Source organism: Zosterops lateralis, assembly GCF_965231275.1.
Source record: "Zosterops lateralis genome assembly, chromosome: 6".
Classification (NCBI taxonomy): domain Eukaryota; kingdom Metazoa; phylum Chordata; class Aves; order Passeriformes; family Zosteropidae; genus Zosterops; species Zosterops lateralis.
In genome coordinates this window covers 34645410-34789588 of record NC_139761.1, presented here as the reverse complement: position 1 = coordinate 34789588, position 144179 = coordinate 34645410, and the positions used below count along the sequence as shown (strand labels likewise).

The 144179-nt window shown below is 41.0% G+C and overlaps 4 protein-coding genes across 4 annotated transcripts; all 4 read left to right on the top strand.

Moving 5' to 3' along the window:
• Positions 1–1515: 1515 nt before the first annotated feature.
• Positions 1516–3743, top strand: LOC310910149 (disintegrin and metalloproteinase domain-containing protein 20-like; the record flags this gene model as incomplete). The annotated part of the gene is made up of 1 exon (XM_083862606.1): positions 1516–3743. The coding sequence occupies exon 1, from the start codon at positions 1530–1532 to the stop codon at positions 3741–3743; it is 2214 nt and encodes a 737-aa protein (XP_083718732.1). The 5' UTR covers positions 1516–1529.
• A 5243-nt stretch (positions 3744–8986) lies between these two features.
• Positions 8987–17363, top strand: LOC310910639 (synaptojanin-2-binding protein-like). The gene is made up of 4 exons (XM_083863509.1): positions 8987–9096; positions 12563–12699; positions 14230–14325; positions 15788–17363. The coding sequence occupies exons 1-4, from the start codon at positions 9030–9032 to the stop codon at positions 15926–15928; spliced, it is 441 nt and encodes a 146-aa protein (XP_083719635.1). The 5' UTR covers positions 8987–9029; the 3' UTR covers positions 15929–17363.
• A 27357-nt stretch (positions 17364–44720) lies between these two features.
• On the top strand, positions 44721–96153 carry LOC310910099 (deubiquitinase DESI2-like; the record flags this gene model as incomplete). Its single annotated transcript, XM_083862549.1, has 5 exons — positions 44721–44802; positions 77642–77714; positions 79033–79126; positions 80113–80254; positions 95911–96153. Exons 1-5 carry the CDS (start codon positions 44764–44766, stop codon positions 96151–96153), a joined length of 591 nt encoding a protein of 196 aa, XP_083718675.1. The 5' UTR covers positions 44721–44763.
• Positions 96154–100995: 4842 nt separating this feature from the next.
• On the top strand, positions 100996–143796 carry COX16 (cytochrome c oxidase assembly factor COX16). Its single transcript, XM_083862584.1, has 4 exons — positions 100996–101119; positions 113518–113595; positions 131648–131710; positions 143425–143796. The coding sequence occupies exons 1-4, from the start codon at positions 101060–101062 to the stop codon at positions 143539–143541; spliced, it is 318 nt and encodes a 105-aa protein (XP_083718710.1). The 5' UTR covers positions 100996–101059; the 3' UTR covers positions 143542–143796.
• The last annotated feature ends 383 nt before the right edge of the window (positions 143797–144179 follow it).

The following is a 144179-nucleotide window of genomic DNA, read 5'->3' as shown; positions in this document are numbered from 1 at the left end:
ATAAAAGACTTCACAAGAAATAGTTTCTATAATTTTAAAACTAATAAGAAAATAAATCTAGGGCTAAAATAGATAGGTCATGAGTTTGGATAGTTATCTAGAAAGATCTTCCTAGATGGATCCCAATAGAAGCAGGCATCCTGCATTCATTCCTTTAATCTGAGGTAGTGTATTCCAGGGTGTATGCTACTAATGCTGGCCTGGCTTGCAAGGAATGAGCAGTGTACCAAACCACAGGATCTGAAGCACCTTTGGACAATAGTTGGTAACCTAAGGCTTTTAGGCTGCCATGTGCCCAGAGTAAGGTACCAGCCCACTCAGAACCCTGGGGTATGAGACAGCAGAAGGAGGCTCTGAGCATTCTGCCAGTTGCTTCTTTCTTACCCAGCCTCCTGAGGGGCAGGGCCTATCTCTCATAGTTTGAAATGTTAAGTGTTGCTGCCTGTGCTAGGGTGATGGTCAGTACACAGAAGTTCCTGACATCCCTATGGGATGGTGGAAGGGTGCACCTCCTGCAGCTGAGCAAGATAAGGGCCATAGCAGGTTGAACTTCATCCCAAATGTGCTTGTGGTAATAAAAAGAAAGTTGTGAAGAGTTCCCAGAAGGTAACAGCTGTGGCTATGTTGAATCCCAGCACCATGTGCCAAAAATCCAGTGTACATAGCTGTGTTGTGCAGGACATCCTGTCCTACCACAATCCAGATCACTGCCTTATGGTTATGTCTTGCTGGAGCTGTACCAAAACAGGGATGGTAGCCAAGGGATGGATGTACCTGTAAGTGTTCTCGTGCCAATGCTATGAAATCACAAGTCTTTAGAAAGGACATGATGTGGGAAAATGGCTGCTGTATAAGTGCTGTCTGTAATTAAGGTGCATTGTTGTAGGTGTGTAGCAGCTGTGGTGTAGATAGGCTTGAAGCTTTTATACTTGGTACTGTTAGTTTGCATCTATATTTTAGAAGGTAGTGGAAGTGAATTCCCCCATGGTTCTACCTTTTTTCTTGAGGGGGTTTATGCTGTAGTAGCTATAGTAAGGGACATGCTAAGGTCACCACAGGGAGTATTTCTGTACTTACTCATTTCAGACTCTAAGCTTTTCCAGATATTCTCAGGGGCTGAAATAGCCTGTTTCTGATGTCCACTCACAACTTGTCCTGTAATAAAAACAGCAAAAAAAAAAAACCTTTTGAGATTTAAAAACACATTTTCCCACTTGTGGTTGCTCAACGCAAACACCTGTGACAAGGATTGTGCAGCTGAACTGGTGGCTGTGCTCACTATGTCTGCTCAGAAGGAGAAGTACCCATTAATTTGAAACAAGACTATGAAAAGCTGGGAACGAGGCTGATGCACTCGTTCCTCCACGCGAGGCTGTGTCCCGGCTCAGAGAGCGGGGCGGGCTGTCCGGAGGCGATGGGCAGCGCTCGGTGCCGTTTCCCGGGGCGCGGGCGCCGTTGGAGCCTGGGGGCGGTTCGGCCCGGGCCGGGCCCTTGCAGGTTCCATCCCCGCTGGGGCCGGGGCGGCGGCGATGGGGGCGCTGCCGGGGCTCCTGCTGCTGCTGCTGCTGCTGCTGGCCGTGGCGGGGTCCCGGGGGGCCCGGCCCGCGGAGCCGCGCCTGGCCTGGGTGACGGTGCCGCGGCAGCTCAGCCCCCGCGCCGGCGAGGACGCCCCGGCCCTTTCCTACTGGCTCAACGTGGCGGGGCGGCCTCGGGTCCTGCGCCTGCAGCCCCGGAGGGGCCTGGTGTCCCGGCCCTTCACCCTGGTCACCTACGGGCGGGACGGGAGCCGCCGGGAGGAGCATCCCTTCGTGCGCGACAACTGCTTCTACCAGGGCCACGTGCTGGGCAGCCCCGGCTCCCTGGTGGCGCTGAGCACCTGCAGCAGGGGCCTGCAAGGCGTGCTCTGGGTGGAGGAGGACACCTACCAGATCGAGCCCGTCCCCAATGACCCGGCCTTTCGGCACCTTCTCTACCGCATGGAGGAGGCCAACAGCCCCGAGGGACCCAGCTGCGGGCTGACGCCGGAGGTGCTGCGGCAGCAGAAGGCTGTGCTGCCCTGGTTCAGGGCTGCCAAGGCAGGGGATGAGAACGAGGGGCTGAAGGACTGGTGGACGCACATCAGGTACGTGAAGATAGTCGTGGTCGTGGACCACGTACGGTTTGTAAAGTCAGGCAGGAGCAAATCCAAAGTCTTGAAGACCGTCATGGAAATCATCAATGTTGGGGACACTATGTACAAACAGCTTTCTGTCCAGCTGTTTCTTATAGGACTAGAGATCTGGACCGAAAATAACTTTATAAATATTACTCACTCTATTCCCAAAGTACTTAGTGACTTTAACGACTGGAGAAAGAAAAACCTGTACCCTCGTATGTACCACGATGTTGCTCACTTATTTGCATTTCAGAGGTTTGGAATCCACCTGGGACTGGCATTTTTAGGGACAGTGTGTGATAGCCACTGGTCATCGGCTGTTGTTTCCCTCACAGAGAGAAAGTTGTCTGGAGTTTTTGTCACATTTGCCCACGAGCTGGGCCATAATCTTGGGATGGAGCATGATAAACCAGAGTGTAAATGCAGACGCAAGACATGCATTATGTATGAAAGCAATTCCGAAACTGATGCGTTCAGTGAGTGCAGTTACAAGGAGTTCTTTGAGCTGCTTGTAAATGGCGGTCGGTGCCTTCGTCAACCACCAGCACCTGGCAGTTTCTACACGGACAAGAGTGAATACTGTGGGAATAAGATAGTAGAAAGCGGAGAGCAATGCGACTGTGGTTCAGCAGCAAGCTGCAGAAGAGATCCTTGTTGCCGTGCAAACTGTACATTTACTGCAGGTTCAGTCTGTGCGTCTGGAAAATGCTGCAGGAACTGTCAGGTCCTTCCAGCAGGAACAGTCTGCAGAGCAAGTACTGGCAGCTGTGACCTGCCAGAGTATTGTGATGGGATTTCCCCGCAGTGCCCACTGGATGTGTATGTACAAGATGGAGCCCCTTGTGAAGATGGGATCTATTGCTATCAAGGAAAATGCTCTTCCCACAGTAAACAGTGCCGGGATCTCTTTGGCAAATACGCCAAGGTTGCCCCTTTAGATTGCTTCAAAGCCGTGAATACTCAAGGTGACCGGTTTGGGAATTGTGGTATTCGTGACAATATCCAGTATACAAAATGCAGTACTGAGAATGTCTTATGTGGTAGGATTCAGTGTGAAGACATAGCCAAAATACCTTTCTTGCAGAACCATGTAACGCTAGTCCAAACTCCTGTTCGAGATAAAATTTGCTGGGGTCTCGACTATCACATAGGGATACAGAGAGCAGATGTGGGAGCTGTGGAAGATGGCACACCCTGTGGTAGTGATATGCTTTGTATCAACAGGACTTGTATGAGTGTATCAGTGCTGAACTACGACTGCAACATGACAAAGTGTCATGACAGAGGAGTGTGTAACAATCGTAAGAACTGTCACTGCGAATATGGCTGGGCTCCTCCATATTGTGAACTGAGAGGATTTGGAGGTAGCATTGACAGTGGACCCCCTCCACCCAGGAAGCTTTCTCAGAGAGCAATAGTAAGACTAGCACTATTTGCTTTTTTTACTGTGTGTATTGTTGGAGTAGTCCTTTCCATCCGTTATAGACGAGAAATAGCGGGACGGTTTGCGAAGATAAAGTTGTTTCAGAGACGGAAAAAACGAAGAGTTCCTAAAGAAAACCGTAGGTCAAAATTCACCAAAAAATAAAAAGCAGTAACTTTGGATGCTCTCAATGCTCTTTATCAGAGCCATCTGATAACTCATCAAAATAACAGGCTCTGAACAGCTCTAATCTCATGTGATATCATTAAATGCAGAGTAAATGTTACCCCTGTATATTTTCTTTTAAGTTACTAAATGCAGGCAGTAAGGCATGCTGTTCTTTGTACTCTGAGCTCTTAAACTGATGTAATTAAGTAAACTGCAGGTATTGTGTTAATGCTTCATATCTACAGTTTAAAAATGCAAACTACTTAAAACAGGTCTAGATATATGACTTGCTTCAATTTCCTCCTTCACCTAATGTTTTCTTCAATTCATTGAGAGAGATGTTCTTCTGTCATTCATTAACAACCAAAGAGAAAAAAACTGCACTTGCAGTCTCCACCGGGTACATTCCAGGCAAACCATTCTGTGTCTTTGTGATTTGATTTACATCTGTGACACACAAACAGGCAAGGAGCAGGTATTGCAGTGAGATACAGGTGTCTGTTTCACTGGTGCTTCCAGCTGTGTACAGGGAGCCCTTCAGGAGAGAGGTAGACCATAGGGAACAGGCTCTTCCTTTTGTGAAGGAGTAGAGGATTATCCAGACCACAACCAGTAAGCATTGCATTTCTGAACCATAATATATATGTCAACAGTGTAGTGACACCAAATCTGGCATTTCACAAGAACAAATTGTTTTTATTTCCTGGAAATTTTCCAGTGTCTTGACTGCTGGCTGCTTCTGAGAAGTGCTGTGTACTTTATTGTAGCTAAGAGGAGCTGTCTGTGAGTCTCCCCAAATTAACTGAATTTCTAAAGTATTTGGAACTATTCTCCAAGTCTCCCCTACCTAGAATTCCTGCAATATTTGATAGATGCTTTATCCAACTATCTCAGGGGGTTTCTCTTGGCTTACACTGTGATTTTTTTCTTGCAGCTCTACAGAGTGCCACACAGAAGCATTGTAATTTTAATTTTTTAAACAAAACATAAAATATGTCTACCTTCTGAAAAATATTAGAGACATGGAAACACCATTCAGTAAGTTGTATTATTATTTTTTATATTACAGCAGCAACTAGACTGTTCTATCAGATCAGCATAAAGAGGAGTCTGTAGTCCAGATAACAGTGAAAACTTTTTTAAAAGGTGTTTCAGGATAAAGGGCTATACTGCACTTGTCTGCTAACAAAAGAATTACTTCTATTTAGAAAGCAAAGAGCACACTTTTAGCAAACATTCTGTAAAGGCAGGATAAGTACCTCAACACTAGGAAAAATTTGAGAAGAAAGATGGTGGTGACTGCAAATTATGATGGTCAACTCTTGCTGCCTCCCAAATATATTATTTATATTTTTACAATATGCATTTTCCTGTAATTTTTTAATGTGTATTTTTTCGTGTCCTGTATCCAAAAAGGGCCGCTTGCATTAAGATCAGATGTGAAAAACAAAGCTTGTGATTCAGTTTTCCACAGCTTTTTGTCTAGAGCAAATGGGTCCTTAAATAGTTACCTATGCTGTCTGTAGAAGTGAGGTAACACACTGTTTAGGCTGTGCTTATTGTCATGATAGAACATGGATGGCTTTGATTAGATGCTGAAAACTTAATCCTGCATTTTTGTCAAAAGGCAAGATACCTGCCCTTGACTAACACCACAGATTCATTCCTCATAACCACAGACCTCCTTGGGGGGGGTGGGGGGAGTGGGAGGGGTGTCGTCTGACAAACAGCAATTATAATTCAGGTGTTGCAAACAAGGGTTAGGAGACAGACAAGGGAGATGTCGATTAATTGAAAGATGGAGATAAAATAACAAAAGCAGTACACCCAGGACTTTCCAGCTATCTATGCACAACTAGTACTTACTAAGACTTTTTTTTATTTTGCTTTTTAAATACAAAAAGAGCGGCAGAAGTTTCAGGTTGCCACCTTGATGACCTGCCATTGTTGATCAATAGTGTACTATAAATTGCATAGTACAGATCTATGCTGAGACAGAGAAACAGCAGAGTCAGGGAGTTCTTGTTTACAGACCTGCATACTTGAAGAGACAGAGGTGTAAATAAAAGCACAGTTTAGGCTAGAAAGCTTACTTGTAAATGCAGTTTTGGGAAAGATAATGTAATAAAATACTCTTGTTTCTGTTTTTCTCTGTGCTTAGAGATTGATCTGAAAAACCAGGACTTAATTGGGAGGAGGTTTTCAGTGAGGTTTGGATGGGAGTATTTCTGTATATTTTTCTTCTATTTCTTCTTGGGCCATATAAGTAAGACAAACATATCTCAGCAAACCTAGTCTATGTTTTATAAAATGTGCGAGCTCCCTTTCTGAGGTTTTCTCCTTGAAAATTATTGTTGTTTCTGATTTCAACACAGCAATGAAAAACTTGATGCTTCTGGTGGTTTGTTAGAAATGTCCCACTGCTGTGAAGATGCTATGAAGGTGCAAGTCCAAGTTCAGTCCTAATCTTTCTGGTTTCCCTTTTTTTCCCCTCCTAGTTCTAACTGCATTTTTAAATGCTTTAAATGGGTGAGAGAACTTGGTTAATATGTAAGTGACTTGTACATGAAGAGGCAATTTGCAAATGTTGCTGCACGGTCTCCCAAGAGATGTGGGTTACTGTGGTACATGAAATGGTGCTGGAAGAAATAAGAAAACACAACTTGGACCAGTGGAATGCCATTACAGGGGGGTTGGAACTAGATAATCTAAAAGGTCCCCTCCAAACCAAACCATTCTCTGATTCTGTGAAATGGTCTGTGCCAGTGCAGTAAGAGTATTAAGTCTTAGGTAGCTGTTAATGTGTGGCAGGCCAGTTGTATAGGTGAGTTGTGAGGCCTGGAGCTGCCTCGGACTGAGTTACAATATACCCATGTTTCTTGTTTGAAATCTCTTCCTGCCTAAAGAAAACTTTTAAAAACACTTAATATTGCAGTTATCTCAGATCAAGGTAAAATTGGTTTTGTTCTAAGCCAAGACTGTCATCTCTAAAATACATTAAATTGCTGCTAAGGAATACTGTGTATCTTGAAGGAGTTTGCCAAGTACCTCACAGCTGCTTGCTCACTCTCCTCCCACCCCTCCCAGTGGGAAGGAGATTCAGAAAGAAAAGGTAAACCTTGTGGGTTGAGATAAAAACAGTTTAATAATTGAAACAACTAAAATATAATAATAATAATAATAATAATAACAACAGCAACTGAGACTCGAGAGCAACAGAACCCAAGAGAAACAAGTGATGCACAGTACAATGCTCACCACATGCTGCTTGATACCCAGCCTGTCCCAGAATGTGTTTAGCCCCCTTACAGATAACTTCCCCAGCTTTTATATATATACTGGGCATGGCATTGTATGGTATGGAATATCCCATTTTCCAGTTTAGATCACCTCTTCTGGCCATGCTCCCTCCCAGCTTTTGTGCACCTACTCACTGGCAGAGTATGAGACACTGAAAAGTCCTCAATTTAGCAACAACAAAGTCTATCACACAACTGATGGTTTTGCTTACCATTGCAAGTGTAATTGGACCTTGAATGCCTGTCTCCTGCCTCTGAAGCAGGTATTCTAACATTCAGTTCAGGACTAAGCATTAATGTTGTAGCAGAGATCCAGTGCCCAGGTTATCTCTCCCTATTAAATTCAGGAATCCAAAAGTGCAGAAAATCTTGAAACAAATGCAGTCAAAAACATCTGTTACCTTCACTGCAATACCAGACAAACAAAGTGGTAGTGTAACACTGAGGTGTAACCAGATAAGCTGGTCCTCCTTTTCATCAGAGAAATTCTGCAGCATGTAAATGTGGCTGTCCTCATAGTGCCAAGTACTCAGGTGGTACAACTGAGTCAGGCCTCTTCATTCCCTGTTGTCCTTGTCTGTATTGACACACTTATAGCATGTGCTGAAGTAGATAAGGATAATTTTTTCCTTGCTATTTCCCGATAATCTGTTGGTTCAACAAACCCTCAGGTACAGAGTCCCAGGTTCAAGTGGCTCCTCTGTTACACAGCAAGTTGAGCTACTTTGCCCTTTATTGCTAGCTAATTATCTGTTCTGTAGAGTTCTGAGGAAATTTCCCAAATTCTCAGACCAACCACCTTGTACAGGGCCTGGCTGAGTATTTCTTGCCCCAGCAGCGGCACGGTGGCTCTGTGCACTGCCTGTGTTTCTGAATCTACATCACTTTATTGCACCGCAGGGTAACCTGGCATTGGCATGGATGCTCTCTGTGCTACTCGCCTCTGTGGGGCTTTTGCTCCTGCCCAGCACGGCCTGATCTGTGTTTCAGTTGGCTGTGAGGACAGCCAAAAGCGCTGGGGATAGGCCATACTGATTTATTAAAAAAACTATGGATATTAATTCTAATACCAATATCCAACTATGACGGACAAAGACTCTCTAACAGTTTAAAGTTAGAAAGTGTATGTTTATTATGACACCGGGCAGCGTGCGGGATGGCTCCCAAATACACACGCGCAATTTACAGATGGTCACAGGGTCTTTTATGTACAGGAGTATTGAATACCCAAAACACAAATGCATCTTCATAACTCTGGTACATCCCATTCCCCGCTTCGTATGGTAATTAGCCCAAAAAGCCATTAAGCATGGGGAGTTTGTTCTTTGAAATGGGTCGGTGGTCTTTTTTATGGGGTAGGGTCCTAAAATGATGAAGTAAGATGGGTCTTCCTCCCTTTGACTGTTTAACCTTTAGTGTTAGTGACAGCTGAATCCTGTTTTTTTCCTGGACTGTTTGATTTATGATTGTATTGTATTCATGGGGTCTATTGATTATTCAGGATGCAAAAGCCTAGTTTGACAGCTTCCATGATTTATCAGTTCCTTCCATGATTTATCAGTTCCTTCAGTCTGGCTTCTGTTAACAAAAAGGGAAGTCCTAGCTACATTATCTCAGCAGTATCTATTTTGACTAAAGTCTTTAATTCTTCTAAATCAATGCTTCAATACATCTCCCTTCTCCTCTCCTGCGCCTCCCCCAGACAACTATGGCCTACTCCTTAACTTTCCTGAGGAAACCAGGAGAGGAGGGCAGGGCCAGGCGCAGGGCCCGGGAGGAAGGCGCGGGGGGCAGGAGGAGGCTGTGCTGGGCTCCCCGGGCCCGCTGCCCTCCCGGCTCAGCGGTGAGCCCCAGTGGCGGCGCGGGGAGCAGCCCCGTCCCGGTGCGGGGACTACAACTCCCAGCGCTCCGCGGCGCGGCCCGGCGGCGGCCCAGGGGGCGAGCGCGGCTGTCCCGGGAGCCGAGTTCTCCTGCAGGCCGCACTATGAACGGCAGCGTGGCGGGCGGCGGCTACGCCGAGGAGACCATCAGCCTGACCCGCAGAGCCTCAGGTAGGGCGGGACGGCCTCTCCCCGCCGGGGCCGCGGAGCCTCCCGGGCCCAGGCCCGCGCAGCCCCGGGGAGGCCGGGGCGGAGGAGCGGCGGTAACCCGGGGCGGCCCGCGGGGTGACCGCGGCGGGCACCGGGGCGGCGGAGGAGGGTCCCGGCGGCCGGGATAGAAGGGCAGCCCCCTGAGGTGCCGGGCCCAGGGGCCTCCCCCTGGAAAAAGCCGTGGCGGATTCGCCGCTGCGGGAAAAGCTGGTGCCCTGCCTGAGGGAGAGCTGGCTGCACCAGGGTCCGTCCTTTGGTAGAGGCTGGTGCTCCTGCGGACAGATCGCCTCCGGTTTTGCCAGGAAGTTGCCATCTCCAGTGGAGCTGTCGCTTCCGAGTGAGGGGACAGCCGCTGAGCGCCTGAGTCGGAGCCATTTGAAAATCATGAGCCCGAGTGGCCGCGTCCTGCACTGTCAGCCTGGCGTTCATCGTGCCTGGAGAGGCTTGGCAGTGCTGAGAGAGGAGCATAGGCTGGAAGGGAGAGCGATAGAGCAGCTCGTGGGGTGTTTTTTGGCTTTGCTTTTCGTGTCTCAACAACAGGTGTGCTCATGGGAACCTTACATTTTTACAGGATTTATGGTGCCGTTCAAATCACACTTTCAGAAGTGAGGCAAGTTGGCATGAAATATACAGCTCTGGAGCAAAAGCCTGGCTAGAGAGAATGGCAGGCTTCAGAAGGGCTTTTGGAGGTGGAGTTGTAGTTTGGTGTGTGAGGCTTTCTCTTTAATTAAAACAGCAGGAACAAAACCGTGGCAGCCCTTGTGTTGTGCACACCTGCTGGGTGCAGCTGCTGACCAGCCTTGGCCCAGGGGCTCCCCAGAGAGCCCAGCACCCACATTGCTGGTGTGTGTGTTTCTCCAGGCTGGAGGTGAGGTCCCTTGCAGGGCTGGTGTTGGTCCTGGCCCTCATGCCGGGGATCAGAAGGCAGAGGCAGTGAGCCCAGGGAGCAGCCCTTGGCCTCTGGTCCGAAAGCTCTGTAGCCCTACCTGCACAACCATCAGCTTAAGCTAATGAAGCTGAGCTTCTCAGGGAAAACTGTACCAAATGAAGCTGTTTCTGTTGGGAAGGCTGCTTTCATACATCTGGGGAGCTAAATTTTTAAGGGAATGTTAAAGGGCAGAGTTGAGAACGGTCTTGAATGTGACCACTGTGATTTCAAATGAGCAGCATTTGTCCAGTCATTGTGATGGGCTGTGCATCTTTAGATTTAGGTTTCTGACTATATTACTCGATTTGAAGGTCCTACAGTCACTTATGGCCTCAATGCACTTGCCATGTGAATTATTATTCATTTCTATGGGAGGAACAAATCACTGTTATCTGTGAAGTACCGTTGGATACTGTAATCTCTTGAATTGGAGTTTTGACTGCAATTGATTTTGATTTTAAAATAGGTCTGATGCCAAACATCTCTGGGGAAAATTTGCATTGGTTGTGAATGTATTTCCAGTGGCAGGACAGTGTATATTTGTCTCTTTCTCAAATTTTCTTGTGTTCAGTTTCTCATTTTCTAATCTTGCCAGTCCTGATTTTCTTAAGGCGTTTTTGAGGGACCTTTTCAGTTCAGAGAGGGTAAGTGAGGCGTAGGGAGGTCTACAGCCTCAGGGAGGCTCAGAAGTTTAGCCCAGAACCTGCTTTTAAAGCTCTGCAAAATGTATACTTTTTCATATATATATATATATGTATTAGAGGTTTTATATATGAGAGAATGATTGTGTTCTGAGATTCTGATTCCTTCTTTCTGGCTTTTTAATAAGTGATGATTAAACCTTACACTTTCTGTACTATTGATTTCTGTATTTCCTAAGTTATTGGTTTTATGGCAAATAATTTCTAGGAGTGCGGATTTTTAATATTTTTTTTTCTTTTCATTTTCTATTGAAAGATGTATTACTGTGCACAACCAGCCCTTCTTGCAATAGATATTATTCTAGTTGAAATGTCAGTATTTTTTCAATTTTCATTTTCTCACGTTAATTTTTTTCCTCACTTGTCTGAAGCTGCCAGGAGCGGAAGGAAAAAATAAGGTGTGGCAAAATTGCTGCTAATATTTCTTTACTTCCCAGCTGTAGATGCACACTTAAAATACCATGACTCATTTTGTAAGTGCTTTGATCTCCTGTGACTAATTTAAAATGCTGCTTCCCAGCAGGCATAAGGTGGTTTTACTTTCATTTGAAACTCTCCTTTGCAAGGTTTCCAATCGCAACTTGGAGAGAAAATAAGAAAGAAAATGAAAACAAATAAATCAGTCTGGCTGAACGTGGGCAAAACTTGCCCTCAGCTGTTCTTGACAATAACTTTTGGATGACTGACTTATGACAGAAAAAAAAAAAAAAGTGTTTTTTTTTCCTATTTACTTTGATTGCATATTTGACTTTTTTTCTTTTTTCTTGCCTTTTCTTTCTTTTTTCATTGCAAGCCTCATAGGGAATCTTTCCTGTCCCTTGTCATGCGTTTAGAGAGAAACTTACCTGCATATACAGTGGGGAATGTGTTTTCATAATCTTTGGGTTTCCAGAGTTTAAATTCAATTTGTTCTTCTGGATTTCAATGAAACAAGAAGTCTTAACTTTAATCCAGAATCCGGATCCAGCTAGATATCTGTAACTGAGGCTTCTTTTAAAAAATAAAACAAAATGGCAAAAATCTGAAGTGGACATCAGTTCTAATAAATGTATGTGTCTTCCTTTCTGTTCTGCATTAAGTCTGCAAACTTTGTCTTGATTTCCTATCACGTTTGAATTCATGAAACAGAACAAAGTGATTATGTATAATTTGAAGTAGCTTCATGTAGCCTAATTGTATTTATGGAGGCAAAGCCCACCATTTCCATCTCCTGAGATGTGGCAGGGGAGCCTTCTGAGCTCTAGGTGCCTTCAAGCTGGTAGCACAGTTCTCCTTGCCTGTTTCCTCACCTGTAGACAGGGTCTAATGCTCCTCACCTTTCCTTACTCTGTTTCCCAGCTCACAAAACACTTGTCAGAGGTGATTTCTTGTAGCTCAAAGGTAGTGATTTACTATAACCTCATGTGAAATGCAGAATACTTTTCCTTTTCTTTCGTGTTGTGCTGAAGAATTGTATTCCTGCCAAGGGCTGAATCAGCATCTCAGAAATGATGGCATGGCCCTCAGTATTCCCCAGCACCCACCTGAAACACCTCACAGATGTTTTTGTGTAATGAAGCATCTGGGGTCCTCAGGCATTTTAATGTGTCTCTTCTGCTTTCAAGACCAGTTTCATGAGAATAACTTTTCTAGACCATGGAAAGGTTGTTGGAAAGGGTGATGCAGGTTTGTGTGCTGTGAGTTTTTGAATGGTGGAGGCCACTGAATGTGGGAGGACGCAGTCCTCAACAAGTAAGACAGCAAGAATGTTTGAAGCTTTGAGCTTTTTCTCATCAGCTTTCTCTTTGGCTTACCTTAGGGTTGGGCTTCAACATTGTTGGTGGGACAGATCAGCAGTACATTCCCAATGACAACAGCATCTATGTCAGCTGGATCAAAAAGGATGGGGCAGCTTACCTTGATGGCCGATTACAAGAAGGAGATAAAATTTTAGCGGTAAGCCCTTTCTTCTCTTGTCCCCTGTGTTCTTGACTAGTCATGTGATGGGAGAGGCAGGTTTTCCATCACAGTGCATAGAGAGGAAGGAAGTGGTGAATGAAGTAGATGATCCTAAGCAAACTCCATGGAGGAGTTGTCTTGGGGATCTAGGGAGAGCTCTGAACACTTGGGAGATGACTGCCTCTACACATGGGCTTATCTCTTCTGCCTTCTTGATTTGCCACAGAAGTGCTCTGTGATGCTGTGCTTGGGTTTCCTCTGTGACTTGCCTCTCTACGGTTTTAGAATCCATCAGACCTTCTCTTGCTCACCATGGGTTATCATTTACACGCATGTAAATTAAGGTTTTCCACCTCTTCAGTTTCAATTTTTTGACTAGTAATCCATGATTTCTGATCCTTTTCCACAGGGAGATTTTTAGACTATAAAACTTCTAGGCCATACTATTCTTCTGTTCATTTCAGCTCCTCAAGAACAGCATAGGCTGCTTCTCCTTTCAGAAAAAATGTTTTCAAGTGTCTGATGTTCACACCCGCTGGTTCTTTAGATAGCTGGCAATCATCCAAGAAACAAGCTTTACAAAGTGATGGGTGAAGCAGCAGCCTCTCCCAGTATGATACACAGCCTTTTTGTACTCCTTAATTTTATTTTACACTTGTTTATTATAAAGATATTATAAAAATATCCACAGATGATCTTTTTAGCCTCTATAGACTACCTTGCACTAATTGGAGCCTATTATTGGTCCAGAAAGTGATATTAAGTTAAACAGAGAATATCTTCTTTTTTCCTTGACAGTTAAATATTTATGTACTTGTGTTTGCAGTGTCTATATATGAAGACAGGCATTGGATGTGATCTTAGGGGATACAGTTAGGGGTAATGGGGGTGAAAATGAAAAATTAGGATGAATTCACTCAGTGAATGAAATCAAGTGTATTATAAAACCTTGTGCCATTATATATTATTTTAAATTAAGAAAAATCATAACACTTGAAAGTGGATGCCAATAAGTATGTAAGTAATTTTTTTGGTTGGTTTTGCTATGTCAGTATGCTTATAAAAGTGTGTTTACACCACTCTCTCAAACAGAGAGGTTTCAAAGGTACACCAGTAGAGAAAACAAGGGAAGAGGCTCAAAATAATAATTTTGCTGTAGCTGCTGTTTTATGTTCATTAGCTGTCAGAATCACACCTTTGATTTGTTTCCAGTAAAGCAAGAGCATCAGAAGCTGTTATTGACACAACTGTGGTCTTTTATTATTATTTTGCTTCTAGGTTTTTTTTTTCAGTACCTCTATGTTTTTGCTTGGAGTTCCTCATGTTCTGTCTCAACATATAAAAATACATCATAATATTAACAAATTAATTGGTTAAGATTTTTATGATTATAGTATCATGCCCCAAATGCAGAATTTTGTGAAACATGATGATTTTTATGTCTTATCCTTCCTATGTTAGCCTGCATCATTAAAAATTTGCTTTGTTTACCTTCAGCATCTGGTTTTCCTTTTCCTCTTTTGCTAGATCAATGGCAAGGAGTTGAAGGATTTGCGGCACAGGGACGCTGTGGAACTGTTCAGGAATGCAGGCTGTTACGTGTCTCTGAAAATTCAGCGCAGGGTATGTTTTACCTGGTTCTTAAGGTTATTTCTGGCACAGTTTAGACTGGTTTCTATGATTGGTGGCTATTTCATGATGAAGAAGAGTACTGTGTCCAGGTGCTCATTGTGATACCTGCATATAAAAATTCCATTTGACCTATGACCTTCTCTCATTGCCTCACCTCTAATTGTCTCTGTAATACTTTGTAACCAATGTAAACTTTGTATCAGTGAAAAGGTGGGTTTGGAGATGCCCCCAGGTCTTTGTTTTGCTGGAGTATGTTGTATTTGCTCACTGATCTCCTTTCTCAGAGGTAAAGGTTTGTGTGTGAAGACAGAACCTCAGGTTGCTCAGTTTTATTTCAATGGCCAAAATCTTACTGGAGACAGCACCACTTTCTTGTTTCAGAGGCCATCACTCATGCTATGTTGAAATGTAAGTGCAGCCCTATGCTACAAGACAGACATTGAGGTGCTGGAACACGTCCAGAGAAGGGTAATAAAGCAGGTGAAGGATCTGGAGCACAAGTCTGATGAGGAGCAGCTGAGGGAGCCAGGGGTGTTTAGCCTGGAGAACAGGAGATTCAGGGAAGATCTGATCACTCTTCACAGCTGCCTGAAAGGAGGCTCTAGCCAGGTGGAGGTTGGCTTCTTCTCCCAGGCAACAAGTGACAGGACAAATGGAGATATCCTCAAGTTTAGATTAGGTATTAGGAATTTTTTCACTGAAAAGGTTGTCAAGCAGTGGAACAGACTGCTGAGGGAAGTGGTTGAGTCGCCATCCCTGAAGGCATTTTAAAAATGTGCAGATGAGGTGTTTAGTTTACTATTCAGCTTGGCAGTGCTGGGTTAACAGTTGGACTTGGTAATCTTAGAGGTCTTTCCAACATAAATGATTTTACAACAATGGGAAATGTGGACTACTATAGTTTAAATATGTTAGCACCATTTTAGATGTAAAAAGAGATGAACCTTTAATCCTCAGCTAGCATGGAAGTTGACAAAAGAAATACTAATCTACCCAAAGCATGCTGGTGGGGAGAGGTGGCTTGAGATCCTTTTCCTACTCCCTTAACAAAGGAGTAAGTCTTCTGGACCAGTGTTTAAGGCAGGTAAGAAACCCAGAGAGAATTATTGATGTCTTTTTCCTGGTAAAGAGAGCAGGAAATGGTGTGGTGGCAAGTGTATTGAGGAGTGACTTGGGTATGTGTGTGTAATTTTTTCTGCTCTATGAGGTGTGTCCTGCTCCACTTGAGTCCTGGTTTAGAAAGTGGCAGAGAAACACGAAGATGCCTGGTAGTGACTGGGCCCCCTGCATTTAAGTTCAGTCTACCCTAAGCTGTTTTAACCCTCCCATATGTGGAGTCTCCAGGTACCTGGATAAACTATTTAGAGCATTCCTACAGAACCACCTGGTCCAGACACAGAACTTGGGGCTCTCTTGTTATAGGTTCTGACATAAATTTTTTTTTTCCTTGTAGTTGCAGCCACAGAATGGCCCTGTGGGTCATGGAGGAGATGGAGAATCAGGTGGGCTTCCTCTGGCAGCCATTCTTGTGCCAGGCCTGGCGCTTGCTGCGACAGCAGTCTGGATCCTGCTGAGGTATCGGCAGCGCCTGTGAAGAGTTCACGTCTGGGACGTCACTGCGTATTTTACACAGCTATGATGTAATTCAAAGATAGAGAATCAACGATCTTGTCACAGACTGGTGCCAAAAAGGATCATTGCCTATCACCAAAGTTGCTGCTGATGTTCGTATATATTGATTTTCTTGCAGGATGGATAGAAGCAGAGAGAAATAAGGGAAGGGAAAGGACTGTGTTTATGTAAAGAGTGGAATAGCTGTATTTTTTGACAAATCTGAGGAGGTTTTGCCATCCTCCTCTATTTTGCACCATGAGCTTTCAAACACACTCATCTGTTCCACATTTTAAGGTCAGACTTTTGGTTAACGGGTGTGGGAGTTGGGGTGGTTTTAAATGAAAAATATTTTCTAGAGGCTTTGCCTTGTTTCCACAGAATTTTTTCTTGAATCTAATGAATTCTGTCCAAACCATGAATAAAGAGAAGCAATGCAAAGGGTATATTATTTTTCCCTTTGAAGTTTTGTTGGTTGTTGCTAAATAAATGCCTTAAATGTGTAAAATCTGATCTGTGGTTTTGCAGGTAAAATCTTCAGTGTAGCTGCTGATTTAACAGCAATATGCCCTATTGATGAGGTATTTTGCCAGTTGTGGAAAGACAGAAGATAGCCTGCTGCTAAAAGAAGATTTTGATTGTCAAAATGATTGCTCATTTTTGGGTCAGGGTTGTAAGAGAAAGCTTTCCACAAAATGCTGGCATACTGGAGAGAGACAAGCAGACAACTGAATCACAAGGATAAGTGGTGGCAAGAGATTCGGGCATGCTGAAATTGCAGAAGAGTCTAAATTAATAGTGAAGCCATAGTTCCTCTATTCATCAGGTGGGTTGACACGTGCATCTCTCAGGTATGTTTTGGGGGTTATTTTTTGCACAGGGAATACTTCAGATAGAGTGTTTTGTAGCAGCTAACTTGCTCTCTGCAGTCAGGAGAATCTTATGATGAGTGAAAGGGAGAGGCTGAGAGCAGGCTGGGATTGTCCTGGCTTTTTTTTTTTTTTTTTTTGTGAAGAGTTATGTGATGTTCAGGAGATAGGGTGTCAGCTTTAAGCCAGCACAAAGCTTAGCAGGTAAAACCAGAGGGAAGAGACCCTCCTCTGGAAAGTATATGGCTGAATTTACCTGCAGGGTCTGTCTTCTCACTGTGATTTGAATAGTTTTAAATGCTCCAGCTGATAGGAGCTCTGTGGGGTAAGACCTGTTTCTCTTGTCTCCAAGAAATCTATGTCTTTTGTTGTTTTTGTAAAAGAAAAGCAAAATGCATGGTCTGGTCTGTATGATGCCAAAAAAGAGATCACATATGCAATATATGTTTTCAAAGAAAAATTGGTGTCTTGGTGCTTTACTTACCTCCATTCTCTAATATTCTCGTAGGACATTGCTGATGCATTTGAAGTTGTGTTTGCTCAGGGCTGTGTTCTGGCTGTCTGCTGGAGATAGAAGTGGTTATGCTGTTGAACATGGCCTTCCTAAATCACCTTGGAGTTTCAGAGCACTTGAATCACGTGAAATCTTGCTTTGGCCCATAGACTGCTCTAGTGTAAGGGGAAGAGGAAACAGGAGGGTTCTATGTTCGTAGGGGACTTTGGGAACAATATTGATGTTGACTGGCCTGGCCAAAGGCATACAGTGACTTGCCTTGACCTGAAAACCAGTTGTGCCTGGTAGCAGAAGGGCTGCTGTGTAGACAGATCTTTGCAGATACATCATGAACCAGCTTGTTTGTGACCTGCTCTGAGTATTTGGCTGTAGTGTCCATGTGCAGCACATGTGTGTCTTAAGATGGATGATTAAGAATTGATGCTGTTGTATCACAGCCTTCAGAATAAAGATACAGACATTAAGAAAAGGCCTGTCTTGTTAGCCTTTGCCTGAGCTGAGTTTCTGTGACGAGAAGGAGTATGTGGAACAGGCTAGGAGGATGAGAAATTGTGGAAGGTAATGGTTAGTTTAGTCATTTCCCATTGATGTAAGAGAAAGCAAAACCTTTGGGATTTTTTGTTTGTTTCTTTAGCCTTTCAGCTTTGGGACTTTGATACTGTTCAGACATGATTGCCATGTGTATTGCAGGCAGTTTATTAGGGAGGGGGAGGGTTATATCCAATGCTCAGATAATTGACGTGGCTTATTAAAAAAGAAAAGGCCCTTCTGGTGCATAGTGTTCACAATTATTGAACTGTCACTCAGTAGCTTTTTCAGAAGTAGGTTTTACTCAGGATTTAAACCATCCAGTCTAAAAGTGAGTAACACCTTTGTGTACCTGCCTGGTAGCAAACAATCCCTCTTCCAATCCCCAGCCACCTCCTGTCCCACTTATTGACAAAACCCAAGTGGAAAATACCTCAGCCCCAGACTCTCCTGTGAGCTGTGGCTCATACTACTTTCTTTCAGCACCGGACTGTCTCAGTAACTAACCTTTCCATCTTTTCCAAAGTATTTTCTACAGTGTGGTTTCTGAAGCCTTGAGTTTCATCTTTGCACTAGATGTTGTGTATACATTTTCTATCATTGTAGCAGAAGCAAATTAAAAAAAAATAATCTAGTGAGAACAGCTTGTAAATACAAGTGGTCAGAGAGAGTTTTACCTTTTTGTTACAACTTAAATCTCTGGGTTTTTTTAAAAAAGATAAGTTGAAATCCTGAAGACAGACAAAAACCATCCTCACTGTACTTTACTTTTGTTTTGTTTAAGAACTCATTTGCCATTAATACTGAGGGCAGCTGAAACTCTTAAATACCCATGTTTCTCTCCCATTCTCATCTATTCCCTCAAATGTATTGTGAATGTGCTAATCTGCTGAAAAATGGATTTTCAGGTCTATAATTTAAAGACAAATCTGTTTAATTTTCTGTATATTCTATGCATTTGTGTCTCAGTCTTCAGAACTGTGTGTGCTAAGAATACATATTTTACTAGGGCATAACAGTGAGAAAGAGCAGCTAAACTTGATCTGAAGATTGGTGGATGCACTACTTCTGGCACTTTTTAATTAACAGAAACTAGAAAGGAGTGTGTGGGAGGGGGAGGTGTCTTGCTTTCAGTTTGCCTTTAGGTTCCAGCAACTGGTTTGTTAGGTTATTCAGTGCTAGATTAAAGAGGCCTCTAATAACTGATAGGCCCTCCCTTTGAGGGAATTTATGTGTTGTAATTGCCTTACTTCTCACATTATTTTTAAGAAATGAAGCCAACTGAGCCCTTTCAGATTCTCTGTATAGGATACTTTCTCTCTTTTAGTAGTTTCTGTGGTTCTGTGTACCCTTTCCAGTTTCTGTATTGCCTTATAAAATCCAGACACCCCAGCCATGTGGGAGTCCCACTGTTGACCATGCCAATGCCCCACACTAGGTGTTCTTCATACTATCTTTGTCTGCAAACTTAATTTTTTTTTTTTTGTTAAGATATGGTAAGTCTACTGTCTTTAGCAGTACTGGTTTTGCTTTCTGGTAGATTATCAATAAAACTGATGAATGGAATTTGGTACAGGAGCAACTTCCCCCCATGATTATGAGCTTTCAGTAGCTGTTGGCATCTCCCGATTTTTGGATTCTTTGTCAGTTTAACAGATGTGTTTTGATAGCGTATAGCATTGATTTTTAAAAAATATGTGTAGTATTTTCTTTTTTCATCATGTTGCATTGTACTAAGTAGATTATGTCTGAGTGGTAAGTAAACTTCATCTGTTCTCTTGATGGCAGAAGCTGATACAAGGGTAAGGATTAGGTCAGGTGAGCTTTATGAGCCAGTCTTTTTCCCCATCCTCTTTCCTAATTTATAAATGCGGGCTTTACTTATGGAAGTTATTTTTCTCTACTCATGTTGAAGGAAAAAACAGATAACTTACTAAGGGACAGTATCTCCCAGGCTGGGGGCCTAAAGGAAGGCTTACACAAAGAATTCTGAAGGAGGGCCTTGACTACACCCTTGTCTTCAGGGTTTTCCTCATGGTGCTTGAGGCAGACTCATGCCACATCCATGCTGCCATGCGTGGTACATGTCGTCTCTGGAGCTCTGCTCTCTCTCTACCTGTGCAACTGAGGGGGCTCCAAGCCTTTCAAAGCTTCCTTCAAGACAGGGCCACATGCCATGAGAACATACACAGATGTTAATGAAGACCAGTGTTGAGCAGACTCAAAACAGCTTTCATTGTCAGATATAACAGCTTTTGTCCTTGCTGCTGCAGTTCTAGCTGATCATGGGCAAACTTCACTGCAGAATGACTGTATATTTCTTACCTGGCTGCCCAAACAAACTTTCCTGGGCTGAAGCTCTTAGTAAGGAAGAGTAACTGTGATGTTTATGCAGGGTAATTATTCAACCCAGTGTGTGAATGATAGGAGATTGTTCACCAAGCTGGTATGCTTATGTTTGTGTCCAAGTCTTCTAGCCATGTTTCCATTTAGTTAAGTTCTCTTTCATCTTTCTTTACCACTACTCAGCAGCCTAGCTTTTGTGTCTGGCTTGCATTTTTTGCCATGACAAAAAAGCAATTGTTACAGAAATATTGCTGCTTTTGCTCTATGTCAGCAAGTACTGATACTTATTAATTCAACTGAGTTCCCTTAGTTGCTTTGAGCTAGCTATTGGATTTGGTGTCACTTATTCATTTTCTCTTCCATTTGGAATATGAACATTGGCACTTAATTCTGACTGCCCTTGTTCTGTCTGGTTTGTCAAGTGTTGGAGGACAGATCACCAGAACAGGAAGCATAAGCATGTGTGTGAGGTAGGGGAGGCTGTACAAATAGAGCAGTAAGAGATTCTGGTCAACAGTGAACTGAGCCCAAAAGAAGCCCTTAGAGCTTTACTCCATGGATATGGATGCTAGAAGGAAGTAAGTATCTTGCTAAGTATCAATGTCTTAAGCAGAGTAGTTTGGTTTCTACAGCAGTAACAGCTGGATTCCAGTTTTGGGAATGCTTCTGAAGACCTGTGTTGATGTCATGACAACTCACAGCTTCAGGCCTGCCCTTTTTTGTCTTTACCAAATATCTGTCTTACCTTTCCAAATTCCTGATCATGGTGGTGCTGGGAAAATGATGTCTGTAGTTGTTAGAGCTTGGCAGTTGACCTCAGACCTATATCCCATTTCCTGCTGTGGATTGCAGGATAGACAGCAGGATTGGATGTGCAGGATAGACAGCTCTTAGAGCTAACCAGCCAGATGACTGTATCCAGCACCTGGGGAAGTGCAGAAGAAGTGCAGTTTATACTAAGCATGTCATTCTTCTGCTGGGACAGACTATTTCAGGGAAAGAAGGGAGAAAGAAAGTTCAACAAAGGCAAGCAGAGTTTTGGAAAGAAAGCTGTTCTTGTGCTGGAGAGCAGGGTTGTCTGTAGATCTGTGGCTAACATCTCTGGGAGAGCTTTTTGAGGAAATTTAAAGTGGATTTAAAAAGAAAAAAGCCTGAAGAAAATCTGTTTGTCCTTGTTCATAGAGAGTGTGTGAGGAAAGTGTGCTCCTAAAGAAAAGAAAATCAGATCTAAAAGAAATGATGGCTTAACCCAGTTCAGTAGGACTGCTAGGGCTTGGAGAGGGAAGTCAGGGAACACAGCTGGGGCTGGCTGATTTGAATTTAGTGTTTTCTGGGAATGCAGAAGTAGCAGTGTAAGGCATAAACTGCTGTTTTTCACCTTTGACACAGCTGCCTACTTCAGCTGCCCTAACTAGTAATAAGTGCTTGATGAACCACAGAACTACTCTGGATGTTAATAGCACAGACTCGAACCTGTTTCCCTGAATCACTGGAAATTTATGGTTCACAGTTTTCAAGGCAGATTGCTGATATTAATTGAAAGCTATCAAGTTGTTAAATGGGAAATTGTCTGAGTTAGATGATTCTGTGGTTATTAACATCCATTCATGCAGGAAAAGGCCTGGATCCTTAAGGATGTTTTTTAAATTTACAATATTTGAGATACTAGCAATCTGGTGTTAAGTTGTTAGTATAGAGATTCCCAAGGGAACTAGAGACTGTGTGAAAGAATTACTTGCTTAATTAGTGAGATATTTGCTGTCCCACTTAATTACATAGCCTGTATGGGAGTCCAAATGCAATACGTGAAATAGTGAGTTCACAGTTACCCCAGATGGTCTTTTGCACTCTTTGCTCCTCAGCATGTTTTAGTAAATGTATAAATCACTGAAATAATAAGAAAGGGGATAAAATAACTGTAATATTCTTTCATTTCCTTATTTTTAAATATGGCAAGTTAATACAACATTTCAGAATATGGTTCAGAGTAGTAATCCATGATTATATGGATGTTTTTCTTCTTTCATTATATAAATAATACTTTTCAAAAGAGGCTTTAGTGAATGTCAAGAAGATTTTATGCAGTTCTGCATATGGTCCTTCACAAACTTGTCAGCTGATGCACAAAAAGGTGTGTTGGTCACACATTCTCACAGCAAAGATAATGCCTTGGGCTGTAAAATGCTCCTAGACATGGGAAGTATGCACATATCCTTGGCTTTGCCATGTTGGGGTTGCGTGGGGAGGGAGCAGAAATTGGGTATGAAGTAAAACCAGAAAAGGCACAGAAGCAAGGAATGGGACACACCGCAGAAAGGAAACTCCTTGGCCCCTTCATCCCAAACCCTGCAGTTGTGTGGGCCTTCCAATTTCCAGCTGAGCTGTCACATGTCACATAGCTGAATTATGGCAGGAGTGCTACAAAAAGCCAACTTATCTGTCAGGCTGGCACTGGAAGATCACAATTCTGCAAGGAAATGTCAGTCTGGAGTCCTTTTTTTTTTAAATTGCTTGAATTATTTCCCTAGCAGTGGTCCCATTTTTGCCAATTTACTCTAAACCCTTGGGGAGCACTGTGTAGGTCAAGGATATGGTTGAGGAATCTGATCAAATTGTTAATTTTCTTCTAATATTATCTAGAAGAGAGTGTTTGAATCTGTACTGAGATTACACAACATAGTCTTAGGAGCTCTACTGCATTTTGCTCAGAGGTTGAAAAACAATGTTAGATGTTCTTGCATGGACATTTAGGCATGATGGGGTGGGGTGAGGTGGAGAAAGCCTTCTTCATTCTATATTCAAGTTCTCTTTGCTTTTCAAGCTTTAATTAATCTTTCCTTGGACTGCTGGTATGTCCCATTTTTGCTACTGAATTTTTTCATAGTGCATAAATACTTCTAAAAATCCTAAACAGGGGATTTAAGAGCATGATCAGCTGAATATGTGGTTCTGAAGCTGAAAAATAAACCAAACACAATCTCGCACATGGACTTCTGTGGCTGTGGTTACAAAACAAGAAAACTTAGTCAAAATGCTGCTTCAGAAAAAACACTTTGCTACTGCTCTCTCTAAATGCTGTTTCAGATGCTGGTGTCAGAACATGTTCAAGGTGAACAGTGCAGTATGGAGATGTGGGCTGGTGTGAAAGGCCCTAATTACAGAAGATGAGCTGGAGAGGGAGAAAGGTTTGGATAACTGAGGATTCAACAGTTGCTGCTAAAGGACAAGGTCTGTGCTTCTGTCAATGTCTTGGAAGCATCTGTGCTGATTCTTTGCAAAGCGGGTCCTACTTGCCCAAAATGCAGGCTTTTTTTTTTTTTTTTTTTTTTTTTTTTTTTTTTTTTTTTTTTTTTGCATAAGACCTTGATTTTGAAGCAGTGAAAATTAAAGGGATTTGTTCTCAAAGGCTTCAACTGACTGAAATAGATTCTAACAATCATGACATTTAACATTTTAGAGGTGAGATTGTTGGCTACCTTTTAACAGGGGCAACCATATCTGATGTGGAGCTAAACAGCAGAAGATACAGAGTTCAACATCTAGCATTGAGAAAAAATCCTCATTGTTGAGCTGGTGTTCCCACCATGACTCCCCTGGCAGTGGGGAGAGGTGGGAGGAGGAGGAGGATGGCAGATAGTTACTTGTCAAATGCTGATCTATTTTAAAAGCACCAAAATGGAAGCTGCGGGACAGGGATGAGTTAGCAGGAGGGCAATCCAAGTGTGCCACAAAGCTGTCTTCCTGAGATTTTGATTCAGAGAGCAACTCAAATTGCTTGGCATGCCTTTTAAGGGTATTCCATACATCTCCCATATGGATTAACTCTTAAGGTGCTGCAAGTATAATGTTTGCTTTGTGAAACCAGCAGTGATGGTGTATTTCTGCAATTTAACAATTGTCCAGGTAAATGCTTTGCAATGCATAGTTGCTTTAGCCCCCATACCCATGAGGGCATTTAATCTATCTGAACATAGCTAGAAGTGTGCAGCAAAGTATGGATGAAAAGAATGCAATAATACTGTGTAAATACAGAAATACCCATCTGTACAATCAGTGCCTGTTGAAGATACAATCGCTGAGCATTAGTGATTCATTAGCAATTCTCGATCCACTGACTTCCAACATGGCAATATCAAATTAGTGCCATGTTCTTGTTATCTAAATACAGAATTGGTGGTTGTTTTATAGGGAAGGGTCAGACAAATGTTCCTGCAAGTTGGGAAGCATGAATGGTAAGAAGAATGTGGAGCAAAGAAAATGAGAGATTAGTGCAAATGAGACATTGTGTAGATGGTGAAAGGGATGAGTCAGACTTGGATGTGTTAATAGCTGTTATTGATGAAGGAACTCTTTCTCAAACAGTTGTTAGTATGGTTTATCATTTGGGGGCCTGTGTGTTTATCCCTAGGCTTTAACAACACAGACTGTTCAAGAGAGCTGGCACTCATAGCCACTTGTTCACAGCTGCTTGCACACATGGCTGCATGGAGATCTTCTCCAGCAAGATTATGTATGCCAGAATCAGGAACTGGCTGTACTGTTTTCCCTTGGCTATAAGAGGATACATGTCAATTATTGACATAACCTTAAAAAGGCAGGAAGAGGGCAGAGAATAGAGAGCTTTAATATTTCACCCAGCACATCTTTAGCTTTATGAACCATAGTAAGTGGCACATTAGAAGTATCTAGTTATATACAGCAGGAGGAAAATCTGCCCGTCGATGGAGTTACCCGAGTCAAAGAGAGGGGATGTTCTTCTTGCCTTTCATTTCTGTCACTGCCTAAACAGTTCCCCACTTTTAGAAGAGGCTGCATTGATTGTGCTTCTTTTAGGATGATATTAATGATTTGCATGGTAGGGACAACTTCAAACAAGGGAATTGCATCCAAATGTCATACAAATTCAAATAGGTTTGTTTGGAGTGGAGACAATGCCATAGCTCCCTAAGCGATAGTTCACAGGCACCAACTGTTCTCTAGGAATCTGGTCTTTATCCAAATCCCTGCTGTTTTTTGATTTGCAGAGCTTCTGTCGAAGTCCTGTCCTCTCTCTGAATGGAAGAAACCTTCACACAGATAACTTTGCCTCTGGTCAGCTATTGGTGCCTCAGATGGTTATGGGAACACAGGGAAAGGCACAGCTGCCCAGTAACAATGAAGATGTATCTGCTCTCAAGTGGAAAAAGATTTGACTATGACCCATAGCAACTGTGTCTGGCTACAAATCCTGCTACAATAGCAGCCTTAGAATACTGAAGTCATGTAAGAGTCATCAATATGAAATATATATTTAGGTGCTCTTTCCCCCATTAGTAGTACAACCTATAAAAACACACCATGAAGATCTAGAGCTTTTGATGTCTTCTATGCAAGAATGTGGCTTCATAAGACAAGACAAACTCTATCTTAGTACCCCTTTCATGAAACTCTGCTCTTTTCTGACCGTGGAGGAGTAAATTTTTACCTGAAATGAAAATGAAATTTTGCTATTAGCTTTTCTACCAGGGAAGTGTTGCAGGAAGAAGTATACTTGACTTCCCAAATGGTTCTTGATTACAACCCTTGCTATTAACAGTATAAAACTGCTTTGCATTCTCTGGAAATTAATGAGAAAGCCTTATCAAACCTCTTGGATATTTGAAAAATTTTTCAGCAGGGAGAGCTAGTGGTTGAACTAGATAAGTGATACTCTTTACTAGACTAGAGACTTTGCAGAAGGGAAAATTAAGCCAGTAACTAGAAAACCTGCTAAGATATTTTTATATTTTAAGCTAGTCAGGTAAAAGGTATCACCTCCCTGTATAAAATCTACATAATGGTATCACTTAAAATACTGTCTCCTCCTCCAGTTCACAGATTTTAACAAAATACATCCAAGTGTTAAAAGTTGATGGATTCTGCTGTTGACCTTCTGTCATTGAGGGAAAATTGTTCATTTATTCCCCTCATTGCCCTCAGACATGAGTTAGAATAATATAATTTTACTTCTTGGAACTCAAGTAAAAATTGTTCATTACTGCACCATGAGGAACTTCACTAGATGCCTCAGAAGAATAGGAGATGTTCCCTTGTTCTTTCTTGCTAAATGTTTCATTGATAAAATCAAAGATTTACAATAGAGGATGCTTTTTCTTTGTACCATAATCCTGCAGGGTGTCTTCAGGATTCTGCTTTCTAGGAGCCATTGAGCTGATTTATTAAGAAAGTGAGCAAGGTCTAACTTGCCCAGATTGTTATCGAAACCTTTTGAAATTAGGTAAAGCAAGCTTGTTATCCGGTTCTCTGGAAGAGTTGCTACTCAAATGAGGCTGCATGTTTTTACTGTGTATCTAGTCACTTAAAAGTTCAAAATCTAGGCCTCATCCTTTGCTGCACACAGTCCAAATCCTTTTGGGTTGTTAATACTAAAGAATGTGATAATAGAATTTAGAATCTTTGATGTTACCTTCCAAGCAAAAAAAAAACTATTTAAGGTTCTTTTCTCATCTAGTACAGCAGGAAGTGTCTGTGCTTCCTCCTTGTCTCTTTCAAGGAGTTACCAGATCTCACCCCAATGCTCCCTCCCTGAATTGTTCTTCAAGCCATATCTGCTTGTTCTGTAAGTTTTTTTGCTTTCTTCTCCTACTCTCCTGGTTCTTGTGGTGTTTCTCCTGACTGATCTTTCACTCTCCTGCAGCTCTGTATGTGCAGCCCTCTGCCAAAAGCAATGTAAGCCTTAGCTCCCTTTCTAGATTGCCTGAGTCACCCCAAAAATGCGTGTTTTGGACAGTGATGTATGTTTATGTTTGGAATGCAGACTGCTAAAGTCTTTCAGAGAGCATATTAAATAATTCTTTATAATAATTCTAAATAATAAATAGCTTTTCTGCTAGTTTCAATATATACTATGTTGATTATGATAGATCTTTACCTTTGTTATCAAACTTCAAGTCAGCTAAACTTCTACACATGGGCTTCAGGGTGGTGATGTGTCATTGAATGCCAAGATTGTTCCAAAGAGAGAGCTCCAGTCTCTCCTTCTGCAGGTGAGCTCTGGGTAGAGATTCTTGTTGTTTCACTCCTCCATGAACTTCAGGTTTTCCTACTCCTTCACCACTCAAATTTACCAGAAATGAAAGTAAGATTCTTTCTGCTCACAGTTCTCCAGATTGCTTCCTGTGCCTTTTTGTAACAATACAGTATTTTCTATGTTCCTGTCGTCCAGAACAGAAGCTGATCTTGAGAGATGGTATCATTTTTCATTGAGATGCTAATGGAAAGCTGTACTAACTCTCTAGTCTTTTTGCTGACACTTTGCAGGTCAGAAGAGTGCCAACCCAAAAGACTGCCTCTGGAAGAAGTTTCTCTTTTAGGGACTCTTCTGGGAAGCTGGCAGTGCTCAGCTCACTGAGGAGTCACAGACTGGGTTGTGCCTCCCGCAAACTCTGAAGCTGTACAGCGGTCAGAGCCAGTCCTTTAGAGATGATAGCACTGAGAGACTCAGGAAGGAGTGACCTCTTAATATTGCAGTGAAACAAGTAGAAGATCTCCCAACAAGTAGTGAATTGTTTTCTGGGACAATTTAATAAAACTCTAGTGACCCTGTAGTGTTGAGGGAGTAATACAAGTATCTCTTAGAGGTAGTTATCTTATTTCTGTGGAGAATCGTGTAATTAGTGGTGTTTTAACAGCTGCTTTCCATTTCCAGGTTGTTCCACTCTTGTATTTTGTTCAGAACTGAAGATCACTTAAGGATATTGACAGATAAAGTTCTTTTATCCACAAAATGCCCTTGGCTTTCCTAGTGAAGCCTTCCTTTCCTTGGCTTTATCTTTCCCTCTTTCAAGCATCAACTGTTACGGCAGCAGGAAGGTCGAAGGCAAATAAGCAGCTGGCAGTCTTCCTAATGGGCAGAAACATAGACTGGAGTCCCTCCTGAATTTGACAGCACAGTGGTAGAACTGCAGTAGCATTGCTAACAGTGGCATAGAGTGCATTTTGAGCTTGCAGGGTGGCTGGATTTAATGAGATGAGATGAGATACTGCTCGTGCTAAACCTTCTACCAAAGCTGAACAATGTGATGCATGGAAATGCAGAAAACATGGTTTAAGGTTTTAAAATGGCTTTCCCTATTTATTTGTTTTTCAGAACAAAATGATAAAATATGATTTGGGCTGCAAAATGCAGTCTGACCTAGTTGGTTACTTGTTGATTCTGGACTACGTCAAGAAGGAAAATAGAGGGACATAGAGGTTACCTCTCTTAATCTGGCTTTAATGTAGTGGCCTTCTTTTAGCCTCGGAGGCTTTCCACAAATGAGAGGAAGTGTGTGTGGGGGGGAAGTAGGTTTGACAACTATGGAATTAAATACTGGTGTTCCAGGGTTTGTTTTCCAATATACTTGTATTTAATCCCTCTGCTGTTGGTGTCTTGTTGGACCCTTACTCTGCAGACTGTTTTTATGATGTATTTCTGTTACGTTTGAATCCATTCTTTTTTTTTGTCTGCTGAGAATTTCCTGAGCTCAGAGTATTCCCAGTTATAGGATAAAAAAGGTCACTGTACAATTGATTTGCCAATAAAGTGACAATGTTTGGTAACCTTTATTTGACCACACATTTAAATTATGCAGATTTACCAGGTCTAATGTGACAGATTCATTCTTGATGTGATTGAAAGGCTGAGTGTCCATAGTTGTCTGTGAATGGAGGTAAATACATATTTCTGATTCTGATTAGTCTTACTCTCTTGAACTTTGATTGAAGTGTCAATCCAAACTCCATTGCTTGGCATCATCTGCTTATTAACTTGAAATGAATCCAGAGTTTAAACACTCTTTGTGCTTCAGGGCAGTGCAAATTTGAATTTCAAGGAGGAAGAATATCTGGAAGTAGACAGGAGGAAAGCCAGTGGGGTTTCCTAATTACTAGGAACATTTTAATGTGGAGCAGAGCTACACAAATTTGATAATCTGAGTTCCTCTTTAGACTATTGCTGTCTATTTGGAGATACCTGCACTGGTAATGGTTCCTTCTCACAGCACCACAGTTGTGAGAGCCATTTTATCCTGTCATTTTAATGGAAGTTAAACCAGGAGTGATAGTACTTAAAGGCTGTCCATTTTCATGTCTCCATTTTCATGCACTCAGCTTTATGTTTCTAAGCATCTCCTGCAAAGGTATGTCTTAAATACCTGGACTTCTGCATGCCTATATTATATATGAACTACCTACAAAATCCATTTGTTTGAGAACTCTTCAAAAGTCAACATTTAGACATGTAAGGTATGAGAATGTGTGTCTGGGTCTGTGTTTGGTTGCAGACTTTGGATTTAATCCTAAAATACCTTCCAGGTTGCAGCTATAAACACAGCTGCTGTAAGCAGCAGTGGGTATGGCCAGCTCAGCATGTGTCAAGCTGTGTGGTGGCAAGTGTCAATAGAACAGCTCTTCTAGAATCAATACTATTTTTAGTGCTGGGGCATCCCAGAATACTGCAGCTGCTGCCTCTTGCACTAAAAGCCTTACTTTGGCCCCTGCTAGCTTCTACTCCTAGGATCTCTTATTCCTCCCCTATGATGGAATGGCCATGTCCAATACTGATGGCACCTGAGGTCCCTGGATCTTGGTACTCAGCCATCTAGAAGCAGAGCAGAAGGAATTAGAGCCATTACAGCACTCTGGGGTTGGAAGGGTGGAGGAAGCAGGGCCTGGGCTGCCTGGAACCATGTGGCAGTGAAAAACTACAGAATTAACTTTCTGCAGTGCTCAGTGCAAGCTGTCACTGTGCCCCAGCTTTTCAGGAATGAAAAGGAGTTACAGTCTTTACAAACTCCTCTAGAAAGTGTAGTAGTGCTGCTCACACAGAGCCAATGAATGGAAGCCTCCTGGGAAGCATGTTTGCAGTGTGGGGATCAGTAGAGGCAGTGACAGGGATCTCCTCTATGGAGCAGCGTGTGCAGGTGATGCAGTCCTGGTTATGTGACACGAGGGCTGCTGCCTACAGCCTATTCTGTCCTGCCCCCTGGAATCATGGCCACATCTGGACTCTGCTACTGTCTATGAACAGCATGGTGAGTTCCGGTAGGCTAGGTGGGCATCAGCCAGTAGGCATATACTGAAAACTGTTAGGAGGCCCAGCAGCAGGGAGAGTAGGAGTATTCTTCCTTTTTCTTGTGGGAGGAATCATTAGAAATTCCTTTTTAAAAGCATTTAGGCTTTAGTGACTAGAGGCTTGGCACCACGAGTTCTCTTCACTGTGAGAAGCCCTCTGCACTTTGCAGAATTGGGTTTCACCTCATTATTCAGGTTCAACTGGCACTTGAGCTCTTCCTTCTTTCCCTGTAATTTGCCTTGTTCACCAGGCATGGTAGGACACTTCCCCCCATTGCCACTATTCCCAAACCTGTGAAATTGCTCTTTAGCACTGAAATCTGTTCTACTCACAATGTCTTTTAGGTCTGATTTTGCTTCTGAGTTCAATGAGGCTTCTGTCCATAGTTTCAATATATTGGGAGAAGGATGTTGTTTTTAAAAAGCAAAGCAACAAACATGAATTCTGAGCAGGAAATCCCTTATAAAGCATAATTCATTTTAAGGCAAAGTGCTTTCAAAAACAAAGAAAACTCCTAAAAAAGGGAATCATTTAACTACACAAAGCAAAACTAATCTGACACATTGAATAACATGTTAATAAGCATCTTTAAAATAGATGATGGATTTGATCTGATTTATTTTTCAGTCCTGTGGAGACAGCTGATAAATTATATATGATCATGGCACTTATGAATTGTAAGTCTCCTCACGACTGAAGGCAAATGTCAAAGGCGCCATGTGTTAGAAAAAGATATTTTGTTTGGCAGGTGTTATTCAGGAAGGAGGCTTCTGTTTTATACCTACTCTGAATTGCTGAATTTGGTGTATCCATTATTTGAGCATCCATCCTGTAGCTCCTGTGCCTCCTCCTCATTTAGGTAAACAGCATTTTCTTTGATAGTGGAGGAGGAAGAAGGTATGATCAATGAATCCTTTCTCTTTGGCACTCTTCTAGTAAGCAGTAAGCAGAACATGTCTCTCACCTGTGTAATTTGAGGCACAATTGAGCTGGGTTAGAACTGAGTTGCCATAAGGAAAAATGTTCATGGCCAGGTCCTCTCCTGTTGCTGACTTTGTATTCCTGCCTGAGTGGGAGCAGGTTTCTCCTGCCAATGCACAGAGCATTGGCCTTTTTCCAGCAAACAGAATAGAATTCCGACATTCAGGCGCTGAGCAAAGGACATCTTATGCTAAGCTTATTTCTCCTCATCTTCTAGGGCTTCTCTGAGAGAGGCAAAAGCTTTCCTAGAAGACCTGGCTCTGAAATGGTTCCCTGCAGAGTTTTCATCTGGTCTCTTTTAACCTCTCTCTTCTTTCAGTGCAGAGAGCTTATTCTGGGCATAAATCTAACAACCTTGGTGCTGACTTTTGGATAAGTTTACCTCACTGGCAGGGACAGGAGATGCCACTATGCAGATTTTAAGAAATTTCATTCAAACCAGCAGTTTTAGAATCCAGCATCTGAATTTCACTTCTCACACCAGGTAGGTACAAGGGATATGATTAACATTTCAAAAGCAATGCACTTCAATATGATGAAAAACACTGACCTGTATTTGGTTCCATTTGGGATCTCAGTAACAACTGCAAATGAGGCCAAGCTGAATTCCTTCAGCATAGCAAGATTTGAAGAGCCCCTCTGGAGTATGCCCAGAATACAAAACACAGCCAAACACCCCTGCATTATTAGCATGAAGTCTCTCTGAGTGGGTGATGTGGGTGTGTGTGACTTGGTAGCTAAAGGGGGAGTTGCACTGCTTGAATTGCTAAGGATTATTTCATTGCGGCCTTAATGCTTGATGAAGTTGGGATGCTTTTAAGCTGGGGAATGAGAAAGGTTGATCTCCTGCTGGAATTCCATTTTGCAAGGAGTTCCTTTCTTTATATTGATGAGAGTTGTTCAACTGCAATGTGTTTTTAGTAAAAACTCTCTTTTTCATCCAGGCTACTTCTTTGGATCTTTTGCTTGTTTGTTTGTTCTCCTTTTTCAGGAAACTTTTTTTTTTCCATGCAGTCTCAGTGGGATTTACCAAAAGAAGCAAATTCCCTTCTTCCCCATTATCCAAGGAGAGACTCCAGGACAGTGAGCAAAGGAATTCTAGCAAAGTATTATATAGAGAATAACAGTGCACTGAACTCTAGTCAAAAGTTTGTTATATGTGTGTGATAAGTACATGTGGATATACACCTATTTGCATATATATTTCATGAAAGCCTAAGCACCTTTGTGGAAAAATGTCCTTGCCAGCCAATATTTTTAGTTTCATTAGACTTTCCTTTTCTGTTCTAATAATCCATGTTCCTCTGCGGATAAGCAAAATCTGCACCTGTAACTTTACCCTTCAGTTAGTTTCAGTAGAGACTGAATCATAGAGATGTTGTATTAAACCAATTCATTGTCTGACTACCCTCTCCCTCATTCTCTGGTGATGTGTTGGGCCTATAAACTCTGAATCCTTGTGTACTGAAATTGGTACAGTCTCTGCCATCCCAAAGGGGCCTCCAGAGCATTTCAGATGGTAATTTCAGGAAATGATGAGGGAGGCCTGATGAATCTTAAGCACATGTTTCTCCTTCATTACCCTCTACCCACCCATTTCAGCTTATCTTCACATTGTGTCTTTTAAAATTGTTGTCGTTTTCTTTTGTTTTCATTTAGTTGAGGCCATACCCTTGACTTAGTCACTCCATAGTTCTTTTTATGTCAGAAGCATACCCTTGTGTTACAGCAGAGCTTTGCATAGCTTAGTTCTGATGCTTTGGCACTGGGAGAACTCTCTCTTCTTTTTTACTCAGATAGTAAAGTTTCCCTGTGGTATAAATAGATTAATTGCAGTCTTTGTTGGTTCCCACTTAGAATTGTGTCTCAGACATGAGCAGGCTGGGTGCTGTGATGGTAGTGCTAATCTGGTGTAGTTCTCATTTGCTCCCTTGGCACAACTAAGCCAAAAAAGAGTTTGTGCTGGGCCACTCCTTCCTGCCAGCCATTTTTATCTTTCTTATTTAATGGTGAGCAGAAAATGTACAGAACACATAATTTGGGTCTGTTTCACAAAGAACACAGGTGATGTTGCTGCAGTGCTATAACCGAGCTTTGTAGCTGTTGAAGAGTACCAGAAGCAATTGCTATTTCCGTGGCTACTTTGACATATTTGGTTTTTAGATCAACAAGGGCTGCCCATTCAACTCAACTGATTAACAATGCAGTTGATTTATTTTCCCACCAATTTTTTTATCACATCTAAAAATAAAAAGCAATTCTGCTAGCAGCCCAGTTAGTTCCCTACCCTTCATCCAATAATAGATAGTAAGCACTAAACAGAGTTCATAGTGCAAATCAAAACAGAGATTGGGAACAGATAAGAAGCTGAGCCTGGCGTGGATGGGCTCAACAAAGGTCAGATTTCAGCTGCTGCCTCTGCCTTATTCCCCTCTCCCCTTTTCCCATCAGCTTCTCTGTACATCATCTCCCTCTTCTGGCTGTTTCAGGGTTACAGAAGCAGAGGGGCTGTCCTCTGGCCTTGCAGAGGAAATGCTGAAATTATCGTATCAGCATGAGCTCTTTGGCCAGTATTTTGTCTTGGACTCAAAGATGTCTTCTGTGGTAAAAGGAAACTGGGAGGAAATTAGATAAGACTAAAAAGCAGAAGTTATTTTTTTTCATGGTGTTGGTGAGAAAGGACAATGGTGCTAGTTTAGGGAGTAGAGGTGATATGTAGAGTCTATTTCTTCTTGCACATTTCTTACCCGTTCTGCCATTCCCCATATCTGGTGGGTGACATTAGGAGTTAGACAGGAAGAGAGGTGCTGGTCTGGGAATTCACAGCCTTCTGACAGGAGAAAGGGGGAGGGCTGAGAAGGAGGTTAGGACCCTTCTGCTGCAGTAAGACATATGAAGGACACGAGTGCAGTCTGAGTATAACTGATATCTTTGGAGCTTTAGCTTAAGGACAACTGTTTTGTCTCTTTAAGTGCAACAATACTAAGTTTTTAGTAAATATTTGGAAGTCACTGCAACAACAGTGCATATGAAATCAAGGTAGCAGGTGTGATGTGCTTTAAGGATCACAGCATTTTCCTATTGGAGCAGATGAAAGAGCAGATGGCATAATTTGAATTCCCAGGTTCCTTAGACAAGGGCTACTGGAGATTGAAAGGTACAATCCTCATGTCATTGTAAGGCATGTTATAACATTAGATTTAACATGTGACAATCAAAATATTAGTCATAAAGCAGGAAAGAAAAATTACACTATAGAAGTAGGTGTGTCAAATCTGAGAAGCTGGAATATTTTTTTCTGTCTCAAAGTATTATTGTCCTCCAGTGCTGTGATTTGTACTTACCTGTGTTAGAATTCCCTGAGACTGTTTTTTGCTTTTCAATAAGGAATCATTTTCTAAATAATAATTATGTATGGGCTTCTATTCTGGAAACACCTGTCCTTTAAACTAAGATCTTTACCCTAATTCAGAGTTGGAGATTCTTCCTTGCTGTTTTTTTATACATGAGAATTGTTGTTATAAAAGGTGAATGTAATTACTGCTGTGCCAAGATGCCAGTAAGGGCAAGGCAGACACTGTGTGCTTTTTCGAGATGCAGAAGGATAAATGAAATACCTTTGTGGAATAAAATAACCAGAGTCAGGGGATGGAATTAACAGGCAGTAGATTGTAGGAAGGGGCTTGAACAAGGCTAAACTATGTGGCCTGGGGAAGTATGAAAATGCAGAGAACTACAGATGCACATGTGTGTGTGTATGGAACAGGGGAGACAGAGAGAAGGTGGTGGAAGTGATGCTGAAAGAGCAAAGCACAGGGAGGAGCAAGCCTGCTATGGGGTTTTTTCTTTATTGGTGGAAATAGACTGTCGTGTATATTTTTTTAAGCCAGCAGGATGATATGTGCATAACACTTATAGGAACTTAATAGTATAAGATAGTCCTCTTATACTGGTATACTGCTTAGGCAAAGCAGGCAACATAGGAAGAAAAATGCTCTATTATTTTATTTTTAACTTTATTCAATTTTTTATTAATGTATGTTTTAACCAGAAAGAAGCAAATGTCACTCTCTCTGTTAGGTTAGGTTATGGCTGTAGCTGGGAGTGTGTGTTCTTTAGTGTTCATGATCTTTACGTGAGGAACTGGCAGAACAGACAAACTCTGATACGTGTCTGGAGCAATATTGACTGAAGCTGTATTTTTATATCCTTACTCTATTACATCAAGCAAAGTTATGAGGATGAGCATGAGGATGGGTTCTCTCCCACTGGCTGTTCATTCCAGCATTGACCTTACAAAATTATGTGCTGAGGCCCATTGCCTTCGATTTCTTGTGTGATTGAGGGTTGAAGAAATCTCTGTTAGCTATGGAGCTTGTTGAGAAGATCACCAAATTCACTTAATTAATTCCTATAATAACAAGCTAGCCATTAGTCTGCAGTGCCATCTAGCCTTCTCATCCTCTGGGGAGCAGGTAGTATGGCAGGAATATTTAGAAAGAGAAAAACTACTTGGAAAATATTAATGTAACAATCTTTCCCCCTGTCATTTAAAGATAATTTCTCATCAGAAGATTTTAATCAGCAGTCTGAAAATTGTTACCCCGACATTAGCCAGTGGCAGAAAAAACAGGAAGAATTAGAGATTATTTTTTTCAAAATGTTAGTTCCTTGTTCAATGCAAGTATTACTCATAATTTGTAAGGAAGCAGAAAGCTGGTGCATGACTATTAAATTTTTGAACAGTCTGATTCATCTCAAAATGATTCAGAGACTATTGATAGTAGTCCTGTCAGGACTTGCCATCTCTGTGGTGAAGTTGGAGTGGTTAGTGACATACCACTAGTGCTTTGTGGCATTTCATAGCATTCATGAGTTAAAAATATGCATGGTAATGAAGGCAGCAAATGTAGTTTTGCTGGAATGGTGGTATTATCATCTCTGCCACCTGAAGAAGTCATGTAGATTTGGCTGTCCTTGGGTGGGTTACAGGGCAGATTGCTGGGAAGAAAAATGGTCCTGCAAAAGGGGAACCAAGACTCTGGTGCTTACCCTGTGCATGCATGCCTTCAGGAGCCTGGACTGCTTCTTTCCCAGTCCTTCTTCATCCCCTGATTTTTTACTGGGTGAAAGGAAGTTGTTGTGCTTGGGTTTGGAGAGTGGCTACTGCAGCATGGCCATTTGTTTGTGTTTCATAGAAAGCCATGGTCCTGGAACTGCAGGAAGAGACTGAGACATTAGCAGGGATGCAGGGTAGGAACAGCACCCCAAAATCTGGCAGTATGAATTAGGTTAGTGAAGGGTAAGAAACATGTCCTTACATCCGTGAACTCCACCAACTTTGCAAGAGGCCTTTGTGCTTCTCCCAGCCTCTCCGCCCTACCTCCAGCTGAACCTTCTCCATTACTGTTGCAAGACAGAATTGTTTCTCCTTACCTTTTGGGTGGCTGGGTTCACATTTTTTTGCTGTTCAGATGATGATCTGACTTGTGTTGCAGGATTGCTGATAAATGTAAGATGGGGAAGATCTATTAAAATAATCAGTTTCTGACCAATACATTCCCATGACATCTGTGATAGCTTCTGTCTTCCTAAATAACAAATGTATTTAATCTGAAGCTTTGGGTTTCAGTAGCTCTGAAGAAACAAACACAGCTTTTTGCTTTGGCCCAGTTAAACAGAATCTCCCTTCTTAGACTTGTGAGAGATTAGCAGATAGGTCCTTAGTGAAAATCTGCAAATGGTGACTAAGCATGGGGAGAATTGGCATAAAATGGAAAACATGCACTGCCACAGGCTGTCTTTGTGCAGTGAGCTCATTTGACATTGCCAAGTAAGACCACGGACTAAGCTCAACAAGTGTAGGTGGGATTGGATGGGACACTATTACTGGTTTTCTTCGATATGGATTTCTGCTTACATTAGAACAGTGCTCAAAAACACTGGTATCTAGAATGTGTACCACAGAAGGCTTATATGATAATTTGAAGGTGGGAGTAATGAGAAGAAAAAAATCTACTGAGTTTCATCTCCAAATCCTACTAGATTTTCTTCTTTATCAGCAGACTTTCCTTCACTGTTTAATGATGCTTTTATATACGAGTTTTGTTTGAGAAGGCACTGCAGTGGGTTTTGGTTTGAATGAGGCATCTGAGAAGTGCACACATGTCTAATGGTCAGGCACAGCCTGTTTGCTCATGTGGATTTCACGAAGAGGCCTGATAGAGATCTCTGGGCACATCTTACAGAATTTATTGGGTTAAAACCCATCACTAAGCCTTGTAAAGCTGTAAAAAGCTAACCAGATTCAGAGATCAAATGAATCAACTCAAAAGTCTAACAATAAAGCCATACCTTCTTGCTTTTCTGATGGAATGAGCTACCCAGTCTCTCTGTCTAACCAAACAAGAGAGGAGGTACTCCTGGGGAGTTACAGAGCTACCATTTTTGCTTAGACATAGATTGATAGCTCACTCTTTAAAAATAACAGGGATTTTTAAGTGAGGGGTTAAAACTGGTTAAAAAAATCAACCAACTAAAGCTGGTCATAGTAGTATGGTGATAATAGTAGTATTGAAGCTATCAAAAGGCACTTGGGGAGGCATCTGCTGTCGGCTGTGGTGTTTGTTTTATTCTAAAGCTAAAAGGTTCCTTGTATTGTTGGAATGCTATAATAGCCCCAGAGAATGGCAGCATTCTATTGTATGTGTTGGTTAATCATCCAACATGAGCAGCAGGTAAAATAAGGAAAGGGAATTACATTCTAGTACTCTGAAAAAAACCCCCAGCAACCAACCAGTGATTTGTAAGAGAATTCATACAAAGAAGACAGTGGAGCACCTGTAATTACTAGCCACTATTAACAAACTGTTAAGACTAGCTCTTGCAAATTGCATTTTACCTACTTTGAACATACAATTTAGAAAAGTAATAAAATGTAAAAATTAGGACCAATTTTGAAACACTTTTTAATACTTTTTGTGATTTCTTTGTTTCCTTTATAATGGTTTAGGTTCTATGAAAGGTCTGAAAGGAGAGGTTTAAGTATTGAAAAAGGAATACCTAAATTCTGTGAATAAGCTGTGATGAGTATATGCATTTCTTTAATTAATATCCTGTACCACTAGCTTTGATCATTTTTCTTCAGGATATGATAGCTTGACTGAGAAAGAGACCCTGGACACTAATCAATAGATAGCTTGAGAGTGCTGGAACAGTGTATTTTAGTAGCTGGGGAGTATGTCAAGGAACAAATGCTGGAGCTTCTGTCTCCTTTTCTGTCAGTTGTCTTCATTCAGTATTAAATGCATAAAATACTTTGGGAATGGAGCCCAGGCCTCTTGAATCCTTTGTTGTGTGGTGAGCAAGAAGGATGTAAGGTGTTGCAAGAACATAAGACTAGGTTTCCAGTTCCCTCTAATCTAATTAACAGGTGATTATACAAAAGGCATTCAGTGGCCCCAACAGGGTGTTTTCAAAGGGACATGGCCTTTTTTTCAAGATTCTGTGTTCAACACAGTAGGATGCATCCGAGTACATCAGGCAGGTTAAGTGATCTGGGGATATTACATGCCACCATGCTGATTCCTGGGTGTCTGTCAGACTGCAGCAGGAGTAAAGAACCACAGTGCCTCAGCTGGGGCAGCTCTGGGCAGGCTCAGCAACAGAACAAATACTGTCCTGGTTCAAGAGAGAGGCAGCTTAGACACATTCGGGGTTAAGCAGACTCTGGGTTTTTGGGTTGCATCTTATGATATCAGTTCCTATCTTCTTTACAACTGTGGCATTGCACCTCACTTCAGTTCACTTTGGTCCTGACTATACAGCAGATTATGCTGTTTGGCTGAAGTCTGATCCCTTTGCTTTCCCATACCTCTGTGACGTGGGGTTAATGATGTAGCTTTTCTCTTGCCATTCACCTGTCACATCTTTTTAATTACCACTTTTCATTAAGTAGGTGCACTCTTCTCTTCTGTGTTCATGTGTATGGGTCCCTGTCCCCTGCCACTGCTTCTAAACATTATTGTAATGTCATGCAAATAAATAATATGAAGATGTTGCTGTGGAAAAACCCTCTGAAATGAAGCCTGCTTTACTTCCCAGAAATAGAGCACAAATTACTGTATACTGTCCCTTTTAACTGCATCCATTGGCTCCTTTTGACCCATGATAGTTTGTGCTGTGAATTTTTAATACCAATAATAACAACAACTACATCCCTAATCCTTAGCGTAAGAATGAACATGAATGTTAGGCATTTTCATCCCAGTTTCCAGGTTGAAAGTCTCTGCGTACATTGCTTGGCTCTCGGTTGACATTGTTGCTTTATGTAAACAGAGGAGATAGTCCTGTGCTCCTCTGGGGCCTCTCCATGGCCCAGTCTGGGGCCATAAGTCCCTGCCCCAGTGACATAGGGAGGATCCAGGTCTCCAGCTCTGCTCTGCTGGGCTGTACCCATGGGCTGATGTAACCTTAGACCTGTCTTATTCTCATAAACTTGCCCTGTCAGTCATGTTAGGAGCTGACAGCCTTCATTGCTTCCTGACAAAGAGCTTTATATTAAAAAGTTTTGAAGTGTAGCTGCAATGAGAAGGGAGATGAAATGTAAAATCAGGATTGGCTTAATGAGGAATTCAATGCAAATATGAACTTCGTTTCCCCCTTCTACTAACACACACCTAGCTTTGAGCTACAAATCCCTACAGTCTTGGATGAAATCCTTTAAATTATTGAAGTAATCCAATTTGAGTGTTGTTCTTTCCCTTTGTGGTGCAATAAGAAGTTAACTATTTCACATGCTGCCTTACACAATGAAAAAGCACATTGCTGGCATCCTGTGCTGATTTTCTCTCACCATTTTTTCCCATAGCCTGTACTCAGGTCTGACCAGAATCAGTCAGATCCGTGGTATATGCAAGTACCTCAATTAGATGTGAGATTAAACTCCTTCAAACTCCTTAATCAAAATACCTCCTCTCATACTCCCAGAATAAAGTTACAGCTGCTGCAGCACCTGTCCAGGTGATGATTTATTTCTGTAAATGGAAGGCAGGAATTGCAACTCCCTTTTCATTCTCACATACCTTTCACCATTCTCAAGGATCTGAAAAAATACTATCTGTAGTTTTTCAACAGCCATTTTGTATTTTCTTTAAAAAGGATACTCTTGACTAATGTACTCAGAATGGGATAATGACAACTTGACATGCCTAGAAGCACTTTGTACAATTCAAAATGATAACTTGTCAAAAAATATAATGGACAGCCAGAGGTGGTCTACCTGATGTGGAGAGAAGACCATTAAGTGTCTTGAAGTTGAAACTGGACAGCCCTGCTGTGAAACATGCCTAAAAGCCCCATTGTCTGCTGGGTTGCTTCTGAGCCTTTGAAAGTGCATGAGGGTAGATTAAGGGAAGGTGTTAATTTAAACTACAATTCCTGAACAGCAATACAAGTAGACAAACTAGTAGATAGAGCATAACTTCTAATGCAGACATTATTTCTCTGTTGCACTGCTGTTCTTTTGTTCTTGCCCCCAGTGGAATGTCTCAGCTCTGTTTACAATGCTCAGCAATGCCACTTTTGTGACTGAGACCTGGAGGAGGTGGTTGAAGTTCTCAGCTACTGACTGCCTTGCTTAATGTACCAGGTAATTCCTTGAGGTTGTACCTGATTCTTGTTTTTTAGTCCACATTGGGTAGCAGCACTAATTTCCTTTTAACCCTTTTCACCTCTTTCTTATTCAAAGAACATACATAAGACCACATTGTCTCCTCTAGACACTGATCCTTGAGGATGCACACATTACTTATAACAGCAAGTGGGGATCACCACAGGTAAACTCAAATACATGAACCCCTTTAAAGGGAGTGCTAGGAATGTGGAGAATCTGAGAAAGTTTGGGCTTGCAACAGGCTGCTTAAATGTGAATTGATGGTGCTGTCTAGCTTTAGGTGTATGTATGGAAAAAAATGTGTATGCTTTGTCCTAAAACCAGCATAAGTGCTTAAAAGAAGAATTCAAAACACAACCCAAAGCGCTCGTTTCAGCTGCTCTAACAAATAGTAAGAAGAATCTCCCTTTCCTCTGTATTTGCAATTCATTTGCATTGTAATGTTTTTACAATGCAAGATATGGGCTCTGGTGCCTGTAGGCAGCAAGGCTATCTGTGGTATTGTAGTAATGATCCTGAAATAGAGCAGTTCACTTTCTCAACTGGTATCAGCCTGAGCTGTTGATGGAACTCTTCAACACAGCCCAAAGCAAACCAAGCCTTGTGAAGAGTTTATGTGACTGTAAAACAACTCATATTAATGAGCTCTTTGAATTCAGACTGATCACTGCTATCTGGAGCTAGAATAAGTTGTCTAGAATAGAATGGGGTAAAGAAAAAGGAATTTTCAAAGGATCACTGAAACACTGATGAAGCTAAGTCACAATGTGGAACAACTTCTTTCTGTGAAGAGGCAGAAAAGGGAGCCTGAAGCAATGACATTTGTAATGTAGCTCTGACAGTTGTTTCAGGATAGAGGGAGAGAATCCAGGTCTTAATGTGCAAGTGACATTTACTGTCTCTCCTACAGCAAAAGTCCTTCAAATAACAAATGCACATTTAGACTGGCTTTGATCTCTTGAAGCAATATGATTAGTTTAAAGACATGTTTTGGTTTTAATTTCCCCCTTCTTCTATCTCTAAAGTTTAGAAGTGGAATTCTGGTCATCTTATTTTTTTTTTCCCTTGGTGATTAATTTTTAAATGTTTACAAGACAAAGCATTAAAGCTTGTGGCTGCCTGTCACCTTTCCCAAATCCTAAGTATTTATAGATGTCTGTCTATGGAATGTGTATCTGATTTAAGTCTCTAATTCATTTTAGTGAATTCTGAGCACAGCAATCATTGGAGCTAATTTAGCAAATAAGCATGCGGGTAAGTGTGGGAAGACCTTGTAGTGCTGCTTTTCTTTTCCAGCTACATTAGTCTAATATCAGCTATTCCCTCTCCTTTCAAGTCTCCTTAAAACATCACTATCTCTAGAGCAGGACACATATCCAAAAGTGACAGTCTCAGGGTATCTGTGACAGTTTAGCAGGAGCCTCTGGGTTTCAGTAGGCGGTTTGTCTCACAAGTTAGGGCATGAATGATGCAGCTTAGCCTTTTGCAGAGGAAGATTTCCATTGCTCCATAGCCTTTAATATGGCAATGGGGACTCAGTTTATCCTCTGAGGAGTATCTGGATTCTGAGATAGGAGGGGGAAGTACCTTTGCTCGTCTGCACAAACTGCTCCTTCCGACCCAGGCTGATGAGTTGGATGGTTAATGGCATACTTTGAGTTAGTGGGTTGGAGAGCTAGGGATGGGGGCGGGGTGGGGGGAGCCAGGGTGCTGTGAAGTCCCTGTACCATGTGTGTGAAATATTCCAGCCCATCCATGGAATGACTAGTCCAGATGAAATTACTGCACTGGGGTCCCTGCCATGTTGCATGGCATCATGCCCACGCCTGAGCTGTGGCTTTGCAATTTCAAAATGCATACTAGGGCAAAGCAGTTATGGATGTCCTTCAGCAATGTCTGGAGAAAAACTTTTTGTCTGACTTTGTTGGGCTGGCACTTAACTATGCAGGACATCGACTCACTTACTTTTCCTACTGCCTGCCTTCACTAGAAATTCTCCTGCACACTGTTTAACAAGTCTTTTACAAGGCTGCAGCTCTGTGGTCTTATCCTTGCACTCCTGACAAAGGGAGCTGAGCCCTTCTCCGGACAGGATGGTTCCCATGTGGCTGAAGACAGGGCTGAGGCATGCTGGGCTTTGCTGATGTAACGGTCTCCCTGCAATTTTCATTCAGATCTGGTTGGCTGTGAGCTGGCAGAAAGCCTCAGCCTCAGATACGCCTCCAACTCAGATGAGGTCATCCCTGCTTGCTTTTTTTTTTTTTTTTTTTTTTTTTTTTTTTTTTTTTTTTTGCCTCCTGCATCAGTGGTAATTTCCACACCACTGCAAATCTCTGGGAGCAGGAACTCCCTTGTCCCTCTCCCAGCTGCACTCTTTCCCAGCACCATCACAGACTGCTCTCCCTTTAAACAGAGAGGAGGAGCAAAAGAACGATGGATTTACCGCAGTGCATTTTATAATTGATTCTCGCATCCAGGTTAGAGGGAAGTGTTTGCTGGCAAGACATCGCAAGGCTTAACAGTCCTAACACGAGTGTAAAGTAGCTCCAGGAAGAAACTCCAGACCCTGCTGCTGCCAGAAGTGAAACTACTCGCCCTGCCCAGTCTCTTGGTCTCTTCCCCGCCCTCCCACCGCGTACCATGCAGCGATGCATCCAGCCAGCAGAGGACGGGGTAGGTTCCCTCGGCTGTCAGTCAGCAGGAGCTGCCCGGTTCGGGACGAGCTGATCGCGAAATAAGGACTGGCCCTGCGGAGAGTAGAGCACAGAGAGCTGGGGAGTCCAGCCCTGGCCCCCTACCCTGCCTGGAAGCATCTCCTGCTCGGCGTCTTCCTCCCTCCAGCCCCAGCCCGTTAATCCCACGTCATCTCCCGCGAAGAACTGCCTTCTAACTTGGGCGCCGACGCCAGGTCTGCCTGCACGTCGTGGGCAGGATGGGGGTTGCGGCATCCCCTCTGTGCCCTGGGGGCAGCCAGCCCCCTCCTCCTCTTCCTCCCACCGCCGAGCCCCGCGCTGGAATCCCTTTGGCACAGCCTCTTCACCATGTCCTGCCAGAGGCGGAGAACCCTCAACCGAGTGCCTAAGCGGGACCGACCCCAGCACCGCGGACTGCTCCCGGCTCCAGCACCGCGGACTGCTCCCGGCTCCAGCACCGCGGACAGCTCCCGGCTCAAGCACCGCGGACAGATCCCGGCTCCGGGCGGACCTGCCGTCCCAGCTCCGCGGACGGATTCCGGGGCGCCTCCGGGCTCCGCCGGCGGGAAGGAGGGAGGGAGCTCGGCGCCCTCTCCAGCCCCGCTCCGTGCCTTGGTGCCCCGGGTTCCTGCGTACTGCTGGCAGCCCGCTGCGGTAGCGGCACTCAGCTCTGCCGAGAAATCTCCCCGCACGCACTGCCACCCACCTTGCTCACGGTGCCAGAAGAGGGCTTGTATTTGGGCTCAGAATCTGTCTTCTGTGGATGGAGATTTAAGAGCTTGGACGGTGTTTACAGTGGTGTATGAGTCTACAGACCCTGAGGTGCACTACCGAGTTAGAAAGAAACCTTGGATCGGTCACGGCGTGGAGGGCTAAAATAAACCCTATACAACCAGAAAACCCAACCCAGGCCTTCCTGCCTCCCTGCAACCAACTTTACACACACAGACCCAACCGTGAGAATTCCCTCCTTTCCTCCTCCCTCCATGCTCCTTCCTTCAGCAACTGTAGGATGAGGCATTTTCTTCTATCTGGCTCAGGGTAAAAGCATACCCTGGGGGCATCAACATACATCTGGCAGGGAGTGAAAGGTTTTAATCCAGCCTCTCCTGCAATCAACAATGGCAAATGAACCAGTGATTCTGAATGTTTATGACATGGTGAGTATGAAACACTACTGACTGGGAGGTAGTGGGGCTGGGTGGGAGTTCATGCTTGGAGGGCAGGCACTGTACAAAGAGGAGCCAAGCACAGATCTCCAGAAAGGCTGATTCCCTCCCCCTCTCTCTCTTCCCTGGCCCAAACTCCTCATCCAAGTCTATCATCCTCTCATGTCAGAGATGATGCTGACCCTGCTTTTTTATTATTATTATTATTTTTTAATGTGTTTAGCATATTGGGCCAGATTACAGGTATTGTGCCAGAATTTCTGCAGGATTTTTCAGGAGCAGCAATGGATGAGGACTTTTTAATTTCTAGTGCCCCAATTAAGGAAGAAAGAAAATGTGATCACCTCTGTCTATGTTAGAGATAATTGTCCTTTAATTTTGACTGAACAAGCATTATCAGGCTGTGGGGTGGGGGTCAGGATTTCATCTAAGGAGGAAAAACAGCTGTAGAGTTGCAGTAACTACATAGTTTCTAATAACCTGGATCAATTCCTCATATGGGTAAGATTGTAGTTAATAATTTTCTCTGAAGGTTAATTGCAACAACAAGAGTAAGAAATTGTCTGGTGAAGTTTCAGCACAGAAAGGGGCATGGGCACATGCTGCTCAGCAATATTTCCTGAAAGTCCACAGGGTAGCAAGTGGTTTTCCTTGACCTCTTCTTGCAAGGGGGAATGTGAGTGGGTGTTTTCTGTGCTAGCAAATCAGAAGGTCCAAATCTTGGCACAAACCCCCAAAGAGAAGGGGGCTTGGCACAGCCTATTTGCTTGCTGGTCTAACAGAGGCTTAGGAAAAGCATGTTCATGTGAGGAGTGTTTTGATGAGTATGTATTTCACCTTTGTTTTTTGATTACCAACTAATGATTTTAAAAAAGTTATTTTCAGATATTCCACAAATTTAATGAACCTTTCTGGGAAAAATACAACCTTACAAGGCCCAGGTGCTGACTGAGCTCTAAATATCCAGCTCCAGAACTTTAAGATTACAGCATACATTTGCTTTTTATCATCAGGCAGTGACAACTTTTACCAGGAAGCCCACAGAATAGTGTGGGTTTCCCTGTTGGGCAAATCCAGAGAACAGACACCAAAGAGATTAGAAGTGGGTTGCTCTAAAAGTCAAATGTCTTTTTATCACAAGGATCAAGAGATCTTTTGTGAACTAAAACAGGTGGGTTGTTTTTTGAGGGAAGAGTGAGTGGTAAGGGTTATTTAGGTAGGACTATATCTGCATTGGTGAGCAGTTCAAAAAGCACTAGTACACTGGACTGAAGCTGCATCTCCCAGAGCTATTATTGGTAAAATTGAGCAAGTTGGTGTAAAATCTTTCCCAAGACTTTGGTCCTGAGTGTTTATTGGTCAGTTGCTTAGCAGCCTAAACTGTGAACTCCCCCAAGACGTTCTTCAACCAACAGATTTGGTAACCGAAATAGGTGGTAGCTAGTGCCTGATAACAAGGGGCTCACATTGCAAATGCACGTGCAAGAGTTTATCATTAATCCTTTGAGGAAAATAAAGGAGTTGTGTTTTCCTTTTAAAATATCCACTGACTTCCTTTCAATTTTTTTAGTTTGTTCTGCAGCAGACTATGGCCTAAGCTTTCCTCTCTCAGCCACTGCTGATCCATCCCAAATCAGTGAATGTTTCACCACTGAGCTGAAGAGATCCAAATACTGGATGGATGTGGTCTTTACCTTTTTATGTTTGATTGATTGACATGAAAGATGAAGCTTTAAATAATTAAGGAAGAAGGAGCTTGCTGTCCTTGGTCACTGTGTTCTCAGATGGATGCCTAGACATATTTGAGGTCATCAGTTTACTTCAGACTGAGTAGTTTTTGGTGCTTAGGAAACCATGGAAATCTTCCTGTGCAAGTACTAACTCCATGGGTTAATCAGTCTGTACATAGAAACCATTCTATTTTCATACAGCATCTGTTTGACTACCACTGAGTCACCTGTAGCTCAAGTCCTACATTATGACTATTGAGGCTACATGCTTTTGCATTGCTGCTATGATTTTAACACCACGAAGCCTGGAATGTAGCCATGCAAAATCTGCACTTTGTTAAACTGTGGTGGGGAATTGCGGGGGAACTGGGAAATGAGCACATTTGCTTGAATGACTGTTGGAAAACTAGCCTCAGTGGAAAAAAACCCAACAACAACAAAAAAAGACAGCTGGGAACAACAATTAACTGGATGTAAAGCTCTGCTTTCCTGACAAAGAACATGACCCCCATATGGTGACTGAAGCACTTACACTGCAGGAAAACTTATCCCTAGGGCAGAAGTTCAATTATGGGCTTTGTGCAGCTATGAAATACCCGCTCTGTGTAGTCTTGTGTATTCAAAGATTATAGCCATTTATCCTTTTACCCACTGGATATGTAGCAGGCTTCTTTAGGAAAAAAAGTGCTTCTATTTAATGAGGTGTTTTGCACAAATTACTTAAGCAGGTAGATCTATTAGTAGGGTTGTTTTCTTCAGCATAAAATAATGGAGCAAAAATTACTGTGTATTCCAAGTGTTCTGAATAGTGTCATCAAAAGCAACCTTTCTTCACCCCCAGCACACAGGGTGGTTATATCCTATCTCTTGCCAAAGAGCTTGTGCACGCCTGGGCACTTGCAAAACAGACAGGGCAGGTGGACTTTGCTGCTCAATTAGGACAGAGTAGATATTCAGGATACTGAACTTTGATTTAATGTGTAAGTGTGAACACAGAATAACAACATGGATCATGGTCACTGATGAATCTCTTTGCCAGTCTGAATTCAGGTCTTGCATGAACTTAATCTAAGCCAACTGCTGGTTGGAGACCTGCAGGAAATAACTAGGTCTATAAAATCCATGACAGAATTTGCCCAGATTAGTCAGTTACCACTTTGCCTTCAGAGGGACAAATCAAATTCCCTTTCATAACTTTCATTCCCTCCAGTCTACCTCAATAAGCTGTTTATCATGGAACAGATCTTACTTAGATCACAGGCACAAGGTTGACTTTTTTTAGTCAGGATATTATCGTATTCCCTCATCACTTTAAGTCTTTGTGGCTTACTTTGGAATAGTTTATTTAGTCACTGTACAATAATAAATGTTGCTTACTTCAATCCAGGCAGAAGAGTAACTGCAATTATTTCCTGGGTTTAAATCTTTAACAAGCTAAACATATTCCATTAAAAATAGTTTGCTTGGCTGATATTCAAGTTTGGGGGCTCTCATATTTTCAGCTTATTGCATAGCACATTCATGCTATCATATTAGACGCGAAAATATTCATATCACTGTTGTCCCTCTTTTATTACAGCTGAGTTTGTCCTGAATTTCCCCTATCTTTGCAGCTGATAGCATACAAAACTTTTGTTTTGGTCTACCAGCATTTTTGCTTACTCCTTCTGCTGGGTAAAATGAGCCCCTGAGATGTGCTGCAGAGGAGAATGAGAGGCCTGGTCAGCAGGGAACCAGGGAGCAGTGATGTAGGGTCTATTTGAATGAGAGGGGGGCTCTCTTACTCAGCCTTGTCCCACAGTTATTCCATTGATGCTACTGACATTGCTTGTCATTCTTCTGGAGAGGGAAATAATGTTCAGGTCACTGTAGATGGACTGAATGAAGAGAGATACTTTGTGCCTCTGTCTTCAGTACATAAGGAGCCTTTGAGTCTGTTATAGAAACAGCAACAGGATTGCAAGCAAAGCACTTCATTCTGTGAAGTGATTGTTTTAAAGCATTGACTAGATCATGAAGCATGTCATTATCTCTGGAGGAAAGAATAAGTCTAGTTACTCAGAAAAATGTGAACATGTTTGTGCCTACTGTAGGTGAAAGTCTCAGATGCTCTTAGCTCTCTGAGTCAGAAGAGTGAAAAATCTCGGTGCGGGTGGCAGCCCCATCTCTGTGCTGCTTGTTAGTTGTTTAAAGCTGCTGTATGTGGAGAAGCACAGCATCATCTGAGTCTATGTGGTATTCCAGGAAGCCACGTGGAGAGAAAGGGGAATTATTTGTCAAGTAAGTTGATAGCTGTGAAATGTCTTTCTGTGATGAGCTGAATGGTTGCTCTAAGTCAATAGTAGAACTTGTGGTCTGGAAAGATTAAGTAACGGACAGTCACTAGGATTTTTTCTTTTTTTTCCCTCCTTCATATTGACCACACTGAATGTATTTAACAAATAGAGAGCAGAAAGCAGAATGTTGCCTTTGGGAGACTTTAATTAAATTCTGGCAACTCCTTGGCATCTCCTGATATATATATATTTAATTAAATGCTTTGATTTTCCTTCAAATATTTGCAAGCTATCTCTGGCCAAAATTATAAGTCAAATCTGAATCATTTCAGTTCTCCAAAACACACTGTTCATTCAAAAGTTTGCCATGTTCTTGTAAGGGCACAGTAGATGTACCATATTCTTATTTGTTCTATTAGTCACAAAACTCATAAGAATTCCCTCTTCCATGAATAAAAACTGGCTATGGAAAATCTGGAGTGTTTTAATCTTCTTCACAGGCTTGTGGTGAAGGTAAGCTCAAAGATAAATCCTAAAATTCCTGAAGGAAAAGATGTGTTTAGCATTTTACTTTATCACTGACTCTTTATTAATCCAGATTCTTATTCATTCTTCTGTCTTCAAACCATATCAAGCACAGAGTACTGGATAACAAAGCAGAATGGTGAGCTAACAGGGGCCTGGTGTCTGCAAATGAGTTCCCCACAGTGTTATAGCTTGTCCCAGAGGAGTGCTAAATGCTTTTTTTCCTAGGAGTACTCAGACACAGTGCTGCTCAAAGGTGGTAATGTGAGGGATCAGGCAGCTCTCAGGTGCTTGTTTTATGCATCTTCCTGGAGCTTTAAGTTGGCCTTCTGTCCTGTTTTTTTATTTGGTTTGGTTGGGTTTGTTTGTTTGTTTGTTTGTTTGGTAGGACTGTGTTTAGATCATTCAACTATGCATATGCTGCATAATAGGTTCAAGGTTCATAATCACTCTTGTGTTGTACTATGATACTTTCTGTTATGGGCCCAAAAACTCTCTGGGAAGACTCTTGGTTAAAGAGCCTAAATAGACCACTGCTGAGAATGAGAGAGGAGAGCAGAAAAAGCTGCTCTCACTGGATAACATCAGAGTCCTGAGTCCAAGATACGAGAGGTGTGTCCAGACTGCTTCAGTTTTCTTGAATACAACAATTGCCAGTGCAAATGTTCTTGACCTAAAAAAAGAATAAATTTTTTTTTTTTTTTTTAAGGTGTTACGGCAAATTCAATTGCAGTACATTAGAGGTTTCAAATAAATCAGGCTGAGCAGCCTGGCAGTGTGTGCAGGTGAGGAAAACTAGGCTTTGTTTCTGCTTCTCTTTTCCTCCTAGACTGCATCAATTTCATTTGAGTGACAAGAGGCTGACCTCAGGTAGGGTAGTAGAGTGGGATTGCTCCCTTGCCCTGCTTGAATGCAGGAGCAGAGGGACAAGAAAAGCAGTTTGGTGATGCTGAGCACTGTGTTGTAGTCAGTGCCTGCTTCAGACCTCTGGGAAGATGATGAAATGCAACTAGACATCCCTCCTCTCTTGTGTCTTTGGAGAGAGGAAATCAATTGGAGGAAGAAAAGATTAAAAAAACCTATTACACTGAGCTGCAGCTGAGTCCTTTCCTTCAAGAAGAAGGAATCCAAACATGTCATCTGATTTAAATCAATTAAGAAGCTAGAGAGTAAGTGGCATGGCCCAAGTTAGTAAGTCCAGCAATGAAGTATGCCCATTTATGCATAAGTGAATTTTTGTTGTCTTAGCAACAGCCTGGAGATGTGTTATCCATCAGGGGAACAGTCTGTTTGGATGTTGTCAGGGTGACAAGCCTGCTACCTGTCCATGTTACTGCAGATGTTCTCCAGCACTGCAGCCCTGTCACTGGCTACTGTATGCTTATGCATGAGGTGTCTAAAGAGCTGTCTCTTGACTGTACACAGGGCATTGCTCTCTCCAGCCACAGCATTTATCCCATCAGCAAAGTTACTGAACCAATGCTCTGTTGCCCAGTGGACTGACTTGAACTGACTCATCCAGGGCAACATGGGAGTTGTCACTTCTGCTAGTCCTACTTGACTTAGGAAAACCGCTCCACAACATGCCCTTCTTTACATCAGCAAATGTAAGAAACCTAAGGAAAATCTAAGAAAGCTAATAACAGTGTTAGAAAATGTGTGAACTCTGCTTCTGGAGCAAAACCTCACAGATCCTGTCACTAGCCCACAGTTCCCACGTCAGTGCCCTTGAGTTGGTTCCTGCAGGTGACAGTCTGACTTGGTGTCTCTAAAGCACTCATTTCAAGGCAGCCTGAACTCTTGTGGAGTCAGGAGACTCCTGTGCAGGGTTTCAGGTGTAAGCCCAGAGGCTCAGAGTAAGGTGGGCTCTAACCCAGAGATAAGGAAGATCCAGAGTTTCTTTTGCTATTACTGGAAGCTGTTCTTTAACCCCATCTACAGGCAAAGTCACAATTCCCTGGCCTGGCTCTGAGCAGCTCTGAGAGAAATGATTGTTTCCTCTTGAAACCATATGGAAGTTGGTTTCCAATGATTTTTCTTTGGTGCTTTTTGGGCTTTTCCCTTACAGAAAGGCAGTCTCCTTTTAGAACATGACACTTCTGTCAGCAAGATTTAGCTTCTGGCTCACTAGCCTGTCAAAGTTCCTAATTTTACTTGGCTATTTCTTATAACAAACAAATAAACCCCCAAACCAAACAAACCCTTCTTACTATTGATGAAAGCTGATGTGTTGACAGTACTAGAGACTGTCATTCTCCTAACAAATAAATTTATGCTAGCAGTAGCAAAGCAGACCCTTCTGGCTTTTGTACCTCATCCCTAGTGTATAGGTTGAGCTGCTCTGGTGTCATGGCTCAGCTGGTCATCCAGCTCCCTACTCAGGCAGCCCACAGGGAATAAGTTATACATGCAGTGGGAGCTTCTGAAGGGGAGAGCTGAGCATTAGTGAGCTACTAACTTGGAACAGCTGTCAGATCCATTTCTAAGTGTGGTGATCGGCAGGTATATAGTTGTGCATTAGTACAATGAACTGAATTTAAATGGGTGTCTTAGGGCTGAAAGCTATGTTAGTGACCTGAGTTGCCCTTATTTCTAATTCTCTGTTTGTTTCAGTCCCTCTTGTTCCTGTCATTATGCCAAGATGATGTAGCTGAAGCTGGGGAGGGAGGCAGAGACCAATCAATAAAAAAAAAAAGTATATTTTTTGCTGGGGAAGAAAAAAACCCCAAATTCACAAGTCTAATGGTTCTTTCTCTAACAAGTGGACTCAAACTGTTGGGAAAGAAAAAAATATATTTGCTACTATTCTTGGTAAACACTGGATGTTTTTGAGTGTGAAAGATCCAGAGCAGAGAAAGCAAGTATCTCCTCACTTCAGAGCTTTATCTATCAGCATGTGAATCTGTGAGACTTCTCATCTTAGAGAAAAATATGAGGCTGCATCCTAAGATTTGAAAATTGTTTTAATTGGTAACTTATTTTTTAAACAATTAATCTTAAGGTGTCTGGAAAAGCAATGATAAAGGAAGAAGAAAATCTAGGAGAAATAAATGATCTCTGATAAGTAGGAGTGCTGATCTATGGAAGCACGTGTCTGATGCTAGAAATGCTGAAAGCATTTCAGCCTGTTTAGTGCCTTCACTCTATGTGTCAACACATGAATTGAATGCCATGTGGCTCCTGATAGATCCACATCTCTGGGAAAGGGAGGACCTGGCACACTGTAAGCTCTGTTGATTACATGGTTTGCTGAACTTTCAACTGTGAATCTGTTACTTTGCTTTCCATATGGTCATACTTAGTTCCACAAGGAACTATCAACCCCTTTGCTGTTCTCTTCAATATCTGCTAGTGAGTGACTTATATTGGATCCTGGTGCAAGATAATAAGCTTCTTAGATGCTGATTTCTGCCTGAGGGTTTAGAGTGTTTGAGGAGCCCAGTGTAGCCTTCCAGAGTGAATTACAGGCTTTGCCATAGAATAGCTGTCCCTAGGTAAACAATGTTCTCCTAGACATCTGTTCTTGGCTCATCTGTGTGTCTTGTTCTGTTTGGGATTACTTGGAGCTGATGATTTTACAATTACCTTGTATTTGTCATCTCCCCCAACTCTGGACTAGTCTGGTTAATGTGAGAACTGACAAAAAGAGAGGAGCAAGAGGTTAAACATGGGATTAATTTGATAAATCATTACCTCTGTCATTAACCTCTACTCTTGGGCAGCACCTGGGGCAAGAGCCTCAGCTATCTGCTCTAGTTGCATAAGAAGAAGCCTAGGTTGTGGGTATTTTCAGGCGGGGATTGGGTGCTTCTTAGCAAATCACTTACCTAGAAAACAAAAGGCTCTACTAGCAAAATATTGTTATAAAAGGACATTTTAGCATATTTGGCTGACTTCTGGATTTCTCTCAGGAAAGGCTGATGTATTTTCCCTCATTGATCCTCCTTCATAGCTATCAACTTTGAAGAGAGTCTTGGCTATTTTGGGGCATTTGAGGTGGCATGACATACCCAGAGGTTCCATCATGAGTGGTGGTTATGTGCTGGGGCAGTAACAGTACTAGTTCTGCATTTGGCTTCTACCATTTAGTGTGCTGATGCATCTGGAGTGACAGAGACCAGGTTAAAGTCCCTGGGGGACTCAAATACAACTGCCCCTTCACACAGGTCTGCCAGAGAAGCAGACAGCAGGAAACTCTGAATTTGCTTGTTCTGGGTCTCTTGTGTGAAAATATTTCTCTATTGTTTGAAATGCTCACTTAGCAGAAGAGTGAATATTTCCAGTGAATCCTAGCTATTCCAGGAAGTTGTCCAGGCTGGAGCCAAGCTATAGTGGTAATCACACATGTTTCTATGGCCCACTGAGCATGTATTTTATATGAAAAGAATCTATTCTTAAAGCCAGGGATACCACTAATAATTAGAGGGTTGGACTGAAACACACACAGGTCTGACCAGTGTGGTTAATTCTACGTTGTTCCCTTGTACGTGCAGCACGGCAACTTATATAGAATTCTACATAGTTTATACATGTAATAACTTTTTCATTGGCACACATCAGAGGAAAGAATGCAAACACATATTATTTAGTTTATTCTTAAGGTGGCAAACACCTGCCTACTAACAACTCTATTCAGTGACCTTCAACACCCTATTATGTTTCCCAAACACCTTAATATCTAATTCTAACTACGCCACAACTTACTAAGGAATTTTTCCTGGGTCACAGCCTTCAAGGCCTCAACAGGCCTCAAGTCAGGCCTCAGTTAGGGTAGTTCAAGGGGGTCTAAATATACATTATGCCCTCCTTTCCTGAGGAAATCCGTAACATATTCTCTACTTTATACAATCCTAAAACTGCTTCACCACAAAGGAATGAGAAAGCTGGATTCCAGATACACTATGATAGGGCGACCAGGCTGCTTCTCTCTGAGGTACATGGAGAGTCAAATTCCTTCTGGCAGGCTGATGTTTTTAGAAAGTTGGTTTGTACCCTCCTGGACAAGTGTCTGGGCTCCTGGCTATTAGGTACAAGTAGAAAGCACTCGCTCCTCCTGGGAATTAAGAGGTCAACCTTGCTCTTCCGTCCTCCTACAGGTTTGTTTTCAATCAGGGCACTTTTAGACAGATGTCAGGCTTTGTTGTGCTGAGAGGGTATTTTCTGCCCTTTCTTCCTTACCTATCTACCTGGCCTGCAAATTCAGTTACTTGTGGAGCTTTTTTTCTGACTCTTCTGTCCCAGCACCAAGAATTCAAGGGCTATTATATTATAGACCAACCCTGTGCTAGAGACATTGTGAAAAGAGAGGAAGGCAGTGCTGAAGATTTCCAAATCTATGGAGGACAGAGCTAAAAGTGCATGTCCCAAGCTGAAATCCACCCACCATCTGTCTCCAGCTCTAATATTCATTGTTCTTGATTGCAGTGCCATTTGCTGTACTTTTATTCACTCTCATTTTTATGGTTGCTCGTTATCCAAGACAGCTGGCTGTCTTCTCTTTGGCAGTTCTTTGGGATGTAGAATAGACCTATTTTCTACTGCTGGAGCACTGTGCCTTGTGTGCTGGCTATTGCAAGAATACTGGGGGACAGGGCATTGAGGAGTGGGTTGTACTGAATTGAAACAGAATGGATGAGTTCCAGCGTAAGCCAAGAAGAAACGGGCAAATGAAATGGGTCCAGTTCAAGCTCAGTTGTTCTTGGGACCAGAAGAAAGGAAATACTATAAATCCTTTTTCTTCCCTTATGTGTCTTGTAATGTAAACAAGACCTGTGACTTCTGCTGAGCCAAAGCCTCTGGAAGGATGAAAAAAAAAATGCAAACCACATGGATCCACAAAAAAATTCAGTTGTTTTTATTGTCTGGGTCAAATTCTGTCTCCTCCCCTGGGCAGGGTGCTGCTGGCAGGAGATGCTCTGCATCATGGTAGCCAGAGGCCTTGGCAAACAGGCAGGACACCCCTGGGTGGGGCAAGGCAGGACAGACAGGAGTTCATCCCCGCACCATGTTAATTAGATTGGTTATACATCGCCCTGACTGCTGAGTGTGTACTCTTCTGTCCCTTTTATTCAGGCAGAGCTAATAGGAAATAACATGTCACCAGAGAGCTGAATTGGGAGGTAAAAGAGAATGGGCATGGGGAGAAAGAGACTCCTTACACATCTCTTTTTCAGTTTTTAACTGCACAGGATTGACTAAAACTTTTTCAACGCTCTTTGAAGCACCCTCTGCTCTTGAGAGAAAGGCAAGAAAGTGGGAAGCAGGCAGGAGTAAAAGTGACATCCTACCATCCAAATCCATCTCTGAGTAAAGTTATGCTAGGAAGTTCACACGTCCATCTGTGGCTTTTCAAGTGCTGTTTGTAATATGGCATGTTATTGAAATGCTTCAAGGATTTCCTTTGTAATGTGTAATTACTCTGAGATATGCAGTTCAGTGCCTTTTGCAGCTGCTGTTCTGACTAATTTTAATGCAGTTAAAACCGTTCGTGGATCAAAGAAATTTATGCTGATGAAATTTTAAAGCTAGTGTAAAGAACAATTTAATAGTCTCTAACACATCAGGTACTTAAAAATCCTGAAATTTGGTACCTCTGAACTTGGATTTTACTTCTCATACCCAGAGGACTTTGAAGCATATTTCAAACTGTCTGTTACCTCTCCTGAGATTTCAGAGGTGTCTCATTAAAGCTGATGTTCAAGCTTATTAAATACATGAATGCAGCTTCTAATGATGCATCTCATTTAGGTGAGCTGACACCACGAACTGGCAGGGATCATTGCTGCCCTGGTCCCCCAGTGCCTGGGATAGTGAAAGCCACCTGGAGAAGTGCAGGGGATAATACCTTCTTCTGTGTTGAGAGATACAACCAAAGTATCTTGAAAAGGCTGCTGACTTCCAGGAGCACACCAACCATGTCACCTTCTCACCTACCAGTTCCCCTCCCTCCTTCCTGAAAAGTGCAGCCTCAGCTCCAGGAAACTGCAAATGGGAAGCATCTGTCCTTGATCTCTCAGTCTCTCCAGCAGTTAATTATTAATCATCACAATATCCCTCGTGTCAAGCATCTGAACTGCCCATGAAGCATGGAGAACTGTTTTATCAGTTGAGTCAGAAAGTTTTAGTGTTCTGCCACTCATTTTTGTAAAGCTGTGGTTCTGTCAAAGAACTTAAGTACCCAGAAGTGATAGTTACCTCATCTGAGCCCACACCAAATTACCTGGTACTAGCAGGGACAATAAATGTGAAAACTGGGAAATACGAGAGAAAGTTAAGCTTCTTTCATGGGTCTGGCAACAGAACTGGTGCTGTACCATTGCATGTGATGGGAACTGTAATGCTACTGCAGTTACAGGTATAGTGCCCATTATGAACACCTACCTACTAGGAACATAGTTCAATATTTAGCTCCCTAAAAGATACCTGCTGGGCTATTCAATCCTGGGTAGCACAACTAATTTTCTGTGACTGTTGGTTGGCTGTTGTGCCTCTCTGTGGTGTGCTGCTGCTCGGCATTGCTTAGAATCAGAGAGACACTTGAGGCTGTATGGAACTTTAAGACTTAACTTGTGCTCTGATTCAGCTTCTGTGCTATCCTAAAAGAGAGACTAAGAGACAGACCAAAGTGTAGGCATGAAAGAAGAAAATCACTGAACTTGTCTTGAGGCACTTCTCACTACTGGGAATATTCAGACATGAGAACCTGACACCCAACTCTTTCTAGCTGGGACAATTCTGGTGGAAATGGAACGGCACCAGCACTTTATTTCTGGTTTAGGCAATATTACACTTTCCTGCTACCATTTAAAATCCTACTGTGGGAAGCCTTGGGTATTGCAGATAAGTGAATCCATTAAGACAGGATGATACAAATTACTTAAATTGTGCTCTTTAGGATCCCTAGGACATGATTAGGTCCTCAGGTGCCTCTGTGTTCCCCTCTGCCCTTCCTTCCATCCCAAAATGTCTTCATGCACAGTTAAAGAAATTATAGTGGATCTGATGGAATGTTTTTTTTCTGAGTAAATTGATGGTAGAATATCAATAATTAGCACAGCAAGGATCAAACTCACTCTTTTTTCATTCTTTCCTAAGATACTATGTAGAAGACCAACTCTTACATGTAGTAATAGATGGAGATTTTTTTTCCTTCTTTCAGTTCAAGCATAACGTTGTATTCAATGACACCACAATGTTTTGTGGAAAGTACAAGTGCTTCGAACACGTAGGGATCAAAAAGCTCTAAACAGATTGTGTCATGCTGCCAACAAAGCATGTCCTTGGTCTCTGGCCGAGAACAACCAAACCTTCATTTTGAGTAAAGCACTGGATGTTGAGAAAGGGAAATAGCTAAGCTTTAGTCCTAGTTCCCATCTCAATTGCATTTCTAGAAAGCCATTTCAATCTCTTTGCCTTGAGTCATTTCACCTGTAAGATGATTTATTTATGGGATGCTTGGGTGCTTAAAACTCTGTCTGCTTTTTGGCACCTGGGATGTAGCTGCCTGGGTGGACATAATTCCCACAGGAATGGGAGGCAGCAGCAAGGTTTCTGGGCAGTGGGCTGAGGGGCAGCAGCCCTGCATCCTGCTGACTGCCTGACCTGTGTCTGAGTGACCACATGCCCTCTTGGTCCATCCCTCCTGCTTGCCCTGGCAACAGTCCCTGGCTTTCCTGTCAATCAGGGGGTGATGGTTCCAGTCTCTTCTCACCAGAGCCTGCCTGGTGAGGGTGGGGATTTTCTAAAGCAATCACCCACCACACATGCTCCTGGCCTTGGCCTTTACTACCCTTTGACCACAGACAGCAGATGAAGTATTTAGCGAGAGCTGCTCTTTCTGTCATTAGCATTCAGACTTCCTAGGAGAAAACTGCTGAAATCTGTGACAGCTGAAATCTGAGTCAGAGGAAGCTTTTTACTTCAGCATGTACAAAAGCAAGGAGAGAGTGAAGTAAGGGGGAGGGAAAGACAGAGCTCAATTTGCTATTCATGTAGTTCTGTCAGGAAAGCCCAGGCAACTCAAGATGATGACATGTGAATTGCAAACACGCAAGTTGCAGCATGGAGGATGTTGTTCAGAGGATGGAAGACACAGAAGTGGGTAAGAAAACAATGCAGCATGAGGGGGCTGTGTACTGTGTTTTGGGACAGGAGACATTGGCTCCCCCTGAGCACTTCTGTGCTCTGGACCTTGCTGATGGTACTTGACAATTTAAAGCAAATGTATCTCCATGCTGTGTTGCTGTTGCAGGGGCTGGAACAGGATACCCAAGGGATCTTCTTAGCCTTTTCCACTCCGGGGCATGAGCCTTTCTCAGTCTTCTCTAGTGTACTTGCCATTATTTCCCTGGAGAAGGAAAAGGCTGTTATTCCCAATCTGCAGCTGAGGCACTGGCTTGCAGAGAGGCTGACTTGTCTGATGATAGGATATGAGGAATGAAATGAAGCTGTGTCAGGGGAAGTTCAGACTGGACATTAGGAAAAAGGTTTTCACTGGGAGAGTGAACAGCCACTGGAACAGGCTCCTCAGAGAAGTGGTCACAGCACCAGCCTCACATGGTTCAAGGAGCATCTGGACATTTTTAGTCGTTATAGTTTAGTTTTAGATAGTCCTGGGAGAAGCAAGGAGTTGGACTTAATGATCCTTATGGGGTCCCTCCAATTTGAGATATTCTGTGACTCTGTGGTTAGGTAATTTGTTGTGCAGTCCCTTGGGTGTTGATGTGGAGTTAGGATTATAGGACTGTTCTTACTCTTCTCCAGCTGTGGCTGATGAAAATGGTCTGATTTCTTTTTAAGGACTGTGATAGATATTTCAAAATGAAGTGTTTTATTGAGGCTTCCCAGTTTACCTGTGCTCTCCTTTGATGGAGTTCAGATAGCTTCCAGCACTCAAGGGAACTGTAGGTCAGAAGCACTCTTCCAGCACTCAGTCTTTTCAAAATGAAAGTGCAGGCCCTCTGTTGTTATCATGATTTCCCATTTGAAAGAAAACTACTAGGATTTCATGTCATACTGTGATGCCAACAGGATCAGAGATGGTTCTTTCCAAACTGATTAATTAACAGAACATCTCTGGTAAGACAGTTCAAGAGGCTTTCTGAAAAGGTGTCATAGCAAACAGGGATAAATGAGCCAGGGCATGAACAATTAATGCCCCCCTTCTTTCCCCATGACTCTGTATAAGCTTTGGACTGAGATAGGAGGAGGTAAAGGAGAAACAGTCAGTCCCAGTTCTGCCCAATGACTTGACAACAGGATTACATTCATTTAATCCACCAAAATTTATCCCCTGCTTTAGAAATAAAAACAATTGCTCTAGACAAGCCTGAAATCTTTATGCTGACCTGTTTACACAGGCTATCAATTTATTTGATGGCAAATAAAGTTGAAAATATTCTTGTTTAACTTGGTACTTGCCAAAATAAAATGCTACCTAGGATTTTGAGGGGGATAAGAACACTGGGGTTACAGGAGGTGATGTGGTTAAACACTGCATGCACATATGTGCTCTGGGGACAGCTTGACAGACTGCAGGCTTTTGGAAAGAACTAGTCTAGCAAAGGACCAGGGGGGGAGAAAGCATCTGCCAGTAAATAGATGGATAAAGATGTTCTGTGCAGCTTTTAAGGAGCACCAATCATCTTTATAACTTTGACAGGTGGCAGTGGGGCAGGAGGGGAGGAAGAGATTCATAGAATTGTGTGGGTGGTGAAGAAATTAATCCTAATGAATTGGAAGAGCAAATCCACAGTGGGCAGAAAGCTTTGGATTTCTGCCCTGCTGGATATGAATAAATAGAAGAGAATCCCTTTTGCACGCAAGAGCTAATTGGGCAATTACAGTGTAATCTCAAGACCTTTGTTTAAATTGTATTCTGACGATCAAAGCATGAGACAGATTCTCTTCCACAGGTTCATAAGGCTTGCCCAGTCTTTCAGACAGGTGAAAGCTCATCTTTGCAACACCTCCCCTCCTCATATTTCCAAGGTTTCCTTTCCATGCTTTTATTCTTATTCACAGAAACAACACACAAACATAAGAAAGACCAGACTGTTTTAGACCAAGGATCCATGTAATCCGATTTCATTATTCTTCCCTCAATGCCTGCTTGTGGCCACAGTTGGGAGATGGAGCAGCACAAGCATATATGACACTTCCTTCTAACACATTTGCACAAATTTAGCTTTGGGGCTTCTCGGAGTTTGAACTCTGCTTCTTTGCTAGGCCTCTATGGCTCTTTCCTCCATTCAATTTTTCTGAGCAAATGTAACCTTCTGTATTAACAGCCCTTGCTGGTAACTTGTAGATGTCTTACCTACTGGTGAAAAGCTAAGTCCTCTTCCAATTTCCTCACTCTTCCTACTTCTACAAAAATAAAAGTGGGAGGTTCCAGTATGGAAGTCTCACCAGTTTTATTTTGGTGGAAACAAGAAAACTCTGATGGAAAGATTGAATTTATTTTTTCTGCAAGAGTGGGTGTCAGGTTTGAGTTCTCCTTGTACAGCTTTGCTAAGCCCTAAAGACTTCTCTTCTGACCTGTTGGAGGAAAGATTGAAGAAATAAATGTTACTGTTAAATATTCTTCTGGGTTTTTATGTCTGTCTAGAAGCTAAAAGTGAAAATGTCTTCATCTGCTCTTGAAAGGACAGGGTCTTGAGACAATTTGAGTGAGGAATGATCAGTAAGAGTGCTGTCTGCAGTGCTCTTTGCTGGACACTCGGGTTCTCCCACCCCTAATTTGTGTGTTCGTGACATCTAAATCTTTATTGTGACTGCACTTGAACTAAGATTTGAGTGCCACAATGCCAAGCAGTTCCACATGCTGAAGAAACAGGGCATCTGAATGTTTCCAAAATCTTGGCTATTCTTAATCTTTAAAACTCAAGACTGATTCCTGTTTACTTCAACCATCTTCCAAAGGCTCAGTTTGTGACGTGAATCATGTTATTCTCCATCCTATCTCTCTTCTGAGCCTAGCTGTCATTCTTTCTCTCATGAGTGTTTTTCTTTAGGACTGGCAGCAGCACAGCAATTCAGCACCAAGCTGGTCTTGCTCACATCCGTTCTGTAGTGCCATCTGATCAAACAGATGAGGAGTATGTGCCTTGCTAGGACTGAGTAGGAAGGAAAGCAAAGAAAGTATTTGCAAACACGGCTGCACAAACCCCATGGTATTAGTGTTCAAGTGAGGTAGAAACCATGGCTACACAATTACACAAATTAGAAATGAAGCTTATGTCGCAGAAGGTGGTCTTTTTTTACAAAGAGAGAGGAAAAAAGGTGCATTGCTGGCTAGTTTTTCTCTATCCAGCACTGTTTTCAGACTTGGTGACCTGGACATTGCTGCTGTAGGTAGCAAACCAAGCTGTGTGTATTACTCTAGTTGTTCACCACATACAAATGCACTTTGGAGGATAAAGTAAGCTGAGAGTTAAAAAAATTGCATCTTCTGTAGTTTACTTGCTGAAGAACACCCTAAGCAAGCTAATTATTGCCACAGAAAGCAAAGGCATTCCTAGGGGTTCAGCAGCACACTTGTATAAGTCACCATGTTCTGAAAGAGGATGATTAAGAGAAAATTGTTACTATAAGGAGTTTTGCCAAGGACCAATCTGCCATGCTGCACCTTTGGTGCAATACTGGGCTTGTTTCTAGGCTTGATTACTAAAATAGCATATGTGAAAGGAGACTGATTGTTGGCTTTGTAGAGTCTTGGCCATGTTTGCTTATTGGCAGCTGGTCACCTGATGGAAAGCAGAGAGTTAAAACATTGCTATTCTCTAAGGCTTTGTTGTACACATACAGACTGTATTTACATTTGTATGTGTGGTACATGAGCAAATATGTCCTGTTTGCTTGTGAAGTTTTCTCAGTGTTCTCCTGTGGAAGGAGGTAATACTCTCTTACCTACAATATGCTGGTGTTTGCCTTATCCTGCTGTTAATGATTCATTTGTCATATCAACTATGAGCCTCAGCCATGAACTGGGATTCCATCATATTTCACAAAGACACTTTGTAAATAGGAGCCAGAAAAGAGTTCTGGCTCCAAAGAGATTACAAGCTACTTCTCATCTATCTCTGATAGGAAGAATGCAAAGCAAGATTGGTTTATGAACTCCATCTGGTGACACTAACCCCTCCTGAGATCTCCCAATCATGCAAGCAGTCCCTTGGTCATGATGCCCAGTTTTATAATATTTTGGGGATTTTATCCCTTTGTGGTCTCTTCCAATAAGAGAGGCTAAACAAGATTATTGTTGTGTTAAAGGGAAGCACAGTAAAATGAATTATATAAATGGTACTGAACTTGTACTTCATAGAGCAAATGGAACTTTCACATAAGATGAAATATATCAGGCTGGGCTGCTGATCTTATTTGTTTGATGAATCTGTTTACCTCTTGCATGCATCCATCTAACTCAGGAGAAGGCAGATATATGGAGTGGGAACTGAATGGTCTCAGACCTATCCATTCATCACCTGCATGACTTTCATTGCTAGAGTGTCCAGATTACTTCCTTGCTATATAGGAATAGAAATCTTTATTTTCTCTTGGTTTACTGAATAATTAGCTTAATTTATGGCTTTATGACTATTTGTATTCCTTAGCTTGCATGAGTGAACTTAGAGAAAAGCAACTCAAGGGACCTGAAATCCACATGTGCTGTACAATACTGTTAATCACTCATGCGAGTCATGTCTGTATCAAAGCTGAGACCAACCAAATGGAGTTTTGCCCTTGTAGTGCATTATGGATCACTCTGGAAAGAGGGTGATGACTTTTTTAGGTCTCTGGTTCTCTGAGAAGAATTTCTGGGTCAGTATGGAATATGTGTATAGTGTCCTATTAAGAGCATGTGCTCTTATTTTAGATAGTAATCAAAATGGGAGTGTACTTGCACTGAGCTTCTTCACTTCCAGAAATGAGTTGCCATTTGCTTTTGAGAAAGCTGACAATGGCCCACTTCCTAAGGCCAAATAAGGCTTTGTTTTTCTATGACAGAAATCTGGGTATCTAGAAGCTTCTTAGAAGGGCCAGTCTAAGGAGCCAGCTTAATCTGAGAACAGAGGTCTTTGATATTAGAGGATGTTGTGAGCTAGGTGAGGCATCACAGTACTTACCTCTGTCTCCTACATCAGCCTGGCCATAGTTCATGTTAGATGTCCACTCTGCATGCAGGAGAAATATTTGGCAGCTCTCTGAGGGATCTGGCAGACAACACCATTTGCACTCCGTAGTACAAATATGCAACCTTTTCTTTTCTCACTGAAGCAAATAGGAGCCAAAATTTAGTTGCAGTATCTAATGGATTTTTATAGAAATAAATACTAATGGGGGTGGTGAGGAGGAGACAGAGGGAGGAATATTCCCAGGGAATCTTGTTACATTAGGCAAATTCTCCTCTTTGGTCTTATTGAAGTATTTTCTTATCTTCCCTTTTCTCCTTCAATTCCTGATCTTACTGGGTACATTTCAGATGTGGAGATACTGTAAGATGCAAGTCTGTGAAGGAAGCAGTTGTCTGAATCTCTTGGGTCATTTCAGGTCTGTTTCTAAATGTATGCAGCATACAGCAGACTAGCACAGAAGATTTGCTTTAATACAAATGTAAAATTACTATTGTGCCCAGAAGAAAGGAAATATTTAGGGCAGCCTGAATGTTAGTCCAACGCATGCTGTGCTGTTTATGAGGTGCGACTAAGGAGAAGACAGAACGGACAACTTAGTGTTTTCTAAAGAAGCTCCACTGTCAGGTTCCTGCCTCTCCCTGTGCAATGGTGTGTGTGTGGCCCTTGGGAGAAGCAAGCACAGAGGCTGTCCCTTTAAAGGGACAAACACCTGCATTTTAATATGAAGTGGTTTGCACACAAAACAGTATCTTCATGCTACCAAATGCTGATGACTCATTGCCAGGCACTGCTCCTAACAGCCGCTTCTGTCTTTCAGCAAGGGATGGCTATTAAATGCTTTTGAAGCTGCACAGCCAGTGCTGCTCATTAAATAAAGACAGAGGGCATTCTTGGGGAAAAAAAAAAAAAAAAAAAAAAAAAAAAAACAAAACAAAGAAAACCAACCAAAAAACAAACCTCCTGTAGCCCCCAGCCAAACAAGAGCAGAGCATGTTACATCAGAGTTGTTAAGACACTCCCACAGCTTTTTAATTTGTTCCCAGCCACAGTGGCATGCTGCACATATTAATCATTCTGTTGCATCTTCATACAGGGGGAGCAAAATTGTCCTTAAAACACTTTGTCAGCATCCAATAGGTAAATGCCAACAATAAGAAATGGTTACTCATTTCCTAAGCTATTCATGTTTATTGTCTTGGGTCATTTTAAATGGTGCTACAATCACACAGCATAGAAGCCCTCAGGTCATGGGTTATAAACAATTTTCTATCTGAACTTCCCTGATTGGTGTTTTTGTATCAGATTTGTGCCTTGTAGACAATAATTATTCCAACAATCCATTTTGGCATTGAGCTAGATTATACAGTTACCCCTCCTTGAGACAATTCCCTTCTCAATGAAATGTTCCTTGCTTTACTGTTTTATTTTTTTTCCTTCTTCAGACCAGCAGAAGTGGGTTTTAGGGAAGATGTATTTGAATCTCCATGGCACAGTAGCATTTTATCATTGCAATGTTCAGGTTCCTTGCTTTCTGTTTTATCCCTTAAATTCTAATCTACAGATATCACTGCAATGCGATTCTTCAGTAGTTGTGCTGGCAGAGCAGAGAGTATACAATTATGGCAAAAATGCACACATATCCATTTACTGCTATGAAGTACAGAGAGATGAGACACTATATGACATTGACACTGTATTTGAACAGTTTTATCCAAGGCAGGACAAACACTGTAGGGTAAAAGGACAGGTCGGTAGCTGCAGGAATCTGTATTCCCAGTATTTTTCTAAGCTAAGCTGGTTAGGCACCCTGCCAGCCAGGCAAGAGCCCTGGAACCTCTCCAGGAAAAAAGTCTCAGCTCACATTGTGAAAGGGTTTCCCCTATCTATGCTGCAGAATAGATTCTCTTCTCAGAAGCTTGGAGACAAATATTGATTTTTTTTTTTTTTTTTTTTTTCAATAGCAAACTAATGTTAGTAGCATTCAGTCAATTTCTCTCATGGACACTATGAGGTATTTTGAATATGTGCCACCAAAGCCAGCATGGAGTATAGATTCCTTAGCACAACAGGCCCTACCCTGCTCTTTTCTGATCTGCTGTTGGCTCACAGGACAGGCACAACTGGTTTTGGCAAGTGAATGGGAATGAGACAAAGTGAGAATTTACGTGCCTATACAACATGTAATTTTGACTCTACACAGCCCTTGCACAGAGAGAAAATCTGGGGAATCTTATATTATTTTTTTACTTTTCTGTAAGGATCCAGATTCATCTGTGGGTAGGTTTAACTCCTAGCTATGAGGTGCTAATGCTGCCCTTAGGAACCCCAGGGTGAATCCTACTTTGTGGACTTGCAGCAGCAAACAATCAGTGTTTGAAAGGAGAACTGGGATCTTCATCTCTATTAGGGATTCTCTTTATCACTGTAGTGGAATGGGAAGGTCTTCCATTCAGATTGCTGATAATGATGGTGTTAAACACTTCAGGGTAAATGGGAATATGAAGAAGAATTTGGAGTATCACAATTTTGAATGTGAATGTAGTATCATGCTGATGAAATTTCAGTTTTGACCTGGTCTGGAGTAAATCTGTGGTGTGTCCATAGCAGACAGGGAATACCTCTCAAGCTCTTGTTTGGCATCCTAGCTATGGAACTATCCTTCATCAGTTTGTCTGTGGATGTTCAAATATGCTTCCACCTCCTGTTTGAACCCAAGATTTTTTTCTCTCCCTTTTTTTGGGAAATAATTTTATTTCTTTTAATGTTTGTGTGCTTCTCATTTTTATTTTTTTTCCCTACTGAAGATGTCAGCTTTTGTCTAACAAATGTACTCCTGCCAGCCTACAGATTTCTTTGAAGTTGTTTCCTGTCTACCTTAGGTCTTTACACAACAGGTTGAAAACAATATGTTACTGTGCTCTGCATTAATGGGATGGAACAAAAATAACTATTTATTCCATTGCTTGTGGTGCTCAGGGTCTTTTGTGATATCATAAATGCACTTCTTATCCCTTTCTGATGGCTGTAGTTGCAATTGCTTTGTTGTTACCTCAGTCTTCTCCAAGTAGTTATCTATGTAGAAACTTGGCAGAAATCAGAAATTATTTTAACCAGTTTCTTATACTTTCTTAGTATAAAGAGAGTAGATGTCCCTGCCTTGTGTGTCTAGGAGGCTCATGCCCTTGGTGAAAGCATTAATAGATTTGATTGCAATGCAAATATGGGTATTCCTTCCACTTGGTAGTCATCTCTAACAAAAGGAAGTTGTAAGTGGCCTGCATGCAGCTGATCAAAATTTTCAAGGTCATATGTGTCACAAGAAAGGCTTTATTGTTAGTCCATTGCATCCCATTCCTTCAGTCTAGTCACAGCCTAGAAATATTGGACATGATCCTTCCTTCCTCTGTCACCAACTAGATCTGGTTAGGAGAAAAGGAAAAATGATCTTGATAGGTAATCAAGGCTTATTATATGAAATGAAGATTGAATATGTCTGGATCAGTTGACGGGTGTGAGCCACCGTCAGAGGATAACAGAAAACAAAACACCATTCAGGAAAAGGAGTGAGCTCTCCAGCCCACCAAGCCATGAAGCCTTGTTAACAGGATGAGCAGACAGACTTTTTTGTCACAGGTATTAATTTTCTCCCTCAAAGGCTCTGAAGGCTGTGGCTATGAATTGGATCCTGATGAGTAATACTTCATTCCTGAAGTACTTATGAATGGAAACAGCATGGTGAAGGGTGTTTCAAACTATACTGTAGCTTGAAAGGGATTACTGTTTTGGATGTTCTCATTAGAAACCCAAGAAGAGATCACAAGAAATCTGCCTCAGGTGGTCAGGCATGGACTGTTGAAGTGCCTGGGTTAACAAAACCCAGTTTTGTTGACTCAGGCAGGAGCATTCCAAAGGAGGACAAGTTAATAAGGAAGAATCAGTGTCACATTAGCATTTTGCTATTGTGGAAGAAATATTCAGGAACCTTGAGTAGGGATCTAGAGAAGCCTTTGGTAGAAAAGTCTTAGCTGCTGGTTTATTTGGTGGCATTTTCTGCTGGGCTATTTACATGTGCATGCATCACTTTGATGGAAAAGCTATGGCTGGTGATTAGGGTGTTCATCTTGGATTTGAAAAACAGAAGTTCAAATTTCTGCTAATAGTCTGCCAAAGCGGAGATGAGCTGTGCTTTTCAGCACTTCAGGAACATGCTACAGCTGCTTGTCAATCAGCTGTTCAGTGGGAGACTCAGGGTGCATGTTACCTGCAGTCCAAGACTGTGAACAAAGCAGATGTTTTGGCCTAGGCAGGACTGATGTGTCAACTGGAGTGCATTTGCAAAGGATGTACTGAATGTCTATTTTCTCTCTATAATGCTGGACATCAGGGTAGGGTTAGCCTCTTCTTTGGAGAGAAACACTGCTACAGTTCCACAGAAGACATCAAAAGATCCTTACCAACAAGAAAAAGAAGAAGTTAATGGTTCTTGGTCTGTGCAAGACTATTGGCAAGCCCCATACAAGGCCAAAACATTACTCCACATCTGAAAAATCATTTAATAGCCCTATATGTTATTACAGTTCTCAGTTACATTCTTTCTGCAAGATGAAGAACAGAGAGCCCTAAGGCCATATTGCTGACCCCACCAGATACATCAAGGTCAATCTAGTTTCAGAGCTAAAGCTTCTGCACTGTGCTTCAGACAGCTCCTGATGAGTTCCTGTCCAAGCTGTTGGGTATTTATCTCCCTTGAATTATTTTTCAACTCATCTGAATCCTCTTTGATGGGGAGCCTACTTACTGACAGTCTGGACTGAGGGGTCACAATGCAGATTGGTGTGCAATGTCCAAAATATGCTCAGCTGAGAATGTTAACAGCCTCCTTGACAAGCAGAGCAAAACATTTCCGACCAATCAATTCTCTGTCTCGCACAGGCACACTAAGATTTTCTCAATATCTCGCTTTGACTCATACAAATGTTTTCTTGTTCTTTTTTTGATGCCAGGAAATTTCTAAGCACTTAGTCAAAGTCTCTCTCCTTTTTAAACTGAGTATGTTGCTCCGACTTGAATCTTTTGTATCATTCTTAAGAAGTATTCTCTCATAATTCATGTCAGCCCTTCAAATGTTTGCAGATTTGTCATTTGCAGTCATTGCTTTGCCAAGCTATTAGCTCTCCTGAATTAATTCTTACATGTTAGTCTTGTCACTTCCCTGATCATTTTGTTGTTGTTCTTTTGCAACACCTCTCAATTTGTCATTGTGAATGCATCTAAGGCGGAGGTATTATCACTTCCTTAAGTTTCTAACACATGTGAGTTTCTCAGGCACATTCCATGAGTGAATATATTTCAGTGTAATCCTGCAAATGGATGCACTTTTTTTTCTGGCTTTATATGCTTGAGACGAAGATTTTCATAAAAGTTGTCCAAACTAAAGGGATACAGCATGTAAAGGGGTGTGCAATAGCATGGATAATCCTTCTTTGGGGCTCCTTTTAATATTACTGTGTGAGACAGGCTTTTGGCACTTGCTCATGCTCCAGCAACTCTCCCTTAGTGACTTCTGTTTGATGTCCCCAGTCCCACCCTGGCTTACTGAGCTGACTTCTTCAGGCACAGACAGTAATGAAGTTTAGGTAAACAGGTGGAAGTTGGAAAAGTGGCATATTGCTTCTTGTATGCTGTAAACAGTCTGCTATAAATACCACACTTTGTACACAGACAGGCAAGATGGGCCATTAGTGTCACAACTGGTGTGACAAACTCTTGGCCTGGTGGGCTAGCCTTGTTTAAACCTACAAACAGAAGAGACAGGGATGGTCATTCTGCAGGGACAGAAAATACTTGTTTATTTTAGCCACCAAGTTGCCCTATGTCTCCATTGGTAAGGCAGGCTCTCACTGAAGCACTGAAACATGAGCTGGATGAGTGTTGGCTCTCCTCAACGAGAGAACTGTATTTAATGCAGAGCACACCGTGTCAGCTGCCTTCTGAATAGCAGCTTCAGATGTCCATGCCTTGAGGCCAAGGATACACAGCAGTAAACTTGCAAACACCTCACAGATGTAGCTGCAGGAAGGAAGCTCTGCTCAGGACAACACCTGCCAGCAGTGTAACAGGATAAAAAGTGTAAGCAGTAATGGAGAAAGCAGAAAATTTTAAGAAACTTTAAGTAATACCAGTTTACTGAGCTAGAACTGTGCCTACCATTTATAGGATGAGGCTGTAAGTGGAAACGCTGGAGGTGTCTCATTGTCACAGCTAAATCCTGTTTGCCACTTTCATTTAAAAATATTCTGAATACACACAAAAGTTAACTTCTGAAATGCTTACTGTTTCCTTTCCACAGCATGATTAATATTTTCTTCTGTCCTCATATTCTTCCAGTAAAATCGCATTGCGTCACAACATTCAACCATAAGTAGATTTCCAATCTCTCTCAGCAGCAGCATCAGTTTTTAATCCACACAGAGCATTTTGGAAGCCTCTGAAATAAGCTCTTTATGCCTCTTGATTGTAAAGGTTTTATAGCTGGCTCTTGCATCAGGCAATTCAGATGCATATTATAATAATGTCTGAAAAGCCACAGTAAACTCTGAAGAAATTCTTTGTGAGGAAACAGCCAAGGAATGTATTTAGCTCAACCTGAGAGGAAAAGATCCTTTGCAGAGCAGAACTTGGCTGAAATAGAAGACTTGCTGAGACAGAGTTGGCTGCTGCAGTCCCACAGAAGCTTGGCCTCTCATTCCTCTCAAGGCTGCAATTGAGCACCTTGCCTTGGGTCTCCTCTCCTGGTATCTGTGGGTTTGCATGAGGGAATGTGTTTAGCAGTATCAGTTTTAAGTATCAGGCTGTGGTTTCCCAGGAAATTCTGTTCTGTTAGAGTATATTAACCTGAAGAGTGAAGAAGTATCTTTAGCAGAAGCTTCTTTCATTCAAAATGCAGCAGAGAAAAGGCAGTCACATGCCAAAGGATGCCTTGTCTTTTTCTTTCTGTGACTTTGCTCCTCAGATTTCTGTTCTTCAGCCAGTTCTTCTGTCCAAGTCTGAGTATGAAGTGGGGTCCTTGTGTCACCCTGTATCCCTGCCTCATCAGAGCTACATAAAGCTCTCTTGCTGCACTGAAGCTGCAGATTCCTCAGTATTTGAAAATGCACTCCTGGAAGAAAACCTGTACTTCCTGAGCTTTAATCAGTTCTGCCAGTCTGGTTATTTGCAAGCAGGCCAATGCCTACACCCTGGGAACTGTTTTTCTTGATACTTGAAAGTTATTGCCTACTGCAGCTGGAGGCTGCACCTGTTTGTAAACACAGACCTCCTTACTGCAGCATTTTGTTTCTTTAACACTGTCTGGAATTGTAGTTGAAAGTTAACATACATACATTCTAAAGCAGGTGCTTTTGGCTGATTGGATTTGGAGTGGGCTGATGGGCTTTCACACCCACGACATGCAGATTGATAGCTTTTGCCAACAGTGAAGAGGACCCGACACAGGAGATGATCCTCCAGCTGGGAAGAACCACATTCTGTGTGTGCTGGAGTGAGGACCCACCCAGGTCGCTTTTCCCAGGTGTGAAGTACAAAAGACAGGTCTATGTCATCACTCCTCAATACTCTGTTAAGCTTTATTTAGTTGCTGTTCTGCCTACATGTATATAAACCCTTTCCCACTTAATCTGTATTCACAGTATTATTGGGAAAATAGCATTTTAGACTTGATGAGTATACGAGCCTTGGACCCCTGGAGAATGGAGTGTAGGAGACCTGGGTCACACTGAAACAAGCTTGGGTCTCACCCAACTGCAAAAGAAAACTTGTTAATAGTAGCCATGCTGTATAATTTGACATCATCCCATGTGATAGTGAGTTTTTATCACTAGAGCTCCAGGGCAGAAGGGGAGAACAGCAGAAGGACTGGGACATATTGCAGGACTGTGTGGATGCCTGGGGCCATGGAACAGAAGTGAGCACTACTGCAGTATGACTGAAGAGCTCTGGATCTGCAGGAACCCCCCTGTCCTGCATGTCTGTAGTTGAAGTAAAGCTTCCTTCAGCCCTGCAAGCATTACTTGGGGAATAATCTATGATCTTTTAGGGGCCCTCTCCTTCCACCTCTGTGCACCCGAGATCCTGGATTTTGATTTAGAAAGCTGTATCGGAAAAGCAAACTCTTCTGAAGTTGTTGGATGTATGCTGTAAACCACTGGGATTTTACTCATTGGTTTCCTGAAATGCTATTCTCTAGCTTTCCCCTCCAGTTTTATCTTTTGTGCTCTCAATTTCTGGATCAATGCATCTCAGGACATAATGCTGAGGTATTCCTTTGATGTTCTCTAGCTGGTCTCCTGCATCAATCTGATGTTGCCTTTAAGTGACTGGCTTTTGTGTTGAGATTTAACATTGCAGGGCATTCTCTTGGTGTTTGAGATAGGACTGAAAAGTGTATTTGTTAGTGCACACAGTCCTTTGTACACCTTTATGAGGCTGCTTAGGTAACTTGGCTTCAGGGGCAAGCACTGCCCTGGGTATCCTCCACTTGGATTTGTTGAACCAAGGGTCTATTCAGCAAGCCAGACACCCAATCCTCTAAAGAAGAGACATCCCTCTAAAGGGCCAAGTACTGTGTGTGACTTGGCCCTCAAAAGGAAAGGATTAAAATCAAGCTCAGGTGGTAGGGCTGACAGTCTCTAATGGGACCTATGTTGACAGAAGTCCCTTAACATGCTTCTTGCTCCCTAGCAATATCTAAATATCATTCTTTACTGTTTATTTCCTTTCTCCTAGAAGAAAAGCTCTGCCAGTGAGCTCACAGGGAAAAGGAAGTAATCCTTCTGAATTACATGCAGATAGTGCTTTGAGAAGAGGTACAGCCAAGTTTGTTACTGTTTCATCATCTGCACCCTTAGTAAAGGTGTGTTAGTCACAGTAGTGCGTGGTCATACCTGAGCACCAGATGAGGTCAGAGCCAAGCTCTCTCTAGCCTAGTATCCTGGTGCAGACATTGCTTGTGCGTGATGCCTGGTGAAGAGTAGAGCTCTATGACATTGAATACTTTGAGTTTGCAGCTGTTTATTGAAATCAGATCTAGTTAACAACTGGTGGATTTCTTTTCTATATGTTTATACAGGTCATAAGGAAAGAAGGCTTAGCATCTGTTTAGTAGGGGATGGATCTGGTGGAGTGGAATATCCAGTCAATATTGGGGTGATAAATGGTATATTGCTTAGTGTGTTGGCTGCTCAGAGAAAGTATCAAGTGCTCAGAATATCTGACATACTCATAGAAGAGGTCTTGTCTCCAGCACCTGGGGAGCTGTTTAGTTAAACTGCTCAGTATGTTGATGCAGGAAAGATTTTGGTGACACACCGTGGAAAGTAATGAAGTAGGTCTGAAGAAGGGAAGAGAGAGTTAGTGACAGAAACTTCAATGTTAAAGTACAGTATTAGTTGATAGTGGAAGTTAGTGGTTACACGGATGGGCCTCTTCTATCTGGAAACTCATGTTTCTGGCATAAGTTCCTGGGAGTTCCTGCTCTGAGAACTCCCAGGATGGTATAACCTGCCAGTATCACATCATCTTTTTCTCCATTCTAGACCTAAAAGATGTATATCAGAATAATGAAGCCTTTTATTTTCTTTCTTTCCTGGAAAGTTAGGGCATGGTTCACTGTTTTGGTAAGACTTCTGCCTCTGTGTGATGGATAAATGAAGTGAATGACACAAGAACTAACTCAGAGTGTCTCCCAGAATCTAAACTATCTCACTGGTTATTCTGATCTCTGAACCAAACCAACAGAAAATCAGGGAAAACCTGAATAAAACCTGAAAATTTTCAAATTCTACTTCATCAGGGACCTTCATTAAAAGCGATTAACTGATACACACAAACTAAATGCAGAGGTTCCTCTCTGGGTTTGAATTTTGAGTTCTGGTGTTCCACTGCTGTTATGAAGTGATTACAGCCTGGTTAGCCTTCTTCACTGCCTCTTTTATCATCTGAGCTGTTCTTGGTCTCTGTTGAAGTCGTAAATGAGACAGAATGCTCCAAGTCCCTCTGTGTGGTTTAGGGCACAATTTTCCAGGCAGTATGCAATGCAAGCATGAATCACAGCTCCCTTTAAGATATGGCTGTATCCAGTTCTCTGGCTCTTTTCATCTGACTGAACAGGCTGCAAGTTTTTGTTTTTAATCTAAGCAATAACCAATTTACTCCAGAGATGAGTATTTGCTGACTGTTGCTGTTGTTCTTATGCTCAGAATTGCAAAGCCCTCGGAAAACAAGGCCAGCTCGTGCATGTGTGTACAAACCTGGTTTCAGATCTGGCTTGGATTCTCTTTTCCAGCTCAGCAAGTGACTGACATGTTCACTTTAGCATAGCTTCCTCCCGAGACAAGCCGGGGGCTGTGCCAAAGTGCTGTGAGGCGTTCACTGTGAGTTCAGTCACACACTGGAGGCAGATTCTACAGCACCCTGGAGACAGGGGTGACATGAGGACAGTACAGCCGTGATTCAGAGCTGCCTTGTACTTTGGTCTTGCTAGTAGGTCATATCAGTATTGTATCAATAGAACCAAGATGCAAATCAGACCCCGCTTCAATAACACCCTTGTGTGATTGAAATTATTTGAAAGAAAGTACTAAATCAGCATAGCTTCTGTTCAGTTCAAATTCAGGTATGGCTGAGGTTGTTGCATTCCAGTCCATAATAGCTCATTTAAAATGATTAATACTGAAAAATACACCATTTAAATACAGAAATTTCTAGGTCATGGTAATAATCTTGCAACACCTGACATCAGCCAGAGAAACACTTTTGCTCCTCTCTTCTGTATATCTGGAGGAGCCACCTCATCACTTGTGCTTTCAGAGCTGTCCTGTAACCTGTCTCTCTGCCCCTGGAGTTGGGCAGGATATGTTGCAGGGGCTGAAACTCTGTGCTGTGAACAAGAGTGCTTAGGGGACAGGGCAGGCTTGTGGGCTGAGGGTGGTCTGCATGTATGAGGGTGCTCTGCATGTATGAGGTGGTCAATTCTTACAACATTAACAAATAGTCAATCAAGGAGAGGGGTTTTTTTCTTGCTTGTCTGCTTCTTTGTTATTTGGATGCAACATAACCTTTAATATGGAAGAAGAAAAAGCTATAGGTGTAAGTGCCTTTCAGTGTAACTTCCTTATTTGAAATACAAAGCCTGACGCAGAGGAGGCTCTGCAGATAGCCCTGATTTTGATAACTGGCAAGAGTATTTCTAATTTAAAAAGTCTCCCTTCTCTTCCTATTAGTTACTTCTCTAAGCAAAGCAGCTGGCGTGACTTGGGCATGTTTTGGTTTTATTGTTGCTGTGAGACAATAACTCAGCCTGAGGAAAGAAGACAACCTACTTATCGTATCATCTGGGAGTTGTTTCAGTAGGACTGGAGAAACAAGTGCTTCTCTGAAGCTCACTGAGACTACCTGAGACTTTCTGAAGAGTTAACCTGTGAGTGCCCCTTCAGTCAGTTTGCAGACAACACCAAGTTGGACAGGAATGTTGATCTGCTTGGGGGTAGGAAAGCTCTGCAAAGAGATCTGGACAGGCTGGATCAATGGCCTGTGGCAAATCATATGAGGTGCCGTAAGGTGAAATGCCAGGTCTTGTACTTGAGTCACAACAAACCCAGGCAGTGCTTTAAACTGGGGAATGAGTGACTGGAAAGCTGCCCAGAAGGAAAGGACCTGGGAGTGCAGCAGCTGAACATGATCCAGTGTGTGCCCAGGTGGCCAAGAAGGCCAATGGCATCCTGGCCTGTGTCAGCAATGGTGTGGCCAGCAGGACCAGGGCAGGGATTGTCCCCCTGTACTGGGCACTGGTGAGGCCCTTCAAATCTTGTATCCAGTTTTGGGCCCCTCACTACAAGAAAGACATTGAGGTGTTGGTCCAGAGAAGGGCAACAGAGATGGTGAAGGGAGCACAAGTCTGACAAGGGAGCTGGGGGTGTTTAGCCTGGAGAAAATGAGGCTCAGGGAAGACCTGGTCACTCTTTACAACTATAGGACAGGAGGCTGTAGTGAGGTGAGGTGAGGGTTGGTCTCTTCTCCCAGGCAACAAGTGACAGGATGGAAATGACCTCAAATTGTGTAAAGGGAGGTTCAGAATAGATATTAGGAAAAATATCCTCACAGAAAGGGTTGTCAAGCATTTGAACAGACTGTACAAGGAAGTGGTGGAGTTACCATCCTTGGAAGTATTTAAAAAATAAGGAGATATGGCACTGAGGACATGGTTTAGTGGTGAACATGGTGGTGGTGCTAGGTTGATGGCTGGATTTGATGATCTTAGAAGTATTTTCCAACCTTAAAAGTTCTATGAGGTGCGGGAGATTCAGGAACTGAATAGAGGGTTTTGTGTCCAGGGCAGACAGGCTTCTGTCCCATGGTGTCATGTGTGGCCTCCACCTCTGTCTTCTCCCGAATCAGAGTAGGGATATTCCTGCTGCAGATAACTAGGCAACAGAGAACTGTGGGGAGAGGCAGCAGAAGGCAAGGGCACCTAAATACAAGGCATGGTGTTCAACCCAGGGTTCATTGCTAATGTGCTGTCCCAGCTGGCAGAGGCTGAGAGCTAGCTACCTGACCCTGAAAACAAGAGTTTGCATAATTCAAGTGAAGAAGTAAATGGAGGTTACACAAGGTCTGCAGAGAGTGGTGGGCAGAGGTGCAGCTGGGGTCAGGCAGTTTGCTGCCCTCCTGCAACAATACATCATTTGTGATAAAAAAACCTCACAAAGAACAAGAAGCATTACAGCCTTTTCTGGAGGGAAATGGAACTGCTGTACTGCCAGGGGCAAGCATTTTTGGGGACATGGTTTAAGACCTCAAGATTAGCTATACATTATGTCAGGCTTGGGATTGTGGCTTTCATATCAAAGCTACTGTGTTTTTTTCACAGCAGTAGTTTTGCAGAAAACATTTTCAGGTGATTTACAAAGCTACTGCAGTCATCACAAATACATTAGCAAGTAGTGCAAGCACAGTAGGTGGAGTGTGCCAGACCTCTTGTTGCCTGACAGCAGAGGGGCTCTTACTCACACCATGGCAGTTCAGTGACACCAGACACAGGGAAGGTGCAGCTTATTCTGCTTCCACAAGAACCTGCTACCAGACCCAGAAGAGAATTTTAGTTTAAAGAATCTTTCATGTCCTTGTGCAGGAACAAGTGAACAACACTCATTTTCCTCGCAGTGGTAGATCAAAACCAGAATTTAGTTGCTCTGAGTTACTAGAAGATGCATCTTCATTGCACAGCAACTGTAAGTGAACTGTAAATATAGCAGGCATGGGCAGTTTCCTCAGTGCCTGCAAACATCATTTCTGTAGCAGTGCAGCTCTGCAGCTGACCTAATAAACACTGATGCCGAGCAGGGCTAATTATCTCCAATGCAGCATTGCCCTGGCATGGCTGTGCAGCTTCCCTCTCTGGAATTAGCTTATCTGGGACTTGTTTGGATGTCTGCACTGTCCTTCACGGTGTGGTGGAAACAGGCCCTGCTCAGTGCTTGGCGGAGGAGCATCACACGCATGCACTGGACTGTAGTGTTCCTCTGCTCTAAATGTAACAGGGGAATGCTGGCCTCCAGAGCAATGGAGTCACTGAACAGCTCCTCTTGAAAATTTGTCTGACCTACTGGGGCAACAAACCTCCATCTCTATGATCATTCTGCCTAAAACCGAACTAATAATAAATAGAGGTGCTGGGAGATGATGCTACAAGGTATGTGGAAAATAATTGGGGATTCTCTTATGGAAGATTTTGAAGATCAAATATGGCAAGTGAATAGGTAAAACTGACTCAGTGTCAGGTATTAGGTGAGAAGATAGATAAATAATCACACATCCTGTAGCAGCTGGGTTTATGTAGGTTCAGGTCCAGTTGTATCTTAATACAGCTTAGTATGTTATGTGGAAAGGGTTAGATGTGCGTTTTTTGGAGAGCTAATCCAATTCAGCTGAATAAACACAGTGCCCACTTCTGTTGGTCTGTAAGAGTCCCAACTTGTTTGTCTCAAGATAATTTCAAAATCACTCTTCTCCTTAAGAGGAACTGGGGAGATGGGCGATATACCCTAGACCAAGATCCTGTGTTTCTTTTCCACTAATGCTTCCCAATGTGGCATTTCTCTTACTGTAGTACTGGATAAACGAATACACCTCCACCTTGGGAATTGGGGTCTTCCACTCCGGCATCGAAATCTACGGCAGAGGTATGAAGTATTTCCCTTTTATTACCTGCAGAACATGGGGACAACTGTATGGCTAGTCTGATATGGAAAAGCACCCCAAACTTACACCTTTTGGCAAGATGTTTTGAGGAATAAAAGCTGAAAAACTCAGCCTATTCTCTTTTCGGAGTCCACTGTGGAGTCTAGGAGGAACCCATGCAGTTCTGTTATGAACCATGTAGTCTTTCTTATTCAGCCTGTAACTGCAGCCTGTATAGCTTGTGCAGGTGTGTAGCAGGATGGCAGACAGGAGGAGTGATGCTGGAAAGCCATTGTGTAGTGATGGAGGGGGATGGAGAATGGGAGAAATGGGGGAGGGGGACCTCAGGGGTTGTCCTAAGGGCCTGCAGATGTGTTTCTGCTAATTCCCTGTAGGAAAAAAATATCTTTTTTCCAGTAATTCTTTATGAATGTGTATGGTATAGAAATCTTGGAATCTGGGTTTCCAGATGTTGGAAACTGTTGATCTGAAACAGTAAAGTTACAAAGAAAGACAAATGTCATGGAACACTTGAAATTGTCTGGATGGGGTACAAGCTGATTAGAGCCACCCATTTCAAAAGTCAAGGGATCCAGAAAACATCTGTAGTGTGGGGAAGGATGAACTAGCATAACTAGACTTTGTTTCCTTTTTCAGCATTAAATGGTGTGAGTTACTGACTCATGGTATTTTTACTCTACTCATGGCAGTGCCATGCAGTAGCCAGAACCCCTGTGGTGTTATTTCCACCTTGCACACAGAGGCTTGTCACAGGCCCTTTGATACCATGAGGATCACTGAATGTGTTTCACAGGCCATGCAAGATGGCCTGTATGACATGGAGGGACTCCCTGGCCTGACCTGTACTGAGGCAGCAGAGTACAGTCAGCCTGGCTTTCTGCAAAGGCTTCCCACTCACTGCCTGTAAATCCTTCTGGAAGATTTGATTACTCCCTACTCTAGGAACGGCTTCTTCCAACTGAGAAGCACCACTGGCAGCCTCTCACAGTTTATCCAGATGCCTTCAGTGCAGAACTTTCCACTGAAAGAAAGCCACCTGGATGGGGACAGAGACAGACTTGGAGAGTTTTCCTGATGCTGTGGGAAAGCAATAGTGCTAGCATGGAGGAAGGCTGTGAGGGCATCCTCAATCCAAAAGGTAACCAGGCAGCGCAAACAACTTTCAGAGTCTGGCTGAAACAGATTTTGGCAATAGCCCAGCCCCTGGTGCTGATGTTGAGCCACGTAGACAGCTGCCATAGACTTTTTCCTGACATGGCGTTCATTCAATTACTCACAGTCTGTTTCTTTCCTTGTCAGAGTTTGCCTATGGAGGGCATCCCTACCCTTTCAGTGGGATTTTCGAGATCACACCTGGCAGTGCGGTAGAACTTGGCGAGACCTTTAAATTCAAGTAAGGGCCCTTTTCTACATCTTCCCATCTGCCCTGATAGCCATTGGTGAAGTCCTGACCTGTGGATCCTCCTTTCACTCTCCTCATAAGTGCCCTCACTGCCGTCCTTTACATGATCCTGATTCAAAGGCAGCCCTGCAGGGATTTTGGAGGTAGACAAAAGAGTGTGCAGCAAACAGGAAACAGTGATGAACTGCATTTGTCAGGGATTAAGAGCATGCTTACAAATAAGTGCAGTTCTCTTTTCCCATTTTATTAATCTCCTGTGCTCCCAGTTTTGCCCGTTACACAGAGAAAATGCATGGGGGAAAAAAAAAAGACTTCTCCTTTTATAAATACCCCCTATGCGTGGGTGCTGCACAGAGTACCTGAAGTCATCATGTGTGTTTATTGCTGCTCTATTACAAGGCAAAGACTGACTCTTAGAGGAGTCTGAGAGGATGCTGCATTCTTGTGTTGTTTAAGATGCTCAGACTGTGGGACTGTGGGTCAAGGCAATGTCTGTGGCAGGGGGGGCTTGACCTTGCCAGACTGCCAGTTTATGTTGAGGGCCATTTTACAGCAAGTGCTACTGATGAATATTGGGAGAAGCAGTAGGTGTCTGCATAAAGTTTTCAGTCTGTTCCTTCCTTGCCCAGGGGACCCTCTTGATTGTAGAAAAAGCATCTCCTCTCTTGTAATAGAAATTCCTCTTCTGGGATGATGGGCAGAGTAGGAGCAGATGCTCAGAGCTAAGACTTCCCTGGTGGTGAGCAAGAAGATCTCAGGGCTGTTGCCTGTGTGATAACCTGCTTTGTGGAAAATCTGTGGATATTACTGTGCCATTCTGTTAGTGAGAGTCTCTGACAGCCTCAGATATGCATGTCCATAACATTTTAAGCCTGTCTTTCTTGCCAATATCTGATCATTTCCTTCTCCCTTGGTATGTATCACACTCTTCACTGTATCTTTCTGTTTTTCCTGTTGGATGTTTTGTTTTTAACTAGAGAATCCATTGCCTTGGGCACTACAGACTTCACAGAAGAGGACGTGGATAAAATTATGGAAGAGCTGGGCAAGGAATACAAAGGAAATGCGTACCACTTGATGCACAAGAACTGTAATCACTTTTCTTCTGCTCTGGCTGAGGTGGGCACAAACAGGGTTTATTTATTAATTTCTTACTGCTTCGGTCCTGTAGTAATGTTCACAGAAAGGGACCTGGGGTCAGCACACCCTGCCAGGTCAGAGCCCATAGGCAAATATTCTCTCTCTGCCCTTAATATTTTTGGAAGCCCTTTGCTGTTGAAAGGGATGGGATCAGGAGGTAGAGATGTTGCAGGTTTATCACATGTTTGGTCTAAACTGTATGGGAAAATAGGAGTGCTTGTAATTTGGTTCACTGAACAGGCACTGAGCAGGAATTGAAAGGACAGACCTGGTTAGCATGCAAATGAGCATCATTTTTATAACAAACATAAATAACAGTGTATGATCTTCACAGGCATGAAAATGATTTATCAGTGTTCTGGAAACAAATTTGAACTATTCAGAGTGGGCGTTCTTTTTCTTTATTTAATCTGCACCATCCCAACCTATTAAAAAAAGAATTGATTTTCTTATAGACATCTTTGGTGCTTATTCACTTCCATGTGCTCAAAATCACTGTTAGTTTTGAGAAATTATTGTAACAGAACTGTTATTTCTATTCAAAGACAACTGAAGCACAGAGAAACACAGATTTTATTCTATCTATCTGCTGATTTGGGGTATCATCCAAAGATGTGATTGTTTTGGGGGGAAGTTGCCTTCCTCCTCAACTCCCAGACGAGCTGATTAAAGTGTGTTTCAATTAAGGTGTGAATATTCAGCATTTGTGTAAATCTGATTTCCAGATCTTAACCCAGTGTCAGAAGAAGATGGGAAAAGCACAAAATGGAAGTGACCTTCCATAAAACCTCTTTCTGTGTTTTCCATACTTGCTTTATAGCAAACTCAAGGAGAGAATATAATTTGTCATGATAGGATAGGACTGCTGTAACAGTGAAACTTTAATTTCTCCCTCTGGAATCCCCATCCTAATTAATTACACATCTCTTGCCTTTCTTCATCATATGGGGCAAGGGTCCTATGGCAATAACCTCATTTGTCACAAGTGTTCATTCATCCCTAAACAAGCCCATCATGGATCCCAAGTGAGATGTGTGGAAAAAGTACTGTATGATTTTGTAAGAAAATACCAAGTGAATCTGAGAACCAGCAATTGATTTACAAGGGACCTGCTTAGGCTCTTAGGAACACAAATTCTCTTTTGGTTTCATCCTTATTAGTTATATAAAGAATCCTTTCTGCAAATGTTAGCAAATTAAAACAGATGGGAAGGAATTGAATTCGTACAAACAGAGTATGAAGTTCTAAGCAGTACAGTGAGCAAATCAATGTTAGCCACACTACTAATTTGGAATCAAATATCAAATTGATAAAACAGAAAATAGGAACTTTAAAAACTATGAAGGAAACTCAGGAGAAAGCTCTGGGATTAATAGGAAAAGATAAACTAAATCCTTTACCTGCACCAGTGAAATAAAGTCACTGCTTACTATGTACTTTGAAAGGTAAAATGTGTCTTTTGTCTCTATGCTATAAACTCAAAGCCATTCTTTCTTGATTCTGCTGCTACACATCAGTGTATCCCTCACTGCCCCTTCCTTGTCCAGCTTTCCTAACACAAGCCAACTAATAGAGCTTATAGAAAAACTAGTAATGTATTTTAAATTTTCTTTTCAATATACTTTCAATGGGCATCTTTATAGGAGTGGAGTTGAGGGTTAAGCTTTCCTGCAAGAGCTTTCCTGGTGGATTCAGAGTGCTCATTCATCGCCCCGTAACCTGTCTAGATTGTAAAGCAAAGCCTGAATGGCTGGTTCTGACACTTCTGCTCCCAGGAGCAGAATTTTCGCAATATTTATGTCAGTTTAAATAAGCCCTTCATGGGCAAGCAGGATTTTTTTGTTGCTGTTGCTCTTCACATATGCCTGTGTTTATCAACCCTCTCTAATGCATTACAAATGCAAACCCAGAGGAGCTGGACAGCAGGCCCAGGAGCAGTATGTCCTGGATGTTCTCTAGCATGGGGATACAGAAAATGGGAGCTGAAATTCTTATTAAAAATAGCTGGTTGTGTGACACTAAGCAAAAGTCCTTGCCTCAGTCAATAAGCATGAGGAATATGTGTGGCTGCCTTACAATAGGTAGCCCCATCCATTCTGGTAAGTAGAGTTGTTTTGGCAATTTGGATCTGGGTGAGTAGCATAGTTTACCTTGAGATACTTCTGATCTTTTGGAGGAAGTCTGCTTGAAATCTATTGAGACAGAACTGAAAGCAGAACTGAAAGTTCCTGTTCTCAACATCTAAATACTTTCTTTACTTCCCAGCCTAAGTGATTTTTTTCTCTTCCTGTAGTTCCCATTAAAACTAAACAAACCAAAAATCACCTCAATGGGAAGCTCCAATCCCTTCCATGTACAGCCACAAGATGCATCCTCACAGTGCACAGAACATGCTGGCTACATGATGACTGGCTCACAAGCCTGTGTATTTATGTGTCACCATATAGCCAGAAAACAGAAATTATATTTGTGCCCAAAAATCAATTCTGAGATGCGTCTCTTTAGTATTTGTATTGCTCTTTTCTTCAGACTTGTCATCTGCGAGGGAGTAAAAATAACAATAACAACAACAAAATATTTAGCACCTATTACAGCATACTCATGTTATGTGACAGTTAAAGACAGTAAACTGGGAAAATTATCCAAAGAATTAAAAGAAAAGATGTAGAAATTTTGCTCAACAGAATGAAGCACTAGAACTGGGGTTTCATTCCAGTCTCAAAAAAAAAAAAAAAAAAAAAAAAAAAAAAAAAAAAAAAGCCAAGGATTTTGCGTGCTAATTCCTGATCCCTCTGTTGCCGTAGTCCATCTGAAAGGTGATGCTATAGGTATCACAATGCCCTTTTACCCCAGAGAGGGCTTGGGATGGAGGATACTTTGTAGCATGAAAGAGGGAATGCCTAGCTCTGCTCCCAACAGCCCTTTAGCCTTTTCTGCTTAAAGGCATAAACTATTGTGCACATTAAGGAGGTGGTTGTTATGAGCCTCCCAGGTAATTCCAGGCAGATCACATCCCTGTGCTGTGCCAAAGTATCTCCCTCCTTGCATAGTGAGTTATTTGCTTCCTTCAAAAAGGGCTCTGAAATATTTTGATGACAGCTCTCTCATCTGCCAGTGTTAGTTATCTGGTTTTTGGCTTGTATTGTTCTGTTTCAGCATGCAAAACCAAAGACAGAACTTTTTAGCTGAGTGGTGATGTCTGAGTTAATATGTGTCTACACAGACCCATCTGGCCTTGAGATTTGGTTGTAGGCCCTGTGCTAGGGAGCTCTATTCAGGCACCCTAATTTCCTCAGCTGGATGTGGGGTGGCTAATTAGTATCCATACAGATGTTGTCCCTGTGGCAGGCCATGGGCTGGGAGGATAATGCCATCTGGTCATATAGACTGAGGGTAAATGTAGCCATGGGTGCTGCTGGCTGGGGTCACAATTCTGCAGAGGAAATGGAAAGGAGGTGTAAGATTGGCTCTCCTTCCTGGATCAGCTTCCTCAGGATCATGCTGTGAGACAACAGTCACATATCCAGTTGCCAGAAGTTGTAGAACAAGTTCCTCATCCTCAGAAGGATTGCTGAAATCAGACTTAATTTTCAGATTTTTTTGTTTTCTCTTCCTTTATCTGTGTTTTCTCAACAAATAGGACATACATTCAGAAATCTTCCATCTACATCTGTTTAGGAAGTGCTTTTTTCTGTCAAGTTCCCATTTAATATGATGATGCCTTGGGTCCTCCCATGCTAACTGGTAACAGTCTTTAAGAGTTACATGCAGGCTGACTGCTGATGGTTAGGGGTATGTCTGGACCTGTGACTGTGACTCTGCCATTTGGCCATGCACCTTGAAAAATCCCTGGACTATAGAAGCCCAACAGGGGCAGCTAAGCTGTACTTAACCACTGGGGATGCCTTTGATCTACTATCTATCTCTGAAAAAACTCACTTTGCAATAAAATTGCAGCCTCATTATCTGCTGCTGTGGCATTGAGCCTCTCCCTGAATCCATGCATCTCTTCTGAGTCTTCTGAACTTTCTGCCCACAGTGCTTCCTGCCCACAGTAAGCTGCAAGGGGCTCTCTTTGTTATCCTCTCATTGCCACTTAGGTCTGAAGTTTCTTTATTCTCTACTGCACAGTGTCAAGCATATTTAACTTGGTCAAGACTTAGTTCTCTCCCTGCTTTGCCAGTTCCCTATAGACTTTTAATGGGCAGGTATTGGAACAAAGAGGAATGTCTTGGTCTACTCACAAAGCAGCTTCTCTGGAAAGAAAACAAAGAATGCTGTGGTTTCAGCTGCAGCAGTTCAGACTTCATCTCTAATGCCATTTTATGGCAGCTTTCTCAGTAAATGAACATGCTGTATGATCAGGAGTCTCTTCCTGTGGATTCTTCTTCACCAGGAACTTCGGGTTATTCAAGAAGTGAAAGAATGCCAGAAAGCATAAGTGTCTGCACAGCATTTTAATTAGTTTCTAAGGAAGTTCTGACATAAAGCAGGGCAGAATTTCCTGATGGATAATCATAAGAAAGAAATCTGATGCATTCCTTGTGCATTTGCCCAGCTCCAGTTTAAAGTCACTCTATACACAGCACTTTATACTTCTTTGCAGCCTCCGTTTACCCTCACCATCTATGTCAGTGTGGAAATGTGAGAGGACCTTGATACAAGCAGTCAAAATCTAGTCAAGGTTGCCTCAGCCACTTGATTCCTGCAAGGTGATGTCATGATACCTGTATTGATAAACCTCTTAAACAAATTGTTAGTGAGTTAAAATGAAGATGTCCATCAACTGGGATTAGCAATTTTCTTGCAAGAAGCTTACTCCTTTCATGTTGCGTATCCTGACAGTCCCCAAAATCAAGTAGTACCATACTCTCTGAAGAAACTGTCCAAGAGGATGGGCAACCTCTTTCGAGGACTTACACTTACAATTTATGCAAAGAAAAATCAGTGAAGTCGTCATCATCATCAGATCCCAAACTTCTTGTCTTCTTCTGAGTTTATGTACCATTCTGTGTTTTAGTATTCCAGTGGGGTGTCACAGTTAGGGACACGAAAAGAACCACACTCACCTGTCAGGTAGAAGCAGGGAAAAGAAGGACCGTTTATTATGATTTAGGGTTTATATAGTATTTGGGATTTGGTCAAGGACTGGTCATTGAGAGGAAGTAAGGGTAGCAGCATGCAGACACAGGGAATTGTGAAATTCCTGTCAGAAGGCTCTTTTCAGTGCAAGAGCATGGCTCATGATCTCTCTGCAAGCCTACAATAGAATTTGGGCTTGTGGAAGGCAGATCCTGGCTGAGGCAAAAGCATACTTGGCACAGCTTGTACTTCCAAACATATGTAAAGGTGGAAGGTTGGCTGACATGGTTCAAGTTTGGGCATGTAAGGATAATAGCCCTTTGGATGGGTGGGCATATGCTGAGTGTACAGTGCCTGAGGACAGCTTCTGCACAGGAGATAGCAGCATCCCTAGAGGATCAAAGGGAGGATGAAGGTTTACTGCTTTGAGATTCTTCTCCAGTCTGGTGATATTCCTCAGTGTTGAGTGTAAGGATCACACATGTCCCTGGATCGTAAGGACTCTGAAAAAGCTTTTGCTTCTTAGCCCATTCGCAAACAGAAGACAATTCATTTGACTTCTCACCAGCAATTTTCTATGCTTCTGAAGTTTTCTAAATAAGCTGTGGAGCTGTGTTCTTACCAGAGTGATGACAGGTGCTAAAACACATCTCAGAAAAGGACAAACCGCCATGGGAAGGAAGAAAAACACCTCTGAATCAGCACCATAACTGGAAGATAAGGGAAATGACTCAAGGAAACCACTCCTTCTCCTTTCAATAATTTGATTACTGCCAAGCAACTCTCCCTATTTAAGGAAACCCTCTAGCACCTTGTTATAGGACATACAGCACGTCACTATCAAAGAAGTGTGGCTTCTGAGCATCAGGGAAGGCGGCCCCTTTTAATCTCCAAAAGCCTTACCTAGTGGTTGAAAAGCAGTGAAGTCAGTGGGTCTTGTGGAGCACTTTGATAACATATGAAGTTGATACTCATTGTAATCAGGAAATTAATTGAGAGGCAGTGCTTTGATTTGCCTTAGAAATTGTTGATGCTGGAGCTTTACCTGAGGATGTCAGTGGCAAAAGATTTTATTCTTGTATCACATGTTTCCTTCATCTTCTTGAAAGAGGAACGATCTCTTTTTGATTTGTATGAGTAATTTATCTTAAGTACTGAAAAAGATCAAAACCCCCTGTATACCCTGAGAAACACCTCAATGATCTGGTATCAGTTCTCTCAGTTTATGAAAACATAATCTTACTATATCACTGAAGGGTGATGAAGCACAGTCAAAAATCCCTATTTGCTTCCCAAATTATCTCGTCTTTCTCTTATATCCAGAGAAACATATTAAAAAAATCAGACCCAACTGTGAAGTTAGTGCCCACATTTAATCATTCTTCAGAAGGCCTTCTAAGGTGATTTGGGTTTCAGGAATTAAATTTTGGGAAAACAGATTGGTATCCCATTATCCAGCTTCCTTTTGTACCTAGTGATTCTTTTCACCACTTTATTGCTATGAATAGTAAATGTTTCCTTATTGCTGAGCATTTCTTGATCCAAATGATTGGATCTAAAGGACAGAGCTCAAAGATGCCATCGGCACAAAGGGTTAACATTTGAACTAATTATTAGAGTTGAACTAGGATTTTTGGAGTAAACTAGGTGTTTAAAAGCAGAGCCTTTTAGAAGGATCTGATAGGTTTAATAAAACTATTGCTAGGATGTTTTATGGGTTCAAACAGGACTTCTAGCTGATGAGATATTACTCATTCACAAGTAACTGAAAGAAAAAAGATTGCTGAGGCACAGGAGAGCAAGTTGGAGAGCAAGGATTTATTTACCTTTTTGTCCTACATTTCAGGAAAAGTTCTCTTGAATATCAGCCACAAGATGTTCTGAAGCAGGGAATCCCTCAGCCTCTCCTGTGGGAACTGTCCTACCTAATTATTTACATAAACAGGGAGATAACACATTTCAGCAGGAGAAGAGAGAGGCCTAAATCAGAATTTTTGTCCTTGTTGTTTTAGAAGCTCATTTTGAAGTTGTAGAATTTTCAGAAGTTTCTAGAAAGAGAAAATTATTCTGGAGAGCTGGTGATCTTGTCCTTGGGCTGAAGTGGCCTTGGAAAATACATTTGGAGGTTAACAAAGTGAGCTGGGCCTATTCTTTGTTGACAAAGAAGGGAAAGAGAATCTTCTAAGCATTTGAGGTGGCTGAGATCAGCCTTGGAAATTTTTTTAGCATCCTAGATGAGGATCCCTGGATCCTAGAAGGCAGGGATTATGAATCCTGTTCCAATCAAATAGTTTGCAACTAGAGTCCTAGAGCTGCAGTACTACAATGCTTAGCCTGGGAAGTAAATAGCTTTCAGTCTCCTGAAGTCACCAGGACTCTCTCAAATCAGCCTAAAAGGATGGTCTCCAACAGGAAATACCTTGAAGATTAACAGATGGAGTCTGCACAGTGGATCCTGATGGTTACTGAGGACTGCAGCAGGCATCTATCATACCCATAATTGATGTCCACACCACAGGGATATTACTAAACCTGCATGCCAGATGGAAATTCTTGGTAAAGCCACACACCTGAATCTCCTTGATAGGCAGGGGATGATCTTGGTGCAATCAAGTTTGCTGGCAGGCAGATTCCTGGGTCCAGGATGGTTGCTAGGGCTTCTTTACCCCTTCTTTTGTATTATTGGTAGAGATCTGTCCTATTGATAATAGCAGAGGGAGACATTGTCATTACATATCTGTGTGATAGCAGGAAATACACACCTCTTGTGACTGCAGGGCAGCAGAAAGTATCTCTGTGATTGGCTGTACAGCTTGGTCTGGTGTATACTTCCCTGATGGTGTGGCTGTCCCAGTTGTCCTTTGTCAATGTGGCTGGAGTTTTGGCAGAACAGAAGGATTGTATTTTACTCGTGGAGAGTGTGGAGCTGTACTGAAGTGACAGGACATGGTAGTCAGTACATATTATTTCCTCTCTGAATATTCAGCCATCCTTTTTTAGCCTCAGCAAAACTGACAGCACATAAGAAATCTACATCAGAATCCTGCTTTCTTCAGAGAAGCTTGGTTTTCAGCAATTTCTCTGAAATAAGCTAGGTTTGCTGAACGATCAAATGAGGGCAGTTTTTTAATCATCAGTGAGTAATTCAAGACTAAAGCTGTTCAGGTCCATCCCCAGGCACATGCCACTTCTTACCATCAAGTTATTAAATCTAGGAAGCTCTCCTTAGCCTGAAAGCTATCACAGAGAAAGAATTAAACACCAGAGAAAGGAGGTTCAGGTGGCATTTGAGTCACAGTCAAAAGCAGCAAAAGCTTTTATAAACAATCTTTAGCAAATCCCAAGGAGACAAATAATGCTGATGCCTTCCTTAGTCAACAATTGCTTTTCAGTTGCCTCTGTTGCAGAGGAGGTAGGTGCTTTGTTGAGTGAAAACCTATGTGCAATTCTGTTAATGGCAGGGGAGACAATGCTCCAACAGATATAAAGACAGAAGAAAATGAAGAAATAAACAAATAAGCAGCCACAGGACATGAAAGAACATTAGGAAATCTTTATTTCCTGGTGCCTGAGCCAGTCCTCAGTGAAGCTGATGGAAAGACTTGCTTCATTGCAGCAGCCTTTGAATGTTGTTAGCTCCATGGAGAACAGGCTGTGTTTGTTTTCTGGTTTTTAGCTGCCACGTATGTTTAAAAGAAGCTTATTTATAAAGATTCCCTGCACCCATAAATTTATTCTCATGGTTTCAGATGGATGTAATTTTTTCATCTTGCTTCTGCCTTGTATACATGCACAGTTTCGACTCCATGCAGTTAATAAATTGCTGTATTGCATTCCTGATGTGGTGCCTCTGCAGGGGTAAAATAACATTTCTAGGTGTAGGTTGTGTATAAGTTGAAATTTATGAAGTCTTTGGGAATTCCTTAGAATGAAGGCTTCTATAAAAATTTTATTTTTCTCCCAACTGTTAGCCTCTCTAGCACTGCTATCCTGAATACCCAACAAAAGTTATTACTGGGATAACTTTTTATATGCACTTTTCAGCTCTCAGTCTATCTTCTTTTCCCATTTATCTTTTCGTGCAGGAGAATAATACGCGTTGGCAGGTAATTTGAAACAGAAATCAACCCTCCTAAATGGCAAGATTTTAGCACATAGTTTCAAATTTTTGAAAAAGGCATGGTTTTGTCACAATATATATCTCTGCAGCTATTTTAGGTTTTGCCTATAATGTGATCCATATAGAAAAAAAAAGATTAAAAGTGAAAATATTTTAAAAGGAAATTTAACAAAAGAAAAATATCTTGAGCTCTCTGGGGCTGGTGTAAATGTGGTGGGTTTATCCACCTATTTTATTTTATTTGCTTTTTGCATCTGTGTTACCAAACTGAAACCCCTGCTTCCTTATCTGTTATAAATGAGCATAAGACCTTGGAGCTAAGTTAGTTCACAATGTCTGGGGACATTGACAATGACAATGTCATTCCTAGTCACACCCTCACAGAGCCTTTGAGTCTGTGTGTGTGCAAATGCCTGAGAACAGTGCCTCCTTTCTGTGAATGGGGATGGCAAAAATACTCCTGTCCTTTTCACCACTGCCTGAAGAGAAATGAAAAGTGTGAGGAGTGTAATGGACTGTTTGAATATGTTACAAGGCTTTTGAGACTGGAACCTTTTGCTTAGGCTCCTGCCAACACTGTCATACAGAAGATCTTTCTCCATATCTCTGAGTTCCTATATTCTTCCTCCTCATTGTATCTCCATCTGCAGCGACCTGCTTCTCACTAATGTTAGGAAACAAGGCTTGAGATTGAAACACAAGATTTTTCTGGTTAACTATGCAGGAAGAATAGATACTCTTAATGTCTGTCCCTCTATGCATATGGGTTGGCCTGATCATGCTCAGCATGTCCACAACACTTGAAAGGATGACCTTGTTAAGCAACAGCTGCTCTCAGCCCCTCCTCTTGAAACAGCATCTGCTAGGAGAAGGCAATTCCTCTTCATGCCATCATGATAATAGGAATGAATTGCAGTTGGTCATTCATTTGGTGGGAAATTCTTTATTTTAAGTGCCATTAACAAGCCCAGACTCAATTATACTCAGTTTTCCCCAAATGGTCATTCATTACGAGGCCATTTGTTACCTACCCTATCACCCTGCAGCTGTTGGCTGTACTTACAAGTGCTTGTTACAAAGACCTTCATGCTCAAGAGGGCACTGCCATGCTCCAGTGTTGGTACATGACTAATCAGTGATGCCACTCAGAATTCAACTCTGTATGTGGTTCAACAAGATATCACAATCGCAGCCACTGTGTCTCTCCACTGGTGGCCTGGCCAGTGAAGCTGAAACAGTGCTATGAGTGCTGGGGTGCTACGAGCCAGGTGTCTTATTTGACCCAGAGCTACCTACCCCATCATCTGTGCACACAGACTGCTGCAGAAAAGCAACTCTGCCCTTCTACCACACGTCCACAGAAGTGACTGGCATGCTTCCAACTAGCTTCAAAAGGGGAGCATGACAGTGGGTATTAGTCCCTCCTTTCAATGCTTTCCTTTTTTTCACCACTCCTGGCTAGTCTCAGAGGTTGGAGATACTGCCTCCACTTTACAAAACCCATGGTCCTGGAGAAGACCTGTAGGAGTTGCAGTGCCCTGCCCACTGCAGAATAAAAAAGGATTGCATAGGGGAATGGGGGCATTTGAGGCAGTTGCTTAAAACCATTTAAAATTCCTTTGACTTAGCTGCTACCTTCCTGCCTTTGACTCAGGTTGATACCTCCCAGAACACAGCTTCATTACTGAGCTCATTTATTCTCATCTACAGTTTCTCAGCTCTACCCTTTCCTCTGTAAGTCACAGGCCATTCCTGGCTCTGCTGAATGTGTGCTGCAGGCAGCTTCACAGCCCAGTGGCACTTCATCTAGTCTCTTGATTCCCACAGGCTATTTAAATTCCCCAGAGTAGAAACTGTAAATTTTACACAGTAAGTATACTATAAATCTGTTTCAAGCAATTGATCCTAGCATGCCAACTCCACCAAGGTGAGACTGTACCTTCAGAGGTGCTGTGAAGGTGGTTATGTCCATTTTCTCTCAGAAATGTTATTTCCAGTGTACACCCTATGTGCAGCAGCTGATTGGGGTGCAGAGCTATAGCTATGTTCCTTATTGATGCACTCAAACTCCCTTAGTTCTGCCAGCACTGGGCAGTTATGCTGCCCAGTTTTTGTGAGGTGGCAAAAAAGATGTCCCTGTGCATTGGGTTACTGGTTAATTCTGGAGGTGTCAAAGAACTATATAGATTGAATTGCCATTTTCTCTTTCTACATATGTGTTTTGGCTGCCAATAAAACCCCTCTGCATTCTCTAAGAGACACCCAGGGGAATTCTGTACAGTAGCTCCAATGGATACATGTCCCATGTGGATGCCACCTCATCTTTATCAAGGCTGCTAAGTGGAAGAAGCAGTGGGTGGTTCATCAGATGTTCAGTGCTGAACTCTCCAAGCCTCAGTTTGAAGACAAGAATTGAAATAATTGGCTTGTATTGTTTGAGAAATGTTATATTGCCTCTGTTAATCTTGATTTTCATGGATTGGAGCACTATATGGTGCCACTGAGAGGGCTCACTTACAAAAAATATCCTCAGTGCCTTGAGTTATATTTCTATGCATGGCTTGAATCGCCCCAGTTGCATCATCCAGTACAGCACAGAATCTATTATGTTTGAGAGCTTTCTCTTAGGATCTACAAATGATCAGCTCTTCTCTATATATTGAAAGGGGCTCAGCCTGTTAGACTATCTCAGATAATGTCTAGTATATGCCCATAGAACCAAAGCCCTCTCAAAAAGCAGCACATCTATAATATTGTCTTCTAGAAGGCAGGAGACTCAGCATCTTCCATTGCTGGATGGCATTTTAGCCCACGTTGCCAGGCTGCTAGGCTGTTCCCCTGCCCACTGTTAAGCTTTACAGGGAAATGTTAAAGCCTTGCCCAGCAGGGGCAGGTAGCTCCTAGGACACTTAGGGGAGGGGAGAGGGTGCAGGGCAGTTTGTACATTTTAACCGATGACTGTTTAGTGCAAAATGATACAGCTTAAGATGCTTGGAGGATCTTTTCATATCCCGAATTAGTTGTTTCTTGATGAGTTGAAATCCTGGTGTGGATTTGACAGTTGCCTAGAAAAAGCATCCAAACTGTCTGGTCCCATTTCTCCTGCCCATTTGGCTTCAGCCATGGATGGCTGAATGGCTCTTTCCCCTTGACTCTGCAGGTGCCAGCTGGGTCACTCACAGTTCTTACACACAGTCCCCAGAATAGGCTGCAGCTATGGGAGACTTGGCCTTCTGTCAGCAGGTGCTGCTCAGTGGAAGCTGCAAGTACGTGCAGCCTTCGCCCAAGTGCTTGAAGCAAGACCTGGTCTCAGGCAATCAGAAGTTGTGCTTGCTGCAATTTCTGACCTGTAACGGTTTATTATTTATTTACATCTCCTGTCAGAGTTCGTACATGACCTAGCACAGGTTCATCCCCTTCAACAGAGAAAACCCCAATTCTTTGACAAGAAAGAAGAAAACCCATGTGAAATCTCGAACTCTAAAAACATCTGAAAAAAGGTTCTGCTGATGGAAACAATGGATGGTAACAGCATTCAGTGAATTTATCGTTTCAGTGAGTGGCTTTCAGTGGAGAATGTCTCAGAAGAGCTGCAGTAGGTAGATTTTTCTGTGGCTTCATATGTAGTTAGAAAACACCCACTTCATCTTGCTTGCTCTGTTTTATTTAAACTCAATTGGCTTAATCCCATGGCAGCCAGGTTCATTTGATGTTTCCCCATTAGCTAAGCACTGCTGGATGCTCCAGCACAATATGCTTTATGGCAAGGAGTGAAAAACACAGATTGTAGTCTTGGTAGCATTCAGTGCCATTGCCCTTTTGCTCCTATTGAACACTGTGTTCTGCTGTGGAATAGTAATGAGGCTACACTGACAAGAGGTGATGTGACAAGCAAGACTGAGGTAAGGGAAACCACTTTGACTTCATCATTATTCTTGAGCTCCACAAACTGCCCTTTGTTGCTTGGTGGCCCAATGCCCACACACCTTCATTCTTTTTCTGGTTCTTCCTTGCCTTATTGATTCATTCTGGGTGAAGAAGCTCCTATAAAAAAAAGGCAGACATCTCAGCATTGCTTCCACATTGAGGAGTGCTATTTCAGTTGCTAGGGTATCTGCTTAGAAAATAAACCCAACTCTTAAAAACAGTATTTCCATTTCAGGACATCATACCTTCTGTTGTTTCAGCTAATTTTCCAAAGAACTATACCCTGGTTTGGTTGTTTTATCTATTAATATCTGGGAGGAAGTCTTTATTAAAACGTTAAACTGCTTGAGAACTAAACTCACATGCATGCATACATCACAAGGAGCCTAAACTGTGTCATTTTCTATGGCAATATGTTGCCTAAGTTCCTGAAGAGGAAGAAGGAGGAATGCTACAAAATCTGAGGGAAGCTGTAGTGCAATTTGTGACTTTGGCTCAGGTCAAAGTAGTATAGGGTGGGTCAAAATGTCTGAGTAGTAGAACACATCAGATATGGTCTTAAACTTCAACAGTGTTCTTGTGAAAATTGCCTGGTATGTCTGGTGAGAAAATCAAATGGATCAGCAAATTTTCTATTAATGAGTCTCAAGCATATTTGGAGAGGTTATCCACTTATAGGCTCAGGCAACAGCTCTAGCAATGGAAATCAGGGAATCTGGATGGAGATGAAAAATTGTTAATAAAGTAATTGTCCCCAGATCAAAAATTTCAAAAATACAGATGCATTTAGCTGTGTCTAAGGTTAACTGGAATGCAGCATTGGTAAGAGCTGAAATAGAAGTCCTTGGAGTGTATTAGGTAAAGAACAGTCTATGCTTGGAAGTAATTTTAGCAGCTAAATGGCTCTGCTCATTGTCTGATACCTAATGATAATGTCTCCAATTTCACACATTGATTTTTAAACAATGCATGTCAAAATGAAGTGAGTTCTGTAGTCAAATTAGCAGAGTCACAGGTCTGCTGCCTTCTCCACACCTCATTGGAAATGCCACACTGTTGGAGCAAGCTAATTCCCTTATGCTCAAGGTGACTATTGGAGTGGGGTTTGGAGCATTCTGCCCAGGCCATATGCAGGAAGGGGCTGCTCGTCAGCTGTAACAGCTGTAACACAGCACAGCTCATCCTCTAGAAAAGGTTCCATTCTCCCTGAAAACTTCTTGAAACCTCTGAGCCCTACTTTACCTTGCCAATAAGAGACTTCTTGCTAAATCATCTTCTTAGTGGACTCCAGACAAACACATTTTGAGTTTTTGCAGTACTTAGTATTAAATTAAATGTAGTTTTAGTCAGAAAGAGGGTGGGAGGAAGAGCAGAGGAATTTAGTATTGGTAAAAGGTACAGTATGGACAACCCTGGAACCACTAGTTCATGTAACTTGTGGGACAAGGTCTGTGAGGTGGAGTTTCTGTCTCTCTTGCTCCATGGGAAATAACACAGGGAGGGAAGGAGAATTCAGGTGTTATTCAGGTACAGACTTTAGGCTCTAGTATACCAGTGTAGGGCCCTATACACAGGCAGTAAATTTACTAAAGACAGGCTCTTGAGGCATGCCTGCTGATCAGTTCCCCATGTCTCTTCTGTGTCTGGTAAGGGATATAGTAAAATGTAAAGGGAAACATTCTTTATGTGGTCTAAGCCAGATACAGCTATTAAAATCTGGCACCTGTATGTCTGCATGGTTAAATGCTACAGAAGAACGGGTCTGCAGTATAAATCAAGTTGTTTCATTGTGCTGAATTTGATATGACCTTGGAAAACAGTATCTGTGCTAGCACAGTGTAATCCAAATCAGTGCCAGGAGCATCAGGAACAGAATACTTACAACCTAGGTTGGAGAGTCGGAGTGGGTTTTTGCTGTTATTGTTGCTGCTTTTCCCCCCATATTAGGAAATACCATATGAGGAGAAATTAGAGAGTGGTATGGTAGGATAGGAAAAGGACCCCCAGATACTGCAATTTGACTGCACCACTGTGCCAGCCCAAGGAAGAAAAGGGAGCAACAAGAACAGCTTCTCAGGCATTCCATCCACCTAGTCATACTCAGCTTCTGGGCTTCTCAAGTCTGGCCAGCAACAGCTTAAATATTTTTCCAGACTTTTTGAGCTACTTGCTAAAGGAATGTCATTTTCTTGGTAGAGAAGCCCCAGCAGGCCTGTTCTTTTACCCATGGACTGCCTGGAGAACAGACTAACCAAAACCATTGAGGGTCATGAACTGTTTTTCCTTGTCTATGTTTTGATGCTGACAAGGCCTATGGCTGGCGGGGGTCCCTGTGCAGTGTGTGGATGTTGGCAGTTACAGCTGTTTCTGACTGCAAGAGATGCTCCTTTCTGTTCTGAGCAACAGGGAATTGGCCCTGTTGAGAAGGTGGTGTGGGTGGGGATGACATTGCCTCTATGCTTGTTTTGGTACTATTAACTATGCTGCTTTTTGGTTTACTCCACAGATATTATGTGGGAAAGAGATCCCCCGCTGGGTGAACCGCCTGGCCTACTTCAGCTCGTGCATCCCCTTCCTCCAGAGCTGCCTCCCCAAGGAATGGCTGACCCCAGCAGCCCTGCAGAGCCACATCAGCCTTGGCCTCCACAAGGAGGAACAAGGGGACACAACGGATGAGGAGTCCCCCTCCACCTCTGCAGCCCCCTCAGCCTCAGGCACATCACGAACCTGTAGACATACACGGGTCTAAAGTGCCCAGTTTGCCCCCAAATAACATCCCTGCTCTCTTGTTCTATTTATTTCTCACACCCTTTCACACACATCGGTTTCTCTTTTCAACAGACAACACAGAGGAGGGAAGACCCTTTCTGCTTCAGTCCCTTTTCCAAGGACTGCCACTACAGTTGCTTGGCATAATGACTGTGAACCTCAACACAGAACTGAGGATTGTGGTGACTAAACTGTATTTTCCTCCAGGAGCCTCCATGATCTTTGAGAACTGCTGACTCTCTCAGGCATGAGAGCATGTGTATGGGCAGAGTGCACATACTGTGATGTTCCTTCTCTTGGAACTGTTTTATCTTTTTATCTCTCTACCCATTTAAGCCCAGCAGTCTCTTCTCTATTTTAGCTGGGTTTTCCCTTCCCCAATGACAAATCACCTGCCCACAACCAGTGAAGGAACTAGAGCCAGAACTCAACCTTCTCATCTCTTAGACCAGCAACAAACTCCACTCAGATCCAGCCCTTTTGTAATTATCAGGTTTCTAACTCATGTGAAGGACAAATGAAAGGTGCTCCTGTTCTACAACCACCTGTTTTCAATACTCAAATTTAAGAGCTTGAATGACTGTCCTGCTCTTGAAAATAATAACAAAGAATCTAGCAAATGAATGTGTTACTGTGGCTTTTCTTTGGGGTCAAAAAGAGCATGGGGCTGTGGTGATTAGAGGCAGCTACTAAGTAGATGCAGCGATTACTTGACGATATTGGTGCTTTTTGGCACAGACTCCTCTCACTTTTCCTAATCCTAGGCAGTGTTCCTGGTTTCCTTTTTTCCCCCAGATTTCCTGGGGAATCTCTCTCCTAGCTGACATTTGCTGGCTGTATTTGGGGAAACGGCCTTCCTGAGCACAAGGGAGAGGAGAGTCAATCTGTTTGGAAGGTCAGTATTTCCTTCAGATTTTCCTCCTGCACTCACAGACATAAAACATGTCTTCAGAGCTATCCTTCCCTGGCCTATTTTTGAGCCAACCCAAGAAGGTAAAAAACAAATGGTGAACCCAAAGAATGTCAACCTGCTCCTTTCTCCTCCCTTTTTGGAGGTGGAGGGAGAAACTTAGGGCCACATCTGGAAAGCATAGATGACCCTTCCAATGCATGGGCCACCATGGTGCCTTCCGCTGTGTGCACTATTTCAGTGGAATGAAAAATGGGTACAGCTGGCTCACTGGCCTCTGCAAGCTGGCTCCTGACAAGAATCTGATCCTTGGATGTATTTATGCTAATTCTGACAGCTGACAAGAAAGCACAGAATGAGGAAAGGACAAGTACACTAACTCTTCCATTCCATTACCTCACTAGGAATTCTAGTCAGAAGCTGTAGGAAAGAATCAAAGGGGAAATCCAGACCCCCTCTCTCCCTTGCAACTTCTCTCGGCTACATAAAGGAGGATGAAAAAGGAACAGGCAGTGAGTTGAGAGGGAGTTGCCATTTTAGAAATGGTGTTCTCAACAGCTACTGCCAAGTCAGAACTTCCACCCTGCACCCAGAGAGAGCTACAAGCTGTCAAGATGGTGATGGTTCCTTTTTTTGTTGCAAACACAGGCTAAGTCCAACCAGCTGTTTCTTTAGCTCAGGTATACAGGAGTGTGTGGTTTCAGGGCTGAAGGTCTCAGCTATGAGGTACATCATGTCTGAACAGACAAGGTTTAAAGGTTTGCTATATGTGCATGCCCTCAGTGAAGCAGGAGGCTCTGGAAAGATCTACTAGATGGAAATGTAACTCACAGGATGGCTTCGTTCCACTGCCTCCTGAACTGATGTGTGTTTAGGCAACAAAACCTTTACAACATGCCTCTCATTTTCACTCTCTGTACAAACTGCTGCAAGCTCTGTACTGAACTAAAGTCATGTTCCTTATTAACCTTGTCTACCTACAGCCAGTGCTGCATTGTGAGCAATTCTGCAGCTCTTGGTAACCTGTCCAATACCAATCTCGGTTAGTATGGCTTGTCCAGGGATGTCTAATAAGATTTCCATCATGATCTCCATGCCACTGCCCAGAAACCATATTGCACAATGTACTGTTTCACTCTGTATTGCCCTGCAGTCATGGTCATTGCAGCCTAAACCATTGCAGCATTGCAAGCTTCATGTGTCTGAAGGTCCCAAGGTTTCTGCCAACAGCCAGCAGCACATTATGGGCAATGAATTTTAAAGGTCCTTCTCAGGGGGAAAGTGAGAAGAGGCTTTCCCAGAGCATTTGTCTAGGCCAGGGAAACTGCAGTCAGAAACACCTCATTCCCTTTGTTGTGATAAAAGCCAGCCAGCCATCACCTTGTGTTTCTGCTCTGCACCTGACCTTCAGGTGAAGCGTCATGTATTCATCTAGGATATGGACTCCAGAGGCACATTTCACACAGAATACCCTCTCACAGTACTTCACAAAGTAAAAACTGGCTGTGTTTACTGGCTGGACAAGAAAACCACATTTAGCCTACTTGGGAACATAGATATGTGCTTGAAGTATTGGGAACAACATTTGGGGCAAACTGTGAATGTCATAAACCCCCCAGATGTTTGTTTACCCACTTTTATGTTTATCTGTTTATGACAGTAGGGGTCACATCAAGGAGGCATCAAATCTCTGCTGTAAATCAAACCCAGAACATATTCCAATCTTCCAAACTGTTTCTCCCTACCCCTCTCTGTTCAAGGTGACTTATCAACCAATAATGAAAAGAACAAAGTGACACTGTGGAAATAAAATATTTACTGATAATGGCTTTACCTCTGTAATTTAACAGCATTTTAGATTATTAAACATTAAGACATTTTAAAATCCTAATTTACTGTTCATCTCTGGCACAGCGTGTTTGTCTTGGGGATTTTTATGATCCTTCCAATTATTACAAAATTGTTGTTATTATATAATTATATAATACTTGTATTTAGTTACACATTTACTTTCTCTTGCTGATTTCTCTGTAACACCATATGGAAAATTTTAAAAACCAACAGCAGTTATCAGTGAAAACAAAAGAACACTGTGTGAATCTTAACAAGAGCACCCCACCACATGGAACAAACTCTTAACCCTTCTTTCAGCCAGGACTTTTGGTGTCCTTTTAAGAGCTGGGATGAGAGGGCACCAATTCTGCACCTGGGCATCAGCAGCTGTGGGTTATGTCTCTAGGAGTGACCTAAAAGTATTCAGGTGGGACAGTAAGACTAGAGGTGAGGTTAGTGTAACACTGGAATATTAGAAGTACAAACCAAACTGTTTCTAGGGAAGTCATAAGAGGAGAGAAGTAAGTAATAACCTCTTTTCTCAGCATGTCTTCATCTATAGTAGCAACTTCCTTAATTTAATGACATTAATCTTTCCTATTTCTTTTTGGTCAGTTGCCTTCCTCTTCAGAAGTCTGTAGTGATTTGAGGTGTATTTTTCTCAAACTCTTTAGAAGGGACAGTTGTGCTTTCGGGCACCCTGGCTGTGGCAGTTTCCCAGCACTGAGCCTGTGCTCAGTGTTTTTATTATACTGCCTCCTAAAGCTGCCCAAATAGCTAAGGAGTGCAAGAGCTTTCAAAGGAAACTTCATTTTTTATGAGCTGTTGGATAGGACAGAGTAGACAGATCTAAAATTAATCTGTTGCCCTTTGTCAGAGCTCTCTGACCATAAGGATAAAGGCAGTAATTACCACAATGGGCTATTTGGGGGATGTTGGAGAGAAATTTTTTTGTGCTGACTTTTTTAGCTTGAAGATTAGGATTTATATAACAACTTTGCCTGGTAGTCTGAAAAAGACCTTCTGAAATGTGTTCCTCTTAGCCTTACACCTGCCAGCTTTCTTCACTCTTCTTTCCCTTGCCTCCTAGTAGTGATGGTAAATGCATCCAGAGAAATACGGTTGCTATAAAGCTGAGAGCTTGCATCTCTGGAATTCAGACCCATGTTGCCTTTGTGTTACTGAGGTACCCAAGAAAGTAATTTCCTGCTATGCTATTTTTTTTATTCTTCAATTCTGTTTCTTTTGCTCTAGACCAGTAGGCCTTTCAGAACAAGTCAGTGGACACTGGATTGCAATAATATTAGTTTATCTTACTATATGTATTTGATTTTATTCTCATTTTAGTTTGTATATATGTATTAAGATTGTGAGAAAACTTTATTATGTACCTCTACCACTTCCTTGATTAACGGAGAAGACCGAAGGAGTGGATCATCAATGTTCCATTTTCAAATGTTGTTAAATTACCCTTTGAGCTGAGGCAGCAGGTGCCTTGTTCCACCTTGTCCTTGTCCTGCACACCACCAGCAATGACTGGGGATGTGAAGGGGCTGTGTAGTGACCCAGAGGTTTGTAAAAGGGGACCAAACATTCTCCTGTCTCCACTCTGCCACAGGCTACCAGGACAGGGCAGAACCCCTGGCTACAGTAATATATATACAGTATAATACATTATTGTATATACAATAATGTGGCTGCAGCTGAGATGTGCTGGGGTGGACAGCACAGCACAGTTAATCCCTGGCAGGCATGAAAAACCATCGGCTCTAAATATCAGAGCAAGGCAGTTCACTAGCGCTGCTGTAGCCAATTTTGTTTTGAAAAGGTTTTTGTTGGGGTTTTTTTTTGGTTCATTTTGATTGGGACAAAGGATAGCACTGCAGAAAAACAGACGATCACGGCCGGCAATCTCCTTTCCTTAGGAAAGCAGGGTACAGAATGAAAGGCCACAGTCCGTGACTAGGCCTGCTCAGCCGTGTCCATCAGAGGGAAAGCTGAGGGGGGTGTGAATGTGGGGCGATGTGCGGGGAAGGGGCGGAACCCGCGTGCCCGGGCACGGCGCCCGGCGGAGCGGCCGCTGGGGCGGACGGGCCGCGTCCCGCCGGAAGCGCCGGGGCCGGGCCGGAGGCGGGAGCGGGGAATGGAGAAACTGCGGAGGCTGCGGAGGAGCCGCACGGTGACCTTCGGGGTGCCCCTGCTGGTGAGCGGCGGGGGAGTTCGGCGGGCGGAGAAGGGGCGGAGGCGCTGGGCTGTCCCCGCCTGGGCTGGGGCTGTGCGGGCCGGAGGGAGCCCTGTGCCCGCACCGCACGGCCGCCTCCGGAGCCCAGATTATATATAATATGTGCTCCTGAAGACATTCCTAACTGGCAGCTGAGGAAAATGAAATTTGCTGGTTTTTTTTTTTTTTTGTTTTGTTTTGTTTTGTTTTTTGTTTTTTGTTTTGTTTTTTTTTTTTTCCTGTGAAACACCAGTTGTGTTTCTTGTCTCAATTTCAAATTCTTTGGCTTTTCATTGGATTTCAAAGTGCAGTGGCGCTGTTGGTGTGATAATCTGTACATCTAAATAATTTGGTTGAAGTGAGCTGATGGACTATAGCTGTGCTCAAAGTGGTGAGTGAGGCGTAACTTTTTAGAGTAGTTGAGCTTAAGAAAGATAAATAATGCCAAAGGATTAAAACAAAATTATGAGACGCTCTTCACACATCATCTCTGCAGATGGTGCACATTGGGTTGCTCTTCTCTGCCCTAAGTACCTGCGTTCATTAGGAGGAAGTGAAAAAACTCAGATGCATTTTATGGATAAAAACTCGGGAAGGAAGACAAAGGCAGCACCAAGGCCAGTGTGGTTTCTGTTTGTGCAATTCATGTCTCCTTATCCATCTATGCAGTTGGTTTGCAAAAAGTAAACAAATTTCAAGGTGGATAAAGAATAAGGTGAAGGATAATTCCAACCCTTTAATAAAGCTACCAGAGAAATCGGTGTCGTCTTCTTCAAATATTCAGCAGCATGCCCTGGAAAAATGGAGTGGACCAAAGAAGGACATTGACACTTGTTAGAATTAAAGAGTTTAAGGCCATCCTTTAAAAGGGATATTACAATCGTTCTAGAGTAAGGACTTTCAGGGAAGTTATTCATGATGTATATTTTCTCAAAATATTGATGAAGGCATTTGTAAGAAACGGAAACAGTTGAACCAACAGAACAGTGTGGTAATGCCACAACTACATGAAATTATTTGCATCAGCAGCTCCACTCCCTGCTGTTACACACAAACTCTGCCTACAACACTCTCTTGAAGTGATCAAGCACAGTGTTACAGCTCCTTAGGTATCCTGTTTGCATACATGTGTACCTGAGAGGCTGTCCAGAACTGTGCTGCTTTCATGCTTAGACCAAATTTATTTTGGTTTTGGATTTTTCATGTATGAGTGCTTTGGCAATATTCTTCAGTTTAATAACACCTTGCTGAGATGTTAAAGGTTGGATATAGTTTTAGCTTATGGTGTTTTTGTTTATGTAATTATTTAAGACTTTGCTATTTTTCTTCCAGAATCAAGGAAGATCAGGCAGTTCAGTATTCTCCAGCTCAATTCTAATTCCATGGAAGGCCAGGGGAAAATACTATGTGATTAAATAATAGATACTTAGAGGTGGTGACCTAGTGGAGGAAAAAAAAAATCACCACTGCTTTTTAATAAGTGTATCAGATTAGCTGGTGTAGTAGGTGAGGAGATTCAACTCATACACAAGATTCTGATTTCGATAAAACTTCCTACATTATCTTCTTGTGAGAATTGCATTGCAGGGAAATAGGGCAAAGATATGTTTCTTATCTTTTTAGTTCTCAAAAGGATTAAAAAGGATTTATTTACTATAAAATGTAATGCTTGCCAAATTAAAAGGTATCTTTGGAGGTAAGGTAGGTCCTGTAGAAATAATGTGGGCTGTAATATTGTGAAAAACCAGAAATGTCATTACAAGATGGAGGAACTTGTCAAAAGTGGAGTAAAACTTGAAACAGGATTCTTCCTGTGCATCCAGTCCTCAGCTGGAGTAACTTTTTAGCTCTGTGGTGCCATTCTGGAGAAGATGAAGATCTACTGTAAAGTCTAGAGGAAAGCAACATAAAAGGTAAAGCTGACATTCCACCTTTAAGGAATGCGTGAAGGAATTGACTTAGATTATTTTAGAAAAGTTTGCAAAGTTCTGTACGTTGTACATTGAGAGTGGGGATTGCCTTTCGTCACTTGGGAAGGTACCCCCAAAATAAACAATGGTGTGTTAGGAAAATGCTGCTCTTTTTTAGGAAAGAGCGCTCTGATACCCAGCTAGAGTTTTTGAGATGAGTTTAAACAACCATCTGGCAGCAGTGGCATAGAATGTCTCAGTTTTGCTTCAGTGCTGGAGCTGGGACTTCAGCACCCCAGGATGGGCCTGGAGTTTTCCTTTTGGCCATCCCCAGTGTTTTTGCAAGATTTTCCATAGGTCATAGCAGGAATTTTTAAGACTGGCTTCTTTGACTTTGTATTGCCTAATTTCATTCTGTTCCTGTTGCAACAGAGCTCTTTCCTCCAGACACAATATTATATAGAGAAATACTCTATTTCTTTCCAGGGTTTTATGTCTCCCTGCCTTAAAATTATTCTCCCTTGTGAATACTTTGGAATGTTTCTGACTTGCTGCCCAGAGGCTTCCCAGGAAATAAGAAAAAGGAAAACTCATACAATTGTCATTTGTCCAGCTGTCTATGGAGCTCTGAAGGCATCTCTGAAGCTGAACAGAATTGTGCTAAAAGATCAATTACAGCAAAAATGACAGTGAATCTAGGCAAAGAATCAGAAGGTGCATGCCTTTGCAAGTATTTAAATTCTGTTGAATTTGTTGATAATACCGAAACCAAACATTTCTGTTATATTATTATGTTCTGTGCATAATTTTGTTTTCTCTAGACTGATGCAGGACTGTTCTTCAGTACTGCTCAACTTTTCATCAGTACTATATTTGCTTTTTTGGTAGAAAAAAAATAATCAAATGGCTTTCATATCTTGCCTTTTCATACTGCATATTTGAATGAAAAATCCTTGTGCCAAAATTGCTAAGACTCCAAGGTTAAAGACATCCTAAATCAAAGAAAGATGGGTGTCTCATTGCACTCCCTCCCCAAATATATCTTTAAAATATTTCTTACTTTTTAGTGTAAATTATCCTGATAGTTTTTTATTTGTTCATTTGGCCTTGGGGCTGCTAGAATATTTCAGTGGAGAAGGATTTTTCTTGGTTGATCTTTAAATCTCATACTGACAACAGCCTTCAGAGCAAGATGTGTAAATCAGAGTTTTCACTCATACTTTCTCAGTAGCTGAAAGTGTTTCTTCCTGAGCACTAATGAAATTGTAGGGGGTAGAACTTAAACCTGCAGGAGACCTTGATTTGTGATTTTTTCCTGTAACTTTGTGAACTTTGCCCATACAGTATCTCTGTGTGGCATAAAACAGTAAGCATGCAGGAGAGAGTGATGTAACCTGGTATGGAATGTCTCAACAGCTTGAATGTGATCAAATGAGTAGTCCCAAAGCATTTCTGAAGATGGTAACATCTGTGTAGATATTGGGATTAACTCCAGCAGCCTTACAGGTGTATCTAAAATTTTCTGTTGCAGTAGAGGGCTCTGCCACCTCTGTGGTAACTTAAACATCTTTGTCACCTATACTGACATCTCTGTTTGCTATTTTGATTATCAGAATTCTTTCCTTATCACACGAAACTTAATTTACAAGTCTTCAGCATTTGTGGCTCTGTTATAAAAGGAGAGCTTCAGTTTATGCTGCTTTATATTCCACAACCAGCTTTACCTGACCAAAAGGGATGTGTCCATCAATTTCATATTGCTGCAGTGGTGCTTCTGTGAGATCCTGGGAGGGCAAAGGTCCTTGGTCTTGCAGTTGGTGCATCCAGCCTCAGACCTTCCTTATGGGACACTGAACATGTATGGTCACCTCTCTTGTACACTTGGAATATTTGAAATCTGCTGGAAGTTATTTTTTCCAACAGGTTTAAATGATGGCTCTATGTCATTAAGGAAACGAATTTGGATTTCAAAATTGCAAAGTAGTAACAAATGTAAAACACATGTTTAAAATCCCCCTCTTGTTTCATATGCTCACAGAGCTTCCCAAGACTTACCTTTGTGGTTGTGTCTTCATCTGAGTCTAGGCAAGGATTTTTTTAAACTCTCTAAGCTGCAAAATGAATGTATAGATGCAGTTGCAGTTCTGTCAGTATGTTACAAGGAAAATAATATGTTCTGGGTATCTGAAGTGACATTCTTAGCAGAAAGAAAATATAGTCTATGGTTCATTTGATGATTTTTATTGCACACTTAAAATAAGTATATCGCACTGTGTGTATAATAATGCAGATTTTCAGATTCACACTATGTTGCAACATTCTCCATACCTATTGGTGTAGATTTTGACTTCTTTTCATTTTCCTGGGATTTTGTGGAGTTTTCTCCCTCATCCTGTTACAACTGCATTTACAAGTACTTTGTTTTTCCTTCTGCATCTTGTCTTTGGTGTTTTACATGGTGTGCCTAGTCTTGCCAAGGGAGAAGGTGCAGGTAGCTTGGAGCAGTGAAAGATTTCACTATGAATAAATATGTTTCTGAAATTCATTTCCACTAGTGATGATTAGCACAGACTGTACTACAATGCCATCTACGCTGCTGCCCTGAACAGTGCAAGTTTACTTTGATAAATGCTTTGTCAAGGGATGCCAAGAGTGCATGTCATGTACAGGGCTAGAAAAAAGGTCAGATTAGAACAAATCCCTAACAATGCTGCAGCAATGTGGACAGTGCTTCTAGGCACCATTAGAGAAGGTCAGTGGCATCTCAGGCTCTCATTAATGAGCCAGTTGTTTTGACAAACAAAACCAAAACAACTTTTTCAGACAACAGGATATGAAATTACATGTTCATGGATTAGTTTTGTTCATTGGTGTGAAGTCAGGGTCATCTGGGAGCAAGGACTGATGCCCAGAAATGTTTTGCAGATATATGAAATGATGTTTTGTTGTGCTGTGAGTTACTTAAAGTGAAAATTTACAGAGTTAATGGGTTAAATTTTCATAGATTTCTTTAAATTCAACATTTCTAGTTCATTTCATAAAAAACCTGCTCAATTTGGAGTCCTGGGGTATGCTAAATATAAGGCATAGTTTTCCCCACAGATTCTGGAGGATCTGCCTGTTAAAAGGATGATATGAACACTGGAAATATGGACAATTTTTCTTGGGAGTAATCACAGTTCTGAGATCTTATTGTTCTTATCAGCGTTTAGGAGTAAAAACTGTTAATACATTATCTTCTGTTTAAAGAAGGATTACTGCAATCAGCATTTTTCATTTTTAGATAGGTCAGTGTTATTGCTAACATCTTTATTGCCTTGAACAATTCATAATACTGGATTGCAGGACTTTTATTAATATATATTACTTTATGTAACTTTACAATAAATTTGACATATGCAGAACAATTGATTTAAATGGTAATACGTTTTTGAGAGATCAATAGAAGTTAACATTCATCCATGAGAAGATAATTCTGACTTCTAGTATTTGAAGATAAATTGTGATTGCCTGTAGAAGTCACAAGTATTACATTTACAGCCTAGAGGAGGAATAAATACAAAACTGTTTTTAGAATTTAAAAGGTGTTGCTCCCAATCAGTGAATAAGAGAGTGTTGTTTTTATGCTTCAGACTCGTATTATAGATGTTGGGTCTCTAGGCCTATGGTGAGATATGTCTTTGACTTCTGCTGTGCTTCTGCTTTGCATCTCCTGTTCATGTGTGTGTTTGAATCCACAGTGTGGAGCTGTTCCAGACAAAACCAGCCCTGGAGCTGTTAGAGCTCCTGTGGAAGCCAGAGTGTTCAGGCTGAGGGGAGCCCAGTTGGTGCAGTCTGAATTAGCTGACTCCCATCTTTCAGTTGACTGTTAGGTCTTAAAACTTTTGAGTTTTGCTTTTGAATCAACACCTTAAATTTTTCATTTTCAATCTTTGAGAACAGTTTTCCAGATATATGTGACAAGCAAATAGGCACTCTTTGGTACGTCAGATTTTCCCTCTGTTTCATTTCAAAACATAAAGGGTGCATTTGCATCATTTAATGCTGTCAGAATGGACTAATCTGGTACTCAGAGGGAGGTCTGAGGTTCTCTGTTGAGCCTCAGAACAGAAAGAAAAGTCCAGACTTGACTGTTTTCACTGTGTGTTTAGTCCTGCCCGAGGTCTCCCACTTCTTTAAGGGGTTGTGGTGGTAAAAGTGTAAGATTCATGTTTATTCTACAGAACGTTTAAACTTAATTCCTTGTCCAGGATTAGCAGTAGGGAAATAACACTTCTTGTGGTTTCTTTTTATGTTCTTTCATGCAGGTTTCAGTTTATTGCAGTTTTGAGCAGGGCCTAACACATCACAAGAACACCAGCTTTTCACAAGATGTAAACACTTTCTCATTGTAGTTCACCTGTTTACCTTGGCTGGATTTGAACCTGTGAGTTGTGGAAATGATAATTTTAATAAGGAATTGAAATTTTGTTTTTTAGAAGCTCATGGAGAAAATGAAGATGGTGTTCAGAAACTGCAGCATGACCACCAGGGCAGACTTGGATTTCAAACAGCTGCAGCTGCAGAATGAAATTCCTTTGCTGCGTGACCAGCCGAAGCAAAGTGTGTAATCTAAAATGACAATGCTGTGGCTGAAAATGCCCTTTTTTGCTCATGCTCGCATTGAGGAACATATGGGTTTTTATCTCTTCTGCATTATTCTTAGGTTGATTTCTATTACATGTGTTTTCTTTGGTTTAAAACCTATTATGAATTGGACATTTAAACAAACAAAAGTTTTGTTTTCTCTTAAGACATTGAATAGTAAGATAGCAAGGTTATGGACAGGGTGGTTTTTTGTTTTTTGTTTTTTTTTTGTTCTCTGGCCTTTAGCCATTCATATTTGCAATCTTTAAAATCATTGCTTTGAACATTCTCTTACTGAGCCAATTAACCTGATACCTTGGGCCAAGTTTAATATTCTGCACATGTTCTACGTGCTGTGCAAACTACACTCTGCTTTATCAGTCAGTAACAATTGTGTCCAGTTTATACCAGCTGCTGTTCCTGAATGCCAGCATGGTGTCCATGTGGTCATCTACTGCTACATTTCATCCATTTTTGACTGTAATGCAAATGTGAGATTCTAGCATATGCATTAAGTCAGAGCATTTGCTTACTTGATGTGCCTTTGAATGAAAAAACTCCATATGGATGCATGAGGGTTTGGTTTCTGTTTTCCCTCAAAGGAGACCTCTGGTGTGAACTAAAAGTTATTTACTTTTTTTTTTTTTTTTTTTTTTTTTTTTTTTTTTTTTTTTTTTTGACCAGAAGTGAAGGTAGACCCTTCTTTGCTTCCGTTGAGGGTGAGGAGAGGATTTATTAAATTTCTGAGGAGACTTTGCACTGTTTTTCTCTCTTCTCTGCAGTTTCAGCGTTAGAGCCAAGTGTAGGAATGGCTGTGGGGAATAAACTTCTGAGAGTCAGAGCTGGCAGTGGGGGGCGCTTCAGGTTAAGATGACTTGCCTGGTCTTTTCTGGGACTGGCAATTTGCCCTGCTACTTTATTTAGGGAAAAGAAAAGAGACTTCGGTCTTCTGGACTGCCAAATAGCCATCTTTCACCAGTCTTGCACTGCATATCTGACAGTTCTTTTAAAAGGAACCCCCAAAACTCTCTTTGCTGTGATCACTGCAAACTGAACTAAAATAATTCACTACTGCTTTAGTTTTGAAGCTCCTGATGAATAGCTGGAGAGTTCTGTAGCAGCAGTCTTGAAGAAGAGGTTAGAAAATTACCATGTTCCTTCTTTGTATACCTATCATAACATTTTCTACCACCACATGATCTGCGTTGCCAGCACTAAACATTGTGATTTGGTTAATTTAGGGATTTATGACTTTGTAATAATCTCTTTCACAACTGGTACTGTAGTAGGAATGGCTTTCTCTAACAACAGGGATATGTATAACATGGCAAATTGCTGGTGCTGCTAGAGAAGCATTTTCGTATTTTATTGTTAACCCAATGAAGTGAAGTTGGGTGCTTTAGATTATGCAGGAAGCTAAAAAAGGGATCTGTTGTAAGTCCTAAGTTCTGCTGTTATGAGCCCTCAGTGACCACCCACTGTGGCTGGTGACAAATACAAGTATTTCCCATCCTAAGATGCAGTTCAAGGGATCAGTCTGATGCCATCTATAACTGATTGCATAACATACTTCACAATGGAGACGTGAACAAATAGAATTTTTAAAAGAATGTTATTAAAGAGAATTTTATGTCATTTTTTTACATAAAATGTTTATTGAGGTTGCTGAGTGTATGTGACAGATGGTGCTCTTATGTCACATCCTATCTTTCATTTTGTTTTGGAACATGCAAGTCTTCCATGCATGCATAATTGCATTACAACATTGTAGGGGTTTTTTTGTGTACTCACTGAAACATAAAGGAATAATCCAACATGGGATCTTTAATGGGGGTTGTGCTAGCAGTGCTGTTGAACTGTTTGCTTTGGTGTTAAGTGCTGGCTGACTAGTATGGTTAATGATCTTTTCCTCCCTAAGTTAAATTTCCAGCGTTAAGGAAAAAATGAGAAGTTACTATCATTTCATCGATCTGCTGAGAGCATTCAGGTAATAGGATAGGTGATGCTCACTACATAGTAGGTTTTTTTTTTCTCTGCAATGTGAAGCAAATAAAAAGAATAGTTCCCTCACAAAGAATGCAGGTGTATATAAACTTTCCAGCTGGAGTATCCTTCAGATGCCAGTGCCTTAATATTTTATCATGTACATTAAGTATCTGTATGATTCTAAAATTGTAATTTAAAAAAATTAGTTTTTATTTTATGTGACATTACTTCTCCCTCTTCAGTTAACAGGAGAGCGAACTTGATTCTGACTTCATTAGAATGTTGCCAACCTAACTTATATTTATAGGGCATCCTGAATAGCTTCTACTGTCTTTTTGTGCCTGGACTAGTGGATAGAACATACTGGACTTCACTGTTGCTTTTGGGTTACATTGGGCAAATTTGTCCATTGTAGTGATTTTTTAACTGAAGAGTGTTTTGCAAATGTAGAGATTATCTCTGTTTTCCAGCTTGGGGAACTAGAAAAGTGCGTGAGACATACAGAATATGCAAAGCCAGTAAGCCAGTAATGGTGCTGGAAATTTTGAATCTTATCTTGCTTCTGATTATTTTGACTGGTGATTCTTGCTGGTTCACTTGGTCTGTAAATACAGCTCACTGAAATTAAGGTAGCGAGAGCATCTTCCCTCACAATGCAACAGAAGAGTTAAAGCCAAGACTAGTATTTCTACTCCATGCATTGTCAGTCACTGAGTCCTTTGCTACCTTTAATGGTATTACAGTGGCATAAATTCATTTATACTTTCTTTTATTGGCTTTTGAAGACAGTTTTTAAGAAGGTAATTGACTGAATTACCTGTCCACTGCTGCTCTGGCGTGTGTAGATGAGTGTGATTCATGCTCAGGGCTGTCAGCTGACTGTATTGACATGCTCTTGGTTGATTAAAAAGTGCTGAATATGACTGATTCTGGTCTGGTTTTGCACTGAAGTCAGACATCATCTTTGGTTCTTTAGAACATTGGTCAAGGGGTCTTGTAAACATTATTTATATTTGTGTGCATCCTGTACTTTGCAAAACTATTTAATCTTGGTCTAACCTTCCAGCATTACTCTGTGTAATATTTCAACAGCATTTGTACTTTCTTACGGCATGAATGTGCTCTGTCTCTGATGGAGCTTAAGTGATGTTTCATGGCAAGATAAATCAGCCATTGCAGTATTGGGAATGTAAAGGCAACTGTACTGGTAGTGCCTGATAAGTTAAAAGTGCCAACTTGCCGGGCCTATTATGCTGCTTCTGCTGTAGGAAGAGCCAAAGTGCATCACAAACCAAGTGGGTTTTTTTCCTCTTAATAGTACCAAGGTGTTGTGAATAAAACTGCAGTGTCAGGCCAAAACCTGAATTCCAAAACAGGAAATGAGAGGGGTGTGTGTGTATCAACTTCTTTACTGTGTGTAGCTGCATATGTAAAATGCACTGTGTCATGGATGGCTGCTGTCAAGCAAGTGATAGGATGTGATGAGACAAAGTGAGTAGCATGTGACTTACTTCATGCAACAACCTTCAACTTGATTTTTTTGTAGTTGCAGTGTACATTGCAGAGTTTTAAAGCTAAAGAATGTAATATTTCCTTTTTAGCTTGCAGCATGGCTTTGTAAGCCAAGGTCTTCCAGTTGTTCATATTGCATCTCATAACAGGATATACTCCATGCAAGTTTATTGTTGGGCAAATTAATTTTTAATTGATGTCACAAGTAATTGCTGCTTTCTGGCTGGTTTAATAACTGAACCATTTCTAGCGTAGTTGCTTTTGCCTTGCTGTAGACATTTTTTGACAGCATACTAATATGAAAAAAAGGCAATAAGCTCTGGTTTGTAACAGCCATAAACTTGTCTATAGCATTTCAGATTTGTGTTTATTAGGACTTAAAGTTTATTAACACAGTGGCTGTAAATTAACATAATTCTTGTTAGGAATTAAGGAAGATCAGCTAATGAAAATTTATGCTGAGGCGTCAACCATGTTAAAATTCAATTACGGTCTGATCCTTGAGATTTTCAGCATTATGTGCTACCATATCTTCATCTGACAAATCTTCTGATGTGATTGAATAAATATTGAATAATGTTAAAGTTCTTTTTGAACCATTTTGAACACTTCATTTTCTGCTTTCTGTTATTTTTTCTTACAAAATACTGACAAGAAAAAGGCTTTCCTTTAATTTACTTTTTTCCCTACTGAATATTTTGATTATTCAATATCTGCAAGATCATCATTAATCCCTTGGAACAGTTATGGCACAAGTATGATGCCATCCAGTTTTTGGTCATTCATATTTCTAGCCACTGGACTTGGTCCCATATGATGATTTTCTGATTGGCTTTCTAAAACCAGTGTTCTGTGGCCCAGCAACTGGGTGTTCATATTGCAAAATTCGTGTCTGTTTGTTTTTTATTATCAGCTAGATTTTAAGGCTTATTGAAAGGGCCAGAAATAGGCTCTGGAGCCTTTAACTCCTGGCTATGTGTGAAGTCCTCTGTCCAAAGTAGAAGAAACCCGTCAGTTCTGGGGTACCAGCCTGTACCTTACCAGCATCTAAGTGTGTGTCTGGAGAGAGTGTTCATGTGATTGTGAGTAATTTTACCTGCTTGGTGGGAAATAATGCAGTTCTGCAACTTTGAGAATGAATAAGTGTAGAAGGCAAGTTTTTGTTTCTAATTTCCAAATCTTTGCAGCCACAGTGACATGAACTTCCACTTTCTGGAAAGAACTTAAGCTTTAACTACGTGCACAGCATAATTGGAACAATTGTTGGACACAGGCCATTGCTGCAAACCTAATATGTAGTAAGAAATCAACCAGCAGTGTGTAGAAAACAGCAGTTCAGCAACAGCCTGTAATGAAGGAGTGTAACAGCAAAATTGCATGATGAAAGAGGCTGGTGGTGGTGGGTTTTGTTTGGATTTTTTTTCTATGTTCACTCAGGTCCTTAGAGCTTCCTCATGCTTCCACCTTCCTCAGATGTGCATCTCTAGATGTGAAGCCTTTTGGCCTCCTGTGCATCTGCATTGACAGAGAACAGCAGACACTTTGAGGTCAGAGCAGTAGCAAGGGACCTGAATCTTACACAAAGTAGCTAGATTTCTTAGCTAATTTTTGAGTCTCTTCGTTTTTTTAAACAATACTTGATCTTTGGATGGTTTATCCATTTCTAATGGTAAAAATGCATACACAGTTTTGTGATATCACTCTGTCATAAAAAAGAATAATATAATGATTTCTTATGTGGATATGGAGCCCCCCATTTCTCCCTTTATTATTCTTAAGCTTCACAGGCATGGAGGAAATTGTAGGATAACTAAGGAGTAATAAAAGGATAGGTGTGCTAGATATGATTTCTTAGCCTGAGTGATAATATGTTATTGAATTATAGCTACAGTCATGGTCTGTTCAGAAGCTTAATTAGATCTGTTACCCACAGACATCAGAGTAAGTCAGTGTGGCATTGTTACTTCCCCATAGAGTTTGAAAATTTATGAGAATAAAACCTGTGGCAGTGAAGTAAAGGTTCCTTTGCTACCATTATGTCAGGAAACCACATCGGGAGGGAAAAGAAGGGGTAAGAGGAGAGGAAGTCCCTGGAAAGTCTGAGTCATGTAGCAGCTGTCTTTGTATGAAGGAGGAAATGTGGGAAATCCAGGCTCAGAGAGAAGAAGGAGACACCTGTACTTATTTTCTGAAGTATTATTTTCTTCACTTCCTGGTGTTCCTGCTGTAAAAACAGCAGAGTCCCTTGGTAAATGAATTGGGTCAGTATACACAGTATTTTTATAGATGTGCAAAGTGTTCTTTTCCATAACAGTCCTAACACATCTGTTTCTATTCTCTTTTCAGCTCTATCTCATTGGAGGATCTTTTGGACTCCGTGAATTTGCTCAGATAAGATACGATGTTCACAAACTACATGGCAAGGTAGTTTAAATGGTTTCCTCTGCTTTTCATTTCCTTATGCCTACATGATGCTTTCTAAAGAATTGATAGGACAAACAAACTTGGTGTAGAGGATTTGCCTTTCACTGCTTGGCCTTGAGCTACAGCTGAGTCTCATAGGCAGTAGGCAGAGTAGGTAACAATAAAGGGGCTGACATGATGATGAATCCTTTGCCATCCGTGAAAAAATCAACATAAATAATAGAAACATTTTGTCCCTTTGGTTGATTGTAAGTGGCAATTTTGAATCCTGAGAGGGAAGTGCAGCAATGTCTAGAAGGAGGTCATTACAAGGGTACTGTATCCAATTTAGAATAAGAAAACTGATATTTTAAAAGGTTCAGCTTTCAAACAATACTTGGCAGTGAGCATATAATGTTAAATGGTTTCCAGGGCTTGGCTTTGCATGGACTGAGGCAAGCAGGTACCTTTGACATTGTGGTACATCGTGTTCTTTAAGCCGTGTGAAGGAAACAGGGGCTAGACATTACCCGTTGTGTCAGAATATCCTGTATATAAGAAGCCTTTTTTTAAATGAACCTGAAGCATGTTTGCTAATGCTACTTACACCTCCAAGTGCAACACTAGTTCCAAATTGCATATGAAATGATCTGGAAGGAGCCTGTCAGTTCAGCAGAAAGTAATATTGGCTTGCTTTCCCTGGTTTGGTGACATGCAGGTCTCCTATTGCAATGCAGAGGGACTTTTTCTGGTCTCAGAGCTGCTGACTTGCAGGTTGCACAAAGCTGTTTTAAAGACTCTATGCCACTTTATAGAAAAAAAGAGTGCAGGACTGTGGATGCTGTGGCTTTCTACTGTGGTGAAATCTTTCAGATCCTGAGCTGTTGAGAGTTTGGAGACCTCTTTGTTTTGTTTTAGGCACTTGTGGACCATGTAAATTACTTTAATCATTCCTCATTGTTCTCTGTGTTGCATACCTGGCTTGGGCCTCCATGCACCTGCTCAGAACTGTATACGACAGAACCTACAGACCAGGGAGAATAATCTTACAAATCTTTTCTCTAGTGCTGTCTTCTGGGGAGCTTTTTTGTATCATTTCTAGCCTTTTAGGACAAGTTGGAGCCTTTTAAGTTTTTCTCCAACCAGACGGGGATGACAATGGAGCAAGAATTTGCCTGTTGTGTTCCTGTTAGTTTTTGGGTCAGATTCATACTCAGTGTATTGTATTTGACCCCCACAATCTGCACTGTGACAGCAACTCAGGGAAAAACACTGTTAATAGTTGTGCTAATTCAGATGTATGAGACTCTTTGTCCCAGCATTTATAATCAAGGGAAGCATTACTGAATTAGTCAGTAGTACATGAAAGTGGAAGCTACTTCACCCTGGAGTTCTTAAATTCCTAAAAGCTAAAGAGGGCTTCTGAGTTATGCTCTAACCAGTATTACTTAAGTCTGCAGCATCTCTTTTGTGTTTTCTTTCTCTTTTCCTTCCATTTTTATTCAGAAGTAGAGGACATTGAAGAACAGAACACTGCAGTATTGTCTCAGAACTAGCAACACCAACTTTGGTTTGTTTGTAGATGGAAAAATCAAAGCAACATGTTCCATTCATTTCTGTTTCTATGTCCATAAAAAAGGTGTTGAAAGCCATTCACTAAATAAGACAGCAAAGGAGACCAGAATGTATTTTAATGGATAAAAAAATTCAGTTTAAAATGTACATAGAACTCAGGAAAAGAACATTGATATGAGTAATTTAAAAGTGTTGTTAAAATCCTAATGCTTTTCTCTTATAATGCAGTTGGACTATTGTAAATCCTTATCAGAACAGGGACAGATGGACTAGTGTTTTCATTGGGGGGTTGGACAGTTACATGCGAAATGCAATAAGCAATAAAAGAAATAAGATGGGGGTTTTTTTGTTATACCTGTTCCTTCAGTATAATAAAATACTTAATTAAATACCATTTTCAATACAAGGAGCTCAAAAGACTTGCACAGAATTTAAGTGAATTAAGCTTCATAGTCCTACTATCAGAAAAGGCAGGAATTTTATTTACATTTTACTGCTGAAAAAATGGAGGTTGCACAAATCCTAAAGTAGGCTAAGATTTTTAACACCCAAGTGCCTGTCTTTTTTGATTATATTTTAAGGATGTGCAAACTCCAGTATATGTCACCTTTTGTAAGCATGATTCCTGAATTTGTTTTCTTGCTAATTCGACTGCTAAAAAGACAAAACTTAAACAATTGTTTTGTGGTAAATCTCTAATACATTTCAGATGCCAAACTATGATCCTTTGCCTTCAAAAGTACCTGTTTTTTTCCTTTTTCACTCTTAACTTCACACTGGGCTTAGAGGGAAGGCACGCTAGTAATCAACTTCTCAGTCCACAGTGATATTCAAAGGCAGTACTGCAGTAGAACTGCTGCTATGTAATCTGTGTGTCAGTGACTGGGGGGCTAGCTGCCACTTTGGATTCTTGTGCCTTAATGAAAAAAGCTGCATTAGTAATAACGACTATGTTATTAATGTCTAACTGACTTTAGAAGAATGTTCCCTGATAAAGGTATTAAAATTCAAGAGAAAATGGTGGTTTGGACCTTTGAGGGAGTATGATTTCGTTGTGATGCATTGGGCTGGGGCTGGCATTAGGGTTCGGAGAGGGACGGAGCCTAGAGCTGCAGTTGAAGAGGGGCCATTATTATTTAAAGAGCAGGTAGTTCATCCATTTAATTCATCTTTGAATATCAGGACCTCAGATATGCCCATCTCTTTCAAAAGCAAAAAGCCATTTTGCCTACACTTTTATCTTCTCAGGATACCAGATCAGTCGTATTCCCTCAGCACAACGAATGTCCTGCATTTAAAGGAAGCTTGCTGAGGCTCTTACTGATGTAATGCCTGTTTATTCTCCTGATACTAATCAAGGATTTCTCCATTATCTATTGTAGAAGAAATGTCCATTAATGGAGAAATAATTAGGTTAGGCAATTGTTCGCTTTCTGGGAAGAATTTATGCAAATGAAAATTGGTTACAGAAAACCAGGTATGCTTATAGGAAAACCATGTGGAATGAACAGAGAAGAAATTAGTAGGTTTGTATAGGCATTGTTCCAGATGCCTTTATTCATAAATGGAAGACTAGGCCCTTTCTTTGTCTTTTTTCTTGTGTATGTATTGGAGATGTTTATTCAATTTATATTTTTTTACTGAAAATGTAATTTCTATTAAATATACAGAAAATGTTTGTTCAACTATATAGCAGTCAATTATTTTTATGTACTGTGCACCCATTGTTGTCATTCCAGGTGTTGTAGAGACTTGCTGATTCAGATTTAGTTTTGGATATAAATGTTGGAACGTGGGATGTGGTCTGTACTGCTGGCTAATATCTATTGGAGAGAATTGAAGGGAAGTGATATATTAACTATCTGGAAAAGTTTATGATTTCCCCCTATCATTAAACCTTTTAGATTAAGAGAGTTTTTAAGCTCGAAATTGACTCTGTTGAAGAGGTATCACTGCAAGGCAGGTTCTCAGACTTTTTTGGGATGAGACTGAATGAGTTCCTCCAGAGTAATGTGTGGCAGAAGCACTTCTAAGAAAGCTGGAATCTCTATGCCATTTTGTTAGGAAACAAAACATAATCAGCCTCTGAAATCCGCAGATATTTCCTGCTGTGGACCTTTTAACTACAATAGTTTTAAATACTTATTGGTTTACAAACTGTGAGGATCCTGTTCACTTTTTATTTGTCCTGTGCAAAATGAGTGCACCCCAAAAGTAGAATAAGAAATAATACTATTGTTTTCTGTCTTAATGAGGTAGAAATTAGAGGCAGTAAAGAGTCCAAATGATAGAATTTCAGTTTCTCCTCCATGAGTTTTACTCTCAAATCGTTGTGCATTTAAATATGTATGACTGTTGCATTGCATTCCAGGAGTTAAAATCCAGATGAAAATGAAAGTTCCTGACCTGTTCGTTCACCATTCTATGAGCAATAAACCTGTAAACCCAGAAGGAGTACTCTGGGAGTGGTGGTGGTGGGAATCATACTCACTAAGTGTACCAGAACTGTAAAGCCTGCTTTATGCAGACTGGAGATTGCCTTTAAAATTTCTCAGCTAGTGTTTTTGACCAATTGGCTGGCATGAAGTTATCCGTGAAGCACTGCTTATTGACACCTGTAGAGCGTTAGTGTTGCCATTGTGAATCTTTTTTATTGTATATTTGCTTTGTCTTAAGGTACTAGTTCAAGAAATTCTGTAATTGTGAGGATCTCTGCTTTCATTTTATGATCCTGGAACTTGAATTTAGAACAAGAGCACATGTAGTCTGTAGAAGATTATTCTGGAAACCTTGCTGTCCTTTGAAAAGTGAAAGAGAAAAGAAGATTAATGTGATTACTTATGGCACTCTGACTTTTCTGGTTTACAGCAATTCTCATAGTGGGACTTGATAGTGGTGTGTGTTGACTCTCTGGTTGGTTACACTCAGTATTACAGGTTTAGAATATTGCTAGTTGGACCCTAGTGCTGTTCTTTAACACTGTGTCTTTAATCTCATGAGAGGGTGTCAGGAGACCCAGAGCAGCATGTGATTTAAAGAACACCCACTGATCTCACTGGAAATCTTATATCCATCTTGTTCAGATTCTCTCTTCAGTTACCTCCTGCACCACAGAGTTCCTCTCTACCTATCTCACTTTCTTAGTCTGTAGAATATAGGTAATTAATGCTGCTCTACTTTACATAGGATGTAGGAAAGTTAATTAATTCAAATAAAAGTAATTATTTAAATATTTCCTCAGGTGAGATCCATTACTTCAAGTGTTCTGGGTCAGGGTGAAAAAGCTAGGAAGAAATAGGAGTAGAGAACTGACTAGTTTCCATGAGACCTTTATGTCAAGCAAGAACACATCTGACATTTGCCTCAGGTGTAGGGAGTCAGTCCAGCATTTTCTCATTGTTTTAAGTGTATAGCTAAGAGGTGGTACCTGCCTATTGGAGTGCTTGTGTTGCTGTTGGAGCATTGCTCTGTTCACAGATGTACTGAAAAGAGTTTCACGCTGTTGAGATGGTTGCAGCTCCAGCAGCACAGTGTTTAAATAAGGTTCAGTGTCCACCCAAAAAGAGAATACATCTGCAAGTAGGGAATACATCTGCAAGTGACTGGACAAGGCCATGCCTTTTTGCTGGCTGGCACATATGTACTGCTGTCCTTATGTAAACTGCCTCAGGTATGTCTGTGGGAGTTGCACATATGGACGTGTCCTGGAGTAGTGCAGTAGAAATTGTCTGTTGGTTATTTTTAACCTTCCTTTTACCTGCCCATCCTTTTTATAAAGCCCATCTGGACAGGGTTTCTGTGCCCCAGCCGAAGTTTGGATTGTTTCTTTAGTTTGTTTGTTTCAGAAAAAAGAAGCATTACAGAAAAAAAAAATGTAATTTCAATGTTTAGTGTAATGTTAGTATGGTTTATGAATAATGTCATATTTCTAAATGTTGCATCATTTTTTCTTTTAAATTATATATTTCATACGAGGTGAAAATTTTAAAACAAAATCACTTAAACCTCTGAATATGTCTATAGTGTTTAAAATTACACAAATCATATGATTTTTTTAACTTAGATTTGTGGAATGTCAGCAGATTGTCCCTATCAGTACACATACTATGAGCTACTAGATGAAACTGGTTTACTGCAAGCTGACTTGTTTATCTTCTTTGAGCACCTGCTTCTGTGTTAAAAACCAGTATTTACTCTATTTGAAAAGCTATCAAAGATACTAAGAATTTAACTGAAATAGGTAGCAAGATGAAAAAGTGTGTTTTTAATTTTCTTCCATAAACTTTTCTATTGACTGAAAACTGCAAGATATACTTATTACAGTTCTTCGTGGATAAGCATCTGTGTTTGAAATCCAGTTACACCTTGGTGTTCCCCAAGGTCCTCAGTCTGACCAAAATGTCATGGACTTCACCATTTCAAGGGGTAATGTGGATAGGCCAAATCATTGTAATTGGACTGGACTGGGAAAATTCACAATGTTCTAATGACCATTAATGGACTTAATGCTACTGCTGCCAGCCCCAGCTTGTCCCATGCACTCAATTACCTTGTGTGTTCTGCAGCCTTTCTGCTTTATTTTATTGCAAATGGATTTAGATGGATTAAGACTCATCCTCTAGGCTTCCTGGTGTGCAAACACACCCTACCAATGTTGAGGTCAATTAAATTACTGCTGTTAATACTCAAAAGAGTCTAAATGGGTTCTTTGTATTATTAAAGATAGGGAAGTGAAATTTCAGTATCTGCTCAGCTAAATCTAAATGTATGTTTGTGGTGCTGTGCACTATGTCAGGGTTTCATCTTGTTCATTTTTCCATTGTTTTAAATGAAATATCTGGTTTGAGATAGGTATCTGGGTAGTCTATAAAGGAGGTTTGAGAGGAAATGCCCCAACATAGGTTTCATTCAGTTTTAAAGTAGATACTTGAGAAATATATTGTCCTCTGTTGATGGATTGAAAAATAGAGAAATCGAGCTTGAGATTTTATTATTACCCCATTGCAGTGAGACTATTACCTTCCTTAGTGTATGAATATGGTTATATTTTATTTGACCAGTGAATAACAGGTGAGATAAACTTCTACGTAACTGCAAGGTGTTGACAATTAATGTTTTTGGAAATACATACATACATACATATAAATATACGTGTATGTATGTATCTATATCTTTAAGCAGGACTTGTTTCTCAAGGAATGCCCATCTACTGCTGACTGGAGGAAGAGCCTAAACAGAGACTTTATTCTTCAAGTCAAAAGTTCAGATGAATAAAATTAGGTGAGATGAAGCCCACCCTGGATACTCCTTTGCTGGAGCTTCATCGGCAACTAGCAGATGCCTTGAAGGTAGAGGAACTCTTATTTAGTCTATTGTTTGTGCCTGAGGTATTCTTGTATTCTAGAGGATGATTCCGTAGAAGTTTGTATTAAAACATCCTGATTGGTTTGAGTGTGAACAAAATCAGAACGTCTTCAGTTGGTGTCTGGTGGAATATTTTGGATGGGAAAGGTATCCTTTCTAAACCCATCAGCCAAGGAATGTGGAATTATTTTAGTGTCTGTCACGGAACTTGGCAGCATAATCAAGTCTTCTCATCTAGCATTTTAGCATTTATTTATTTATAACTGCATCTTCCTATGTTTAATTGGTTTCAGTAAGTTAATTACACAAGTGCAGCATGGCAAGGAATTGATGTTGGTGATTATTGTTTTCTTCTTTTTCTTTTCCTTAAGCAGGTCAGGTTGGCCTGGGTCTCAAGTCTAATGATAAACTGGCTAATTTCCTTATATAAGTAGATTCAGTTGATTTTTGAAGGCTAAACACATTACTGAGTTTGGCCCTAGGTCCTTCCAAAAACTAAGAAAATAACACACTGAGATGTTGTTTGGTGCTGTAGAGAATGTGAGAGGCATACATTTAGGATTGCTTATAGGTGGGGAAAAAAAAAAGGCTTTGTCATTCAGTTACCTTTACATAATTAAGCATGTTTTATTAAATTAAAGTAGACCTTACTTTTAGGTAGGGCCTGCTTAGTGGGAGGGGTTTGGAATTGTGTATTTAGTCGGGGGGATTAGCTCCTTGTTGATGGCTAAACAGTGACTTTGTTTCTATTTGCAACTGGAATATGGAACTTGTTTCATTTTTTGACCAGGGTTCAGAGCTATCCAAGGTAGTAATTTCAGTCCTGCCATGTGGCACAAAAATGAAAGGATAGCAAGAGCTTTTCATACACCCAGTACTGTGGTGGTACCAGATGTTCAGATGTTTTCTCTCAGTTCAGTTCAGTTCAGAAGGGTTGTATGGAAATGAGCTCTCTATCCATGTTACTCTTGAAGATTTTGAGGTTCATCTGCTAGTGTTTGGTTCATGTTTTTGCATTGATTTCAGCAAAAGTTAATCCATTTTACTTGAACTCAGATGACTTCTCTACATTGTCTGTGAAGAGCTGTCTGCTGAATTTGCTATGATACCGGACAGAGATGTATGTTTCCTTTTTTCAGACATTCTTTCAGTTTAGCATATAAACCACCATTTTTTCTGTAAAAGGCAAAAGCTCTGGGATTCAGTAAGATTTTTGTTGCCACATTCTGAAGCTGACACTGTGTGTATATTTTTGAATGGTTTCCAGTGGTTGGATCTGCTTAGACCCAGTGCTTATTGTCACCACAGACAGCTTACAGCACTGTAGGATGACTTGGAGTTAAGATATTACCTCACATTGTTGAGCCTCTCTGTGATAAAATACAATATAGAGTGCAAGTATTAAGAGTTCTTTTTTTAAAACAGAAGCAATTTTTCCATTTTTTACTTGATGGTGATTCTGTTGTCAAGATTAGATTCAGATAAAGATAAGGTTATTAACTGGAGGAACTCATTCCAATGCTATTGCAAGTGGAACTAATTTCAATACATAAAATGTTGATAGCTTTCAGATATTTACATTTTATATACTACCAAGAATTCTGTTTGGTTTATTTAAATCCTGTCACATTGCCAAAATTAATTACTGGTATTTTTGCCTTGCAATTGAAGTGATTACAAGTGTGTAACTTAGCTTCAGGCAGCTTTTAGCCAAAACATAATTTAATACCTAGCTGTTTTTCCCAACACCTCCCTCAAGCACCAGAAAACCTCTAGTTTTCCAGTCTGATCTTGAGAAGCCAAGAGCCATGATGTCAGCAGATCCCAGTCCCTTGGATTTTCTGGTCTTCTAGATTGCTATCATTTTTACAAAGAAAATGTTGAAAACCTTTTGCCAAGGCACGTTTCCATGTTAAGTGCAATTTCTGTCTAAAGGGACCTTCCCTCTCTTCTCCTTTGTGTTTTGAGGCTTGAAGCCTCATTTGAAGCCAAATGGTGCTGTTGCAAACTTCAGCTCTATGGCAGCCTAAACAAGCAGAGCCTAAACTCGTATCTAGAGTAAAACCAACTAATTAAAGAATGCATTATCTGTCTCTTTTTAAGTATCTGTCACTGCAGAAAGTATTTATTGGTTTGCTTGTCATTCAATAGATGCTGCATTTCCCCAGAGTCAGCACTGAACCTCCTGTATGTTATGTCAGGCAGTGCTTAACTGCCTTTTCTTTGATGAGGCATAAAAATGGAACGTGCCCTTTAGAACCTTAGTGAGTTCTGAAATTATTGTTGTAGCTGGTAGAGCATCATGTCTTGCCTCTCTGGAGCACAGCTCCAGGGGGGTAGACGGTATCTGAGGTTGTATCTTGTTCCCTATGTGAGTAGATGGGCAGCTCTGGGAATTCACACACTGTCCCTCCATTTCTGCAGCCTCAGAGACTCTGTGTGCTGTCTGTGCAGCCTACCAAGCCGAAGCTCTGGGATGATTCAGGGCAGGAGGCTAATTAGGTATTCCCAGAAGAACCTTTCTTTCTTCTTTGATTACAGTGAGGCTGTAGGAATACAGGCTTTTTGGATACTGCTTAGAGAAGAGAGACTACTTGTCTTAGTAATATCTAAAATGTATGAATTGAAATATTTTGCATTCGTAAATTTTAGCAAAATTGTTTCGTTAATGTTGGATGTTAAGCCCTTAAAAGGAAAACGCTTTGCTGTTCATGTTTTAAACTTAATTACACTAGTTTACTGTTGTAACCTTCTCTAATATACCCATCAGAATGTCTGATCCTTTGACAGGTAAACATGTTATTTATGAAAAATTGTGGTAAAATATATTTCAAAAGAAAATAGTGTGTGATGTACAAGCATGTTGCAAATTCTAGTAATTTAAAGTGTTCGTGATTTAGGAAATTAAAACCTTTTGGAAGTACAAAGTATTAGAATATGATCTTTCTTCTTAGTATAAAACTTCACTAGATGTCAGTGTGCAAAGTATTTTCCCTTAAATGCAATGAGAACTGTAGAATAAGAAGTGTTAATTCCTTCAACGCATGCAGATTTTAAGATGGCATTTATTAGAATTTGGTGGTAATTTATTTGGAAAAATTCCTTTTCAGAGCACTGAAAACAATTTTGATAAGTTCACACTGGATTCCAAAAATTGTTTCTGTTCAAAAAGACATTGAAAAGTCAGCATTTGTTTCATTACTCTATAAATTTCTGTAAAAACCAGATATGTAAATCAAAATGATATTTTAAATCATAATTCAAACCATTTTAATGTTTAAAACTGCGGACTATTTGGTTTAGTTTTATATTCTTGATTATTTTCAGTGAGAAAAAAATGTTAATGTATATTTTCTTGCTGTTGATTTCTGGGAACTATAGTTGTTTGTATGGGGGTAGCAGGCATATTTCCACATGGCTCAAGATAGGGCTTAGGCATTAACTTACACCCTTAAAGAGGGAAAAAATTGCATATATATTTATAGATGTTTAACTCTGGTTAGGAGAAGCATTCTTAATCTGTTAATGTGCTTGTGCATTATTTTAACTGTGTTATGTTTTTTATATTATATTTGAAGGATCAGACTATCTCTGTTCCTACGTGAGAAGGTTGATTGTTTGGAGTTTTTTGGGAGCTGGGGTTTTTTGAGCATTTCTGGTGTTATTTTATTGAAGCTTCAACGTTTTTATGGAAGGTTTTGTCTCCTATGGGATAGACTTTTCCCTTTAAATTACTTCCTTTGTGTTTCTGAACTGACACACTAAGCGAAAAATAGTGGTTTGGATATTGTGTGGTGCCTTTGGTTTCACTTTGGTTCAAGTGAGCTGCTGCCAGAAACAGTTTACAGCTGAGCTGAACTGAACAGCCAGTGAGCACCTGGACACAGGTATTCCTGCTGATGTACAGAACTAACAAGGACACCCTCCCCAATCCTCTTCTGTCTGATAGTACAGCACTGAAAAGATTCAGAGGAGGTGATGCTTCCAAGCTGCCTTCAGCTGCCAATTCGTGATTTCTCTCTTGAAGCTGCTTGCTTTGAACAGAAACTTAAGTGACCTTCATGTTTTTCAGAGTTACCGCAGAGAGGTTGATTCTGGTCAAAGGTAGGATATGACTAGAGGAAGCCATAAGGGGTAAAAAAAACCCTATAAACTATATTTACTCTAGTTTTCCAGCTTGAACTTGCATAGTAGGTACAGAATATTAAAAAAGGAATCTTCAAAGAATATGACCAAAAAAAAATTGACTCTGCTGGAGTTGCATCCAAAGTTGCATTTTAGGTTGTTTCTAGCTGTTACATATATTCTATTTAGAGGCAAAAAGGGTGGGTTTTTTTCCTAAATACTGGCATCACAAATTTACACCTTTTTTTAATACCAAAAGGAACATTTTTTGTACTGAATTTTACTGTGAAATTAAATTTATGCTAGCATACTCAGAGCCAAGGTTTACAGCACTAATTTGGTATAAATCATATAAATAAATGTGCAACTGAAAATCAAACTGGATGTGAAAGCATACCAAAATTAATTAAATGATGAGTACTTTCTCTTCAGAACTGAAAATTCTAGAATCCTTGTTAGTTTTGTTGACCTTATATGTGAGAAATCTAGATATGCCTAAATGTTTGCTGAAGTATGGGATACTTTGGCCATCATACTAACCTTTAATTGCATTTCCCATGACATTATCACATGAAAAAGTCTGATCCAAAGTTTGGGACTGTCGGTCTTTTTTTGATCAATCTGGAAGCAAGTACAAGGTTTGGATTTTGAGAGATCACTGGTGCACTGTGTACTGTAACTCTGGGAACTGCTGCTGTAACAACAATTTATATTGCTCCTTTGGAAATGTCTGCATTGATTTCTGTCAGAGGCTGGATGAGATGGATTTTTTTTGTTTAACTGTCTGTATTCTATGCATATCATAGGAAAAAGTCAAAGGACACAAAGCCGGGGTTTCCATCTAGACAGTCTCAGCTGTCTCCCCACTGTTCAGAAATGTTCCCATCCAGTTGATATCCTTGCATCATACCCTATGCAGTATAAAATCACAGAGTCATGGAGTTGTTTGGGTTGGAAGAGACCTTAAAGATCCCCTAGTTTCAGCCCCCTTCCATGGATAGGGGTGCCTTCCACTAGACCAGGTTTCTCAAAGCTCCATCCAACCTGGCTTCAAGCAATTACAGGGCTGGGGCATCCACAGCTTCTCTGGCAACCTGTTCCAGTGCCTTACTACCCGCACAGGGAAGAAAGTAGCCCTATGTAAGTGTTTTTTTAAATGTATTTAGGTAATATAGTTGAAGGATAGTTGTGAATGAAGTTGCACAAAAACAGTATGTTTTGCCTTGCCCTTCTCTGTTACCTAAGACTGTATGCCAAAGAGCTTGGCATGAGTACAACCCTCGTTGTACCTTACAACCTCTACAAGCTTTGTTCCTTTAATTTCTTAAGTAGAACAGCACTCAGCTTGGCTGTAGATTACACTGCATTTCCTGAGTCCTGGGATTTATCCTCTCCTGTCTACAGCTTCTCACTCTGCTCATAAACCACAACTTAGAATATTTATGACACAGACTTCTGTAGCAATTTATGGGAGTCTTCTCAAGGAAGATTAAAGTTGACTGATCCACTCAAGATTGCTGATTTTCCATTTAGAGGAGGTAGGCATATGATAAATGTTTTCAAAGAAGATACGCTGTGGGAGAGCTGGAATTGATGATTCTGGTTTACTTTGAAGTTTAAAAAATGGGTGGGGAGAACAAATTTAAAAATTTCATATGAACAGTCATTTTGTGGACTCTTTGTGTTGTGGATACTGCAGGAAAATTGTGTCCCATCTATTTATGCTGGGAGAGGCAGATGGAAAAATAAAAATCTGAATCCTAATTCATGTTCATCAAATTCAGGCCACTGTCTTCTCCCATTTCCAAAGCTGAAATCTTTTTCAATGGGATATTATTTTGTGGAGGACAGGGTAGGAACAGAAACTCAGGTTTTAGTAAAAGTAACAAACTAGTTTTAGAGTAGAAATATCTTCTACTGTTTTCTGGAAATGCTTGCTAGAGGGAAAGTTCTGTAAAACTTTGGCATATAAATATTTGGTGAGTACATGCCAGGACACAAGTATCCAATGTACTGCACTGACTTGTGTGAGAGGAGGCTGTTAAAAGCACAATCCTCTTTTCATGACGTGGCTGTCTCCTGACAGTTTCCTTGGGTAGTAACTGAACCCATCATTTTAGAAAATGTAATATATTCAAGTCTTAGTTTGCTCTGAAGCCCATGGCCACAAACAGTACATGGACAAATAAATGGTAACATTTATAGCATAGAAAGACTGCTTGTGAAAATGGGCTATTTGAATTACAGATCCAGGCATATGTGTTCTGTGGACAAGAGGGATGTTACCCTAAAAATGGGAATGTGAGTCAACTTGGTGGTCCTCTCTGAATGCTGAACAGGAGCAACACTGCTATTCTGCTTTGTAGTCCTGTGTTTTACAGAATCGTATAATAATTTGGGTTGGAAGAGACTTTCAAAGGTCTTTTAGTCCAACAGTCCTGCAAGGAGCAGAGACATCTTGAAGTAAATCAGATTGCTTAGAGCCCCATCAGCTTGACCTTAAATGCTCCTAGGGATGGGACATTTACCACCTCTCTGGGCAACCTGGGCTAGTGTCTCACCACGCTCATTATAACAAACTTCTTTCTTATACCTGGTCTAAATCTACCCTCTTTTGTCTTAAAACTGTCAGCCCTTGTCTTGTTGCTACACACTTTGCTAAAAAGTTTGTCTTTCTTGTAAGCCCCCCTTACTGAAAGGCCACAATCAGGTTTCCTCAAAGCCTTCTCTTCTCCAGAATGAACAAACCTAGTGATCTTAGCCTGTCCCCATGGGGAGAGGTGTTCCATGCCTCTAAACTTCAAAAGGGGGTAGTGATGATATTCTTTGGGTTCCCTTGTGGAAGGTTTATCCTTTCCTTATCTTGGAGCTAAAGTTAGTGACATTCACAAATTTCTGTGACTGTCTACCCGTATTATTTGTTTCTGAGCCAAAATGAGCAGTGGTCAATGAGTATCAATATAAAATTGTTACCTGTAGAATTTTTTAAGTAGCAGCATTTTTAGGTTTATAACTGATGAGAAATACTTGTGTCAAAAACAAAAAATCCACTTTACTGAGATGAGTGTACGTTTTTTTCACAGGGCACTGCAGGAGTCCCCGGTTTGACAGGGGCTGCAAGCCCCAGTTATTCCTGCTTTGCTATGTAATGATGCCTCTTGTCTGCACCCCAAGGTGTTTAACATTTTTAACACCTAGAAATGCTGTCCAGGTTCTAATTGAAAAACTGAAATGTCAGCCTTGAAATGAGAAGCGTCAGCCTAATTCTAAAAAGGGTTTTACTTACTTACAGCCTCAAGTAGCTGCCTACTAAGATTTCTAAGAATGTTTCTGTGCTTAACCTCTATTACTTTTAGCTGTTAGGAATCTTTTAAAAATGTGTTTCTTTGGGAATCTTTTGAAGTTAAGAAGAGGTAATTCTGAAGGAATGGTGGGAGTGTGAAATGGGACAAAATTCTAATTTGAAACCTGGATTCTTAAACCTTTTCTGAGATTTTTTTTTTTATATTGCACTTGCCCTTGCCCTTTCAGTTGATGTAATATGAGATAAGCCTGTATAATGCAAAATATAGAGAATGTTTTATTCATTTTTGCTGCAAGTGCTAAAAAGGAAAAAAAAGCCCATCCCAGAAAAAGAGAAGAAGTAAAGGCTTTAAAAATTGTATTTATAGTATTGGTTTCAAAGCCTTCAGATGCAGACAGCATCTCGTGAAGATTGTCTAAATACTTGTATCAAGTATTTCAGTAGTCTTTCAGTAAGAATTTAATGTGAAGTTATGTTGTAATTATACATGCACACATCTTTAAATTCTACATTTAGAGACAGAGTTTGTATTTAAATGGATCTTAAAGGAACAGCTGAGATTTTGTTGAACAAGAAGAGTCCTTTAGTGTAAAGGCATATCTTTTCTGTTCCTTCCTGCCTCCTAAATAATGATGGAGAGGGCATTGTCAGGCTGTTATGGCATTTGGGCTTCATCTGCTGCCATCATCGTATTTACTAATAAAGATTTGTATCCATAATTTAGCTGAAGATCTGTTTGCCAGTGCATAGCTAAATACTTGTAGCTTATTTGGCAGTATGTGTTGGCATAGCAGTCATCATGGAAGCAAAATGTATGCTTGTATTTGGATCTTGTGGCAGATGTGTAACGCAACGGAGCTACTGCTTTGGCATGGGCACTGTCCTGGCTCTGCCCCCATTTGAAGTGTTCCCTGGTTATGATCTGTGATTGTGGCTCATACTGATGTTTATCTGCTTTTTCAGAATGAAAATAACATCATTCTGTTTTTCTCTTTTTTTGGTGGTTCTTGTGATGTGTCAAAGATAGCCCAGCATCATACAAACACAGTGGAAACAAAACTTAATAATACACTTTTTCTTAACTTCTGTATGGGTTCCTAAAACAATTTGTAATCTATCCATCTCATTTGGTAGCTGAAAAGCTGGGATTTGCAGTCAAGGCATTAGAAGGTGAAGGTGACTGAACTACTGTGCAGGCTCGAGTGTGTTTAAATTATTCTGTGGGAGTAAGTATGTATGTAGGGAACAAAACAGATAAAGAGAAGAGGAAATACATACTTGCTTCTCTTTTTTTAACTTTTTTTTTTTTTTGTAGAACTTGGGGCAAAAGAGTGGGTTTGGCAGAGTGAACTTAAGATTTGTAGCTTGCCCTCAAAAGGGTTTAACTAGTCTTTTTGGATAAGTTAATTAGCCAAATAAAATTTCTGCTTCCTAAGAAGCAGCACTCTGTTAATTTTGCATTTACAGGGTATTTTTTAAAAAGAAATTTCAACTAGGCTCCTTCATTTCTGGATTTTTTTATTAATATTAAAGCTATAGCTTCAAGCTGGAATGCTGTGTCTCAGTTTTAGCTGTCTTTGTGCAGGCAGAGGGGAGTGAAGACAGGAGAAAGTCTGAAGACAAAAAGGGCTGGAAAGGAGAAGCAGCAGTAATTTAACTCATTAATTGCCTTTGCCTTACACAAATGTGGCCATGCAAACACCACACATTAAACAAACACACTAAAAATTGATTAAATAAAACTTGATAATGGGTATATTGAACTATTTTTGTAAGTTAAATTCTGGATGTGGTTAATTAGGTAAAAATGATGTTTCAACAGTGATACTTTGCCTTATTATTAAATGAAGGGAAAATATAGGGTGAAATAAAACTGTTGCTGCCTTACTTAGTGGAGCTTTTATTTCCCCTTGTCCATATGTGTATTGTGAGAGCACAAGGCATAACAAATAGTGTTTCCATTTAGTTCTGAATACAGTGAGGTCCATGATCACTCTTCTCTCTGTGAAAGCAAACTTCAAAGCCTGTCTGGCTGCCCAAAGACTTTGCATTTCTGCGCATGTGATGGATGGGATCGTTGTTCTAATGAAGCATGGCTGTTGTTGGAGGTTGTGGTCACAGGAGAGATGCAATCCATCTTTAATGAGGGGAAGTTCTACAGAGGCCTTGAATGCCAAGACAGAGATAGAGCATTTCATTTTTTATTTGATGTAGAGGGCCAGTGCAGAGACACTATCTTGTTTAACGATTTTTTTTTTTTTAAATTACCAAGAAGGTGGGAGCTGTATCCAGTACAAACATTAACCATTTTAGATATTTTGGCTTAGGTCCCAAGTGTACTGAGTCTGGAGGTTGCAAATGTGTGTATTTCTATGGCCAGATCACTGATGGAGTGGGGAAATCAAACCTCTGGCCATGCACAGATGGTGTTAGACTTGCCTGTCTGAGCATCCGTCCTTAGGAATTGAGGTCTCACAGGCTGCATGTAACTAGAAGTGTCTGTAATCAAGGGGAACATTATGGCTTAGGGAAATTCTCCAGAACAATTCCCATCAATACACATAGTAGATGTGTATTTTAAGTACCTCTGATGAGTAGGAGCTCATGTTAGGGGAGAGTCTGAAGGTGGATCTTCTCATTGGCCAGACTAATTCTGTTATGTGTATGCCCTTCTTTTTGTTTTCTAGATTACTTGTAGATGGTTGACGTTGGTTGTGAGGAAGGTTACTGAGCCCTTTTCATTCAGACCAAGAAGCAGCAAATTAGGAGTAACAACTTGTCTTCATTGAATTAGTTGAGGTTGGACTAGTACATTAGGGATGTAGAACCACACAAGAATTACCAGTCTTCTTACGCATCTCTTTTGGTTTTTAATCTCTAAAAATGAGATTGTTCTCTCATGGTAGATTTATTTCATATTTTAATTAGGTTCTAAAGACTGTATCTGAATACTGTGTATGTGGCTGTTTGAGAAGAAGGTAAAATGCTTTCTCTAAGGGTGAAGAGTGCTAATTATTTTTTTCCCCTTAGCTTCTGCTCTTAGACCTGTGGGAGACAGATGTTATTTAGCAAAGGGAGGGAAGATCATCACTTCTTCCGAGCTCAGAAGTTAATAACATGAAATGTGTCTGCCGTGGTTCATTGACATGTCTGTTCTCAGATTTGTTCTTTCAGTAAGCATCTCTGAAAGGTGGCAGAAAACAGCAGCACTGTCAGTACAGAATCAAAACTAGGAAAGTGCCGTGTGTTCATCAGAAAATTGTAAATTCAACTCATGCTTAGACTTTGAAAACCAGGATATGTTGTATACCTACTCACTGAACTCAACATTCAGAAGTATAATATCTTACACAATCCAAATTTTATCTTTCTTGTGCTCATTTTATTTATTTAAGCTTTGTTTAGTTCAACAGTTTTAAACTAAATAGGTACAGATTTAAGTATCTAAATTAATGCAAGTGCAGGGCTGTAGTTAAAAATGTGTTTTCCTTTGGAGTTCAACAATTTGGCAGTTGAGCTGTTTCTTTTCAGCCCTATTCTTGTGCTGTGTTCATCATCCTGGTATTGGAACAAATGGCACATAAATGCTTTTAGAGGAGAGGAGGGTTTGCATGTACCAATATTCAGTTTATTTGAGGTTAAGATTTCTTTAAACAAATATTCTTAAAAGCAAACATTTTTGCTGTATTTTTGTTTGTCTTTCAGGTTGATCCAGCTTTGAAAGAAAAATTAAAAAAGAACACTGTGACGCTGGAATCTGAATATGAGGTAAAATAAATTTGTTGCCTGGGGCCCATAACCTTGACTACCCTTGATTACCCTGGCCGCTGGTGGGTCGTATCTGTCCCTAACTAAAATTAGATCAACCATCTGCCTTTGACTCACTGATGTCCAATAAAAACAAGGTTTTATGTAAAGAAAGGTTTTTGAACACATAGTGCTTCTTTCTGAACACAGCTTTACTTTGATTTCCAGGCGTCAAGTACAGTGGTACAAATAAATTCACCATTTCTGTGGTTAACCTAGTTTATAAATGTAGAGCTGATGTTGGCCTTAGAGGAAGTGTGTATGAATTTACGTGAGCACTTCTACTGCATGAGTTTAGATGATCTTTAGACCAAATTACAGAACAATGTGCATGATGTACTTTATGTTACTTCCTGCTTCTGAAATTTATGTGTCTCTTTGAAGCAACTGCCATTCCTTTGACGTGGTTTCAGAAATTTTTTAGAGAAATAGTTCACTCTTCCCTCAACATTGCATTTTCTTCAAATATTACTGAGCTCTAAAATGTCTGTTTTGACCAGTTCAGTATCCAGAGTCTCATAAATTTTCAGGCCTACAAAAAGCCATGTTAAAAAAATTGGAAAAAAACTCCTTGTGACCTGGAACGAAGAATAAAGCTATTTTAGATTATTCCTGATGTTTTAAAATTAATTGAATCAAATGTCCAACTAACACTTCATCTATGCCTGTGGCCTTTATGCTGAAAAGAGATTTTTGTTTTCTTCCCATACCACATTTCCATCACAAGCCTTTGAAGATCTCAGTTGCACTCAGTGCTCTCATACTTAGGTGTCCAAATGGCAGTGCATGATCTTGATAATAAAATTTTACTATTCTATTACTCCTTTGTGATTTGTCTGAAATAAAAATAAAACTTACCTTTTGTATTTTCACAGGCCTAATTTCACAAAACATTTTCTAGTTTTTACCATTATTGCAAATAGTTTTGGGCTCTCCTCACTATAAAGAATTGTGATTTCTGGTGCAGGGAATAGCAAGATAGAAAATTCCAGTGGAGACTCAAAACTTACAAATCCATTAAGTTCTGATTGCCTCTGGGATTACTGTCTCTCAGTTTCCATTCAATATACTGTAAGGCTGCTCTGATTTATTTATGTGGAAGAAAAAGTAAAAAGAACCACAAGCAGTAAAAAGAACCACATCTCAAACTCAATATCTAACCGCAAAATCAACAGATCTGTATTCAGATATACCTTACCTTTTCTTCAGAAGATGAGTAAATCGGTTAAGGATAATATTTAAATAACCATAATTCCATTATCTTTATGGATAAATCAATGCTAATAAAATACATCTGGCATAATAATATATTACAAGCCAGCTTGGGTAATGAGACTCTTTTCCGATGGACAGAAATGACAGAAGCAATCTTATTTTTTTTTAATCTAAACTGTAGAGAGTTCCCAGACTGAAATTCTTCCAGAGTAGTGCTTGGGTGTGATAGAGGGCAGATCAGTTCAACAACAAAAAAATGGATTTGCATAATGAAAATAGATTTGGATTATTGTTTTGAAATCTAATATCAATATATATTTTACTATGGGCACCAACTTGCAAGCACATACTAATTTCTTGCTTCAGTGAAACTTGTGGAACTACCAGCAGTCATGCACATACTCTGCAGGCTCCACACTAAATGTGTGACAATTTTAAGTCATTCTTACCTCTGTATTCTAATGACAAAATCTAGTGAATCATCCAATTACAGCTGACATTTAAGAGTGTAGTTTTCTGTGGACCCCATCTTTTCTAGACTAGAGGGGTTTGGGTGGACGTTTTTCTTCTTTCTTTATTTTTTGACTTGTCCAAAATACAGCTCTTAGGAGCACCTTCTAATTCAATATATAGGTCACATTGAAGGATTACACTGGTGGCTGTTACTAAATATGGTGTAATAAGAGATCAAGGGCAGTTAAAAAAAGTTGCCATTTTGATATGTAAAGCCTTATTCTCAATATTATAAGCATTATATCTGCAGCTGTTACTGGGGATACCATGCCAGCTCTTTTGAAGCGTGGTTGCCTGATATATGCAAATGTCCTTTGGCCCTCCCCAAGACTTTTAAAAATATCTTACTCTCTTTACAGATATGTACATATTGAATACATACTGAATTCTTCTAGAATGTCATAATTTCTTCTGTAAGTGTACATATGTGCCCTTATGAGCATATTGCAAAAAATACAGACGTTTCCAAAATTTCAAACATGTTGAAGTCTGCATTTTGTCTCTGATGTGTGGTGGTTGTGGTGATGTAAAAGGTTATAATCACAGATCTAACTTATTGTGAGGAAATTACCATAAAGACATTTCTTACCTTCTAATTTACTAAATTATATCTTCTCAAACTATAAAAAGTTTATTTCATCCAGGAATGTTTCTGGTCAGGATACTATTTTGAGGAAGGAAGAATTTACATGTGTAATTCGTACTGCATTTTTTGTATCTTAGATCTGTTAATAATGGCATTTATCTTGTGCCTTGGGACATGCCAGAGGAGCAAGCTACCTTTGCAAGCACTCTCCATTGTTTATGTATTCCTCTCACACATTTTTGTGTCCTCATATGACCAATTAGTCCCTGCTGCTCCCCTTTGCCTAATAAATCACAGCTCTGTCCACTAGTGATGCTGGTACTAATTGAATGTAGTGCTGCTGCTGAGCTGGGCCTTGTAGAACACACTGTAAAAAATGTCAAGTGTTTGACCTGTGACAAAAACCTAGAGTATTTTACTTGAAAGGACAAAATACTGTTTGAAAAAGGGAGATTAAAAACCTGATTAATATGATGAGTGAAAACCATTCTTGTGGTTGTTTAACAATCACAGTACATTCCTCTTCATATGTTTAGTGCAGTCTCAAAATAGTATTCCTTAATCTAGCACTTGGTTTCTGTACTTCAGTGAAATTATTGGTCTAATAAACACTAAAAAAATCTGGCCAGTTACATCCAACCCCAAAATATAGAATTGTTGTAAGGGCTTTTCTAGCAAATAAAGCTTCCTTTAGAATTTAATAACATTTTTTCATGGAAGAAAATAATTTAAGTTTGAATTAAATATGTGATATTCAGTGGGAATCAATAGCAATTGAAAGTAGAGGAAAAAATATCCCAATAAAAAGTGAAGGATTGCTATGGAAACAGTAAATGAGTTAGTTATAAAGCAGGGAAGATTGATAAAAGATGCTAAGGGCATCAGAACTGTCTGATAAGTAATCTGACAAGGATAGAGGTAAGAGGATGGTGTTGCAGCAAACCAAGAATAAAATAATGAGGATATAAAATAATGAGTAACCATGTTGGCAAAGTAGCAACATTCAAAAAACATATCTGTATTTTTTAGAAAAAAAGTCCTTTGTATTCGAATCAGATGTGCTTCCAAAACAATTAATAATCAAACAAAATGTTATTTAATACCTACTAGACTCTGATGGTTTATAGCCATTCTAAGAATGGGCTTGGAAGACTTGGAAGAAGTGGCTGCTGAAAATTTGAGTCGGAGAATGATGGTTCTCTGGGAACTTGTGCAGCTGGCTAGGTGAAAATGTTAAGCACTTCTGCCATGCTAATGGGCCTCCAGTGGGGAATTGAATTGTTGGATCTTTGGTATGAAATATCTCTATAGTAACTTTAGTGTAGTGTGTGGGTATTTAGCTACACAGCTGAGGCTGTGTATGTTTCTCTCATTGTCATCTCCTTCTGAAGATGGTGCAGCAAAACAGATAATTTTGAAGGAAGTTCTTGTCTCAGCAACCAGGCAAAGTGGCTTTTTGCAAGCAAATCCTCCTGTTTGTTTTTCTTAGCTTTTTTTCTCTGTTTTCAGCCAATTTCAAAAACACTTATCTGGAATATTTTGTGATTGCTAATGTACTTCCAGATGATGTCCACATCACAATCAAGTCTAAATGTGAAATGCTTTAAAAATATTATACAATTCTTGCACATTCTTTGTTTCTCAAATTATTGTTGCCCATCATTATTTAATGTTCAAACTGTATTATAAAATATACTCTGCTTTAGGAAGTTACTGTCAGAGAATGAGTTACTTCTTGTCCTAACATGCTTGCTGATCAAAGGGAGAAATGATTTGCAAGATTCTGGTGGAGGCTGACCGTGGAGTTTGCACACTTCTTAGCTAAATAATGAAATTTCTAAAATTTGAATGGAGAAGTTCCCAAAGTTCCCAAGTTTAACCCCTGACTTCATTGTCTGTCTGGTAAAACTTGGTATTTGCCCCGGAATGGCTGGGAGGCATCACTGAAGTTCAAAGGCTGAGGGAAATAGTATTGGTAATTCAATATGTGATAACTCATCTTGTTTGTAGCATCTTCCCCTCAAGTCATTGGAGAGCCAGTGTGTCTCTCTGTGCCAGCTTACAGCTCTAACATAAATAGTCTTCAAACACAATGCAGTTCAAAACCAAAATACCATTCAGCTATAGAAAGACCCCAGACTCTAGCTTTTAAAATTTCATACTTCATGCTTGTAAAAATTAAAAAAGGTGCCTTGATCTTTCTAAGACAGAAGTCTTTGTGATTTGATTTGAAGACCTGTTGGTTCTGATAGAATGGAAGGTAAAGTTATTCACATATTATTTGTGAACTGTACATTCAGCAGTATTGCTGAGAAGTAGCTTTACTGTTACTGGCAGTACAGTATGGGAATAACACTCCTATTACTGTCCTCATCAGTTAGAAAGGGGATGCTAGCCACAGAAAAAAAACAGGAGGATTTTTTTCCCTATGAGAAATTGCCCAACAGCACAAATTAAACAATAGGCATTGATGTTACTGAAAAACTATTTATGGCTGAAAGATTAAAAATTGCCCTGCTAATATTTAGCCCAAATCATAGTTTCTCAACAGAGAAAAACATTCTGTTTCGGCGTATAAATTGATGAGCAAGTTCTGGAAGAGAGGTGAGTGGAAAATCAGGAAGCGTAGATGAGAAGCAGAAGTCCTAATCTACACTAACTATATGAATGTTGCCTGAACCAACTGAGACAGGGTAGAGGGGGAGCATGTGAGAGGCAGGAGATTAAGCCCACCAATTCAGAAGGGTCAACAGCTTGGTAAGGTTGACTGCTGATTTGAAGGAGTGTGGTTACTTTAAAGTAGTTACTTAATGGCCTGGATTTAAGTTTAATTTGACACTGTTGTTGTAAACCTTCTCTAGTTGTTTCTTATGCCCACACACTTCTGTTAGTAGTTTCATGGTGATAACTGATCATTTCTTGTTGTTTAGTCCTTTGCTGTGGTATTCATTGCAGCTTTTCCCTCTCACATAAGAAACCTTGTTTTTCATATCTCTTCAGAAGGAAAAACACCATGTGTGACTCATGAGTCTCATATTTTTTTATCCTGGTACACCTCATCCTTTTTTTATTAGAGTATCTTTTAATCTTTTTTAGAAGGACAGACTGTGCCAGATTTTATATTCAGAAGGTAAAAAAATTGTCCACACTTCCAAGTATTTGTAGTCTTAGGAAGTTGTTTGAAATAAACCATTTATTTCTGTGGTGTCAGGAGAGCTTTCTGGTCTCCAGATAAGGATGTGCTGTAGAAATCTGTATGCTCTTCTTAGGAGCAACAGAACTGTCATTTTTTACTTTTACTGGTCTCCTGCACTGTTAAAGATCACACATCCCCTTCAGTCAAGTTCACCTTAGTTGAAAAAGATGCTGCAAACATCCCAAAAGTCTGTCCCTGGCTGCTCCTATTTTAGAGACTTGTGCTGCAGTAAGTAGGACATCCCTTTACAAAGTTTAGTATGATACAAACTTAGCAAGACCAAGCAGTCAGATTTGGGAAATTCCTTGGTCCTGGTGACTTGGCTAGGTCTCCCAAGTAGTGAATTTAGGGATAAATCTTAGTAAGCAGCGCCTCTCTTTCTGGGGGAGAATAACTATAGCTTGATAAAACTTCTCTATATGAGAGAAATGAAAATTATCCTAAATGTATTTAAATGCTTAATTAAAAGTGGAATTTGCTGAATTTGGGATGTTCGATCTTGAAGTTGTACTATTGCACTCATCCTATTATTTATGTTGGACATTTCTGAGTTTCATTTTTGCTTAGGAAAAGATACACTGAAAGTAAATTACTCTTGCACACATTCTCTTGACTTTGTCATAAAGCTTGTGGATCTTTTGGACTGAGAGGTCCATCTTGGATGATCTGCAGGTGTAATGCATAAATTGCAATGGATTATCCTCTGAGATATATTGTGGTTTTTAAGAGATTCTGAATTTTAAGAAGGAAAACTGCTTGTAAATTAGGAAGAAGTCGTGCCAAGGCCTAATTCCTGATGGAAGTCTGTCTCATGTTATTTTATCTTATGTTAAACAATCAAAGCTGTGTAATCATGTAGTTTTAATTTAGTGATGTAATTGTTTAATTTACTGATCACTTTGTATCACTATAACACCATCACATAAAACTATGACAGTACTCTGTGAACATTAATTAAACTCTGTGACACCTCTGAGGTGGAGGCAAGTTCTCTTTGTATGGGGAAAAGGTTGCACAGAGAAACTGGTGGTGCAGTTTCTTAATACACATTTTCTGTGACATAGTCACTCAAAGATATTTCTCTTCTCTCTCCACCCAATGTTTCCTTCAGCTAGTTCAAATGTTTGCATAGTCCTATGCTTATATAGGATTTGTTCATGAGCAGTATGAATTTATTTTCCTAAACCATTTTGTTTCTTCTGGTGGGAGTACAGCCCTACATCGTTGAATTGGCATAATTAAAGGGAAAATGACACATAGGGGAAGAGTCTCTTAAACCAGTTCACCGTAGGTTAATTAATTGTGCCATAGTTGAATGCTATTGGATCCCACTGAATTAAGCAACAAAGCCTTTATTGGTTTTTGCCAGTCTTCAGCAAAGCCAAAAGGAGAAGCAGCTTTCTGGATGCTTTCATGCCAGTCCCTCTTCACTCCCCCTGCAATTCTTCCCTTAATGAACAAAAAGCAATCTTATTCTGGCCATAGTTTGCTGCTTGCTAACTTGCTTGTTTACTAATATAATAAAAAAAATAAACATTCTTTAATTGGGAAAAATACTTCTTTCTAAACTGAGGATTCAATCACTAATCATGGGCTATTAAATCCTAGATTATTAAATCACTAATTGCAGATATTAAATTATGTCACTTCTTAGGCAAAGTAACACCCAGTTATATTAAGAAAATGAGATATCAGAAAGATGGCTCTGGGAAAGAGTTATTTAAAAAACCCACTAAAGCCTTATCAGTGCTACAATAAAGTTAAGATTTTCAGTCATGCACAAGACAACAGATTTCAGTGTTAGATGTAATTCTGTACCTCTTCATCTATATATCATCACAGAGCTCCTCAATATACCTTTTGTCTCTTCAAGCTTTTTGAATACCTTTAAAAAACAGACTGTTCAATTGGTTTAATCCTTTCACTGCCTCTTACAGCCATGTGGATATTTTTCCCTGGCTCATATTTTGTCTGCAAATAGGTTTTCTTGCTATAATGATGGGAAATAATTGTTTCTCTATATCAGAGCTATTGCCTTCTGTGGTGTTCAGCACACAATTTGTTTCATCAAGATGTAAAGTAAACAGGATTCTCTTATCCCTCCTTTCGCATGTGAGAAACTGAGACTAAAGCCAAACATTTTTTGCAAGCGGCCACCTTGAATTCACTCGGCCTGAACACTAAATAGCTCTAAATTAATTTCTGCAGACTTAGTTTGTGTATTGTGGCATTGAACACTATGCTCCAAGAGTAGAATTCAAACTCTTTTTATAATTTCATTTTATTTTAATGCTGACAGAGATTTATAACTTCTAGTTAAGTCAGGCATTGAACCTGCAATTAAGAAGTGAAGATCTTTTAATGTCCTTTTTGGTACCTTTGCACCAGTCAAACTGTTTAACAAGTCTTAAAAGTCAAGTGTGGCAAACAGTTGAGCATATTTTTCTTTTTCACTGTGCCTGTCTGAATAACTGCATTTTTTCCCTTGAATTTACAGCTTCTGTCAGTCCTGTACTCTTAAGAGGCAGTTTAGCTGATTTAGGGAGTGAATCAGTAGATTTAATGGACTATACTGATCATACTTTGAACAGCTAATTTTCAATATCCTTTGGGCTATTTGAGACAAGCAGGAAAAGTGCTGCTGATCTGATCTGATTACATTTCATTGTAGTCTCCAGTGATTAAGTGTTTAGTACATTTGAATTGGGCAAAAGAAGTCTTTTGGTTTTTTAGCCTTCCAGTTCATATGAATTTCAGTTCAGTAAAAGCTGGAAGTAGTTTAACATGTGATATGATGTCTTCATGAAGTTAGGTAGGCAGAGTCCAAGTGGCTAAAATGTAAAAAAAAAAAAAATAAATTAAGAAGACCTAGCCAGATAGAATGAAAGATGTTGAATTCAGCTTCATCTGAGAGCAGAACTAGCTGCTTGTCTGAATTCTCACTGTACGGTTCAGGCAGTCTGAAGGAGTTGTGTAACTTTGCAGCTTGTGCTGCACCTAATTAAGAGGACTGTCAATCTGGTCTTATTCTCATCACTAAGATGAATTTAAAATGTAGCTATGTGCATGTCTTTAGCCTACATCTAATGTAGCGATTTATTCTGGCATGATTCTGTTGTAAGAATTTTCGTGTCAGTGACCGCGCAGAGAGGGTAGGGTTTTACTCAGTTGTATGTGAGGTACTGTCCTGGTAACCCCAGCAGCCAAGTCCCACACAGCTGCTCACTCACTCCCCCATGATGGGATGGGAGAGAGATTTGGAAGGGTAAAAGTGAGCAAACTCATAGATTGAGATTAAGACAATTTAACAGCTAAAGCATAAGGTACTGGTGTAAGCAAAACAAAACAAGGAATTAATTTACCAATTCCCATGGGCAGCAGGTGTTCAGCCATGCCCAGGAGAGCAGGACTCCATCACATCTGAAGATTGCTCTGAAAGACAAACTCCATCTCTCTGAATCTCTGCGTTCCTTCTTCTTCCCCCAGCTTTCCATGCTTAGCATAGTGCCATATGGTGTGGGATATCTGTGTGGTCACTTGGGGTCACCTACCCCAGCTGTGTCCTCTCCCCTCAGCTCACTGGCAGGTGGGGTGGAGTGAGAAACGGAGACAGCCTTGGCACTGTATGAGCTGCTCAGCAGTAATGAAAACATCCCTGTGTTACTAACACTGTTTTCAACACAAATCTGAAACATATCCCTATACTTGCTACTATAAAAACATTTAACTCTACCCCATCCAGAGCCAGCACAGATACACATGAAAAGAGCTATTCAATAGGAAAGCATTGCAGAACAGATTTTCACATCCCCTTTCTGTGGTGATAGTCCTTAGGTTTATCCACATGCAACAGGAGTGCTCTTTTATTCCAGAATTGGATAGCATCAGTTCAGAAAGTTGGAATGTCAAATTATTCTGCCTTCTGATGACTGATAACTGTCCCATAAACTAAATTTTTGCAGATGCTGTCCCATGGTGGTAAGGAAGGTGCTTTCTTCTTGAATTGCACTAAGATACTACAGAGTGTTTATACATGACACAAAATGTTGATGATCTCTAAAAATATAATGATAATAAAAAATATAATGTTCCTATGCATGCATTAGAACCTTTATTTCTTTATATTTTAATTGATCAATAGATCTTATTTGTCATCTCAGGCAATGCCATTCACTGCACGTAACCCTTGGTTGTTCTATTCTGTCAGTGTATCCCAGTGTGTTTTCTAGGTACCTTTATGATTTCTATTGGAAACTGCCAAGATACTTTCTGATACTGGTTTGTTTGGATACTATAGTTTTGAAATGCTGTTTTTGACAGAGCTCCTCTCTGTAAAGCCTTTGTGAAGTTTCAGGAACAAATTAAAATGAACTTTTGGTAAAGATCTTCAGTATGCACGTCACTTTTGATAGACTACTTGATGCAGCCTATCTTTAGATACCACAAGTGTTGTTGTACTTACTTAAAAAGCTGATTAATGTTCAGGCTTTGGGAGACAAACAACTTTGGAATAGTTGAGATCCTCACAAGTGTGTTATATCTTTGTGTTGAATTAAATCAGCATACATCTCTTCTGTTAAAGCACAAGGTTATTTTAAGCGTAGTTTCCTTGAAGCTTCTATTAGAATCAGATGTTAAATTCCAAATTTGCAATCAGAGGGGATAGTTACTGTGGTGTGGCATGATGAGTACCTTTCCTCCTTCTCTCTTCTTCCATGTCAGCTCAGATCCCTTCTGGTTGAAATGAAGTACCAGCTAAGCATAAGATGTATAAAGTAGTAAAGACAATTCTTCAGAAAGACTTATGCCAACTCTACTGTACAAAAACTTCAGTTGCTTCTACCTTGTGAAAGTCTGCTGTGTTTGTGCATGTGCTTTCATGTATCTTCTGTAGAGTGTTGCCTAATTTCTTTTGATATCTGACTAAACTCATTGCAATTTCCTAAATTGCAACTTTTATGTAACATGAACTAATAGCAGCAGGTCTATTCTTTTATAGCTGTTGAATTTTTCTGCAACTATTTTTCAAGTCCCTGGGCGTTTGCCATTTATTTGAATGATTGATAGTAGACAAATTAGGCCACAGGCTCAGGGCAGGGTTGAGTATTTTCTGGTGTATTTTTACAGCATTTGCTGAGATGAGGCCTTCATCACAGATCAAGTTTAAGTTCCACTGCAGTACGTATCATTCATTACTGGAATGCAGTGTTGCCCTGTTTAGTAGCATCTAGGACAGAGCTGATTCTAGCAGTGGTGCAGACCCTCTCCTCAGTCTCCCCATCATGCCCAGTGTGCTGTTCCACAGTTGGCATGTGAGACTTGAGGTCTGTGTCCTGGGAAGGGACAGCTATGCCTCTGCCAATAGGACTGTGAAGATGCAATAAGTGTTTGTGTTCTTTGGCTGCAGCACGTGGTGCAGCACGTGGTAGGTGAGGTCAGAAGAGCACCTGTTCTTCTTTTTTGTTGCCTCTAAGTCATTGGTAGTTCTGAGAGGGGATGGTAGGAGTAGGCAAGAAGGTAATTAAATCTAGTTTTTCAGTACCTGACAGTTCACTCAGTTAGCATATCTCATGTATGACTTAGGAAGAGGTCTGTCTGTGGTGGCTGGGAGCCATGGGAAACTAGTTAGCAGAAAGCATTGCATACCTCTCTCAGATTAAAACCACATAGATTGAAGGGGTGTGCACCATTGCTGTCTCTCTTTGTGCTAGATAATGAATCTTTTCCAGCATGCTTTGTATTTTTGCTGACAGGGTACTTCACTAATTACTAATCCTTCTGTTTGAGCTATACCACTCCTTGTCACTCCTACTACTTCAGCACTTGGCAGACTTGCAGGTCTGGAAAACAAGATGAGAGGAGAAAAAGTGAATACAAGGTACCTTCAGTCTTGCTCAGATGCTGCAGTTGCTTCCTGTCCTTAAATGTTACTTACCTGCTGACAAGCAGATGCAGTAATGCCTATCTTAGTCATTTATGTAGCTATATGGATAAGTACTAGTCTTTTTTCTTCTTGTTGAACATACCATGCAGAGTAGATGAAAGTTCATCAACCCAGTGGTGATACTGAGTTTCATGTGAAAAAATAAATCAATTTGGCATCATATGTACTTCAAATCATGGATCCATCAAGGTGACCCTGTTATTTTTGCTGTTTGTCTGCAGAAGCTGGAAAAATCTAACTTGGATAACTGGGAAAACATCAGAGGACCCAGTCCGTGGGAAGATTCCAGGACGGTTCAGAAAGAACGGCGAGAGGCTCTCCGTCTCAAGACAGAATGACTGAGCAAACCTCCTCTGGTGCCTCTGAAAAAGAAAGTCTCAGGCTGGACTGTCTTAATTTTTAATCCAGTGTCAGGAACAGACATGGGAGCATTTGCAATGAAGAATTCAGCTGGTGTATATATAAGTAACAGTGAGATCAGTACAAAAGGCATTGTATTATATGAAGCACTTTGTTTGCATCCATTTGTGTACAGTACCACAGACTGTATATGTGAATTTTCAATTAAAAAAAGCTGATTATTCTACTGAGAATATTGCATTGTTTTTCAGTCTCTAACATTCAAAACTCCTTCAGCAAGGAATAACATTTCAAGAGTCACTTGTCAGTACCAGAAGTTGTCATCCTAATGAGAACAACAGTGCTGTCATCTAGATGTGTGTGACCAGATAAGTGCTGCTTCAGGGAGCCCCTGCATGACTTCAGGCTCTTTAGCTTGGAAGGGACTCCACAGGCATATGAGCTGTTCAGAACAATGAGTCCAATTTGGGCTAAATAATACTCTAGTGTTTCATTTCCAGGGAATGCATAAAGGCATGTACTGAGTGTCAGCTGATAATTGGTCAAATAACATTTGTTTAGCTGTGGTTAAATTTCTGATTAGTTTATCAATACTTTCATGCAGGCTGGACCTCTG

Coding starts and splice junctions, on each gene's coding strand:
- LOC310910639 (XM_083863509.1), top strand. CDS start 9,030: ATGAACGGCAGCGTGGCGGGCGGCGGCTACGCCGAGGAGACCATCAGC. Junction 9,097..12,562: donor CCTGACCCGCAGAGCCTCAG/GTAGGGCGGGAC, acceptor GGCTTACCTTAG/GGTTGGGCTTCAACATTGTT. Junction 12,700..14,229: donor AAGGAGATAAAATTTTAGCG/GTAAGCCCTTTC, acceptor CTCTTTTGCTAG/ATCAATGGCAAGGAGTTGAA.
- COX16 (XM_083862584.1), top strand. CDS start 101,060: ATGGAGAAACTGCGGAGGCTGCGGAGGAGCCGCACGGTGACCTTCGGG. Junction 101,120..113,517: donor CCTTCGGGGTGCCCCTGCTG/GTGAGCGGCGGG, acceptor TTCTCTTTTCAG/CTCTATCTCATTGGAGGATC. Junction 113,596..131,647: donor TTCACAAACTACATGGCAAG/GTAGTTTAAATG, acceptor TTTGTCTTTCAG/GTTGATCCAGCTTTGAAAGA.